Below are 144,179 nucleotides of genomic sequence, written 5' to 3' on the forward strand. Positions count from 1 at the left end.
TGGATTTCTCACTCAAAAAGGGGAAAGTCTCATTAAGCAAGAATCTTGAAACAAGCAGAGTGAATTCATATATACATATTTTTTATTTCTTTCTTTGAAGTGATGATGCCTTGTGTCTTTAGTTTTTATCTCTAACACAGAATTAAGTTGTTTAGTGACCTGAAAATTAAAAATTTTCTCTCCGTAAAACAAAAAGTATCATTTCTGGACTGAGTGTGAGTAAATGTTTCCTGGTTATCACTTTCGTTTTTCACCAATTGAACGTCAGAGATTTGTAATTTCCAGATTAATTATTAGTCTAGGCAAAGACTATGTGCTGTCATGCTTCACAATTAATACTCAGACTGTTTTGAGAAAAGATAATTTGGTGTTTTGAAAAGAGATAATTTTGTGTTTTCTGGCTCATTCTTCAGGAATAAAAATAAGTGGAGAATATGCACTTCTAGTCTTTATTGCAGTGGAGACAGCAGTTGATTAATTAAGTTGTCACCTAACTGTAAACAACCCATGTCAATTATTTTACAACTTTAATAAAGTTTTTAGAAATTTACATCAAAATTTTAATCAACATTACATGTATTATTTATAATACCCGGGTAGTATCAGTGTGGTGTATTTATAAGCATTGTGCACTGGTGCAGAATTTTAAACTTGATTCTTCATTAAATTTTAATTCCCGAACTTCACTCCTCTAGGTGAGCACAGATAGGAAATAACAAAGTCCTCACCCTCACACTTGGGAATGAGAAGGCTTCCCAGGCTGTTCAGGGCTTCGCAGAGCCTAGGAGGGAAACGTCTAATGGGTGTCCCCCAAATCCCTTATGACTTTGACACTTTCTTTTCCATTTTGCCTGTTGAATTGTTGAATTTACCAGTACTCCTGTGTGTTCAGCATTGTCCCAGCTAACTGAGGGTGAAAGTACTTTATAAAACACCAAATACTGTGGAGGAAGTAGATTATCCAAATTCTAAGGATGATGGGGGAGAAATGCAGAAAACAGCGGGAAGGGATTGAGTAGGTGGAGGAGGATATCTGACACATAAAAAATTCATGCTGAGCCTTCCTAAGCTGCTCAAATGAAAAGTGATTAAGGCGAAACTAATGTCTTCATGTCATTTAGAGGAGGGAAGGCATTCTTTTTTAGAGCTGACTTTAATTTTATTCTTAGAATTTATGTGAAGGGAAGGCAACATGGGAAATGCAATTAAAATAAGATTTTTGTTCAACATGTGCTGTTTAGATTGGCACTCATATTAATTCAAAGAACGGGATGATTATCATCAAATATTTAGCATTCTTTTGTGAGAGTATAACAAGTTCAGTAAACACAGTCTCAAACTTTTTGCAGTTATCTTTCGAAGGCAGAATTAAGATATGGTATGCAGAAATCGGACCATTTAGAGTCAAGGACCATATTCACTATGGTTTGAAATAAGCAGAATAAACAAATCTCTACTTAGGCGGAAGCTGGGTTTGCTGGTTTAAAAAGCAGAACTTTCAAAGTCTGATTGTGTCCTAACACATTTCCCATGGGATAACTGTTCTGTTCATTTTTAAATAATTTTGGAATAACTAAGGCCCCTTTTCAAAGATTATTAACACCTTGATTACTACTGAGGAACCAGAAAAATGTTTCTCAGATTTGCCAATGGGCAAATGGTTTTGCTTTTCGAGGAAACTATGAATGCTTTCCCTAAAAGGGTGTGAGGTGAGTAATGCTCTCTCTTTTTGTCTAACTTAACTGATTGGTAACCACCAAATGCTCTAAGGATACAACACTTAGTTCAAATTTCCCCTGAGGGTCTTGACTGTACATTGACAGCTGGCAGGCCACATGGCCTTGGAGATAGAGTTTATTTAGCTTGCAAAGGACTCTTGCTGATTTTTTTTAAAAACAAACCGACATTTAAAAATTGGGAAACTTTGTTTAAATACCTACATGATGTTTTCTGAAAAATATGGCCATACCATATTTTCACACAGCCACAAATCTGTTGGATCTAAGAAATGATTGCCCTTTGAGATATCTAAGTTCTTCAGTTTCCTGATGTTTCTCAACATTTTTATCAGTTTTGCTCTCCTAAGAAAAATTTAAAGACATTTACCTCCTTCCTAATGGTCTTTCCATCTCCATAAAATTTTAATAGCATGGATATATTGCATATCTATTTACATGCTGTGGCCCTTTGGAGGACCACAAACCAGTGTAAGTATCTAAGGATTTCACACCCTCAAGAACCAATTTTTGGCCCTCGGGAATGGCATCACCCCCAGAAGAATGCATGAGGCTCTAAACCCTGTGGTTCTCCAACACTGACACTAAGTGTGTTTTGTGGGTCTAAAGATAAAATATATATGACAAATTTGGAACACCATAAATGCTTCACCTCCTCTATTTTCCTCTTTTATGTGCCTGGCTCATGTGGGCATTTAAGTTTGCAGTTCCTGATATATTTGGGATAAAAATAAGTAATCTCTGAGACCTTTAAGGAATTTGAAATCAGACCATGTGCTGGAGAATGCCCTGTGCGGGATGGCTATGGGCTTCTTGACTGAAATATAGAGTGGTCATTTCCCTCAATGATTTCCTTAGGTGAAAGCAAGATGGGTGCTTTTGATTTCTGAAAGAAGATAATTGAGAATGTGTTCTGCTCTTGCTCTAATAATTTCTTCATTTAACCGGTAGTTGTTTATGCTCTACAAATAGTTATTGAAACTTAGTTTTACACCAAGCACTGTGCTAGGTTATTGACGCCACTGAAACACTAGGCATTGTGAGCTGAGCACAGTTGATAAATTTAATCATCAGATTCTTCTTCCGCTTCCTCAGAATAACGGTTTGGCATTGAGTAAGAGTTAGTAGTGAGTGGTTTACAATAACCAGCCTTCAAAATAGAAATGTCAGGAAATGTAGGAGAGAGCTACTAATTTGCTTATCATTAATGCAGTTAGCAATTTGATGTGATTTGTTTGTGATATGCTTTTCCTCACAAATGAAGCTTGTATGTTTATTAGCACAAAAAGAAATGTTAACAGTAGGAATTTAGATTCATTTTGGACTTGAAAGATTAATCCAGCTGGAAATTCACAAGCTTTCTAAACTACCTGATACTAGCATATTTTGATTCTTAGTATCTGTAAAAAAGAGGTAAGCATACTATTTGGGAAAGTTTTTTTTTTTTTTTTTTTTTTTCCCTCCATGTGTACACATCTTAAGAAATACAGGTGGTATGAGCTCAGCTTTAAACAGAATAAGTTCAGGTGCCTGGGTGGCTCAAGTGGTTAAGTGTCTGCCTTTGGCTCATGTCATGATCTCAGGGTCCTGGGATTGGGCCCTGAATTGGGTTCCCTGCTCGGTGGGGAGCCTGATTCTCTCTCTCCCTCTGCCTCTCCCCCTGCTTGTGCTCATGCTCTGTCTCTCTGTGTCACATAAATAAATAAAATTAAAAAAATATTAACAGAGTAAGTAGAGGTCAACTGTTATTGCAATTAAATACTATATAAAGACTCATTTGGTTGCTGGGGGCAGAACATGAATTCAAATGACTGGAGTAAAAAGGGGAATTGTTCACATTTTTGAGAAGGAGAGATTTGGATCTAGGCTTGGACTTTAGGTTCTGTCTTCCTCTATTTTTCAGTTCTGCTTTCCTTTGTGATGGCTTCACTCTTGGCCGCATCCTCCAATGGTGGGAGAAAAATGGCCTCCGGCAGCTCTAGCTTGACAAACCTACTGGTTCAGCAACTCCGGGGCAAAGAGAGTTTCTCTTTCCCAAGAAAGCCTGGGAAAAGGCCAGGACAGATTGTCACTGGCTAGATTGGGTCATGTGATGAGCTCAGAGAAAAATCACTGTAACCAGAGGATATCTGACTCTGACCAGCATGGTAAGGGTCATATATCCATTTTTGTGGCTTGGGACTCGTGTCACCACAATCTGAAATTCATGGCTTTTGAATAGGGGTTGTTCTTCAGATGACAATAGAATACAGCTGTTAAAAATAGGGAGTACTATTGCTGGGCAAATAAATCCCACAGATGTTCACCCTAGATACCATAAAATAGGAGCAAATATCATTTTCCGTGAGTTTTCTGAGATAATGAAATCCACCTTTAATCCTAAGATAACTTATTAATGTATGGGTAGACAAGACTAATTCTCCTTTTATTGTCATTAGTGAAAAATCATTTCTGAGTCTGGCATTTTTCTTGAGGCAAAAACAGAAGTTTCTTATTCCAAAACAATGACCAGACTTACTCTAGGCAACTGACTTTGTACCTGAAAATATTTTTACCATCTTCCTGTTAGTGATTCCTGAGCTAGAAAGAAAATAGAATCTTTCTTTTTTTTTTTTTTTTGCAAGATGATCAGTATAAATCCTGAAAAGTCTGACCCTTCAAGCAAACTGGGAACCGAGAAGTCAAGAATGTCAAAACTTAGAAGATATTGAGGGACCAAGGAGTGAGACTTGGACACATATTAAAAACTCTGCGAAGATGAGTGATAATGCTAACAGTCATTTGTTCAAAGGCACAGGAACAGGGCAGTTGAAAAACAATGCTAAGAGAGAAAGTTCTTCTGAATACCCTTTTATATTTTTGGCATTTTAATCATTACTATTTAATAATTTATAAGTAAAAATTTACAAGCTATTGGTCCAGGACAAAACAAAAAAATCTTTCAGGTCATTAGGTAAGCAGAACATGACCTAGTGTTTCTGCTGTGTCCATTCTGATCATGCCTTTGTCTGCTTTGTAGCAAGCCATAGTTTTCCCAGAGCTTTGGCCTGGAATATGCCAGAAACTTCCGAGTCAGCCTTTCCAGGTGTAAATTTCCAACCCCTCAATGATGATGTTTTCCTCAAAGACAAGAGCTGGCACAGAAGCCTAGATGGCAGGCTGGTGAGATACTCCACACAGACAAGAGAAAAACAACATCACCTAATGAAAAGATCAGAATTCTGTTAAAATATTCGAGGAATGTTTCGGCTTACAGACATCCCTGTTTTTTCTTATCACACTTGATCTTAGCCAAAAGGCCGAGAAGCGATGTTGTTTTTTCTTACCATGAAATTCTTCCTCTTCCATATGCATTTCTCCTGAAGAATGCTAACTAAAGTAGACAAAAACCCAGAGCACTGCAAGCTACTGTTTTAAAACAAGATTTGGGGAAAAACTTATGCTATAGGAAAGTCAGCACATATAAAATGTTAGCTTCCAGTTATGCAGAAACTTGAATGAACAGAAGGATTCATTTGGGAGGATTCCAGAAACTGAGGCTTTGGGAGCAGGGGTGTGGGTCAGGAGTGGTGGTGGAGGGGTGGCTAATAAGGTTTCTTGAGCTTCCTCAGATGTCTTCTGCTTTTGAATTTTTGGCATTTTAATTCTGTGTGGTCACTTACTGACTGCATGTTTTCCTTCACTTTTCCCTGATATCATGTCCTAAGCACCAACAAGGCAAATCGATAAATAAAACTAAAGCAATTTGGTAGAAGAAGCAAGATAAATCTCCAACCCAAATTAAATCTGTGTTTGAAAAAGATACTTTGCTGAGGAGGGACCTGCCGGCTCTGAAATCTTCTTGGAGTTGTGCTGACAAAGTATTGAGTTAACCTTGCTTTACCTTTTTGAGGCCTGAAGAAGGCCTCATGGCTGAGAATTCATATCTAATTTTATTTTCTATCCAGAGCTGATACCTCCTTCTCCCCTGTCTTTATTTTGCAGGGTCTCTGTTGATCTGGCACAAGTGTGCAGGTTTTTTAAAATGATGATGTTATCTGTTTACTATTCAAATGCAATTTTAAATGGTTTGGCTCAGCACATTTGAATCAAAAATCCTATTAAAGATGCAATATTCCTCTGCTACCTTTTTGCCAAGCGCATTCACATAGCATTCCTTTCTCAATCGGAATATAATACTGTGTACTTGTTCAGAGTGATGTGATTTCCAGCATTGAATTTGCGGTCGTTAAACAGGCTGTTCACCTTCCTAGCATGGAAATTTGGTATTCATGCATAATTTTCTCCCTACATTTACAAAATACATTATTAGCCACGTGATCGTGCCCTTGCTCTGCTCTATAGCCTTTCATTTGAAATCTTCCAACTTATTATTTTTGCTCCTACCATCTGATAGGAATCATGAAATTGCTGAGTTAAGATAAACACCTTGGTTCCTCCTCTCCTCCCCTCACCCCCATTTTCCCCCTAAGCATGATTGGAGATGGGTAGGAATGAAGAAAGAGCGATAAAGACAGAGGAAATTCATCATTTACTCTAAAAAGTTTTGACCACTGAATTGATGAAAAGCATGTTTAATTTTAAATATTTTGCATCTATTTAACTGCCTAATTGCATAGTTAAATGAGCTGTAAGAGGAAGAATGTCCTCTGAAACCTCGAATCAATTTCAGCTAGTTCTAGAACACTGATGGTAACAGGAGTCTGTGTTTCTCCTCCGGTAAATTCTAAACTTCTTCAGAGGGCACTGTTTATTAAACAAGGCAGGGTTTCTGCTTGGGCAGCACTTTCCAATTACAGAAGCTTCCCTGCAGTATCTGGAAACGGAATCAGAGCCCACACATGCATCCCAGGCTATGCCAGACAGCCCAAAGCCGGCGAGGCCAACGTTCACCCTCCCCTTCTCAGTGTGCGGCAGCCTAGGGTTGTTTCCAACCGCATTTGACACGTTTTCTGTGTGGCAAGTGTGTGGGAGCAGGTTGCCTGCAATAATTGGTCAGCTGGGATTGCTTGGATGAAGCTCTCAGAACTCAGCATCATCAATTGCATGAAATGAAGTAGTTACATTGCTGTTGTTCACAAAGTGTATATGTGTGTGTACACACACGCATGCCGTGTGCTTGTATTCATACACACACGTGTGGCTACTCAGAAGGTTGTTTTTTGTTTTGCTTTTTTTTTTTTTTTTCTGGTTTTTAAGCTGGAAATTTAGAACCCTGGGACTAAATCATAAAGGCATACTTACTGGGGAAGGAAATCTACCTAGGTGCCTTGGAAAGTGACAACTGTGAAATAGGCTATCGGTGGCGGGGGGTATTCGACATTCTTTAGGTAATAGCAAGGCAATGTCAGTTATGGTATTTATGAGAAAAACTGGTATAGTAATACAAGTAATATAATAATATAATATAATAATGTATTACTTGTATAGTAATACAAGTAATACAAGTAATATAATAATAGTAGTAGCAACAACAGAACAAGAATGAAAGCAGCAAACACTTCCCGAGTGTAATCTGTGCCAAGCTTTACTATGCAATGCTGAGAATATTGATTGTGGAGTCAGGCTCTGAATTTGAATCCTGCTTTTATCACTTACTGGTTATGTGATTTAGAGCCAATCAATTAACCTCTTTGTGCTCCAGTTTTCTCAATTGCAAAAGGGAGATGGTAATTATACCTAACTCCACCAGATGATCTATGGTCAGCTTGATGTGTCTGTACTGCCTTCTAAGTCTCCCATGCCCGGTCAACAAGCCGGGAATTACCATTCCTAAAATACCTTTTCCTGTATGGCTTTGGGTAGAGTCTGCCAAGGAGAAGCACCGGCGTGAAATTCTCCTGGCAGAAGACGAATGGCCGTTATGTTCCAAAGGAAGCAGTTACAAGCAGATGTGTGGGCAGGAGGATGTAAGTTTCCAAGTGGCTTCCAGGTGAGCCTGTTGAGAATCACCTGTCTCAGAGCGCTGGCCGACACAGATAACGAAAGCTTCCTGGGGGCCCCCCTAGATGTGCCGTAGCCTAAGCCGGGTGTTGAACTTTCCTGCCTCGATGCAGCAGATCTTGGTGGCTTTCCTGAACTCCACTGCCCAGCCTTTCCAAATGGCTGCATAAGCCTGTAATGCCCTGCATTGGAGTTATTGACTCTTGGAACATTCACCAAATAACTTCTGTTTTCCTGACCGAATGCTGACCAACATACTGTTTCCTAGTGTGGCTGTAAAACTTTCATATGCTAAAAGAAAAGCTTGGACTAGTACTTTCTATTTCAGATCACAGTCCATGAGTGCCTGCTCTTTGGTCCTGACCTCAACACCAAGAGGTGGTTCTGGCGGAGCAAGTGGGTCCCCAGTGTGACCAGGTTTGGAAAGTCCAGTTCATTGGGATGTGGGCTGCGACACACTGGTAGTGTTTATGCATATGGTGGTGATAGGAATGGCGCTTGCCTCATGTGATTGTTGAGGTTAAGACAGTGAATGAGCTATGAAACCAAAGTGCCTGCCACAGAGTAAACCTTTATTATTAGTAGCACTGTATCTTTTTTTTTTTTTTAAAGATTTTATTTATTTGAGTGAGAGAGGGAGAGTGCACAAGCAGGGGGAGTGGCAGGCAGAGGGAGAAGGAGAAGCAGACTCCCACTAAGCAGGAAGCCCAACTTGGGGCTCTATCCCAGGACCCTGGGATCATGATCCGAGAAGGTAATTGCTTAACAGACTAAACCACTCAGGAGCCCCGGTAGCACTATGTCTTGACAGTTTGTCCAGAAGACTGAGTTCCCAGAAATTAAGGCTCCATGCATCTCCCTTGAGTCATGTGGGACACTGAGCTCCTGCTTCTGCACAGCATATCTGGGTTGCCTGCAAATGCTCCCACACTTGCCTCCTGCTGATATTCACCTTATAATTAGACTGGACTACAGTCTGCCCTCACCACCTGATCCTCTTTCCTGGGCCTCCCTCACGTTGAGACCTGTCTGGATCACCCTCATGATCTGCTCCAAATTCATGGCACCACTGGCCCATTTGAACTTCCTCTAGGTTGTCTGTGGTATGCTCTGATTGGTCGGAGGACAAAGAAACCTTTATCTCTCGTAGACCAGTCACTAGTGCATTATACATCCTTTAGAGGAAATACTTGAACTGGAACAAGCAAGTTAAGTGAATTTTTTCCCTAGCTGGGTCTTGAGCCTCAGAGCCAGATGTGGAATACCAGCGAGTCTAGCTGGTTCATGAGGAGGATGATTTTTTCTTGAGCTGGATTAGTTTATGTGGCCCGGCACCAATGCAAGCCCCAGTGACCACACCAGAATTCTGGATCATTATACTCCAGTTTGGGGAAAAAGCGAATACCCTCTCCATCTCAGCTGCATCCTTCATGATGAATCTGGACAAAGGGAATCACCACCAAGGCTGATATAAACAGATGGCTGACCTTCGACTGATAAGAGATAACACCAGGTCAAAGATTAAGTACCAACTTCAAAGAAGAATTTTAGATAGTAACCTAGAATATCAGCAGATCTCTTTCGAAGAGCAAAGCTGGAGATTGACATTGTGGGACATTGAGAAGTGGGACATTTGGAATCAGACAGACACAAGTTAAGAGCCTGGTGTAGTGACCTCACTGAGTGTGCTAACTTTTGACCCTTCACCTTTCTCATCCATGAACATGTCGATCATTATATTTATCTCCCAGAACTGTGGTTCATGCTTGAAAGAAAATGTCTATGAAAAAGCTGAGCCTATACTATGTGTTGAATAAATTTGATCTCCTGTACTATTTATTTATTTATTTATTTTTAAAAGATTTTATCTATTTATTTGACAGACAGAGATCACAAGTAGGCAGAGAAGCAGGCAGAGAGAGAGGAGGAAGCAGGCTCCCTGCCGAGCAGGGAGCCCGATGCGGGGCTTGATCCCAGGATGCTGGGATCGTGACCTGAGCCGAAGGCAGAGGCTTTAACCCACTGAGCCACCCAGGCACCCCTCCTGTACTATCTAGATAGTTTGTCCAAATATCCTCTTTGACAGTCATGGGGAACATAGGCTTGATTTGAAGATTAACATATGTGTGTACAAATGCTTCTAAGCAGCTCTTGGAACATCAGAAGCACTACATATGTGTTAGCTAAAATAAGCATTTAATTTCATCATTAAAAGAGAAACCTATTTGACAATAAGATGCAGATGATTCATAATTATATATCTTCGAGGTTTAAGGATAGATCTTGTGGCTGGACCTGTGTGACAATGTCGGTAATGGTGAGAGCATTTCTAAACTGTATTTTTTAAAAATAAAGAATTGAATAAGTCCTCCTCCCAAATGGAAACTTAACAATTATATTTGAAGGATTTTAGTAAAAACCTGTCCTAAGGCTTCCTTTGAACCAGATCCAGAGTTTTAAGGATTCATGGATAGTTGTGGAATTTACATCATGGTATAAAAATTCAAGATGGTGGCTGGGCACAGACGATTCTCTGCAAACCGCCGAATTTTTGTCATTTGCAGTGGTGACATTTTTCAAGTGACATCCCTGTAAATACTGAATAATAATATCCCAGACGGAGCCCTCAGGGGACTGGAGAAGAGAATGAAAATGGAACAGAATTAAAACTGACAAGAGCGAGAGACAGCACGTAAGATAAATAGCAAGTGTGGCTCTGTCAGATGAGCATGGGCTGCAAAGCCTCTCAGATGATTGCATGACTGATGGAATCAGCTGTGGAGGAAATGTCCAGTAATGTAGCAACAGATAAGTATTGAGAGATAAATCATCCTGCAATTGTATGCTGCTATCTCAACACTAATGGGGTTGAAAAACAGTGCAGTTTTGAGGGATGGCCTGAGATAATTGTTTTCTAACAACCTGTTCCCGTGTATTGGCAAGAAAGTTAAACTCAGGACAGCCTTGCAGTACCACTGGTATAAGGACAGGGAGGGCCATAGTCTTTGGTTGTTGACTTGGAGTCTCAACAGTTCTTGGGCAATTGCCACGCTAAAGGCAAGAGAGGCTCTTTTGGTTGCAAATGCAATTCAGGTCCCAATGCCAAACTGCAGCTTTACTCTCTTGTCTTTTTGAATTTTTACTGGTAATCCCCAAGGAACATCCTGGCTGTCAGCCCATAGCAGGTCTTCAGGGACATCAGGAAAACTGTTTTGTAAAGAATGCTCATCATGGCTTCACTGGAGCTAGCAATTATATAGGAAGGAGAATGAGTAAGGAGGGAAGGACACTGTCATGTATTGAGTGCCTAGCAATGTATAGTGGGCTCAGAGCTTAGCTCATATTAACTTCAGCAATCCCAAATGGTGTAATCAGATGGAACAATCCTGTGCTGAATCTGTGAAGATGCATTAAATACAAGCACAAAGGACTGTCTTCTAAGCCTATGAATTCTTAGCAACTGACCATGCTCAAGGAGGCACTGAGAGTGAGCATTTGTCTGGGTTAGAGAAGTTATCATCAGAGAAGGGGACTCTTGAGTCAAGTCTAAGCATGGGATTCTGTGGATTGTGAGAGAGTCTTTGTTGCTTTTTGTCCGTGACAATTTAAGAGTAAATGCTGATCAGACACATGGGGGGATCTCAATGACTACTCACTTGCTATTTAAACCTGGGTAACGGTCCTGGGTTAGTGAAAAAACCTCATCTGATAGGACTTGAAGGAGGTAAATCTAGTGGTTCTGGAACTTACTTCTTCACAACATCTCCTTCTAGATTTGCATGGCAGTTTTGACACTTTGAAATGCTTCTTAGATCCAAGAATGTGACAGGCACAGAGTAGGTATTCTACAAATGTATGTATATATATGTATACATATTATGTTTTCAGAGATATTTTATATGTATTATATATAATACAGATATATTTATATATAGCATGTATAGGTATATGTTCTATATATATGAAATATAAAGATGGATTTATAAAATAAAATCAATCCATATATAAATCCACATATATAAAATAAAAGAATTAATAAATATAAGAATTGTGTGTATGTTAACATTAATAAGAGCTGACAGGTTTATCCTCACATAGCTTTGGGAAGTTTGTTGTGTGCCCATTGTACAGATGAGGCTATTGAAGTCCAAGAAGAGGAAACTACTTCTCCAAACTAGTCTTAGAATTGGAGTCAAGTTCCCTCCCACCTGCCCCTTGTTATTATTATTATTTTTAAATTTATGGTTCTTCTAAAGAAGTGACTGTTCATATTGTGTGTGATCCTTAATTCCTTCCACAATTTTACCCATAATATAAAGGTGCCTAATGGCAACAAAGCTCTATTTCACCTGAAATACGTGGAGGTCATCACTATCTAATTGCTAAATTAACCCAGCTAAATATAATTTTCAACTATCACTCTGATAGAGACTCTAGCATTGGTTTGCTATCACTGCTTCTGAGTAGAACATTTTCTATACCCAGCACCTAGGTGGAGAATGCTGGTGCTTACTTGAAAGGAGCAGCTCAAGTTTAGATTAAATGATTTTAATTGTTGGGACTGTGTCAGGATTTCAACTTGGTGTTTTTATTTGTGGACAGAGATTTGCAAGAAGTTCCCTATACCTTCAGACCATTTTAATTCTAAAAAGATGTTAAATTCACTCAGAATATTCAAACGGAAAGATAATCCTTAGAGATGATCTAATTTTTTAAAAATTTATATTATTTAAATTCAATTAATTAACATATAGTCTTGGATAAATATCAGGTGATTGCAAATCCAAAATCCAAAGCAGTAATGGAAACTTATTAGTGCTTAATTATATGATGATCACCCAGTTAATTCAGAATAAGTTCTTATTTTTTGTTCACAAAATGAAATAGAAAATTTAAAAAAAAATTTTAAAAATTATATTTTTTTAGTTAAGTGCTTATTAGCTTCAGAGGTAGAGTTCAGTGATTCATCAGTTGTATATAACACCCAGTGCTCATTATGTCATGTGCCCTCCTTAATGTCCATCACCCCATTACCCCGTACTCCCACCCTCTCCCCTCCAGCAACCTTCAGTTTGTTTCCTACAGTTAAGAGTCTCGTAGGGTTTGTCTCCCTCTCTGATTTTGTCTTGTTTTATTTTTCCTTCCCTTCCTCTATGCTACTCTGTTGTGTTTCTTAAATTCCACATATGATTGAAATCATATGATAATTGTCTTTCTCTGAGTTATTTCAGCTAGCATAATACCCTCTAGTTCCATCCACGTCATTGCAAATGACAAGATTTTTTTTTGATGGCTGAGTAATATTCTATTGTATATCTATGCCACATCTTCATTCATTGAGATGGTCCCATTTTACATCTTTATTCTACAAATGCATAAACCGAGACCAGAGATTTTTGAAAAGTTATCAAAGCTTACACAGAAGGTTGCTAACGGTCAAATCTAGACATTTAATGGGAGATTTGAAACTCCAACTTAGTTGTGGTTCCAGGTCTTGTGCTAGAGTGACCAACTCCGTTCTTATTTGCCCAGGACTTTCCCAGTTTTGAAGCTGAAAGTCTTGTGCCTTAGAATCCCCTAAGTCCTAGGCAAATTGGAATAGCTTTTTACCCGGCCCTGTGTCTGCCCCAAGGTGTCAGTTCCTTATTTCACTGGCATAGATGGAAAATGGGCAGCCACATGGTGTGGTTGTTGGTAGTATTCTAGACCCAGGCAGATGATTCCAAGTGCTCCAGTTTGACAGTCTGGGATGGAGGAAAAACTCTACAAACATTTGTCGCATCAGCGAATGGATGGATGCATGCCCCTCGAAGTAGGAATATTGGGAGTCTATTTTCAATCATTGTCATTCTAATCCCATCAAGAGGGTATCAGTGATTTTTTGCTTTTAACCTGCCCAGATTGTGTTCTGGAAAAGAGTAAGACTCGTGTAGCCTAGAGAGCTGCTGTTTTGCAGGCGACCCTTCCCAAGGTGTTTTGCACAATGTTTTTGAACTTTCTTGCCAATACTTCAAGAAAAGTGACACAAAGGAGAGAAAGCAAAGCTATTATAATGAGAAGTGACAGGAAGGCAGCTCCCTCATAGGGGTTGTCAGGGAAAGAATTGTTGAATAATTCAAATAACGGATTTAGGTATTTGAAGCCATTTCGCATCCCAGCTTTGGAAACGTCTGTGGAATAGTTCTAGACTAGAATGATCCAAGACCGGATTTCAGTGAGGCCCAGGCAGCAGTTTGAAGGATCAAGCTCCTTCAGGTCGCTGGGGGAAATAACCATGGTTTGAGGTCACTCATGAAATTTTCTGGTTTGGCAGGCCCTAGTTGCTTCTCCCTTGCTGCAGGAAAATGTAGCCAAGGCTGGCATTCCATAGGTCTTTGGGTACAAAATATGCTGAGCTTTCTCTCGGATAGATCAGTAATTTTTATGGCAGCTGTTCCAACATTTCCTCTGGTGGTTCTTTGTTTCTTTGTGGCTGTATCTGGGCATGGATCGAGGTAGGAACTGGCTGTGAAACTCGTGCAGGTCATGAGTCAGGTTAAAGTAATCTGGCTCCATTTAAGGAATTTCTGCAAAAGTTTAGAGATCATAAATGGTGAAAGTTATATTTTTGGATAATCTGTGAAATTCGTTTATCCATATTATCCCTGGCCTTGTTATCACAGGTCACTGAAGGTTGGCTATACTTGTTCCTTATCTGCCCCAAGAGGAATCAGGGAGGATTTACTATCTCTTCCCACTAAATCCCTGACCATATGTGTATCAATTTGCCAAAGCCTCATATAGGCTTGGGGACATCCCTGAGAGATGGGCCTGTCATAAGACTGTTTCATAAGTGCTTATTATTACAAATGCCACCTCACATGTGATAAGCTTTTGCCTTTCTTTCAGGGTAATTTCACAGGTATTTCATTTTTATCCACAAACTCTTCAAGGGAGGTAAAAGTGGCATTAAAATCCCCATCCTCTACAGATAAGATAACTGAGCAACAGAAATGAACTGATTTTTCAGAAGCTCTTCTTGTCAGAGCTGGTCTGGGAACCCAGGTCCCCAGTCATCCAGCCCTGTTTGCCAAGTTTCATGTGGGGATTAAGAATTTAAAAGTTCACCCTTTTCCACTCTTGTTTTCAAGCCCCCCTAATATTACCAATTGAGTGGCAACCATTTGTTGAGATGGATGGGAAGGAAGCTCTTTGTTGGACATTCTTACTGGAACAGTCCATCAAACTGAAACAAAGACTAGCTTATTTTAAATCTGAAGAGTAAAGGACTACCCAAATTAAGCTAAAGAGCTTGTTTTCATTAAACACTTCTGGATTCTGGTCACTGTGATCAATGCTTTCTATACATTATCTTCAGTAATGCGTTTGAGGTGTTTGTGGGGTGCCTGTTTTAAGATTAACGGACTACTAAAGTGAAAGGGGTTGGAAATGACATGGTTTGAGTACAAATACATATTTGTACAAATACATATATTCTCAACTGGAAAGACAATTCAGTTTAAATAAAATTAGTAGACATTACCCAAGAGCTCCTCATTCTGCTGGCCACTGAATGAAACATAATCCCCTTCCTCAAGGACTTTGTGGTCCAGTGAAAGAGAACACTAATTAAAATATGGCTTAAAAGACAATGGAGGGGGGATGCCAGTGTGCCTCAGTCAGTTAAGTATCTGATTTGGGCTCAGGTCATGGTCTCAGAGTCTGGGATGGAGCTCCATCCATATCAGGGTCCCTGCTCAGCCTCTGCAATGACCCCTCCCACCCCCAACCCCAGGTCATGTTCTTTTTCTCTTGCTCACTCTCTACCTCAAATAAATAAATAAAATCTTAAAAAAAAAAAAAAAAGACAATGGAGGGCCATGCATGGGTTAGAAATAGTTCACAAGAAGGTAGATGTCATAGGAACCATGTTTGTTATTCATGGCCACAACCCCAGAACTTAGTTGCTTCTTAGAGTTGCTGAGGAAAAAAAAAAGTGAGTGAATGAACAAATCGATGTTCTAGGGAAGCATGTTGGAAAGAGAATTGAACTGTTCTAAAAGGCTTGGAAAGGTTTCATGGGTGGTGGTTGAGCTTCATATGAAACGATGAGTAGGATGTCACTATATAAAGTTAGGAGTTCCTGAAAGAGAAAAGAACTAACAAAAGAAATGTTTGCAAGTGCACAGAGCATTGGGGAATGCAGAGGTGACAAATAATAGGCCCTGTGGATGGGTTCTAGAAGGCCAGAAGGGTTGAGGGGGAAGTTTGAGAGGTGCTACTGGACTTACTGGACAGGGAGGAAGTACCAAGCTAGGGCTTTAGATTAGTTTGTGCTATAAGGAGCCATCATATATTTTTCAGTGATAGAGCAGGCTTCAATTTGTGCTTCAGTAAAACCACCTCTTGCTTCTGTGTGTAGGAGAGATTGGAGGTGGAAAGGGCCTGGGGTCAGACCAACCACTTGCCCAGTTAAGAGGTAATGAGATCCTTAATTGCTTTTTCAGCAGTAATGGGGGAGAGAGTTGCAGGAGTAGATTGCAAAGTTGTTAGAGAGGTAAATGGGTGGGGTTTGTTGACTCATTAGATGTGGGTGGGGAGGAGAGGGTAATGGTAGGGATTACTAAGGTTGCTAGTCAGGCATTTGGGTGGATACACCAAAATTGCACATGTACATAGTCTGTAGGTTTCTGAAAAACCCAATGATTTTAAACCCTGCCAACTAGGTAGGGAACTCTTATATTAGAAGTGCAATTTCAATCCCAAACTCATGAGTATTTCTCTTACAGCTTTGCTGTCTTTGATTTCTGTCAGTACATATTAAAAAAGGGTCAAGATAATGCCTCTTTTCATTTTGTGAAGGAATCAGAGATGATAGCAATTTTTGTTTTGACATTTGCACAGTTTAGGCATGCCTCATAACTAGCTTTTCGGGCTTCAATAAGTAATGCAGTGACCAGAAGCTCCAAAATGGGATTTAGAAATTTCCAAATGATACTCAATTAAAAAGTGTTCCAGGCAAAAAAGCAGCAAACCTTGCTTTGAAACGTGCTCACAGTTCCATTTCCCTAAGATAAGGAGGGAGTTGCAACTGCAGGCAGATGCTAATGCTAAAAGCATTTGACTGCAGCTGTAATTATGGACAAGTAAACTATGAACCAGAATTAGGATTATTAGCAATTATATCATATGACTCAAGGCATGATGGGTTCATGGGTTTCTGTCAACTCTTTTGCTTGAGGCATACAGATAGATAGAGTACCAGGCTTACAAAATTCAGCACTGGAGAATAGACTGGGAAAGAATTTGCCTTCATGAGCTTCTCGAAAATATAAAATTCGGTTTGTCGAAGGACGATTAGTTGATCACCCTGGATCTTATCATTAAGGCCACATTGAGTAAATGAGAAACTCAGAGTCATAAGACCTTAAGTTAGGGTGAATTTCAAAGTTAATTTGTTTAAATCATTTTACTAAGGAAACTGAGGCTCAGAGAGAGAGAAAGAAACCTGCCCATAGTCACATAACTGGTTGATCGTAAAACTGGAATGAAGGGGTGGGCGTTCTAGATTGGGGAAGTACAAGCTTTGTCCAAAATGATTTATCAAGTTTTATAAAATGTACTTAATGCACATGTGTGTGACTGCTGCTGGCATGGTTTATTATTATTACTATTAACTGTGGTAAAAAAATATAGTATGGGTTCTATCCTCTTAAAATTTTAAGTGCACAATATAGTACAGTATTTTTAACTACATGCACATTGCTGTCTAGCAATCTCTAGAATGTTTTCATTCTGCATGACAAACTCTAACCATTGAAAACCAATTCCCCATTACCTCCTCCCTCCAGCTCCTACCAACCACTATTCTACTTTTTGCTTCTGTGAGTTTGATGGCTTTGGATACATCATAGAAGTGGACTTTTGTAGCATTTGTCTTTTAGTGACTGGCTTATTTCACTTAGTGTAACGTCTTCAAGTTTCGTTCACGTTTTTTTTTTTTTTTTAATTCATTTATTTGACAGACAGATCACAAATAGGCAGAGAGGCAGGCAGAGAGAGAGAGGAGGAAGCAGGCTCTCTGCTGAGCAGAGAGCCCGATGTGGGGCTCGATCCCAGGACCCTGGGATCATGACCCGAGCCGAAGGCAGAGGCTTTAACCCACTGAGCCACCCAGGTGCCCCAAGTTTCGTTCACGTTTTAACATGCATCAGAATCTCCTTCCTTTTTAGGGATGAGTAATCTTCCATTGTAGGTATGTACATTTTCTTTATCCATATGTATGTCATCGGACATTTAAGTTGCTTTTATCTCTTGGCTAATGTGCATAATACTGCAATGAATGTGGAAACGCAAATAACCTCTTTAAGACTCTGTTTTCAATTCTTTCGGATGAATACCTAGTAGTGGGATTTCTGGATTATATGGTAGTTCTATTTTTAATTTTTTGAGGAGTGTCCATACTGTTTTCTATAGGAACTGCACCATTTTACAATTCCACTAACAATGCATGAGGATTCCAATTTCTTCACATCCTTGCCAACACTTGATGTATGTATGTTTATAATGGCCAATCTAACAGATTGAGGTGAAATCTCATTGTGGTTTTAATTTACATTTCCCTGATGATAAGTGGTGTTGGGCACCTTTTCAGGTGCCTTCTGGCCATTTGTATGTCTTCTTTAGAGACATGTCTACTCAAGTCCTTTGCCAATTTTTAAATTGAGCTATTAGTTCTTTTGCTACTGAGCTGGAGAAGTTCCTCATAAATTTTGGAGATCAATTGCTGATCAGATATATGGTTTGCAAATATTTTCTCCTATTCCAGAGGTTGCCTTTTTAGTGGGTTGATTATTTCTTTTGATGACTAGAAGCTTTTGGGTTTGATGTAGCTTTTTGGTTTGATGTATCTAGATTCGCTTTTGCAGCCTGTGCTTTCGGAGTTATATTGAAGCTATCATTGCCAAGGCCAATGTTATAAAGTTTTACCCCTATGTTTTCTTCTAGGGGTTTCATAGTTTCAGATCTTACATTTCCATTTTTAATCAATTTTGAATTAACTTTTATGTGTGGTGTAAGATAAGAGTCCAATTTCATTCTTTTGCATGTAGATATCCAGTTTTGGCAACATCCTTTGTTAAGGAGAATATCCTTTCCTTTTCCTCATTGTATATTCTTGGCACCCTTGTTGAAGATCAGTTGTGGAGTACATACAGAGATTTATTTCTGTACTCTACTCTGTTTTGTTGGCCTGTACATTTGTCTTTATGCCAGTGCCATAGCATTTTGACTACTGTAACTTGAAGTCAGGAAGTATGAGGCTTCAGCTTAGTTTTCCTTTCTCAAGATTTTTTCGGCTTTTCAGAGTCTTTGTGGTTCCATATAAATTTTAGGATTGTTTTTTTCTATTTCTGCAAAAAATGCCATTGGATTTTGATAGGGTTTGCACTGAAACTGTAGACCATTTTGGGTAGTTTAAGAAAATTAAATGTTGTATTCCATCAACTTAGGGTGTCTTTCCATTTATTTGTGTATTTAATTTCTTCCAGCGATGTTTTATAGTTTTCAGCATAGAAGCTTTTCACCTCAATGTTTACATTTATTCCTATTTTATTCTTTTTGATGCTATTATAAATGGAGTTACTTTCTTAATTTTCTTTTCAAATTGTTTGTTGTTAATGTGTGGAAATGCAACTGATTTCTGTGTGTTGTCTTTGTATCCATCTACTTTGCTGATCTAAATTGTATGTGTGTGTAATCTTTAGATGTGAGATATGAGAATGTGTCATCTGCGAATAGGGATAATTTTACTTCTTCCTTTCTGATTAGAATGCCCTGTATTTCTTTTTATTGTCCTATTTCTGCTTATGAGTTCAGTAAATTGTTGAATAGAGGTGATAAGAGTGGGCATTCTTGCTTCATTTCTGATTTTAGAGGAAAATCTTTCACCTTCTTACTATTGAGTATGGATATTAGCTGTTAGGTACCCTTATATGGGCTTTGTTATGTTGAAGTGCATTGCTTTCATACCCAATTTGTTGAGAGTTTTTATCTTGAAAGTGCATTGAGTTTTGTCAAATGCTTATTCTGGATCTGTTGAGATGATCATGTGATTTTTATCCTTCATTCTGTTAATGTGGTGTATCACACTGATTGATTTTTCATATATTGAACCATCCTTGCATCTTAGGGATAAATTCCACTTGGTCATGCTGTATGTGTTGTCGAATTTAGTTTGCTAACATTTTGCTGGGAGTTTTTATATCTAAGTTCATATAGTGGATTTTTAAAAATCCATCCAACTACTCTATTTCATTTGATTGGAGAGCTTAGTCTATCTACATTTAAAACAATTACTGATATGGAAACACTATTACCATTGTGTTAAGTTTTCTGTCTGTATTGCACTCCCCCCTTTTTTTAAGAGAGAGAGAGCACACACACAAGTGCAGGGTGAGGGGAGGGGCAGAGGGAGAGAATCTCAAGCAAGCTCTATGCCCAGTGCAGAGCTTAAAGCAGAGGGCTTGATTTCACAACCCTGAGATCATTACCTGAACCAAAATTAAGAATCAGATGCCAACAGAACCACCCAGGCACCCCAGTATTGAAGCTTTTTTGTCACCCTTAGTTTTTCTCTTACTGTCTTCTTTTGTGTTTTGTGGTTTTTTGTTTTTGTTTGTTTGTTTTGTTTTTTTGTTTTGTTTTTTGTTTTTGTTTTTGTTTTTTGATAGTGGCATGCTTTGATAAAAGTTCTTTTGGTTATAACAATCTATTTTAAGACGGTAACAACTTCAACTGCTTACAAAAATTCTGCTCATTCCTCCCCTCCCACAGCTTCAGAAAGACCACTGGCTGAATGACTACTGCCCAAAGCCTTTACATTGCCCTTATCATTGGAACAACTATCTTTCTGCTGGGCTTTTGCCATAGCCTCTTTGCTTGTCTTCCTGCTGTACTCTCTATTCCTCTCTCCCCTACTGGCCTCCCTTCCTTGCCAGTTATTCTCTCTACACAGCAGCCAGAGGGGTCCATCTAATACTCAGATTATCTCATTTATTCACTTATAACCTACCAATGGTTTTATATCTCATAGGGGAAAAAAAAAAAAGCCATGGTCTTTCCAGTGTTTTACAGGTCTCTGTATAACCAGCTCCTGACTTGAGGTCATTCAATTCTGGTGACATTGGCTGTTTTGCTATTACGTGGTCATGCCTAATGCACTTCCTCCTTAGAACCCCTGTATTCACTGTTTCCTTTCCCCGGGAATGATCCTTCCCATATCCGCATGGTTGGCTTTCTCACTTCCTCCACATTTCAGCTCCAATATTGGCTTTCCTGGCCACCCTGTATAAATAAAAATTCTCTGTATCTTCTTCATAATTTCAGTTTCCTCCATAGCTATTGTGATTCTCTAGTCTAACATTATTATTGTTGTTCATGTTATTATTATTTGGTAGTTTGTTCTCACAGAGAGTGTAAACTTTATGAGGTCTAGTATTTTTTTTTTTAATTACATTTATTGCTGTAGCCCCAGTGCCTAGAACAGTGACTGGCTTCCAATAAACATTTAATCCCTCAATAAATATTTGCTGAGTAAATGAATGAAAATACTAACCTGTGGGTGCAGTTGGATATAAACTGAGGGAACTCAGGGGAAAGCTGCTGGGTATCAGGTTTCCAAACAGTAAGAAATTTTTGTTGATTTTAATTGTCATTAATGTTCCCGTCTTACTACTTGCAACCTATTTGGAATCTGGAGAAGAGGAAGCATGGTGAGTGGCTTCAACTATTTGAAGGTATTGTTGGTGGAAGAAGAAGTGAAGTTATTGCATGGATTCCAAAGACCAGAACCTCAACCCACAGGAAAAGAGGTACAGGGAGACATGTTTCTTAAGCAAAAAGAAGAGACGATTCTTTAACCATTTGTACTTTCATGTAATGGACCACTTTGCCACAGGTAGTGAGTTCCCCATGGCCAGAGGAGATCAAAATGAGGCTAGATAAGTGGTTAGTGGGAGGTGGAGGTGATATCCAGAACCTTTGGGGTTTCTTTAAACCTTGAAATTCTGGAATTTTACAAACATGAGAGGGAAGCAAGAGGGTTTGTAACAGAGTGGCTTACTATAGTATGATAGTTATTTAATGTATATTATCTACTATAACAATGTTTCATAGCTGGAGAATATTTCCTTACTTGGAAAAATGAAAAAAAAAGAGCAAATATCTGATGTTGGACATTTCAATTTTCCCCATTAAAAAACAACATTAGTCCTGCATCGGCCCCTGCCCTGGCTGGATATCCTGGCAGCGATGGTCTGGGGGACCCTCAAGGACAACACCTAAGAATGGGCACAGGCTCAGGCAAAATTGAGAGTGAGTCTCTAAAAGTCTTCCATTTTTGGTTAAACCCTTTTCTGTGTTGAATATTGTACATCCAATGGCTAAGTCCCAAATCTACTGTGATGGAATAATGAGGAGAAGGTATTTGGGGCCTCCAATTTTTCCCATATCACCAATGTTCAAACAATCACTGGGTTTTATTTTGTTTTGTTGTTGTCAAAATGAAGATTCTAATATGGTATGTCTGGTATGGGGTCTGAGTTTTGGTATTTCTAACAAGCTGTTGAGGGCAGCTGACCATTGATGAATAGCAAGGTCCTAGTTCATATTCCTTAAGGGACTGTCTATGAAATTGCCTCTTTTTCAAGTCAGAGGCAGCAGATCTCATCCCAAGCCTAAAAACATTCTGAATCATTATAATGTTTACTGTGCATCAAGAAAAGCAATGACAAGTGCTTACTAATGAAAATAAGCTGCTGAAAGGAACTGCCAATTAGATAGAAACAATTCAGCTTGCATCTCACTATCAAGGACAAAATTAATCATGCATGGTATTTCCAATAAAAAAAGTGCTTTAAGTAAATTATTCAGTATTTATATTTTGTAGTGGTGCATGCTTAATAAAAATTAGTGGTGAAAGTGGGTAATTATAGTATATTATTGGCATCACCCAGAATCTAGCCCTGTTTTGTGAGTCTTGGTGCATGAAAAATCCTGATGCTCCTGTGGAAGGAACAGACACTTTCAATACGTTTTCTCTGTGGCTTTCCAAAATGTATTTGGGCTATTTGCAATTACTTCAATCAGTCTCTTTGATTGGTAAAAGTGCATGCTCTCAGGAAATCCTGTGCTCACCTCTATCCTAGTGGTGAACCACAATATGTGGCAATTGCCTTTTTATTTGTCTGTTTCTCCCACTCTGTCCAGGGAATGACAGGGGCAATATCCTGCCCAAAGCACAGACAAATATCAGGGAATGATATACCTATCTTTTAGATGAAAGAATCAAACCTCATTTGGAAAGAAGCTCCATCTGAGCGCCCCAGTCCTGTATTGGTTGCATGATAGATCCCGTCTAAATCTTCCTCCACTTACCATTCTTCCTGCACCTGCTCTGAGGTGGCCTCTAACACAAGGCCTAAGTCTTTGCCTTCTCACCTCATGTGGGCATTAAACAAGGAGATTATATATTAAAATACTTTGAAAACTGAAAGACAAATCTGAGAAAGAAAAGCAATGACAATCCTTGTGATATGTGTGTGTGTGTGTGTGCACACGCAAGTATATGCATTTTTAGATGTTAAGAAAATACTGTGAAAGTCTCCGTCATGAATACACTATGTAGCTGTTGTAAGCCCAAGAAAAAGACCTAAATATTAGAGCGGATGATTATATATTGGATGGCAAAAAAAAAAAAAAAAAAAAAGGCTATTTTACAACCACTAAGTTAAATCTGCATTTCACATTAAACACTAAAGTAAACAAACAAACTGATTGGCTTATCTAAAGAAATATTAACAGATGAAACAAGAAAATATCTAAAAGACAATGTGAGTAAATGTATTTTTGATGTTGGAGTAGCAAAGGCATTTCTTTAAAGATTTTTTTTTTTTATTTGACAGACAGATCACAAGTAGGCAGAGAGGCAGGCAGAGAGAGACAGGAGGAGGCAGGCTCCCTGCTGAGCAGAGAGCCCAATGCGGGACTGGATCCCAGGACCCTGAGATCATGACCTGAGCCGAAGGCAGAGGCTTTAACCACTGAACCACCCAGGCGCCCAAGGCATTTCTTTAAAAAGAAAGAAAAATAAAAAAGGAAAAAGGAATAGATTTGAATATATAAAAATTGAATACTGAATTAAAGTAATTTGAAACATTATTTCATGTTTGAGACAATGTTGGTGAATTTCTACTGTTGAAAGGCATGAAATAGTCACTCTCATATTTTGTTGGGTGGATGGTGAAATGTACTTTTATTGCAGGAGTGCAATTTGACCAAAATAGATCAAAAGGCTATAAGGTTTACATACTATTTGTCACAGCAGTTTAATTTCTAAAAACTGATCTTGAGAAGATTATTACAGATGTAGGAAAATATTTATTTTTTAAGAAAATAATTAAAAGAAATTAAGTATTCAACAATAAAGGGTTGATTAAGAAAGCATCATGCAGCCATGTGATGAAATAGTATTCAGCCATTAAAATGATGAATAAGAATATTTAATAATAAGGAGAAATATTGACGACACATTGTTAAGAAAAGTAGATCAAAAAGCTGTTCAGAAAATGTGGTTCCCTTGTTCATTTTCTGTTCAGATGATCTATCCATTGATGTAAGTGGGGTGTTAAAGTCTCCTACTATTAGTGTTATTTTCAATTAGTTCCTTTATGATTGTTATTAATTTTTTATATATTTGGGTGCTTTCATGTTGACTGCATAAATATTTATAATTGTTATATCATCTTGTTGGATTGTCTCCTTTATGATTATATAAAGCCCTTCTTTGTCTCTATTTTATAGTCTTTGTTTTAAAGTCTACTCTGATATAAGTAAGGCTACTCCAGCTTTCTTTTGACATCCATTTTTGTGATAAATATTTTTCCACTCTCTCACTTTCAATCTGCAGGTGTCTTTAGGTCTAAAATGAGATTCTCAAAGACAGCATATAGATAGGTCTTATTTTTTAATCCTTTCTGACACCCAATGTCTTGATTGGTGCATTTGATCCATTTATGTTCAAAGTACTTATTGATGGAATGTATTTATTGCCATTTTATTATTTGTTTTGTTGTTATTTCTGGAGATTTTGTCTTACCCTTTCTTGTCTTTGTAACTTTTGGTCTCTCCTTTGCACTTAGAGTCCCCTTTAATATTTCTTGCAGGGCTGGTTTAGTGGTCACAAACCCCATTAGTTTTTGTTTGTCTGGAAAATTATTTATCTTTCATTCTATTCAGAATGGTAGTCTTTCTGGATAAAGTATTCCTGGCTACAGATTTCCCCATTCAGCATGTTACATATTTTGAGTCATTGCATTCTGACTTGCTAAATTTCTGTTGAGAAATCTCCAGCTAGCCTTATGGATTTTCCCTTGTAAGTTAAGGATTACTTTTGTCTTGCTGCTTTTCAGATTTCTTTCTTTATCACCATATTTTGCAAATTTAATTATAATATGTCTAAATGGGTAGGATATATATCCTAAATTAATGGTGGTTATCTCTCAGCTTAGGGAGTAGGAGTAATTTTAAATTTCCATTGATGCTTTTTGTATTTTTATATTTTCTTCAATAATCATATTTTACTTTTGAATCAAAAAGAAGCATTAATAACAGAAAAAACCTCTTACAGATGAAGGAATTGTTGTAATTATTAAGAATGAACAGATGCCAATATTAACAACTGTACTAGTTAAAATCACATTCACCAAGTCCTGTTGTCAATTATTCTTTTTCTCTGTTAACAAAATCACATGAAGAAACATACTGAACAATATTTAGTAGTACAGAAAAAATGACTTTTACTGGTGATAGGCCAAGTTATGCTGTGATAACAAATGACCCTAAACCTCTGTGTCTGGAATATAAAGACTTCTCATTCAGGATACATGTATACTATAGGTCTTTGGATGGGAGGAAGAGTAGGAGATCTGCCCAACTTGGTCTCTTACAGATCTCTACCTTAACTGTTTCAGATGCTGCAACAGAATCAGAATGTAGAAAAATCTCACATGTCTCAGAAGTAACATATAGTTTTGCTTATAACTCATTTGCCAGAACTAGTTAGGTGGCTCCCTCCAGCACAAGTGACCAGGAAGATGGAGAATCTGGAATATTTGGCAAACAGTATTAATGACTTCCACCCTCTTCTTTCTTAATCTGGGCAGGTGGGTTTAAAACTAAAATTTGAAGGCTAGGAGGGTTGTGAGCTGGCAATTACCATGCTTAGGCTAAAAAGATTAACATGAGCAAAAGAACAGGGATGAGACAGGGAAAATACTGAACACATTTTGAGAGAAGCTTAAAAAACGTCCTGCATTTCTTTTTTCTCACTGTGATTAACATGGAATTCTGAAAGTTGTTCTTTGATAATGTGAAATTATTCTGTGATTACAGTTGAAAATTGTACAGTAGTGTTTTTTTTAAATTGTTGTTGTGTTGTTTTTGTATTTTAAAAGATGCTTCTTTTCCCATGTCCACCAACAGGATTAGATAACCTTTAATCTGGTAGCCATTAGATTAACTCTCTTCAATGAAAGAATAAACCTGAATTCAAATCTTGCCTCTAAGTTATCCGGGTGACTGGTAACCTTGCATTTTTTTCTATAAGAAGATTAAACAAGATATTTTCTTTTATTATTATTATTATTATTATTATTTTTAAGAAATACCAGCTAACCTTTATTAACTGGACAGCCTGCAGCTGCTGTTATTTTTTTTTTTTAAGATTTTATTTATTTGACAGACAGAGATCACAAGCAGGCAGAGAGGCAGGCAGAGAGAGAGAGGGAAGCAGGCTCCCCGCTGAGCAGAGAGCCTGATGTGGGGCTCGATCCCAGGATCCTGGGATCATGACCTGAGCCGAAGGCAGAGGCTTTAACCAACTGAGCCACCAGGCGCCCCTAAACAAGTTATTTTCTACTATTCCTTTCAGCTCTAAAATTCTGTTTTCTAAGTGCCTTTATTCTATATCTAGTAAGAAAATATCCCAGATTTTTGCATCTATCCTGTGATTCAGAATTAGTTAAATGCATCCACTGGTAAATTAGAAAATAAAAGGTTCCAATGTCATTTCTGATATGTAGCTTTTCATCTAGGTCTCTAGTTTCTTCATCTTTAAAGAAAGAGATTTTGATTTCTGGGCTACTACAGCCCTTCATAGATTAAAAATTTTGTATCCCATGAATAATGGAAAGAATACTAATAAAAACTAACTGGATTTTGTACCTTTTTATGGGATATGTAGTTTTCCAAGTCATTTCTTGGGATTATCCATTTGTTATGTGCTGAATTGTGTTACCCCCAAAATTCATATGTTCAAGCCCTAACCCCAAGTATATGCAGAATATGACTGTATTTAGAGAGATGTTCTTTAAAATGGGTATGTTAGGGGGCTCCTGGGTGGCTCAGTGGGTTAAGCCTCTGCCTTCGGCTCAGGTCATGATCCCGGGGTCCTGGGATTGAGTCCCACATCAGGCTCTCTGCTCAGCAGGGAGCCTGCTTCCCCAACCCCCCTATCTGTCTCTCTGCCTGCTTGTGATCTCTCTTTCTGTCAAATAAATAAAAATAAAATCTTTAAAAAAAAATGGGTATGTTAGGGTGAACCCTAATCCAATATGACTGGTGTCTTTACTAACAAGAGATGGTGGGGAAAGAGGGAGAGAGAGAGAGTGCACAAGGAAGCATGTACATGGACACAATGAGAAATGACCATGTGAGCACACAGTGAGAAGGTGACCATCTGCAAGTCAAGGAGAGAGGCCTCCACAAAAACCAAATCTGCTGGCACCTCCAAAACTGAAAGGAAATAAATTTATGTTGTTTAAGCCAATTGTTATGGCAGCTATGGCAAACTAATACATCATGTAATACCTATGCAAATCCTGAGTTTCATACTATTTCCTATCCACACTTAGAGGTGGGGACACTGAGTGAAGTGAAGTGACTTGTAAAATTGATGTAGGTAGCTTATGGTCCTAATTACCTTAGTTGAAACAATGGAAGTAGAAGTGAAGTAAGAAAGCAAATATTTCACCTAATAATAGCTATCATTTGTTGGACTTTTGGCAGCATAATTGTATACATTTTATAAGAATCCTTTTTGTCATAACAATAGTCGTTAACTACTGCTGTGTAACAAAGTATCACAAACATAGTTGCTTAAAACAATGAACAGTTATTACCTTACAGTTTTTTTTTTTTTTTTTTTTTTTTGGTTCAGGAACCCAGTCACATCTTGGCTGGGTGCCTCTTACTTAGAGTCTCTCACAAAGCTGCATTAAAGTGTCAACTGGGACTAGAGTCCTCAAAGTCTTGACTGAGTCCAAGCTTATTTAAATGGCTGTGGAAGGGATTTAATTCTTTAAAGATTATTGTACTGAGAGTCTCAGGTCCTTGATGAGTGTTGGCCAGAGGTCCTCCTCAGCTCTTTGCTATGTGTAACTCTCCATATTGTATCTCTAAACATGGCAGCTGGCTTCCATTAGAAAAAGTGAGAACAGGGAAGAGGGAGAGACAGAAATCTCAGTCTTTGTATAACCCAATCTCACAAGTGACATCTGTCACTTTGCCATTTTCTACTCATTAGAGGCAAAGCAGTAGGTCCAGTCTACCATCAAGGAGAAGGAATTACACAAAAGCTTGATTACCAGAAAGTGTAGGTGGTGGTTACCTACCACCAATGAGCAAACAGAGGCATGGAAATGGTAAACAAGTTGCCCAAAGTCAAACAGAGTCAGGATTTGAGCTCAGTTGGTTAACTCCAGGGCCTAGGCTTTTTAGCTTTATGTGATAATGCTTACTACACATAGCAGATAAAATGTTAGCAAATATGTCTTAAGACCTCTTTAGACTAGAGGTGACAGGCCAAATCCAGAGTCATGCTGTACTATATAAAATCAGTTACAGTGTTTTGAGGGCTGAGGGGTCCATTATTTATGTCAAAGTTAGCAAAATATTTTTTGTAAAGAGCCATATAGCATTTTAAATATTGTAGGCCATATGGTTTCTATTGCAACTATTCAACTCTGCTACTAAGCATGAAAATAGCCATAGATATTAGCTAAAAGAGTGGGCATGGCTGTGTCCCAATATAATTTTGTTCACAGGAATAGGTAGCAGGCTGAATTTAGCCTGCATACTGTTGGGTGCTATCTCCTGGTCTGAATCACTGTAGACACCCAGGTGGATCAAGGAATCCTTAACGTTGTAAAAAATCTAGTGTTACTTGTTGTGTTGAGATCTCATGAGTCACTGAACCAAAAGATGGATCAGAAACCATTTTGAAGCAGTAGAAATAGAAAAAGCTGATGTGTTTTTCCACGGTCCCTATGTCAAACACCCCTGGAATGCATTCAGCCATCACCATTCCTTGCACCTTGAATGACTCGTTTGAACCCGAGGAAAGGAAAACTTCCTGAATTTGCCTTCGGGCTTTCATTCTGTTGTATTCTGGCTAATTATTTCTTCTTTCTGCCTGAGTTCTCTTTCTTTCTTATCAACTTCCTGTTCCTAAGCCCAGTATTTTTCAGGTTGTTGGCAACTTCCCGTGATTCCAAGTCTTCCCTTGTAGTTCCCGTTATGCTCTCTCAGGTGAAGGGGCTCCATGGCCTCTGGGAATTTACATACAATTGTTAAGTTCCCTCATTCCTGAACATTTTCTCATTAAGTAAATACTTGGAAACTCCACGAGAAACCCTGGGTGGGGACTCTTCATAGAAGTTTCCTGAAGTCAAAAGCAACCTGGTAACAATGTATAGCCTTAAAATTGATCTTCACTTAGACTTTCAAAATGTAGTTTAAAATGTGAAATACTTATATCAGGATGGCATCAAATAGCCAACCAGCAATTCTATTTTTAGTATGCTTTCTTTCTCAGTGGAGAAAATTATCTTCTAGAGAAAACAACAACAACAACAACAACAAATATTTGCAGCCTCTGCTTCAACCTTTATATTCTAGTGCTGGTAATAGCTTCAGTAGTAATCTGACCAGCAGTTCCCTAGCCCTTTGCCTAGGGCATTGTTAGTCTTTTATACATATTTATTTTATTTTGTTTTATTTTGTGTCTTGGACCTTCTGACACTTAATAATATAATTTACCTTGATTATACTGCAGATGGGACTCTCCCTGAGTCAATTTAAAAAATTAATGCATTTAATTTTAGCAGAAGTGTGCAACAAGACACCAGGTGACTCAGCTAAGTAAAAGAAGAGTTCCTAATTACACTTCTAAATCAAATTGTGCTCTGAGTGCCCCTCTGGGGTTAAATCCTGCAGAAGTCTAGGGTAATTGAGGATTGCTGACTCAGATTTCCCAAACTGTAAAATGGAGGGTGGGGGGTGATCTGTATTCAACACACCCTGAGGTTTCTAAATATTTAAAATTAATATTCACTACTCTTCCTAAAGTACAGTGTTTAGAGATGCTTAGCAATGAATGAATCTCTTTTTTCTCCCCTTAGACAGTTTTCTGAATTCCATTTGGCATCACCTGCTGTTTTATTACACATTTTCTTATAATTGCTTTCGTGAAATCAGGGTTTGTGGAATAAAGAAAAAAAATGACTAGTCATATCTCAAGATGTGGAATCCAGGGTGTACCCCAGCATTATTTTAGGACTATTTAAAAATGGAAGAACTGCATGCCTTTCTCTTTTCTCATAACAATGTTTCCTCATTAGGACGGATTTATTTATCACATTTCTTTTTATGTTAGTTTGTGACATGAGAATGAATTAGAGACCTTTTCAGAGGGACTTTTTAAAATGAATAGATGTTACTTTTTCCCCTGTGCCATTTGTTAGTGTCACAGGGATGAAGAAAACAATTTTATAATGATTTTTCTGAGATATAGTCCTGGGAGGGGTGTGGATCATACTGTCAATAGGCCAGGTCTAATTTCCAAGTTTCAAGGAGGAAACTGTTTAATTGAGATGAAGCCTTGACTTGATCTATTTTGACGGAGATGGTGATTTAGAGGCAATTGACTTGGTTGTTGCCAAGGGTTTGAAAAACTTTCTGGCCACTCATTTGAAACAAGTTTAATCAGAAATAGGTTGGAATCTTTGAATTTTGGAGCCCTAGGTTGGGAAATCAAAGAATGAATTCAGTGGTGGGTGTGAGTTGATTATAAATGTTCTGAACTAGCAAAGTAAAAAAAAAAAAGCGTTCACCTAAAAGTTTCAAAGCATGCTACTGACTTAAAAAGTGGTCCTGATGAAGTAATTAACATTGTTTTGTAGAAACTGAAAGTGGGACACAGAGATCATATGGAATTTTCTAAATAGAAGCCTCAAGAATGGTTGAAAAGGGAATTTAAGAAAGGAAGACAATAATGGATTTTAGAACACTAGACGTTCACTATGATCCAAAAAAAAAAAATGATGTGAGTTTAAAAGGTATAAAAAGAGGTTTGGTTCATTATGGCTTGATGCCCAGATTGCAGTTCATGGACCAGCAACATCAGCATCACCTGGGAGCTTATCATAAAGGCACAGTCTTGGGTCTCACCTGAGACCTACTAATTTAAACAAAATCCTTGGATGATTTGTGTGAAGGTTCAGGTTTGGGAAGTACTACTTTAAGGTAAGACATTATGAAGATTTTCCCTTTACCAACAATGCTTTTGTAGCATAGGATTCCACTTTCAGCTCTATGCTTGGAATCACATTATTTGACTCTTGCATAAGCATAATCATGAAAAAGTGCTGTTTTATAATTTTCATTGTGTCCATTAATATATAGACAAAGCCTGCTACACTTGAGATTAGAATTACAGAACATAATGTCAAGGAGATAAAGCTTGACAATTAAAAATCAAAACAAAATGCCAAAAATAAAATATAAAGGGTAGAGAAAGGAAAGACAGGCCAAAAAAAAAAAAAGAGTAAGTAAAGGGAATTTTCTCATATTTTATAGCAAGGAGTCAACAGATACTTGTTAAAATTGAAAATCCAGGAAACAATTTATTTGTTGTATTCAAGTTATAAAAAAATAAATATAATAATATAATCAACAAAATTTGGGAGTGAAGCAGGGAGGGAAGGTGGAAATCAGTGTAAATGAACGAAATGCTTTATCCTTCACAGTAAGGAACTAACAGGTGCTATCCAGGGTTGATAAGTCATAAAATAAAGGCAGTAGCATGTAGCAAAAATGGATGACATTAGAAAAACTCAGTTGCATGAGAAATGTCAATTTAATTTATTCCTTCAAGTCTAGTTAAATAAAACTCTAGGCTCTACCCTGCCAATTTGGCAAGAATTCCATCATAGGATTCGAGATTATCCTCTCCACCCACACCATGTATTATTAGATTAGATGGAACCCACCTCTTCCTCCCCTGGGATACATGGCTGGATTGTGTTTCCCAGACTCCTTAGCAAATGGTCCTGGATGTGTCCCTGAGTTTTGGCTGTTGGAACATAAAGGCCAGTTTCCTTCATTTCTCTTCCCTCCCTGATGACTGAATTAAGAGACCACTGAGATATGAAGAAAGAGTAGACCCATAAGAGCCTGGGTCTCTGAGTGATCATGTGAAATGCTGATTGGAGCTTCCAGAAAGACTTTACTTGAGCAAGAAATAACAATATAATAGAACAATTTTTCAATTAAAAAAAGATTTTTAAAATTTATTTGAGAGAGAGAGAGAATACAACAGGGGGTGGGGCAGAGGTAGAGGGAGAAGCAGACCCTCTGCTGAGCAAGGAACCCTATGACGACATAGGGCTTGATCCCAGGACCCTGGAATCATGACCTAAGCCAAAGATAGATGCTTAACCTACTGAGCCACCCAGGTACCCAGAAATAATAAACTTCTATCTTTTGGCCTCATAAATAACAAAATTATTTTGCAATTACATTTGCCTATTTGAATAACACAAGGATCATGGGGGTTTTACACAAGGCTGAATTTTTTGAGAAGTCACTCTTGCTTTTACTCACAAGTCATCATGGTCCTTTGATGTCAGGCATTTCACTGTTTTCATGCCATGCTAAGGTATCGACATCTTTTAATATTTTTTATTTTTTATTTTTTTGCTGAGGATGAGAAACCCAGGGACTGAGGTATAATCTACAGAGGGAAAACCTGAGCACAAATTGCTACCCTGGGGAGCTCGGATAGAAAATGGAGGGAGGGGACGCCTGGGTGGCTCAGTTGGTTAAGCAGCTGCCTTCAGCTCAGGTCATGGTCCCAGCGTCCTGGGATCGAGTCCCACATCGGGCTCCTTGCTCATCGGGGAGCCTGCTTCTCCCTCTGCCTCTGCCTGCCATTCTGTCTGCCTGTGCTTGCTCTCTCTCCCTCTCTCTCTCTGACAAATAAATAAAATCTTCAAAAAAAAAAAAAAAGAAAATGGAGGGAGAACGTATCCTTCACTCTGTGCTCTTACTGCATGCATTTTAAAAAAATAAAGTGCATATGATATTTTATGGGGTTATCATTAAAAATACTTCTCTTGTCCCTAGTCACCATAATACTTTGAAGTTCAAAGAAATCCAATAACAAGGACATAGATTTATGAGCTATAAATGGAAATGAGGTGTTGAGATTCTGATTTTTAACTCAAAGTTTTCTTCTGGAGGAATCTCAACAGCTAATAACAAGGGTCAAATAAACAAATTGCAACTTAACAGAAGAACTGTACAAGAAGGGCTCTTGTCTACTTCTCTGAGCATCAGCCTCCTACCTAGTCTGATAGTCATGCCACTCCTTGCCTCGCCTCTCCCAGGATTGCCATGAGGATCCAATTCAATTAAATTTACAGAACATTTACTTAGGACTTAGTAAGAAATTGCCATGAAAATAGAGACATAGAAATAAAAACCATACTCTACTCACACAGAGCATAATCTCTAGTGGATGGGGGAGGAAGACACGTACAAAAACAAACAAGTCTAAGTATTTAAAAGAATTTTGGAAACTGTGAAATATGATCGTAAGATGTTATTAGTTTTCTCTAACATCTTTCAGCTGCAGACTTTCTAGTTGTTAAGGAGATAGAAATATTCTTAATCATGGGCCTATGTAAATCTCTTAGTTCATAATCAGATGTGAAAAAAACAGTTGTTGCAATTCTGGTTGCTCCCAGAATGAACAAATAGTTCAGGAATGAAATTCTCTTGAGGATAAAGGGAGAAACATGTTAGTCACTTTTTTAGAATCCATGTGTTCAGTGCACCTGCCACCTTGCCCCCTCCCCTCAACTCAGTTCAGAATTAGTTTTTCTTCCTTTCCATTTAGGGGAAAGATTTAATTTTGAAATTGTGTTCTCATTTACTCCCTGAAAGAGACAGGGTAAAAAAAAGACATCATCCCTTTACCCTTTTAGGGCTTTAGCTGCTTCTTCAGGTTAGTACCAATTGAACATTTTTTAATTTTTAAGGTGACAGACCTATGTTAGGTCTTCAAGCACATTAACTCATTCAACATCATTGAAAATGGGACAGGGAATGCAGGATGATGCAAGATGGGGTTGGACAGTGAGGGTCCCTGTGTGCTGTGTTGTGCAAACTGCTCTTTATTTTCTAGGCATTGAAATTCTTTGGAAAGTTTTGCGGGCTTATTCGTTAGGGAGATGCAAAACATATTCATGAAAGAGATGAAAAGTTCTATCCCAAATAGGCCCCAAGAGTTGTGACTTAAAGGATATGGGTATGGATTTCCTCTCATTGTACATATTTAGGGACAGCTTGTTCAGTGCGATCACTTAGGGTCTGAGCTCTTGCTAAGCCATTCCTTTTTCATCCCCTGAGAATTGTCTTCTGCATGCTTGTAGCCCCATTAAATGCTGCATTTTGGGTTCTAGGGAAGAGGAAGAAGGAATAGAATGTGGGGAAAATATACATTGTCTGAGCTTTCAGACATGGGAGTGGCCCATGTCACTACTACTCACTTTTCTTCAATAATAGCATAACCTCATGGTTACAGCTAACTGCAGTCTGGCTGGATAGCCAAGACCTGGCCATAATTCTTTCATTAGGTGTGACTATGGTGAACATCATTAATTGATTAATAGCTTGATAAACCTAAGACAAGACTTGAGGGCCATCTCATCTACTTAAGTTGGTGTGTAAGAATCCACAGATGGCACCTGCCCAATGATGCCTCCCTCAACACAATGGAGGAAAAAGTCTACTGAAGGTCTGTTCTATTCTGTTAGTGGCATGTCTGGGAATTTATAGCCTTTGTGAGACATAAGGGGGAGATTCAAGACCTCAAATCAAGAGGCTGGGAAGTGATCCAGTGTGCCATTCTTCCTACTGCCACAAAGGGACTAATAATAGTTGTTATATTACATTTATACTGTCACAATTTGTAGGGAGGGTTTGTCTGGGAAAGTCAAAATAGGTGTTTTTTTTTTTTTTTTTTTTTTTAAAGCACTCTTTTTCTTCCTTTTTTCTTTCTAAGGGTGAACCAAAGAGTGGTGTTAGCTAGAAACCTGCTGTAGTGGGTAGAAGTATTTTCCTTTTTTTGCTGATATTGTTCAGAACAGCTGTCCCATGGTAATAATATAAAGTTGTCTGATTTTAATCAGTTTTTTTGTTTACCATTTTTAAATTCTTTGTAGATAAGATAATGTACCACATTATTGCTTGCACCAGAGAAGACTTCTCACTTTTTCCCCACTCCTTGGTATGCCACTCATTCCTTCTCTCTTCCTTCTTGTTTTCCCAGTCTCCTTAACTGACAACAAGACTCTGAAGATTTATCTATTCTCACCATCTCCTTCTCTTTTCCCATTTTTCCAAAAGCCCCAGTGGTCAGACTTTTGCTCCAACTAATTCGTCCAATTAGGTCTTGTCAAGATTACCAAAGACCTCACTGTTGCTAGATTCAACTCTCTCTAGTCTCAATCCTGTCTTACTTGACTTACCAGCTTTTGTCATGCAGGTTCACTTCTTCCTCTGGAAGCTCTTGCTTCTCTTGGCTTCCATGATAGCATCCTTCCCTGAGAAGAGCTAGCTGGGCTTTCTTTAACATTATTTTTCTTCTTGATTTTCACATGTTGGACTGTTCCAGGACTCAGTTTTTGGTCCTTTTTTTTTTTTTTTTTTTTTCCATCCATACTGATTTCCTTGGTGATCTTATCTAGTCTCAGGACTTCCAATATCACATATAACCTGGCAACTCCTATGTTTCTATCACTAACCCAGACTTCTCCTGGTACTTCAGAGTCACACATCCAAATCTTCCCCTTCCATCTTCATTGAATAGAAACCTCAGATTTTACATATTCACGATCTGACTCCTCATCTTCCCTCTTCAATTGCTCCATTGGTAGTCTTCCCATCTGAGTTAATCGCAACTCTAGTTGCTCAGGCCAACAATATAAAGAATCATCTGTGACTCACCTTTTTTTTCCTTCATTACTTATATCTAGTGATTTGGAAAATTCTGGATGATCTTTTTAAATATGTACCAAAAATGTGACAAGTATTACCATCTGTACTGCTATTACCAAACCAACATTATCTTTCATCTTTCAGCACTAAGTTAGAGTAGCTTTCTAGATGCTTTCTAGATTCCATCCTTTTTTCCTACACCTGTCTACACACAAAAGTGAGGGGGTAGAAGTTAGACCAAATTGATCTTCTGCTCAAACCCTTCCCTTGGTTTTCCTTTTACTCAGTAGAATTGCCAAAACCCTATGAGCTGTCTCTCACCATACCTTTCCAATTTCATTTCCCAAATTGTTTTCCCTCTGTCATTCTTTCAACCATACTTGCTTCCTTTTTATTTCTCCACTGCCCCAAGTGCTTGCACTGGCTACTCTCATTCACATTGGCAATTTTTCTTTAGATATCTGCCTGAATTTCTTGCTCAACATTTTAAGACTTCACTCAAATATCATTTCAGTGAAGCTTTTCATGATCACACTGTATAAAATGACAACATTTCCCATTTTTCTATGCTTATGTAGTATTTGTCACCTTTTTGTGTAGTACCTACTTTGCTAGTTTTTTATATTTATTGTATCTTTCCCTTACTAGAATATAAGCTCCATGAGGGCGGGGAATTTTGACACGATATTCCCAATGTCTAGAGAGTGCCTGGTGTATGGTAGGGGCTCAGTAAACATTTGTTGAATGAATGAATGGTTTTCCTGCTTCCTGTCTGTTTGACAGTTCAGCACCCCCTTCTAATTCCTTGCCCTCCTCCAACACTTTCCCTCCTATGATGACTTGGTAATTTTTCTCTTACCAAAAGTTTAATGCTTTCTGTTCACCATCCGTCTGTCTATCTGTCTCTACAAGAAATATTTACTGAGCATGCTCTTTGCATACTGAACTGTACTAAGATCTAAACGGAGGAAGAAACTTTTTTCATCCCCTTATAATTGTCTGGAGTCATCACCACTAGTGTGTGTGCAGGAGATTATGGCTGGGTTAGGAGAAAGAACTGAGAACCATTTGTTTATAGTAGTGATGTTCCTTCAGGAAATGCATGATCAGCTGACTTGAAGCCTCACAGTCATTATCTGTTACCCTGGCCTGAATAAAAAAGTTGACAGGGACTCCCTTACATTTTTGGTCAGGCCAGGTAATTACATGTGTGCTCCTGCCAGGTGTGGGCTTTTTGGGGGAGCAACATGAAGAGGTCCTTGTTTATCACAAGAGGACATTGCTATTCCCTGAGGGTACTGTAGAGCTGATAAAGCTCAGGCTAAAAATGAGGACTCCTCTGTTATGACTCATCTTATTGGTCTTCCTTTCTTACCAGTGAGCTCTGATTCATCCCTGGAGGCCAAGGAGTCTACAATATATGGACTAGAATAGGAAGATTCATGCAGGGTCATTCAGCCCCCCACCCCTTTATCTGAACATCTGCCATCCAAAGGACAGTTCCTCATTCCTAGGGGAAGGAATATGACCTTTGGCATCAAATAAACCTAGGATTATTTCTTGGCTTTGCCACTTTCTGTTTGGCTTTGAGCCAGTTAATTTGTTCTCTTTGAGCCTTAGTTTCTCCATCTGTAAAACGAGAAGAGCAACAACTGCTTTACTGCAGTGCCAAGAGGATTTGATGATATAATGCTAGCAAAGCACTTACTTCAAGGCTTGATGTCTATCAATCATGAACTATATGATCATTATTATGATTGAAGAAGTCACTATTATTTGACTAATTTGAAAAGTTAATAGTTTTTGTTGTGCCAGTTGTTTTTGGAGGTGTCTCAGAGTCACAGAGTTTGAAAATATTATCATTGCCACAAAATAAACAACAACAAGCAATTCTAACAGGGTCCACAGACTGATGCTGATTTTGGATCATTGTGTTTGTGAAAGGAAAAGAGAAGGGCCAGCAGACTCCTTATTCCCTTGTGGTTCCCCCCACCCCCTGAGCAGGGTGGGAAGCTTCTTGTGTCTGACGAAGGAAAGGATCATGCTTGCTGGTGTCTGTTTTCCCCATACTACCCTGGTCCTCTCTAGATGCCTTCAGCTGCTTTGCACACTTAGGAGACCGTTTCTGGGCATCATGCTCTATTTATAGTTCCAGTTCCCAAAGTGGGCCCAGACATCTGAAGCAGCCTTCGGAGGACAAAGAGGAGGAGGGCCATGGGAACATGGGAAACCTCCCATCTCCTCACCTCAACAATTCCCCAGTCATCGAAATCTTCCATTCTAGCTTATAGCAACATTGGCTTTGAGATGGTGCAGTTAATTGCCAGAGACCAGAAGTTTTTGTGTTTTGTTTTACACACCATGAAGAATTGTTGGAGAAAGTGAGATACAGTAGAATGTTTTATACAGTAGCATGCTTGGGCACTGACTTAATTCCAGCTCCACTGGTTTCCAGCTAGGTTTCCATGGGCAAGATTCTCAACATTTCAGAGCTCTAGTGATAACATGTGCCTTCAGGATTGTTTAAGGATTAGGTGAGATGGTTTATTAAAGATCTCAAGAAATACTAGATATTTTCTGCTATTTCTCTATGACTTTCTGTAAAACCAAATTCCTTTGAAGAAGAGGAAACACAGGTAAGCTAGAGTGATGGCAGTGGGAGGTGAGTACAGAATCGATGTAGGTGTTATATTAATTCCCTAGGGCTCCTGTCACAAAGTGTCAATAAGTGGGTGGCTTTAAATAACAGACATATATTATTTCATATTTTGGAGGCTAGAAGTCCAAGATCAAGGTATTGGCATGCCATGCTGTCTCTGAAGGTTCTAGGGGAGAATCTTCCCTTTCTTCTAGTTTCCCGTGTTTGCTGACAATCCAGGGTGTCCCTTAGCTTGTAAACGCATTACTCCAGTCACGTGGTCATCTTCTGCCTGTGTGTTTGTGCATCATCCTCCTGTTGTGTGTGTTTATCTCTCTGTTCAAATTTCCTTTCCTTATAAAGAACACCAATCATACTGGATCAGGACCCACCCTAATGACCTCATCATAACTCGACCATCTACAAGTTCCTATGTCTTTCTAGAGGGCACAACTCAACCCTTCTCAGATATTAATATATTATTATACATTAGTGTCCCCTTATCTGAGGTTTTATTTTCTGTGGTTTCAGTTACCCACAGTCAACTGAGGTCTAGAAGCAGATGATCCTCCTGACATAGGATGTAGCCTAATGCTATGTCATAATGCTTATATTATGCATTTACTTCATCCCATCACATAGGCATTTTATCCTCTCACATCATCATCAGAAGAAGGGTGAGTATAGTACAGTAAGAAATTTTGAGAGAGAGACACACTTACATGATTTTTATTATGGTTTATTATGATTGTTCCATTTTTATTTTAGTTACTGTTGTTAATCGCTTACTGTGCCTAACTTATAAATTTAACTTTATCATAGGTATCTATGTATAGGAAAAAACATAGTATATATTGGGTTCAGTATTATCTGTGGGTTCAGGCATAATGGGGGGTGATTTTGGAAGATATCCCCCGCAGATAAGGGTGGACTATTGTATTTTCCTTTGTTTGTTTCAGAGTAATGTAATCTTCTCTTTTTGTCTACTCTCTTTCCCTTGGCAGTGTTTTTTATTTGCTCTTTCTTGGATGTAAAGAGACTAATCTCTTAATTAGACTGTTATATTTCAGTTTCTCTCTCTCCCTCTCTGTCTCTCATCTATCCTCTATCTATCATCTATCTATGTATCTGTAGATCTATTTATGTAATATCTATTATCTATCTATCTACCTATCATCTATCATTCATCTGTATATATCTATCTATGTGTCTACATTTCCATGTATCTATCAATCATCTATCTAGCTATCTCAATATAAATTTTCTTTTTTCATTTGGAACTTTTCTTCACTGGTGACAGATATATGTGTGAACTTTATGAAAGATTAACATGTATTAGACTCTACTTATGGAAGGGTGAAAAGACACTAGAATAATAAGGATAGTTAATTCCACTGGAGAAAAATATGCTTTCCTTGAATAGTGGAAGATTCTTTTCACTTACAGTATTGTCTCCTAGTGAAAGAAACAGCTCTATCAGTTGAAACAATGTCACTTGTGAAGCAGATCATTGGGCAACGTTTCCCAGGCCTGCCAATAACATTGGGATATACACAGCAAATCATTTCAATTTACCAACTGTTCTGAAATTATCTGATCAAGCAGAAGGCATTAATCTGAATCCTATTACAAATGGACACTGAAATAGGGTCATGAACCTTGGGGAAGATGAGGAAGAATCATCTTCTCTCTGATTTGGAATGGCCTCTTTTATCATTGTTTGGTGTTTTTCCTCTTTTTATTTGTAACTAATGGCATACTGCAGTTCAGGTCTGCTGGTCTTAATCTACAAACTAGGCCATTAGCAGCCCCAGTCTGCATGATGGCATACCAATTAAAATTAGGAGATTAAAGAGTAATGTTCCTTGCCTGAGACCAGTTTGCATACCAATGACAATTTCTCCAGCTACTGAATGAAGAAAGACTTAAATAGCAGTGAATATCATTACATTTAGAGGACACTGAAGAGGGGTGGGGCAGGGGCTGCTAGTCTGTTAGGAAGCTGGGAATTAAAAGCCAGAGACAGGCATTTTAATACTTGTTTTGCTATTAAACATTTATCCATTTATTTTGATTTTCCACAAATATTAAAACTCCATCTAAATTAAAAGGAAGTCAGGGTGAGGGAAATGATAGTCAAATCCATATTTCTCCATTCCAAATAGACCGTCAGAGCTCCTGTTTCCCTCTCTGTGAAGTAAGAACAAAGGAAACCTAGGCTTGTATTGCAGCAAGTTGGGGAAATGGCATGGAAATGAGATAAATTCAGGACTCAATCTGGGATTTTAAAGAAGATATTAAAGGAGGGTTCAGAAACAAGAAATGGACATTCACTCAATTTCGCCTAAAAAGTGGGAAATTTAATATAGGTTGAACCTATATCAACATAGGGCCCTGAGGTGCTTTGCCTCAGTACCCAGTCATTTCTATACATTAGCATAGTTTGGCCTCCAAAATATATTAAATAAGAAATATTTCCTTGGATTTTTGGAAGAAGATTTAAAATAGTAATTTTATTTATAAGCTATAGCAACATTTGCACAAATCCTTTTTCTATTTGTATTGACCCTCAGCCCTCTCCAGACTCTCTCACTTCAACAGGTTTTCTCTAGAACACTTCCTAACACCCAGTGCTTCCAGAATTTTTTTCTATCTTGGTCCATGTTCTCTGGCTTTTTTCTTCTGATTCAAGCAAGAATTCTTCCCAGTTTCCTCCCATCTTGTCAGAATTTCACCTATGCTTTCAATTGAAAGGAAAACTAGTTAGCACAGACATAAACTTCCTTGAAGTGCATAGAAGGGAAGATAATCAGAAGAGACTGGGGAGATAAGAGGGAAGGGCTAGACGCATCCACACATTAATACTTCTCATCTCTGATGCCCTTAGGTTATTGGGAAGTTCTGAGGAACTGGAACAGTGTCAGACAACTACTGCTTCAAACTCTTTTGTTCTTTGGCATTTGGTCTATCATCTGTGCAATAGATCTGCTTGGTTTTTATCAGAAAAATCCAGGTTCTCTGTCATTCATCTGCCTGCATATGGTTCGTTACAACAGACCACCTCAAAATGGTGGCCTCAGCCCTTAATTTGTATAAACTTTTAGAGTGAATTTCCTTAATTAAGTAATTCCCAAGAGAGAGAACCTAATGGCCCAATTTGTTTCAGGAATTTACTTCTGGTCCAATAAGCTGTGGTCAAACAGGCAGGGATCATGTGGTGTGTGCATTAGGACATAATACTGCTGGTAGACTTGGCAAGGTGGAAGAGGGTGTTAGGGAAGGTAAGGTGCTATGCCCGGTCCCGAGTATTTACTTAAACTTCTGTAAAGTATTATTGCTATTTCAAACTCATTTTAGACAACAGTTCATTGGGCTTTGTATTAGATCCTGATTTTGTACTGACTGCCTTTGGACCCAGACACCTGGTTTACTTGGACTTGATTTAAAAGTCTGTTTAGAAGTTTTCCTAATTCAGGAATCAGTGACCTGTCACTCTCCTTCAAGATTATGAAAACTCCTTGTGAAAGTTGCAGGAAATTCATCTTTGGAGGAAACCCTCAGCAGGAGAAGACAGGGTTGGAGAAGTTGGAATAGTACCTAAAATCAGGAGAAGCTCTTAGCCCTCAGTGGTATGTGCTCTGGAGAGGTTAATAATTCGATTGCTCATGGTCTGGCAGTTATTTCCATTCAGCTCAACAGGAAAGCATAATTCTCAAGGTATAATTATCAACTTGTTGAACTAACCTCAACTTAGTTATGATATAGGTACTTTAAATGCGATATTACACGAGTAGTACTCTGGATTCCCTTTCACACCCAAAACAAAACAAAACAAAACACTTCTATTCTGCATTTATTTACATGATTAACACTATCTAATTATACAAGATAGAAAATGATGAAAGCAATTAGAAGGTAATTATCCAAGATGGAGTGATGATGATGAAAATGAATTTTGCTTGGACTATTGCAATAGCCCCTTAATGTTTTCACCTGCTACAAGTGTTCTCACTTTGTAATTTGTTTCTAACATGGACCAGAATTATGCCTCTGAAATTAAGGAGTAAAAATTCTATGTCTCTTTGTTTTTTAAAGGACAGTGTCAAAATTGCTTCCTTGATCTTACCCTAACCTATCTTAAGAGTCTCTTAAGTTTCATCACCTTTTCTCCTTGTATTCTTATTCATTGCAACATCCCCAAAGCTTAGGACAATGCCTGGGACATATATTCAATAAATATTCAATAAATTCTTTTTTACCATTGTCATTGTCATCCTCTTTCCTTTTGAAGTTGATCTTTCCTTTTATTTATATCAGTCTTTTAAGTCCTTGTCTTCTTCTCTTAATTCTAAATATATGTGTGTTGATGCATGTTCTTCCTGTTTTTCAAGTTCACATATGTGTGCACCTTTACTTCTGACATCATGCTAGAATCCCAATAAGAAAGTATTTGAGTCTTTCTTTATGTTCATGTTACTTTTGGCAAGTTAAGGTCAGAAATATGGGCACATATTGATTTCAGTAAGAATGACTCTGAAGCTCAGGCTACAAGGGCTGGAGTCTACAACTGATTGATGAGAGAGTGGACACTTGTCTACTTATTCTGAGCATTTCATGATCTGACCTCTACTAAAACTCACCTCTGCAGTACCCTGGCAAGTTTCCTTTCACCTGTCCAGTTTTTAACCTGCAACTCTGGTTTCTGTGGCTGCTAAACTTGTTCTCAACCTGGTGGTCCTCTTCCTGGTGCAAGGAGGGTGATTTTTTTCCCCCATCAGTGTCAACTTTATTTTCTCTGTTAATTTCTTGTAGGTCTCCAACTGTGACATTTTACTTTATTACCAAGAGACTAATCTTATTTTTCCATTTTCTTAGAGTCCCCTTCATAAGAATCCCAATTCCTATCTCTTGGGCTGGTGTAGAGGTGGCAAAGTTCTTCTTGACCAAACTTTAGTTTGGTTCCTTTGAACCCTCTTGTCAACTAGACTTTGACATTTGGATGTCTGTGTTCATCTTTGCATCAGCCAATTTCAGCAAAAATCCTGCTAAGTGAGTTTAGAGAGAATTCCCCCACCATTGATATCTGATTACAATATCTGATTTTATGATCAAATTCCTCATCCTGCATAATTCCTTAGGTGACATTGATCACCCTGGTCTGTCTTTACTAAGAATCCTATGAATGAGGGTCCCCTCATTCCTAATATTTCCTCTTAGTAAATTTCTCTCTACTGAAACCCCACCCTGCTTCTTGGCTAGAATATATTTTCTTTGTTATGTTTGGAACTGAGGCCAATTCTATACTGGGGTGTCTTTTCCTATCTTGCAGTACTTCCTGAATACTATTTTTACCATTTTAACTACCTTCAAGCTCTGTTTTTTTTTTTTTTTTTTTTTTTTCCCAAAAGAGGATACCTGTGGTTGTATCCAAACCTATCCTCTACATTTAGTCCACCAGAATGGAGAAACTAAGCCTCTCAATTACCTCAAGGTAGTTTTCCAATCTCTGTGAGACAATCTGTGGCTGTTCGTCTTTCTCCTTTACGTTTGTTTTGACTGGTACACTGAATCTTATTGATCTAGGCCCAGTGATTCTTTTAATTGTAGGAATAGAAACTGCTGTGGCTATTTTTAACAGAGAGAGGTTTCATGTAAGGATCTAATGCTTGAAAAATCTTTGAAAGTGTTCTAAGTTTCAGATGTGGGCCTGGCCTTTGAGAATGACTTCCATCACAAGCTGTACTAGACTGGTTCTCAGGAAACACATTCCTTTTGCAAGGAAATGGGGAATTAGAAGGCTGCCACTGAAACCATGTCCTCAGAAACACATCACCTTGGCTAAGATTTAGGGTCAGTTTCCCAACTTCTTTTAACCCCACTTACATGAGGCCAGGGGTGGTCATCAAATTCTGCCACAGTAAATAAACCCTAATATTTCCATGACCATATTTGCAACAGCAAATCCAAAGCAGAAGGAAATCCTCTACCTCATGCTCACCCACTAAAAGTTCATGAAATTGCTTCTAACTTAGTGAAAACTCATTTATACCCAAAATCTCTCTTCAAGTGGGCCTGAGGAATATAGATTTTCGTTGTTTGCAGTAGAACAACTGAACAACTGAAATGAATGGTGAATGAGCTGATCCATAAGAGCATATTGAAAGCTATGTCAAATATCAGGACTATACTTCTGGTTCTCACTTGGATTCCAGAATTCCAAAGTTGTGGCTGAAGAGTAGGCTATATTTTTTGCACATAAAATTGTTATGTCCCATGGGACCCCATTGCCAATCAATCTGGCTGATTGGGTCAGAGAAGAATCTAAAAGCTAAGGCCAGTGAATTAATTATTTTAGTAGCAGCTAATCAGATTGTTTCTGTTCGGATGTTTGAACTAAGTCACACAAGGAATTTGACTAGGAGACCCAATGTAACAGAACAGAAACTGAGGCCCCCATTATAGGACATGTGTAAGATGAGTGGACAGAGGAACTTAGGAAGAGAATCCAAGAAGACAGGCCCCATAAACAGTCATAGAGATAGGTCCCTGAGAAACAGAAAGAGAAGACTCAGTTTTTGCACTTACAATTTCCTAGAGACCCTGATATGTTTAATTTTCTGACTGTGGTTGCTGAAAGAATGGCTATTGTGTCCTTGCACTAACCCCCCTCCCATTTTTCTCAAGCTAGTTTGAGTTTCTATTCCTCACAATAGAAAGTTGATTAAAGTAAAAACACACTTCTCAATTTTCCAGCTTCTTCTCTCAGTTCTCCTAAAGAGAGGGGAGATTACTGTTGGCTGGGAGAAATTTAGGCCAATCTAATTTGTGACATTTGTAGAATCCACAGAGGCTATATGAAAGAGAAAGACTTGGGCTACTTGAAAACCTCTTGGTAGCAGATGCAGGTGAGGGAAAGGTAGAGAGAAAGGCAGAATATTGATGCTTGGGTGGATTACAATATACTTGAAGTACTTGTAACAACTTTGGTAGTTGTGCTATTTTTCTTTGAATGGAGTGTGTTTTGATTGAACCACATGATTGTGCAGAATTATACAAGCGGCATCAACAAAGATCACACATTTTTATGCAAATACTTCTGGTATATTTTGGCTACAGTTTAATATTGGGATGTAATATTCACACACACACACACACACACACACACACACACACACGCATGTCAGTGTTCCCTTGAAGGTAACAAGAATATTCGAGAAGTCCCTCTACCTCTCCCCTTCATCCATGGAACATTGTTATCATATTGCATTGGTGAGAGGTTGTAGGGAGCATTTGTCCAGAAGGTGTTTTGTGGTCTATCTGCAATGATGTAGACTGTTCTGCAAGAGATGCCTGCTTCAAATAACTAAACTGGCTTTGTCTATAAACATGATTAAGTTCTGTAATAATCATGAAAACAAAATTTTCAGTAGGAGTTAATTGTGGCTTGGATAGGTATAAATGTTAGTGACTGGAACAGATGAGCATATCCTTTTAAGATAAATGCTTGTACAAACAATGAGCAAATACATCTAAAAACCATTTCATGGGAAATTTTTTTCACTGACTCATTGCCTGGTTTTAACTACATGTGAAAAAACACTTTAACCCTGCACCTTGCAAATAGTCATGGGGAATGGTTCATTGTCCTTTGCTTGGCAGAGAGACAATGTGCTTTGAAGTAAAAAAACGCAAAAAACCCAAACCAAAAACTGGATTCTTCTCTTTTCTACGTGGAACACACTGTATTTCTAAAAATGCAAACCCTTCTTTGTTTTTCAGGACAAATAACATATTTAGGCCCATCTGTGGTGTCAATTGTAAAGAAACCTCTGCTGAGAGAGGGGCTTTCAGAGTTTCTGAAAGGCTAAAGGTAGAGGTATTGTTTGTGCCTCGTTTGAGTTGTGGGTTTTCCCAACCTTGCATGCTGTTGGGTTTGGTTCAAGAAACAAGAGAGCGGTGTGTTGGGAATAACCTCTTGTAGGGACAATTAGTTCTTTTGAAATGGCCATGGAAACAGCATAGCAAAGTGTTTATTTTTTATTGTGTTATTATTTTTAACATAGCGAATGTCATTGGCAGCTGAATTCCCAGGGACAGGGGAAGAGTCTTATGCCAAGTGTTCTGCATCTGTACCCACCAAGACTTGCTAAGATTTGTATCTGGGGTTGTGGTGGATTGCAAATTGCTTCAAACTACTTTAATTTAGTCACTTTGGCAATTGTGCTATTTCTTCTTGAAAGAAGTGTTCTGATCGAACCACAAGCATCCTTAGCTTTATAATGGCCAAATTTACAAAGACCATAATGCTTCTGCTGTTTCTTTTTCTCCTTCTTTCTGTCTTCCTCCTTCCTCCCTTCTTTCTTTCTTTCTTTCTTTCTTTCTTTCTTCCTTCCTTCCTTCCTTCCTTCCTTCCTTCCTTCCTTCCTTCTCCCTCCCTCCCCCTCCCTCCCTCCTCTCTCTCTTTCTCTCTTTCTTACTTTCTTTCTTTTTTCCCTTTTCCCTTCTTCCTCCTCCCCCCCTTTTTTTCCAAGATCCTGGTAGAAAACAAAAATTTAATTGTAGTTTTAAGATGGTTTGATGACAGGGTTATTTACAGACATGTGGGCAGGGTTAAGGTCCCAAGCAAGATGGACATACTTCAGAACTAACAAGTAGTAGCTATTGTACCCTGGACCTCAAGGATTGGATTGGAATTCCCAGATCCTGAGCTGATGGTTGAGCAAGCTCTGGGCTGGCCCACATGTTGCAGAGCCTGGATCCCAAGAAGACCTAAAGGGCAGTTTCTGGAAGAACCTTAAATCCAGAGCCAGGTAAAGAGTCCAATCCGATAAGATAGTCTGGAGAGCATTAGAAGGGAGTCAAAAACAAGGTAGGCTATGAATAGAGTTTGGACATTTTATTTCAGTCGTAAGGTGGGAGGAGTTCTGGAGAGCATTTCTCTGTCCTTGTATGACAGAAATGGTAAATGTTTATAGGATGCCTGCAGCCAGTCCTGTTGTTGAAAGAATCAAGCAGGTTAGGGCAGAAGGTGATTGAAATGAATTAAGACTTCTTACTAATAATTCAGTTGAGCAGGATGTCTCATGTGTTGCTTTGCTGTGTGTTGACTATAGCACATATCCCTATAATTTCTTGTTGTGGATCCTTTTTTTTTTTTGTTTTATTTATTTATTTATTTATTTGACAGAGATCACAAGTTGACAGAGAGGCAGGCAGAGAGAGAGAGAGAGAGGGAAGCAGGCTCCCCGCTGAGCAGAGAGCCCAATGCGGGACTCGATCCCAGGACCCTGAGATCATGACCTGAGCCAAAGGCAGCGGCTTAACCCACTGAGCCACCCAGGCACCCCCTGTGGATCCATTTTGATGGCCTGTTTTTTTCTCCAGTTTTTGTCCCTCATTCAGAATGAATATAGATTAAGGAAGTTACTCACTTTGTGTTCCCAAAGTCTTCAGCCATCTCACCAAAGGGCCTGTGTATTGGGAGGTAGAATGAAATGGTAGGTGCCAATGCCACTTGTAAAAGGAACTCTTGAATTTTAGGAGTTGAACTTTATATAACTTCATTTCTTCATTCTGTTACAGTCTAATGGAGGTAAGGTGGCTCTCCTCCAACCCTTGCTATATCTTCTGGGACAGGGGCCACTGATGTGACCACAGAGGGATATGAGGTATCATGTGGGATGTTTTAAGCATCAGGCAGGCAACAGATCTATGTAATTCCCATCCCCATTCCACTGGCTAGAACTCAGCCAAATGGCCTCAAACCAACTGCAAGGGAGTTTGGAAAATGCAATTTTTTTCTGGATATTCTGGAAGAGGAAACAGTAGGTTACTGCCATTATCACAGGTGAAGAAAGCTCAGGAACCTGACAAAAACTCAGGAAGATGACATCCCTCTTTGAGAACTATCATGTATGTGGCTTTAACATCTTTTGATAAAGTCCTAATCCTTTAATGATGGTCCTTTGGGAGTCAGGGGTGAGGGCTTGGAAAGTAGCGGTTTAAATAATTTAGGTTGACTATAACAATACCAAGGACTACAATGTAGGCTAAGTACTGAAAAGGAAGAAGTGGGTTGAGAACAGTCACACTGCTCAAACTCTAGTCTGGAAACTGATCTGCAGATAAGAGGGATGCGTAGATGAAACGTCATTTTCAAGAATCCAAACTGGATAGACATCAATATGGTGATTTCTATGTCTGTATAAGAAAATTGGGAAGAGCCTAGAGTCTTTGGGATAGAAGACATCAGGATTGCTTTTTGATATGTTGGCATGAATGCCAAGCAGAAGTGTCCTGGTTTTGCTTGGAGAAGTGTCTGGGGAGCCATAGCTGTGGTAATTTAAGCCATGGAAGCAAGTAAATGCCATAGAACTGGATGAAGCTTAGCTATAGAAGGAGGAAAGAGGTCTAGAACTGAGTTTGGGGGAAGATACATGGGCAATGCAAAAACACATGTGGCATATTGTAGGTTCTGCTTATAAGAAAACCAGAAATGAAAATGAGAATAGTTTCAGTAAATCAAGATTAAAAAATTATTTATTACTGTTTTTTGCCATTTTAATCTTTCCTTTTTACTAATCGTTTTCTCTCCTTAATTTTTCCTTAACATTTGGGATACATGATACATGATACCTGTTTCTTTTTCAGGGCAAAGTAGTTGATATTTAATATATGAAATAATTTGATATATTCAATAAAGTAAAATACTGACTTGCTTAATCCTTTTTCCTATCACAAGTGGTTATTGTACAAAGCCTTGCTCTATAATTTATGCCTTTGTATCACTACATAAAACTATAGAGATCTAATACTAAGAAAAACACATTTCTCACATGTACTTAATACCTTACTAAAGGAACGGTTTTTAATTTTACCAAAGTTAACTTGGTTCTTTCTAACCAGTTATTTAACCATCATTTTATTAAAAATTACTGGATAAGTTATGATAATCAAGCAGGTTTGTGAAACAGATTTCCTGTCTTGAAATGTTCATTTGCTTGCATGGCTTTAAACTGTCTTGAAGGCAGATTAACAATAATTAACAACCTCCAAAGAAAAGTAAAATAATTAATAATGAATTTAAGCAAATGACAATATAGCTAAAATGTGTGCAGTAGAAAGCAGAAGGGACTGGGACTCAAGAGGAGATAATTTTGAGACTCTTTATTTCTCTTGGTATGTTGCATAACCGAGAGACTCTTTCATGATAGACTTTGATGAAATCCTCTTAGTTTAAAACCTCTGATAGGAATGCACACGTGGGCTTCTTTAACCGCAGACTCTGAACTATATCTCTTGGTTTTTCTCCAGAAAAATATCAGTAAGGATTTAATAAAAAAGAAGATTAGAAAAAAAGTATTTTCTGACACAAGTGTTTTAAGAGAATGTGGGGGTTCAGGCTGAGGAAAAGTAACCTTTATTATTATCACAAATTTGAAAAAGTTTCCCAAGGTACGTGAAACATGAGTAGTAGAATTACTGTATTTTTTAATGAAAGCAGATTGTATTTGAATGTGTTGTGATAGTTATTAGGTGGAAATTTTCCCTAGAAGGTTTTCATGTGTGTGTGTGAAGAGTTTAGTAAACACTGTTAAATTAAACATTATAAAAAAGATACTTTGCTTACTAATAAAGACAATATAGTTTTTTCTTTTGATTCCTTATATGCCCAAAAATATAACAGAGAACAATGGGAGAGGCTCAGGTAATGTTAGAAACAGAATATAATATGTACAGGCTGTTCTTTTATGATTTGCTTTTTTAATTTAACAAGTATTTAACAATTCCCAAGCATGACTCCAGCTGTAATTCTGAGAGTCCAAAATTTGCATACGAATTCTGGGTTATTGAGCATGAAAGCAAAGACAGTTGAGAACATTTTATGTCAACTGATTTTGAGAATGTGCTTTGAAATATCTTCCAATAATGAGTTAAAAAGAGAAGTAGTATCTATATTTTGGCCTTCAGGTTAAAACAGTTTAGTTTTCTTATTTATTTTTCCTCTTTTTTCTTTGTGGCCTTGGATGTTAATAGCAGGGTGTTAACAGATAAACCCTTTGACCTTCTCTGACTGTCTCAGTTGATTAGGGAGTTGAGCTGTGACAGGGAACAGGAGCAACCATGGCAAAGATGATTTGTACAAAGACCTCTGGAGGTCAGTACAAGTCTCAGGGTGTGGGAACATTCACACTTGGGGAAGCTGCTTCTAAGGCGTCTTTGAGGAAAGAAGGAGAAGGAAGGATCCAGGTAGAGGTTGGAGGCTGTTGGATCAAGGGAACATATTTGAAGGGGAGAACGGGGGCTTTGGATCTCATGCGAGTTCCTGAAGGAACAGACACCTGGTTTCAGAAGTACCTAAAGGATCAGAGACAAAAAACTAAGGAAAGCCACATGTGACTTGACATTGTATATTACTCTTTTAACATTTAGGAAGGTTTTTGAGAGCGTCTAAGCCTATATTATTACTTCATGGATCAGAAAACAGGATAAATTTAGAATTTGGGCTTGAACCTAAATCTGGCAGATTCCACTTTGCAGTGCAGAATTAGGGTTGAAGGTGTAGACCATTCAATAAAGTGTTTCTACATATCCTGCACCTGATTAAGATCAGTAGTTGTGCCCTAAATAAACCAATGGAAGAAAGATAAACTCAAAGAATTTCAGCATTTGATAACCTTGTGTACGGGAGTTCAAATGATAATGAGATCTCTAGAGAACAAGAGGCTATAGAAAAACAAGGAGTAACCAGTTTTCTGAACTTCATACATTGTTCAGATTCAGGATGATGTTTGCTTCCTGGACCCAGGCAGGGATTCTGGAAGTTCTGGCTGAGTGTGGGCATGAAGCCAGGCTTGACACAAATCTGTAGAATGAGGAGCTGAGAGATATCGGGAATTTGATATCCATGGGTAATGCTGAAATTGAGAGCTCACACAGACAGAATGCAGTAAAGTTATTTGTTTGAACAGTAGAAACTGATTATGTGGCACTTGGGTAGAAGCTAGGTGCCACAGATCAAAAGAGGTTAGCCTAGCTGGAAGATTATAGGTTGATTGTGGATTGATATTCTAGTCACTTTCAAACAAGAGCCTGATGCCACATCAGAAGGTGGTGAGAAAAATCTTAAGGGTGCTGAACCCGTTTGGACTCAGATATCTGTGACCATTTAAAGGAAGCTGAATCATGAGATGGAGGAATGTGGCAATGAATAAGTATCTTAAGGTTTTCTTTGATGCCTGACTTGGGAAAACCTCTTCTCACCCACTGTGTAGGTGTGAGTCAGGTGGCTAGAAAACAGGATGGTGACTGGGAAGAACTGTTGACTTGCCTTTTTCATTCAGGCAACAAATATTTATTGAGCACCAATTTTGTGTCAGACAATGGAGATACAACTGTGAATATGACAAGCAGGGTCCCTGTCTTTATGATGCTTTTTATATTTAGAAAAAAGCAGTAAGCAAGTAGATACCTGAATAAAAGTAAGCACAATGGGCTATGAAAGAAATCATAGAGTATCCTATGAAGAAAATTCTTTAAAGTAGATGGTTTGAGGAGGCTTATAATGGTAAGATGGTGTTCAAACTGACCAGAAGGATTTATCCATCTGGGCATAAGGAAAAACATATAAGGAGAAACCGAGGGAGGAAATATTCAGGGTGTCCTAAGAACTGCGAAAAGGCCATGTTACTTTTTATTTCTTTTTGTTGTCTGATTGCTAGGACCAAATGCCAACAACTTAGACAAGCTAGAAGAAATGGATAAATTCCTAGAAGCATATAAACTACTAAAACTGAGGCAGGAAGAAATAGAAAATTTGCACAGACCAATTACCAGTAAGGAGTAACCAGTAATCAAAAATCTCCCAACAAGGGGTGCCTGGTTGGCTCAGTTGGTTAAGCTAGGATTTAACCGTGGCTGAGAATTCCAGTACTATGTTGAGTAGAAGTGGTGAGGGTGGATATTCCTGTCCTGTTCCTGAAAGTTTTTCCCCATTTGAGTATGATGTTCACTGTGGATTTTTCATATATGGCCTTTATGATGTTGAGGTATGCTCCCCCTAGATCTACTTTATGAAGGTTTTCCAAAGATTTTATTTATTTATTTGACAGACAAAGATCACAAGTAGGCAGAGAGGCAGGCAGAGAGAGAGAGGAGGAAGCAGGCTCCTTGTGGAGCAGAAAGCCCGATGTGGGGCTCGATCCCAGGACCCTGAGATCATGACCTGAGCAGAAGGCAGAGGCTTTAACCCACTGAGCCACCCAGGTGCCCCTATGAAGGTTTTTATCATGAATGGATGTTGTACTCTGCCAAATGTTCTGTGTGTGTGTGTGTGTTGTGTGTGTGTGTGTGTCTGTCTACTGGAATGATCATGGTTTTTATCCTTTCTCTTATTGATGTGAGGTATGATGTTGATTGACTTGTGTATATTGAACCAGCCTTGCATCCCAGGAATAAATCCCACTTCATTGTGGTAAATGATTTTTCAATGTGTTGTTGGATTCTGCTTGCTAGTATTTTGTTGAGGATTTTTCTATTTATGTTCATCAGAGATATTGGACAGCAGTTCTCTTTTTTTGTGGTCACTTTATCTGGTCTTGGTATCAGAGTGATAGTGGCCTCACAAAATGAACTTGGAAGTTTCCTTTCTATTTTTTGGAATAGTTTGAGAATAGGTATTAACTCTTCTTTGTTATTTTAATTTTTATTTATTTATTTTTGTAATTGATCAGTGAGTCTCTTTTTTTAATTACTAAATATTTCAGTCATACAGAAATGTAGATTATGAAAATAAATACCTTTGTATCCACTACTTAGAGTTTAAGATATAGAATCTTACAAATTCATTGATGTCTCATGTTCCTCCCTCATTCCACCTCCTCTAAAAGAACTGAGGGTTGGTCTGTTGGTCTGTATTTCTGTTTTCTACAACCCTCCCGTTTACATTAGAGTAACTTATTCGAAACTCCTATCTTTTTTTTTAATTTATTTTTTTTTATAAACATATAACGTATTTTTATCCCCAGGGGTACAGGTCTGTGAATCACCAGGTTTACACATTTCACAGCACTCATCATAGCACATAAAAACTCCTATCTTTTTTATACATGTAGAAAGTTAGCTGCAGTGCTAATAATGGACTATCAAAGCTACAAACTGTATCTTTCTGTTTCACACTTGGAAACTATCAAATTAGAAAGCTATTTTAAAATGCTAATACTTTCACTCATGTATTTTAGTTAGATCTGAAGGTACAGAAACTGTGAAAATCATTAATGTTTAAAATTAAATGACTTACAGATAGGCATTTTAGAAATTTTGGGGGGACAGTCCCAAATGTATTTTTGAGTACCAAAGTTCCAAATTTTTTTTTTTTATCTTTAATAGACAATCACTTGATGATTTTGAGCAATAAATATAACTCTTCTTTAAATGTTTGGCAGAATTCACCTGTGAAACTGTCTGGTCCTGCACTTTCATTTGTTGGGAGTTTTTTTTGTTTTTTTTGTTTTTAAGATTTTTATTTATTTATTTGAGAGAGAGCAAGAGAGAAAGACTCCTTACCAAAAAGGAGCCAAGTGTGGGGCTTGATTCCAGGACCCTGGGAATGTGACCTGAGCCGAAGGTAGATGCTTAACCAACTGAACCACCCAGACATCCGTTGTTGGGAGATTTTTGATTACTGGTTACTCCTTGCTGGAATTGGTCTGTTCAAATTTTCTATTTCTTCCTGTCTCAGTTTAATAGTTTATTTACTTCTAGGAATTTATCCATTTCTTCTAGCATGTCTAATTTGTTGGCATATAATCTTTCATAATATTCTTTTATAATTGTTTGTATTCTGTGGTATTGGTTGTTATTTCTCCTCTTTCATTAGCGATTTTGTTTGAGTCTTTTCTCTCTCTCTTTCTCTCTTTTTAAAATTTTTTTTTGAACTTAGAAGAATATTATTTATTTATTTATTTTTAAAATTTATTTTTTATCTTTTATTTTTTAAATTTTATTTATTTTCAGCATAACAGTATTCATTATTTGTGCACCACACCCAGTGCTCCATGCAATCCGTGCCCTCTCTAATACTCACCACCTGGTTCCCCCAACCTCCCACCCCCTGCCCCTTCAAACCCCTCAGATTGTTTTTCAGGGAGTTGGGGGAAATTGGAAGGGGAGGTGAACCATGAGAGACTATGGACTCTAAAATTATTTTTAAAAAGATTTTACTTATTTATTTGATAGAGAGAGACAGAGAGAGAACACAAGCAGGGGAAGTGGGAGAGGGAGAAGCCTGCTTTCTGTGGAGCAGAGGGCCTGATATCGGCCTTGATCCCAAGAGCTGGGATCATGACCCAAGCTGAAGGCAGACACCCACTCTCTCTTTTTTTTAATGAATCTTGTTAGAGTTTTATCAATTTTGTTGATCTCTTAAAGAACCAGCTCCTGGTTTCATTGATCTGATCTATTGTGTGTGTGTGTTTTTTTGTTTTTGTTTTTGTTTTTTAGTTTCTATATCATTTATTTCTGCTCAAATCTTTATTATTTCCATCTTTCTGCCAGTTTGGGGTTTTGTTTGTTTGTTTGTTTTTTGTAAGTCCTCTAGGAGTAAAGGTAAGTTGTTTATTTGAGATTTTTCTTGCTTCTTGAGGTAGGCCTATATTGCTGTAAACTTCACTCTTAGAACTGCTCTCCAATCCAGTAATCTCAGCAGTAGATATTTATCCAAAAAATACAAAAACACTAATTCAAAGGAATACATGGACCCCTATGTTTGTAAGCAGCATTATTTAAATAGCCAAATTATGGAAGAAGCCCAACTGTCCATCGAAAGATGAATAAAGAAGATGTGGTATATATATATAATGGAATATTATTCATCCATAAAAATAGTGTGTTTTTGTCTTTTGCAATGACATGGATGAAGCTAGTATAATGTTAAGTATAATGCTATATATAATAAGCTAGTATAATGCTAAGCGAAGTGAATCGGAGAAAGACTTGATTTCACTTATATGTGGATTTAAGAAACAAGAAAAAGCAGCAAAGAAAAAAAAAGAGACAAACCAAGAAACAGACTCTTTTTTTAAAAAAAAAAAAGTGAAATTGATTTTTAAAGATTTTATTTATTTATTTGAGAGAGAGAGAGAGAAAGAGAAAGTGAGCCAGCACCAGTTGTAGGAGAGACAGAGGGAGAAACAGACTCCCTGCTGAGCAAGGAGCCAGATGTGGGCCTTGATCTCAGGAACCTGAGATCATGACCTGAGCCAAAGGCTGATACTTAACCAACTGAGCCACCCAGGTGCCCCAAGAAACAGACTCTTAACTATAGAGAACAAATTGATAGTTACCAGAGGGAGGATGGGTGAAATAGATGATGGAGGTCAAGGAGGGCACTTGTGATGAGCACTGGGTGATGTACGGAATTGTTGAATCACTATATTGTACACCGGAATGTACACCTGAATGTACATCTGATGAGTACTGGGTGATGTATGGAATTGTTGAATCACTATATTGTACACCTGAAACTAATATAACACTGTATTTTAACTATTTAATGATAGTTAACTATTTAACTATTAACTATTTAACTATCTAACTGTTTAACTATTATTATAAAATAAAATAAAATAAAAAGTCATGAGAAGTAAGCAGGGAAGATATCATGTTGGGCATTATGGGCCTTGATAAGTGGTAGCAAGACTCCAAGATGGCTCCCAATCATACTCTTGTGTGGTCCTTTCATACATTGTAGTGGGGTTAGTCTGTATGACCGATGGAATATAGCAATAGTTGTGGTATATGACATCTGAGATTAGTTGTAAGAGACATTATAGTTTCCATTTTGAATGTGTGCTCTCCTTCTTTATCCTTCCCTCTTTTTTGGATCACTTGCAATGTGGGAAACCAGCTATCATCTTGAGAATAACATTATGATGAGGCTCACAGGGTGAGCAATGTAGCCTCCTGTCGACAGCCACATGAGCAAGCTTGGAAGTGAATCCTCTAGTCTGAGTCAAGCTATTAGACCGTTACTGTTCTAGCCAGCTCCTTGCTGCAAGCCCACAGGGGAACTACCCAGCTAAACTATTTCTAGATTTCTGACCTTAAAAACTGTGTGTGATAATAAGTTGTTGTTGTTTTTTTAAGATTTTATTTATTTATTTGACAGACAGAGATCACAAGTAGGCAGAGAGAGAGAGAGAGAGAGAAAGCAGGCTCCCTGCTGAGCAGAGAGCCTGATGTGGGGCTTGATCCCAGGATCCTGGGATCATGACCTGAGCGGAAGGCAGAGGCTTTAACCCACTGAGCCACTCAGGTGCCCCAATAAGTTGTTGTTTTAAGCTGCTAAATTTCTGGTCATTTTTTTAAAAATGTAACATTTGTATTCAATACAGTATAGAAATTGGGTTTTATCTAAATAAAATGCCTTTTTGAGACAAAGGAAAGTGGGTGAGGGTGCTCTTAATAATGATAATAGCTTTTAATAATTAACTGGCTTGATGGCTGATCAAGTCACCCCTTGAGGTTACTGCTCAATGGCTATTTGCTGGACCTCTTCCCCATAGACAGTGATATATTCAGTCTCCTTGTGTTTAGGAATTAAGTACCAATAAAATAAAGAAGTCATTTCTATTTGCAGTCTCCTTGAAAGCAAAGATGGGACTACATTTAGAGCTTTTATAAAATAGTGATACCCCTTCCATTCCAAACTAAGAAAAGGACATTAAGTGTGTCAATGTTGACTGTAATTCAGTGCAGTAAACATCTGTGGAGAACTTTAAGGAACAGTTCTGTGCTCTGAATTGTGAGGCAAGGGCTATGACTAGAGTCTTCTAGTTACTCACAGTCTAGGGTGTAGATGGATTGTTTTAGGCCCTGTGTCAATTGGTGGTACCTCCCTTCTCCTGACCAGAGAGCACTTGATTCTTGTGATGATAAGGAGACTGAAACTGTAAAATGATAAAGGACAAATACTGGTCTAAGGATTTTTCCTTCCTTGTTTCCTAACAAATGCCAAGTACTATTTCAGAACTCTACAGAAACTGGGACTTCTTTGGTCTGAAGACTGTTGTGCCCAGGTGTTCATAAGGCTTTCTTGTTGTTAAGATGGATGCTGAGAGTGGTAGTCTGAATCTTGTAAGCAAGTCCCTATAGAGACAATGAGTAACTTTTCTGAGGCCAGGGATGTTCTTATCCCATTTGCTTCTTCTCTCAAGGCACAGGAACTTTTGTTCTATTGTGACATCCAGTCACTATTTTATATAAAAATCACTATTTTATATGACCATATTTAGGACATAGAGAGACAACTCTCCCCAGTTTTACATATCCATAAAGAGCAAGCAATTTTGGTGTAAAAACAAAGGGGCCTTGAGAATTTACAAATATTGCTCTTCATTGGAGATAGTCTATCTCTCAATGATTTACAGAGGCCTTTGTACATTTCCCCTCAGGCAAATAGACAACAGGCATTGTACTTTAATTCTTTCTCATCTTTGGGAGAAGCAAAAACCATTGCCTGGCAGTGACAAGGAGGTGTCAGGCTGATTGTAGGGATTTTTTTCCCAAGGGCCTCCTAGAACACAAACATACCCAGAACAAACACTAATATAAGATAAAGCCTGATAGAAGTGTCACCAGAGGTGCATATTTCAAGGTGCCTTTGAGATTTTGAGACTTCATTTTAGAATTCTGAGCAGTCTTAATAAGCAGGTCCATCATCTCTCAGTGAAGAAAGAGGTCAGCTGGGTGCACCGAGGTGGAACTGATTGGCTAAATTGCCAATGGCCACAGAATGATCCAGCAACAGTCTGGTGCCAGGAGGACAGAAGCAGCTGTATCCAAGCTGCACTGAAATCTGTCTCTAATTACATCCATCCAATAAAAGCTTGGTTATTTACCATTGGAAAAGGGTTCATAATGGTGCTTACATTTTTCATCTTTCCAAATAACTCTGCCAGGTTTTTTTCTTCCCCTAGTTTTGAGGTGCCAAATGTTGAGAAAGCACATTTCCAGAATGTCCTATCTCTTGCCCGATGCAATGTAAAATCATCTCGTAATTGCCAAGGCTACCGTGGTATCTACTTCTTGAAAAAGAGAAGCAGTCAGTTCACCAGGCCGCTACTTTATCTGTGTTGTTGCCCTCAGAAAATTAACCAACCAAAGTTCTTCATTTATCTGATGGCAGCTGGCCCAGGTTAACTGTATGTTTCTGGGTTAGTCCTAGTGATTGCCATTGGATACAGTTTTCCACAGTTCCGTTGTAGATAATATACTACTCAGTTAGCCCTGGGGTGACATTAACAGGTCAATAAAGGCCTCATAAAGTGTTTTTTTTTTTTTAATATTTTATTGATTCATTTGACAGAGAGAGAGAAATCACAAATATGCAGAGAGGCAGGCAGAGAGAGAGGGGGAAGCAGGCTCCCTGCTGAGCAGAGAGCCAGATGCGGGACTCGATCTCAGGACCCTGAGATCATGACCTGAGCCCAAGGCTGAGGCTTAACCCACTGAGCCACCCAGGTGCCCCCTCATAAAGTGTTTTATATGCCAGTGTCAGCTAGTACATAGCAGGACACTGCTAGTCATTAAACAGGTTGGGTCTGCTGAATGGTGTTCATTTTCAGAGACTTGTCAGTATTATGTTCCTAAACAGAAGTGTTACTGTGACACATGGGGATTGTATTGTTTTCTGAAGCTTCAGTCTTAGCCCAGCTGCCTGGATGTAATTTGAAAAATGACATTTAGCAGTTTCTGTATAGAATAGTGGTTCTTATGTTTAGCTTTGGAACCAGACAGACTTTCTTTCTTATGTGACATAAGTATAAGGTCCTTAATCTTACTGAACCTTGATTCCTGTCATGTGTTAGGTAGGGATAATGATACAGATAAAATAAAAGGGGTATGTCTTTTCACCATTCCTGGTTCCAAAGGAGATATAGTCTTGGCTTTGATAGAATATGCAAAATGCTTACATGTTGTCTAGTACACATTATGTTTTCAATAAGTGATTGTTGTCATTATTGGAAGGAGTTCTGGCTTTCAGTTTATTAACAGGGACCTTGAGGGGTGGCTGATATTATTTCTGGAAACTCTATGAATTCACTGTGAGAGTAGGGTTAGATGATCTAATTCTTTCTTTCTGGTGTGATGTGGTTTTCATGTCCCTTATTTGTCTTAGATGCTTTGTACTGAAAAGTTCTATGGAGGGAGCATCTGCAGATATTATGTTGACAAAACAAATAAGACAAATTTCTTCTTTTTCTCTCAAAATAAATAGCTTGCTTAGGCCAACCCACCTACTCCATTCGTTCCATGCTTCCTCATCCCACACAGGCCTACTCTTCATTGCTACTGCCCTTAAGACTGGAGACTTCTCAGCCAGCATCTGCTGACCTCAAATGCTCTAGTTTTCTTTCATTAGGACAAAATCCCGAGAAACATAATTAAAAGGAGAGTAGTAATAAAGAGCAGAATGTAGTTCTTTCTTCTTTGTTATGCTGCTTGATTCTTTTCAAACTCATTAAATACATTAGTAAGTCCCATAAGTGAGCGACTGGGTTCCATTTACTGCACCAGCTTGGATCAACTGACAATGATTTTCTGGAACATTGTCTAAGGAAGGCTTCTGATGATGTGTGTAGCAAAACAGTGAAAAATTAAAGTGGTCAATTTAAAATGACTTCTATGAGAAAATGAAGTGGAGGTGGTGGATGCCATCTATGCCTTGAGATTTTGGGTTAATCGCAATGCTAGAAACTTACAGCAAGCATCATTGTTGATCTAGCTTCATACATTCAGTACTTTGCATTTTGCCTGTCAAACTTATATATTTATTCAGTAAATATTTGTTGAGTGCATACCACATTCTAGAAATCTGAGAGTTTAGCCAGAAAAGTGGTTTCTACTGTCAATATAAACGTGTATTATGTCCTGAAGCTTACCATGAACTTGTTCTATTTCTCCCTCTTCCATTCATGAACACTGTCTCAGTGTGGATCCTCATTATCTTAACCTGGGTTATTATTACCATGGTTTTCTAGGAAAAGGGAAAAACACTCCACTCCACCAACTGTGCAACTGCCAAGTTCTTAAAATCTACTTCTGAGTTCTCCCAAGGGAGGGATGAAGCAATGGTGAGGGAAGAGAGACAGAGAACAAGGAGAGACATATGGTGGAAGCAAGTGGATAATTTACTTTTACTGAGAGATTATTGGGAGGAAGAAAAAAAAAAGATACTTTATCTGAAGGTAGTTTTCAAATAACCACAACCTCAATAAAGACAAATTTTCACTCTCTTGGAATTTGGCAGATGGATACATGCCCCTTCTTTTCTTTCTTTGTAAGGTGTAACAACCTATGATTGCTGCAGTCTCTTAAATGATGCCCTAGATAACATTTTGCCCCATTCTTCCATCCATCCCTTTGTTACTAGATTTTTTTTTCTAAAATGTGCACATCTAGTCATGTCACTTCTCTGCTTAAAAATCTGATGGCTCCCAGTGCCTGTAGTAGAAGTTCTTTGTCAGTACCTATCAGTGGTTTAGGATCATTTGTAAAGTGTGAATTGAATGTCTGCTACTAACTGAGTTAAAGAATTGAAGATTGGTAGTGATTTACTTTTTAATTAGGAATCTCACAATTTTAAGCTCTAATATTCTTTTCTGAATAGAATAGAAAGAGATGAGGTTACGTGTAAGTCGCAGCCAATCTTTTTTTGTTTTTTTTTTTAATGTCATGGGATATACTGTGTGACAACTGTCCTCAGTGATGGTAATGATGTCATTGTTATTTCACTCAAAATCTGGGATTATCCAGAGATATATAACAATTGCCATAGGTTTTATAGGGGAATGCACTTGGCCCACGAAATAAAGTTCAAATACCATGAAGGCTATGTAGGGACTTCTCTGATATCTTGCTTATCTCTTTAGACAACTCTTTGAGAGCATTACCCCCTGTCCCTGTCTACTTATTTAACTACTCTCTCTGTCTGAAATTCATTTCATCCTTCACTCTAATCAATCTGGTAAACCTCTCAAATATTTTAAGATCATACTTCATTTCAAGGATTACTTCCTTTATGAAGTCTACCTTGATATTCCCTCCCAACTCTGGTAGAATCAAATGCTCACACAATTGCATAAAAACTGGAAGAATGAGGTCTTTTCCTTTGTGCACCTCTTTCTTTTCATTTCTTATTCATTTCATTTGGTCCCAGCAGGAAGTATCTATTGTAGGAGTAAGGATAATTCAGGACCTGCTACAGGAACACACAACTCCAAAACCTCAGTGATTTACAACAACAAAGGTTTATTTGTTGGTCACATTCCATACACATTGTGAATTGACTGGGATTTCTTTCTACATCATCATTCAGAGACTCAGGATGAGTAAGCAGCTACCATCTTAAATATAGCTGGTTATTGTGCCAGAGGGAAAAGGGAGGGTTTCACATAGTTCAGTAAATCCTGATGTTACTTGTATTCTTGATCCATTAATTATAACTAATAACACAGTCCCATCAAAAAAACACAAACAAACAAGAAATGCAAGACTACCTTGTACATGTAAGGTAGAGAGCCAGAACTATTTGACTGATAGTGCTAATTATATATATATATATATATATATATATATATATATATATAACATAAAACCAATCATGATTATTTCCTTGAGTATGGGAGTGGTTTATTTCCTTGGCATATTTATATGACCTATCTGGATGCAACTGACACTTCCTCCCCCTTAGGAGAAGGGGTGGGGGTTGGCTCTTGGAAAGATAACTAATAATGTCTGTCACACCTTGTTCCTTCAACTCCTGCACCTAAGTTCTGGGTTTGGAAGGCGCTCAGAGCTCCACAAAGCATACAGTATTTTTAGTTCCATAGAGAACCTTGAAAAGCTTTCCATAGCTAGAAACTTTTTGTGAACCATTGTTTTGGGAACTTCCTATATAACATCTCACTCATTGTCCAACAACCCTATAAGCTAGGCATTATTTTCCAGATGGGGAAACAAAAGACCAGGCAGGATAAATAGCTGTGTTAAGGTCACAGGGTTAAAATGTGGTGGAACCAAATTTAATGTTAGCCTGCCTCCTGATTTCAGAACTCTTGCACTTTTCTTTATTTCTCTGGTATCTTCTATGGAACCCCTGAAATTGTATTAACCTTTTTAAAAGTTGAACGTATTTTTAAGCTGTACCCACTATCATCAGAGGATATTCTAAGTCTTGGGTTTGTTTTGTGCTATGTAAACCACATGCCTTTTTGTTTTAAACACTTCTCTATCTACAGTTTTAAGAGAGGGTGTCAAGGGTTTATCTTCTTGCACAGTCCTGTTTTGACAACACGAGGGCATTTTGTAGTGACAGTGTGCTTTAATTCAGAAAAATGGATGGCACAGTGCTTCTCCTGCAGTAGGAGATTTATACTTATTTCCTCCTCTCTGTTAACAGGATTTATTCATAGGCCCTGAACAACACATGCCAAAGGCTGCTCCCTCCACTGCCGCCTCCATCTCCCAAAAGAGCTATTGATATTTAATAAATGATCATTGTTATGACTTGAAATGCTTGCTATAACCAGATCAAACACGGCGATCAGGTTTTATTTTTTAAAGCAATGAAAAGTACTTAGTTTATTGTGTCTCTTTCAGAGAGTTTGGGTGGGGGTTTCAGCCACAATGATGCCACTTTATTATGAAATTCTATTAGTTGAATAGACTGAAATTAACATTTGATGACTTCTTCATTGATATCTGACATTTTTTTCACAGGCAGACTCTAATAAAGAAGTCAGTTGAAGCTATTAGACATATTTTAGGGGAATTTTTTGATGCATATCTCCACTTAGATTAAGAAATTTAAATCATTGGTGCTATCAGTATGAATACTAATGATATAGCCTGCCAGATGGAAACCTTTCATAAATTTTCACTTTTCTCTTGCAGTTGGCTGTAAATCTTAAGTAAATGACTTCTTGGGTGAACTATGTTGATGTCAGCTTTAATGCCTTATGTCCACACTGATTTCAATGTCATAAGTACCTGGAAGGCAAGCAACTCTTAATTAAATGTCATTTTCTTTTTCCATTATTGAGCTAGAGCAGAGTGCAGACTCTCCTTGCGTTGTCTGTGGCTCCCGGGCAAAGAGCTCAGCTCTGGCTTTGTCACAAGTGGGTTCTTTGGAGCTACATAAATGCTTTGGTGTCATGCAGCTCCTCCTCTCTTAACTAAAACTGTCTCCCTCTGTCTTTCAGAGAGTAGAACAGTGTTTCCTTAGCCCTTTGTTCTTGATTTTGACAAAACACATTCTGTAGGTTCTTGCCTCATTTTAACAATATTTTTTCCTCCAGAAATTGATGTTTCAGTTCTTTTCAGGCATGCTAATCTCCATATGAGAACTACACTGCATAAAACTTCCTTTTCCCCTATGGGGATATATATCAGTATTCAGACCATAACTTCCAAAGGCCTTTCCTACCAATTATGTGGAGCTTCTGGTAACTTGTGGTTGCTTATCTCTTAAATTCCTTGTGCAGTTTTTTCTTTTATTTTCTTTTTTAAAACAGAGCCAAACTTTGAAAGGTATTATTACTTTTTTTTTTCCTTTTAAACAAAACAGGAGACAAAACAAAATAAAATTAAATGAAAGATTGTTCAAACTTTCTGGGCTTTGGAAACCCAAAGGAAAAAGATGATAAAAAACTCAACAAAAATACTTAGGTGAGTCAATAAATATTCCCGGTAGAAATCTTAGAAATCCTATAGGTAAACAACTTTTTCCACTTATTGAGTTATTTTCTCACCAGTTGTTTATTTATTGATTTGTTTTGCCATTAAACCTACGAGCCAAGTGATAAATGTGCTTCTTTTGTTGTTACAGTGTAATGCATTGAGCCTTCCTTGAAGCTTCATTAAAATTATATCTAAAGCACCGATTATAAGAAAATGATTAATAATACAATAACATGGAGCAACTGTTCTGCAGAGCTGTTTGGAGTTGTGGGGTTTTCTATCAACCCTCTGTTTTGTTCTCTGCTTCCATCTATGCAGGGAAGCAAATGCCCGTCACCATTTTTTAATTTTTTTCTTCTCATCAAGCAATAAGAGCCATCATTTGGTAAAAACAAAGGTAACAACAAAACATTCTAGACCATTAAAATAATTTTCCAACATGGTTTCAGTAATTAGTGTATTTCAGTTTCAACAACTGTAATTAAACCTGACCTTTAAGCTAATTATGTCTTGACATTTATGATTTTAAACTGGCTTTCCCTGCAGTGATGGCATGTTATACGCAGGTTCTAATGAATAGTTTTGTAGTATTTACCTGTTGTCGAAGAGTCTCTGTTGTGACTTGGAGGGGACCACTTCACTCAGCATCCTGTCATTAGATGCCTGATGGTGCAGCTCTGAAGGAGCATTATCTGCTACAATATCAGGTTGATGTTTAGTTTTTGTAAGAGTGTTTTGATATAATTACAGGTACAGCAAAATCTCTGCTGGAAGCTTTATAAAGAATAGGCCAAAAATTAACTAAGAGTTTGAGTGCAGATAAAGTGGGCTTTCTTGGGATGTAATAATTTGTGGCAGGTCAGTAGGATGGAGCTTCCTAACTGCCGTAAGACAAAAGCTAATTCAAAGAGGAATCAGTGAAGGGGGAGAAACCAAGATGGTGGGCCTTGTTTTGTTGGCTTTCATTAAGCTTGAGCAGTGGTGGAGATTTCCTTTTTTGTTATTGTTTGTTTGTTTTGTTTTGTTTTTTTGTTTCTTTTTTAGGTTTGTTTGTTTTTATTTTTATTTTTTTGTGTTTCCCTAGGCTACTTCAAACTCAGTTTCTTCCTTCTTGATAATAATAGCTAATCTTTTCCAAGCACTTATTGTATACCAAGCACTGTGTTAAGTACTTTACATATATTATTTTCACCTTTTTACAGACCCGTGAGGTAGGAATACTCTATCACCTAGTACAGTTAATCCATAGATTCTTGTTTTTCAATTGCTAAATGCCAATATCTGGTGAGGTCAGATGATATTTTGAAAAATTAATGTTCCATGTTTCTTTTTTCCTCACTTCCTTTATACGATTATCTTACCCCCATCCTCCAACCCATGCCATTAATCAGAAGAATCCATGTTGCTTTTAGAAACTGCAAGAAACTGTTAAGTTTTATTTTCTAATCTTCAAAGTGGATCCTAAGATATCAGGACCATAACCAAAAAAGCTGGAAAGAAGGTAGAGTAAGGACCAGAGAGCTAGGCTGCTCTTCTTTCTACCCCACATTGTCAGGTCCCTGCATGAAAGAGAGGGGAATCAGAGAGGAGTCTGGGTGACCTTAGTGGAGAGAAAGTAGGGAGATAATTAATGGGGGAAGGTGGTATAAACCAGGTAGAGAGGTGGTGAGGGGTAGGTAGTAGGAGAAGCCAAGTAGAGCATGAGGGAGTACCCTGAAAGTTCAGCCCTCATAGGCAGCCCATTTTCTGCCAGCTGGGGAGAGGACTGCACATTTTCAGGTAGTCAGAAAAGTCATGTTGATGAAGCCATTAGTCTCATTACCTTGTAATGTATTCACTTTTCATGGAAAGTTGTCTTTAGTTGCTCATAGATTATAGATGATAAAACATCATTGAGGCCATCTAACTGCTCTCTGTGGGGGGCACCTACTTTTCTCCATGGCCTAACATACACAGAAGAATCCCTAAATATAGGTTAGAGGTTATATATCTAGAGAGGCAGAGATGTTGTGGTAAGCAAAGCCCAGGCTTAATGTTTGAATGGAACTGGACTGCTACATTAGTTGAGGTTTATATTTACACTGGGTATTTATGTGTGACAGTGATTTTGGTAAAAAAACAAACAAAAATATCCTTTAAGACTCAATCAAATGGCTCTTAATGGTGGGATTAGAGGAAGGGGGATATCGGGGCTAAAAAGGGCATTCTAAACATCCCTTAGATTCGACCTTGTGGGTCTTTTCTCTTTGCATAATGTAAGGATATACCTGCTTTCTGGGCAGCACAGAGAAAAGATTAGAAAGCAAGATGCGTGCTTCACCATTGTGTGGTACGAAGGAAAAGTATAAACCAAGTCTGTCCACTGACTGAGCAGTGGCAGGGGACTTGGGAGTAAGATCAGTAAGGCAAAAGCGGAGCCTGCAGATGTGATGTGGTTGGAAAATCAGAATGTAAATATTGGCAAAGCTACTCTAGTTTCAGAGTTATTTTGCAGGCTTCCTTAGCATGGTCTTCTTAAAGATATAAAGCTTCTGCTGTGAACCCTGAAAAACCAAGTTTATTCTATGTTACTAGTCAAGTTAGTCCTCAACCAAGTTAGTAACCAAGTTACTAGAACATTGTGTGAAGAGACATGGCTTTTGCTTTACTTTAAGTAGATTTCGGACAATGTCATTTAGCTTCATTTTACTCAGTTCCTCTGTATAGATAGAACTGAGGGAGGGTTGGTGTCTCTACACTACTGGTAGTAAAAAAGGAGAATGCTGATTAGAAAAATATTAAGGAGTTAAAATCAGTGGTCTTTAAAATTTGGAATTAGCTCCAAGGGTTGTCTTAGACCAGTGTTATCACACATCTTTGTGCCCACCTGATAGCATGTGACTTATGAAGTCAGGGGTAATTTTTAGTTTTGTTTAGGTTGGTTTTGTTTTTCTATGCACAATGCTTGGAACTGTTCATAAATGCTTCTGGTTGGAGAAGTCCAGACTTAGGAAAATATTTCTCCTTTCATGAAAGGACAGTCCATGTGTAGCCACTCACTCCATTGTTTTACTCACTGTCACTATTCTGGTGCCTAAGAGGAGTTAGCTGAACAAGTTGTGAAGGCTGTAATTACTCTAAGACAGCTGATCCTTGCTGCTTGGGCATCTTCTGTTCCCATCAGTATGTGGACAAAGCAGTGCAGCCAGCTGGTGACTCCAGACCACCCCTGTGGTTGGATTACAGAGGAGCTAGGTGGATGGACCAGTGCTTAATTTGTTCTCCCTCTGGGCAGCCTTTATAGCAGTGGGTCTGCTATTCAATAGCACCTCACAGGAGAGAAATAGACAAATCCTATCAGCACATATGTGTTTCATGGTCTAGAGTCTAACATGATCCCTGTAGCTCTGACCTCCGGTGGCTTCATTATCTGGGTCTTACAACTCCTTGGTGTCTTAAAGACTATAATCTGTAAAATGTGTGGTGGGTAAAACAACTAGCCAGATTGCCATTCCTGTTGTGTTATTGGCCTGTAACTCTGCCAAGGGGGCTCAGAAAGCTGTAAATCTGTTGTGAATTTATAGTGTCAGACTGAAGTATAGCCAACGACAAGAAATTCCCATTGCTTACTAACAGGTGATTGCCAGCATACCAAGACCCACAGAGCTGGTTTGTCATGAGTTAAAAGTAACATCCAGTTTCAACAGGCCTTAACCTAGCCTAGCTCTAAACACTCACAGTGCATTTATTTACCTCTGCAACTCAGACCCTCCTGACCTGGATCTTTAAATTTTCTGTGCTAGCGGTTCATTCTTTATCAGTAATGATCTTTCTCAAGCCATTTGATTTGTCTGTGCAGTGACACATGCTATTTGGATACACCATGATTTATTTTCTCGCTGATTCTGCATGTGGAATTTGGTGACATGTTTCATAGGAGATCACCTGTGATGAGGACAAAGGTCAGTGGAAAGCTGTTCAACCAGAGAGGTTTGGCCTCGAGGAGCCCATCTGAACCTCAACTCTCGACCTGTTCATTGACCGTGTTTGCTAATTGGGTCTTCAGTGCAAAACAGGAAACAATGCTCAGCATTGCTAACTGTTCGTTTAGCCAGAACATGAAAATCAATCTACTGATGACCAAAAGGGCATAGCAAACAACATCCCTGTGGAGTTGGGTGTTTTTGGCCTTGGCGTTCAACAGATGTGGTCTGAGAGCTCCCATAACCCATGTGAAGACGCGGTTCACATAATTAATGCCAGGTTGGCTCCTTGCATGTAGGGCTACAGAGAGATGGAGAAAAAGTGAGGGAGCCTGAGGTTAGTAGAAATAAGTGACCTGTGAAGACTGTTTGGATTTAGTAGAAATGATGGTGCAAAAGATGATGTCATTCCATGTATTCTTCAACCCCTTCTCACTGATTTTTATAGCCCGTGAAGGGAAATAAATAACACAAACACAAAACAACAACAACATCACAATAACAACGAAAACCCTTTCTCTGAGTAAATTCCTTAGTTAGACTCAAAGGAACTAGCTTGTCTGGCTGGCTGGGGACCAAGGAAAAATAAACCTGGCAGCTTCTGGGTCCTGAAGTTTCCCCTTGCAGCTCTCCTGTTGTCAGCATTTGAGAGAAAGAAGTCAACTGATCTCCTCTGAAAATCCCATGAAAAGTAAGCATGTTTTCATTATATGGAAAATGAAAAAATAAGCTCTTGACTTTTCTCAGCTTAATGCTGTCAGATCCAAAGGAAATTAAAGAAACATATATTTGTATTTAGGAACGTGATTAAAGGAACACCTTGGAAAGTAGCCCTCTTGTGCTGGACCTTCTTAGGTAGAATTTATTAGAAGCATCCCAAGTGGCAGGCATGCCTTTTATTTTCTCTTTCTCATTTAAGATGGGAAGCTCTTTGTTTCTTTCTCAGATGCTTGATGCTAAAGCAAGTACAAAACAAGAAAGCATATTTTAATCAGGGGGCTATTTTCAAAGCTTGGAATTGTACGTTACATTGTATCTATCCAGGAAGACATTAAAAAAAAAAAAAAACAGCACCTCTTTTTCCTGCTGTAACTGTTGAAATTTATCTCCAACCAATCCCACTTCACGTACTTTCTTTTTAACAAAGGAAGGAAAGAGGAAAGAGAAAATAAAGAAGGAATAAATTGACAGTAATGTGGCAGATGCCTTCGTTGCTGCTTATAATTGTGTAAAGAAACAACATGATGCAGTAAAACTTGGAGGATTTTATTTGGTTTATTAGTTCTGACTGCATCTCAAGCTGTCTCACTGCTCCAATTTTAGACAACACATGACATCATAATTGCTTCTGGCACTTTACAGTAATAGATACTGGTGAGAATTTTTTAGTACCTCCCCACCCCCCACCCCCGAACTTTATGAGTATTTCTTTGGAGAACAGCAGCCTCTCATCCCTCTCATTTGCAGAGCATGCACATTTTGACTGAGGTAGTTTCCCACTATGCTGTTTGCAAAGATACCTGCCCTATTTAAGTTCGAAGGCAGTTTCTTCAATCCACAGAATAGACTCTCAGGATTTCACATCACACCTACTGGCTTATTCAGTGATGCACACCTGTCCAGGTTCCTGAGCTGGGGAGGTTAGCAAAATGAGCGCCAACCAGCACAGCAATTAATCTATTCTCAGAAAACCCAGATCCTGAAAAGTGATACCCTGGACCACTTTGTAGTAGTTCTGAGATAGTATTTAGATCCTCAGAATATATGGAGGGATTTACTTTCCCTCTGCGTGGATGACCTATGCTGTGTGCTTAAGCCTTAGCTAACGAATCAGTGACAGGGAGATAGCTAAATGAAGTTACTGAGATAAATGCGAGTTTATGACTGACTCGAGCACCGGATGATAAGGGCATCTCTATAAATATGTGAAGTTGATGCAGGCTGTGACTTCCACACAACAGATTAGCATTGTTAAACTGTGTTGCAGTCCAAACAGTGCCTGGTTTGAATATTTATTATGTTCTTTAATCTTGCTGAGCAAACAGGCTATATTTATCAATAGAAAGGGAAGGAGCTCCCCTTTCAAGGGTCAGTGTGTCCAGAAAGGCTTCATAAAGACATTCATTGTTAGACCTGGCAGGGTTAGTGAAGATCATTTCAGCCCCTTCTTTCTATGTGGGGAAAGAAAACCAGAAATGGTAAGTGACTTGTCCAAGGTCACATAGCTATCATGTAGTGGTGGTGAGACTGGTCTTCTGCTCCTCTGATTTCTAGAGAATCATTCTTCTCCTTGACACAAACAACCTCACAGCTTGGGGCAGCCTATGAATCTACAAATAGTTTCTGCTGTCCTGCAAACTCACATAGTGATGGTGATCCTGAGCTACTTTATATGTTCTCTCTCCGATATCCCTTAGTAGTAGCCTCTGGGAGGAACAGAACGAATTTCTCTGGTCATCCCACTGCCTGGGCCACAATTAGCATGCCGTGATATGACCTTCTCTTTGCTTCACTGAAGTTCATTTAAGGCTCATTTCTTCAAGACCCTCTTCTCAGGTGTAGCTATAAATGGTGTGGGCATAAATAGTTACATGTTGCAACATGAGGCCAGAGCCAATTGGAAATAAAGCCTCTTCTACGTCCAGGACTCTATATGTGTCTTATTTGGTTCTTTTTTTTTTTTTTCTTTTATTTCTTTTCAGCGGAACAGTATTCATTGTTTTTGTACCACACCCAGTGTTCCATGCAATCCCTGCCCTCTCTAATACCCACCACCTGGTTCCCCCAACCTCCGCCCCCCCCACCCCGCTCCTTCAAAACCCTCAGATTGTTTTTCAGAGTCCATAGTCTCTCATGGTTCACCTCCCCAAACACTTTCTACTTTGAATCACCATCTTATGTTCTCATATAATACTGCTCAGACTATATGCAAATGTCCAAGACTGGTATTACTACTTCTGTTTTACAGATGAGTAAACCAAGAGTCTAAGAGACTTATGTAAGATAAATGAAAGCAAATTAGCCAACTGAGGATCCAATATGGAAGCCAAGATAACTAATTCCTGGTCTGATCTTATTTCTACTCCCACACAACTCCATCTCCCTCCAATGCTTTGCACATAAACAATAATTAAAACATTGGTTTTGAGTAAGTGAGGCAAAAACTCACTTCCAAATGTTTCCAATTTCATATTTAGAGATACCTTAAACTCAGGGTCCTAGAATGAATTTATTATCTGCCCCTACAAATCTGTTTTCCAACTTTTGTTTTTTGTTTTACAGGAAACATCCTGCTTATCTCTCTGCCCAAAGAAAAATCCTGCAAGTCATTCAAGACCCAGGGAATCATCTCCCAAGTCTCGCTAATTCTCTTCCTAATGTATCTTGCTTTCCATTCTCTCCTCCTGCTGCTACCATCCTAGATCAGGTCCTCATTATCTCTGAGCTGCAGTAAAGCAATAATCTTCTTAGAGGACTCTCTCCCTAAGGCTCCCCTCTCCTCCAGGTTGTTCCTCACAGAGCTGTCAGTTCTAACTCATGAATCTGATCATGGCACTAACCACCATCATGGACCTCCATTTTTCAAGGATCATAATCTTAAACTATTTACAGGACATGCCATACCCTTCATGAACTGACCACTGCTTGCTGTTAGGGAGTTCTCTCTTCCAGGCTCAACTTCTCACTCTATACTCTAGCATTGTTGAACTCTTGTTATTTGTCTCACATGCTCTTTCATATGTTCACGTCTTTGCATGTGTCATCCCCTGGAATGTCCTCCATCTTTGACAAAGTGTTACCTAAAATAAACGCTACTGAGAAGACGTGTAACCAGCTGTTCTCCCATTGCAACTCACATTCTTTTCACAATGTTAAAGTGACATTGAAAAGCAGCTTCTGGAACTTTTGCTTCAGGCAAATGAGATACCACTCATACTTATTAGTGGTTAAAATGAAAAAGATGGACTCTATCAAGTGTTGGTGAGGACATAGAAAAAGTGGAACTCTCATACATTGCCAGTGGGAATGCAAAGTCATTCATTTATTTTAGCACTTTCTTTGGAAGTTCAGCATATATCTACTTGGCCCTTCTATTCCTCAGTATTTAACCAAGAAAAACTGAAGCAAGGGCGCCTGGGTGGCTCAGTGGGTTAAGCCTCTGCCTTCAGCTCAGGTCATGATCTCAGAATCCTGGGATCGAGTCCCATGTCGGGCTCTCTGCTCCACAGGGAGCCTGCTTCCTCCACTCTCTCTCTCTCTCTCTGCCTGCCTCTCTGCCTACTTGTGATCTCTCTCTGTCAAATAAATAAATAAAATCTTAAAAAAAGAAAAAAAAAAAAGAAAAACTGAAGCATACATCTACACAAAGGCTTGTACACCAATGTTCATAATAGCTTAATTGTTGTAGCCCCAAACTGGAAACTCTAATGTCCATCAACAGGTGAATGTGTAAACAAATTGTGGTCTCTCCATGTAATGGAGCACTACTCAGAAATAAATACAAATGGACTATTGATATACTCTACAATATAAAATAATATCAAAATACTTACGGTAAATGATCGAAGCCAGAGAAAAAGCAGGGCATATTGTGCAGTCCCATTTACATAAAAAGTACATCTAAATGCATAGTGACAGAAAGCAGACTAGGGGTTATCTGGGGATGGGGAAGAGAGAATAAGAAAGAAAGAGGAGGAATGGATTAAAAAAAGGCATAAAGAAACTTTTGGGGATGCTGCATTTGTTTATTTTCTTGATTGTGGTTATATTTTAACCGATATATATGTATGTAAAAAATTATATATTGAAGTATGTATGGTTTATTATATATCCATTAACCTCAATAAAGCATTTTTTTTAAGATTTTATTTATTTATTTGACAGAGAGAAATCACAAGTAAGCAGAGAGGCAGGCAGAGAGAGAGGAGGAAGCAGGCTCCCCGCTGAGCAGAAAGCCCGATGTGGGGCTCGAACCCAGGACCTGGGATCATGACCTGAGCCGAAGGCAGCGGCTTAACCCACTGAGCCACCCAGGCGCACCCCAATAAAGCATTTTTAAGACTCATTTTAAAAATTAAAAACTGAATTTTTTCATTAAGTTCTAAAAATTAAAAATAATGAATTTTTAGCTGTAAGAATTTCAGGCATTTTGGTGGGTGATATGATCCTGGTCAGAGACTCCTTTTCCCTTTTTTATCAAACACCCAGGAACAAAGCTTGTTTTACTGACTGTTCCAAGTCAAATATTTCTAGGAATAAATTTTATGTCTGGAAATAAGGAAAGGAGTGGAGCATCTTGCCGAGAAGAATTAAGAAATTTCAGACATCTTCACCTGGGATTTTCTTCCCATACTCGTCAGAGTAGACAATATACTTTCACAAAAGTACCCCAAAACATCAATGGCTCAAGACAATGAAATGTTATTTCCCACTCTCTGCGGGGGTTCAGCTGTCAGTGCTCTCCTGGTGATTCAAAAACCTTTATTTTCCATCTGATGGTTCTATCATGCCTCAAAACCTCAGTGTTTTCTCTTGTCAGTAGGCAGAAGAAGTATAAGTGGAGGATGGCTCTCAAGGTGTTTCATAGCCTAGGGCTGGAAGTGGTGGACCTCACTTTACCCATATGCCCAAAGCCCACTGGCCAGAAACCATCCTCAAAATCACACTCAGTACTAGCTCTGTGTCTGGGAGAAAAGGGAAATGGCTACCAGTCTGTATGACATTCCTCAATATCACCTTCACTTTCTGCATTTCTTAGGGAGCCAGCACCACCATTTGAACAAATACACTCATTCATTATTTAATAACTACTTTTGGCATACTTCCTGTGTGAGCATACACAGTAGGCCTGGTCCCTGTCCTCATTGTAATTACAGTGTCACAAGGGAATATAGAATACACAAGGAGAAAGGAATATTAAAAAGATATGTTTATAAATGATTCATTACAATTAAAGTATTATAAGAAGAAGGACCAGACAGAGTACTCACTGGGAAAAAGTACTCAGAGTACTCTATAGGAAAAAGGTGAACATTCACCCATGCAACTCTTTTTCATTGAACACTTATGCATGGGGCACTGAGCTGTCATGATGCAAAACGTCCAGTCATCCTTGCATTTCTGGAGTTTACAACAAGCTGAGGAAATAAGACACTCATACAAGAAACTCTAAGAAAAACTGCTCTAAGAATGGGGAGTGGTGACAGCCAGTAATCCACAAGATCTGCTTCCCCATCTTTTGGTGAGAAGTTACATTTTCCAGCTGTGCTGGTTAATTTTATGTGTCATCTGGGCTAAGGATATCCGGAGAGCTGCTAAAACATTATTTTGGGGGTATGGCTGTGAGGGTTTTTCCAGGAGAGATTAGCATTTGAGCAGGTACTGAACAAAGATTGCCCTCATCAGTGCAGGTGGACACCAACTAATCCATTGAGTACTTGAATAAAGCAAAAAGGCAGAGGAAGGGTGAATTTGCACTTTTTTGGCTTGAGCTTAAACCTCCATCTTTTCCTGTCTCCAGATACTGGGCTCTCCTGGTTATCAAGCCTTTGGACTTGAACTGAATTATACCACTATCTTTCTTGGATCTCCAACTTGCAGACAGTAAATTGTGGGATATCCTGGCATCCATAATCACATGAACCAATTCCTATAATGAATCTTCTATCTATCTATCTATCTATCTATCTATCTATCTATCTATCTATCTCCTATCTATCTATCTATCTATCTATCTATCATCTATCTATCTATCTATTTATCTATATATCATCAGTTGATCATCTATCAGTCATCTAACTATTCCACTGGTTCTGTTTTTCTGTAGAACCCTGACAAACACACCATCCTTCTATGCAGTTGGGTATACCTATGAGACAGTTTTTACCCATAGAATATGAGCAGAAATGATATTTTCAAATGTTGCCTTTTTCTTTTAAAAGAACGTCACTAGGGGCACCTGGGTGACTCAGTTAGTTAAGCATCTGACTCTTGATCTCAGCTCAGGTTTTGATCTCAGGGTCATGAGTTCAAGTCCTGCACTGGGTTCCACACTGAGTGCAGAGCCTATTTAAAATAAATAAACGAACAGATAATAAACAAATAAATAAATAAATAAATAAATAAATAAAAGAAGGTCATTGGCCCTAGATTCCTGCTATTTCTTTTTTCTCTTTAGCTGTGCCTGTGACCCAATTTCAACCAAGTGAAAAAGGACAATGACTGAAAGTATGGTGAGGCCAAAAGATGGAAGAAGTCTAGGTATCTAAATGATGGGGCCTAACCTGGGCTGCTCATTGCAGGGATCTTATGACAGAAAGCCATAAACTTTCATTTCATTCAAGCCACAATATTTCTGCATTTTTTTGTTACAAGAGCTTAGTCTTTACTTCTAAAACATTCTGAGAAATACAAGAAAATAGAATGACTTTCAGAGGAAAGAGATTGCTTCCTGCAGTGATGAAAGGATGCTTCATGGAGAGGGTGGCATTTAAATTCAACCTTTTTGACTTGGTTGAGGAAAGGGGATTGCAATAGAAGAGTGTGTCTAAGCAAGGGAATGGGACTACTAAAGCATCAATTAACTACAAAGCCACATTATCACACACAGCTACAGACAAATTCACCCTCTTTTCCCTCCCACCACACAGGATGTAGAATTCTCTAATTTTAGAAGTCCTTTTTTTTTTTTTTTTTTTTTTTTGTTAATTCCAGTCTAAAGATGTTCAATATCCTGTAGGGTTGGCAACATACTTAAAATTATTTTTAGACTTTTTTGGTGAAATTTACCATTATAATTAATCTTCTTTTCTAAGACTGCTCATAATCCCTGAACTATCACTGTAGTGAAATGAGGATAATCAAGATAATTGGCTGCACGATTCAGCTTTAAGTCTCATGACGACCTGGGTGATCTGGGCTGTTCAGAATTTGGGGCATAAATCCTCTGAACATCTCCATGTCACCTACTTGTACTCACTTAAAAAAATAGATATATTTATTTGTTTAAAGGGAGAGAGAGAGAGAGTACAAACCAGGAAAGGGGCAGAGGGCAATGGAAATAATTCTCAAGCAGACTACCTGCTGAGCACAAAGCCAGACGTGGGGTTCGATTCCTGGACCTTGAGATCATGACCTGAGCCAAAATCAGGAATTAGACACTTAACAGACTGAGCCATCCAGGTGCCCCTACTCGTACCCATTTTTTTGGGGGGAGGGCAGTGGGTAAAGCTAACACTTCCTTTAATTTAAAGAGATTTTCTTTGTTCTGGGCTACCAAATTCATATGTGGAATTCCCAACCCCAGTACCTTACAGGGTGACTGTATTCAGAGATGAGGTTCTTTAAAAAGGTGACCAGTTAAAATCATGCCTTTAGGGTGTTTCTGATTCAATTTGACTAGTGTCCTTATAAGAAGAGGAAATTTGGATGCAAAAAGAGAAAACAGGAATGCATGCATACAGAACAAAGACCATGTGAGGACACAGCTAGAAGGAGGCCATCTGGATGCCAAGGAGAGAGGCCTCAGAAGAAGCCAAACCTTCTGACACCATCACTCTTGGACTTCCAGGTTCCAGAACTGTGAGAAAATAAATTTCTGTTGTGTAAGCCACTCAGTGCATGGGATTTTGTTATGACAGCCTGAGCAGACTAATATATCCTTCTTCTTACCCTTCTCCCAGCCTAAATGTTGAGATTCTATTTCCTTGGAAATCGTGATCATGAGAATTTGCTCTATAGTTTAGAAAGCATTTGTTATATTTATGATCTCATTCCAGTTTAGGTAATGGTGAGATAGATTCTGGGCTTGTATCATTATCCCCACTTTATAGTTAGGAAAACTGATGTCCAGAAAAGGAGACTTGCTTGCTTGCTTGAGGTTTTACCAATATATCATTAAGGATCCAGGAATCAAGCTCAGGTCTATTGATGTAACTCTCAGGCTTTAAGATAATAGTCTTCCTCTCCATATAGTGCTTTATCCCTAGAAGACTGCTAACAACATCACCACTGCAAAATAGAGAGGTATGTGTTAGTTCTGGAGCCATACTGCATGGGGCTAAATCTTGGTATGTCCTATCCCAAATGCATGACCTTGGGCAAGTTAATCACTTTGTGCCTTAAGTCCCTTATGTATAAAATGAGAATAAGAACAATGCCAAACTCATATTTTGGTGAGTTTAACTGATATATTATATGTCACATTCTAACTAGGTATTAGTTATTTTATTATTATTATCATTATTATTTTTATTATTTTCTGCCCTGTTCTGATCATCTAATCCTTGAAAATTCAAGATTAAATCCATTCAAGCTTTAGGTTGTAAATTCCAAATGAAGATCTCCCGGGGAATTCCAGATCCTTACGTTTCAATGTTCCTTTTTTTTTTTTTTTTAAAGATTTTATTTATTTATTTGACAGAGATCACAAGTAGACGGAGAGGAAGGCAGAGAGAGAGAGAGAGGGAAGCAGGCTTCTTGCTGAGCAGAGAGCCCGATGTGGGACTCGATCCCAGGACCCTGAGATCATGACCTGAGCCGAAGGCAGTGGCTTAACCCACTGAGCCACCCAGGTGCCCCTCAATGTTCCTTTATGAAAGGGGAACTTGTAACATACAGTAGACAACTTAACATCTATAAGACTTCAATTCATCAGAACCCAGTGATCCCAAACCCTAAATTAACTAAAATTTGTTTCTTTTACTTTGTGTTTTATCTTTGAGAAAGAATCAGGAGAAGCAGTTGATGTTTATTCATATAGTAAATATTAAATGAACACCTACTCTGTGTGACATATTCTGCTTGGCCCTGTAAGGGACACAGGAGGTGATCCATATACTTTGTTTTCAAGCTGTTTATGGGCTAGTAGCTAAGATAGGACATGTACATGTAAGTTTAATGTAAGGCACAGATAATAAAAGCAATGAAAGGGATATAAGTATTTTCCCAAAGTGCTGGAAATCTGGACTTAACTTTTTTTTTTTTTAAATCAGGCAAATCATAGGCTCAGTGACTTTTGGGATCTGTTTTTTTCTTTTTAAAATGTTTTATTTATTTATTTGACAGACAGAGATCACAAGTAGGCAGAGAGGCAGGCAGAGAGAAAGGAAGGGAAGAAGGCTCCCCGCTGAGCAGAGAGCCCAATGCGGGGCTCAATCCCAGGACCCTGAGATCATGATCTGAACTGAAGGCAGAGGTTTTAACCCACTGAGCCACCCAGGTGCCCCTGGGATCTATTTTTTACTGTCTGTACAATGAAACTAATGTTAAGAAGGTGATTCTTGAGGGTCTGCTGGAACCTCACTTAATACTGTAAGATTCACTTATGGTTTATTGGGCTGATGTAGGAAAAGCCTGGGGTGAAGAAACAAAACAAGATTTTATCCTGCACCACCCAGAATCATGTCATCAGGATAGTCTCTTCCTGGCTAGGAGCTTCCCTAGCCTCTTGCAGGCCAACAACATATGTTTTTAGTGTCTTCAAAAGTTCTCAGTGTTTTGGAGACTTAGAGGGGGAAGTTGCAAAAAGTTCTTACTATTTGACTAGACAGATTGGCAACAAAGAAAAAAAAAGAGAAGTGGTAAATAATAGTTAACTAATTCTTATTATAATTTAATAGGTATAGATTAAGACACCGAGGCACAGAAAAATATAGCAACATGCCCTATATCACATAGTTAATAACCAGTGGGGCCAAGACTTTAGCGAATTCTAGCAGTATGTGGAGAAATCATGCTTAACCCTCTGTTATATTCTTTTTTTAAAAAAAAATATTTATTTACTTGAGAGAGAGGGCACGCACATGAGTGGGAGGGGCAGAGGGAGAGGATCTCAAGCAGACTCTGTACTGTGTGTGGAGCTCAATGTAGGGCTCAATCACACGACCATGAAATTGTGGCTTGAACTGAAACCTAGTTGGACACTCACCTTCCCCTGGGGCCCCCTCCATCTTATACTGTTAACAACATAGTACAAAAAGTAAATGAAGAGACAATTCACAGGTGAGCAAATATAATAGATAACAAAGATTTAAAAGGATTTTCAGCCTTTCTAGTAATCAGAGAAACACAAAATAAAAAAAAAATATATATCAGTTTTAGGCTTGGGAGTGATACAGTGTCTGTTATCATTGCTCAACTGTGCGGTTGAAGCAGAAAAGTGGCCATAAAAATTATAAAAAAATCTATGTGGCTGAGTGTCAATAAAATTTTATTTACAAAAACAGGCAGCAGGCCAGATTCATTCAGAGGGCCATAGTCTGTTGACCTCTGCATTATGATATTATATGCAATATGATATAAATATAAAAAAGAGCACATAAAAAACATGAAGATATATCACAGATGAGTATTCAGAAAAAAATCCAAGTTTTAGGGTAATGTGTAGGGTAAAACTCAAATGCTGTGAAGAATTATATGTCAAAATGTAGAGTTATATGTTGAAAAATATGTACACAAATATATAAATGTTGGTATAGGCAAAGTGCAGAATGATATGTATACTCAAGCTCGTACCATTGGCTCCTCCAGGGTTATGATTGGAGTTAAGTAGATAGAGACTTATTGACATTTTATATATGTGTTCTGATTTGTTTGGCTCTAGGGACCAACACATTATTACTAGAATTGAAAGAACAAACAAACAGTATATAATAAAAAGAAGAAAAAAGGAAGAATGAAGGGAAAGAAGGAGGCCGAGGGAGGAAGTAAATAGGAAAGGTGAAAGGAAGGAAAGAAGGAAAGAGGGAAGAAGGGAGGGAGGAAGGGAGGGAGGAAAGGAGAGAGGAAGGAAGGGAGGAAGGGAGGGAAGAAGGAATCTTCATTGATTCTCAACTTTCTAGTTGGAGAAACACTCTGTACGAAGCAGTCCTCATATATCACAGACATTTTTTGTAGGCGAAAGGTAGGTCAGGATATGTGTCTGGTGCAGAATAAATATTAACAGTAACATTTCTTATAAATTCTTGGTAAGTGAATAACCTCATGAAGGTGTTTTCATGAAGGAAAGAGAAAAGATCAATGACTCTATGAATATTTCCCCTTCCTTTCCAGTTTTTATATGGAGGAAGGAAGATTGGCATTGAGGATGAGTATGTGGTGGAGTTATTGCAATGCCACTTATTGGCACTGTTTCTAACTTCTCTGTTCCTCCGCTTCGTCTACCATAATAATAATTATTATTACTAATAATAGTAGGAATGTCTATAAAAGCACCGTGAGGACAAATAATAGAACATGAAATGGTTGCTTAGAACAATGTTTATCTTGAAAAGTTTGAACCAAACACTGTTGATTTTTGACTCTATCTTATAAAACTGGCAACTTCATACAGTAACACTCCATAGAAATGAGATCTTGCTTTGTAGTTCTTTCCAGTCTCAGGGGCTGGGTGAGAATCAGCTGTAGGTATGGGGATAGTGCCCAGGAGCAAACTGTGGGCTGTGGAGACAGACAGTTTTTTTTTTTCCTAATATTTATTTATTTATTTGACAGAAATCACAAGTAGGCAGAGAGGCAGGCAGAAGGGGGGGCAGCCTCCCCGCTGAGCAGAGACCCCCCGATGTGGGGCTCGATCCCAGGACTCTGGGATCATGACCCAAGCCAAAGGCAGAGGCTCAACCCACTGAGCCACCCAGGCACTCCGAGACAAGACAGTTTTGACCCTGCTTCTATGAACAATGTGATTTGGGCAAGTCAGTCTTCTTATCTGTAAAATGGGGATAATAATATATCTTTTCCAGTTGCTATGAGAGTTGCACAGAAAATATTAGTCCCTGCACATGGGTGGCATCCACAACAAGCAGTTCTATTATGGTTGACCCACAATGTCCTTCTCTTCCTATTTGTTTTTGGTTGCTCACATGCTCTTCTCTGTGGCTGTTAACATTCTCCTGCTTTTGTTTCCACTGGTAGAAAACTTCACTGTGCCATTGCATGGCCTCCTATGGAGCTTTTGCTTCCAATCTAGTCTTCTTTTTTCCCTGGGTTTGTCTTCCATCCTCTTCTTTTCCTTCCTCTATAGCTTGTCTGCTCTCAGCTCTGGCTGCTCCTGACCCACGTGTTTCTCTAGTTACTACATCTCTTATAGAGGACTAAAACCTTCAGTGTGTGTATTTCCTTCTGTCCTGGGACTTGGATTAAGCATCATCATGCTAAAAATTATGCCTCCATGATGACCCCCTAAATTCTGTGATTCTAGGCATGATTTGGGCACCTTGGTTCTCCTGTCCTTGAGGTGAATGTCTGCCACACATCATTTCCAGTTCTCACACCCTTTCATATGCTCTTTGGTCTTATTTTTATCTTCTAAAAGTGTTTATCCTGATGTCTGAGGATTAACTATCATTCTTAAAATTGTCTTTCCATTTTTCCTCAAAGTTCCATAAAAGGAACTCTCAGTAAACTGCTTTAATATGTTGGATTTGGGGGGCTACATACAGCTTTAAAACTTCCCATCCCTAACCCCTATCTGAAGTATAGAGACCTTTGCTAAAATTAACAACTCAGGAAACAACAGATACTGGTGAGGGTGCAGAGAAAGGAGAATCCTGGTACATTGTTGGGAACACAGACTGGGGCAGCACTCTGGAAAACAGTATGGAAGCTCCTCAAACAGATAAAAATAGAACTATCTACGACCCAGCAATTGCACTAGTAGTTATCCAAAGGATACAAACATAGTGATTTGAAGGGGCAAATGCACCCCAATGTTTATAGCAGTAATGTCTGCAATAGCCAAAATATGGAAAGAGCCTGGATGTCCATTGACAGACAAATGGATAAACAAGATGTGGGAGATCTATCTATCTATCTATATATAGATATCTATATATATCTATACACACACACACACATATATTATGTATGTATATGTATGTGTATATATTTTATATATTTATATATATAATGGAATATTACTCAGCCATCAAAAATGATATCTTGCTATTTGCAATGACCTAGATGGACCTGGAGGGTATTATGCTAAGTGAAATAAGTCAGAGAAAGATAAATACCATACTATTTCACTTACATGTGGAATTTAAGAACCAAAACAAATGAACATAGGGGAAGTGAAGGAAAAATAAAATAATATATGCAACTAATTAATCATTGAACACTACATCAAAAACTAATGATGTACTATATGTTGGCTAATTGAACTTAAATAAAAAAATAAAAATAATAATAAATAAAGTAAGAGGAAAACAGAGAGGGAGGCAAACCATTACAGACTCTTAAATATAGGGAATAAACTGAGGGTTGCTGGAGAGGAGATGCATAGGGGGATGGGGTAATTGGATGATGGATATTAAAGAGGGCACATGATGTGATAAACACCTGGTATTATATGCAACTGCTGAATCACTAAATTCTACCCCTGAAATTAACCACCATATGTTAACTAAATTGAATTTAAATTAAAAAAAATTTTTCTTGGAAATGTGATTGTGGGGCAGGAATGTGGAAGTAGCTCATGGAAACAGAATCTTTTTCTTCAATTTTTGGTATTTTTGCTGGTGACAACAGCCTTTGCTATCAATTAAAAATGACTGGGGTCTCAGGTTCAGGAAAACTCCAGATAACAGTCAGATGATACCAATTCTTTCTGCTATCTTGACTGCCTTAGGTGCCCTTTCCTGCATGTGAGATTAGTTGAAAATTCATGTGTGTCTGGCTTCATAAACATTTACTATCCCCTATCCATCTCATCAGAAAACAGGAGGTTAAAACTGTACTTAAACCCTATGACCTCTCTGAAGTTTGGCTTTTCCTTTATTGAGCAGCAGGCTTCTGGAAGGGGGAGTAATGACATCTGACCCCACAGGTATGCATGTCCAGAGATCACAGAACAGACTGTGTGACTTAAGAGCACAACATTCAAAATTCATGCTGTGCCCAAGGAAAAGCCATTTAAAGGACCAACATCCTGAACAGATTTTGTTCAGTACTCATCCTGCTAAACTTCTCTTGGTTTTTTTCTCAACTCTTCACCCTCTCTAATTCTTCCCATTGAAAGTGTTTGGTCCTGGTATTCAGATGATTGGGTTGACTTAAATCACCTAACCTTTCTCAGCTCTAGTTTATGTCTTTGCAAAATGGGGATAATAATAGCATCATAAAGAAGCTGTAAAGAATTGACATTTGTTGAGTCCTGACATGGGCCATGTATTTTTTATTGTAGGGGTTTTTATTGTATTTCTGTCATCTTGGATGATATGTAGCAACCTTTCTTTCCTCTGATAGCATTCAGTTTCCTCTGGAAGATCTCCCTCTTCCCTGGTGTGGGTGTTCTCAGTGGGACTGTGGATCTAGGAGCTCCTTTCTCACCATTGCAGTAGATGGGGTCCTATTGCCAGATTTTTTTTTTTTTTCACTTGGCCGAATATACCTAAAGGGAAGTCACATATTCCACATACGGTTAAGCAGTCTTTCAGGCTAGGGGATCTTAAACATTGAACAAAGTAACTGGAAGATACAACTAGAATTCATTCCCCATAGGAGAAGCTCTGCTGTGGGGCTACAGAGTGCATTCTATCATGAACACACTTTGGGAGTTTCCAGATTCCTATCTGGTGAGAGCCCTGTTCTTTACTTTCCATTTAATCTTTTTGTTTCCTCCCACTTTTCTCCAAATCATTTCTTTCCTTTGAATTTTTTTAAAAATTTGTTTAAAAAAATCCTTATTTACCGGCACAAGCATTATTTTATTTGATCCTGACAGTAATCTTATGAGGTGGGTACAGTAATTGCTCCCACTGTCCCAACTCCAAATGTAAAGTCATTTACTTGAGTTGTGTAGTAGGAGGAGAGGCGGAAATTTAAACCCAGAAGAGGAAAGGTTAAAGACAATGCAAGCATTTAAAGGCACCTTGCATAGTCCTTAGCACACAGTAAGCACTTAGCAATGTTAATTAATTCTAAAATTAATTCTGAGTCTTTGTGGTCAGTGAGAAGTGAGTGCTTACTGAGGAAACAAGTAACATCTCCAGGATGAGAAAATGTCAAACAAAGTGACGATTCAGTGATTTATCATCTTATAGGAATCTTGTTCGTCATCTTTGTCCATTTCTTGAAACTTGGACTTTTTAAGGGCATGTTCTCTGCTCTGAAATCTCATTTTGTTTTCAGAGAATATTAGGATAGTTGGGCATTTGAGCTGCACTAAACAAGGTCTGTTAGAAACTAGACACAAAGTTTGGATTAAAATCTGTTTCTTGTGGTTCTGTGTGATCCAGACTTGAAATAGCCCCAGCCACGGCTTCAAGATTCCACTGACATGCTCATTCCACAGCAAGCAGTAACAATCTCCAAGCCTTCCGATCATCCTTGAAGAGCATATAGCACTCACAGTCTGGGAAACGTTTGCAAGTTAATTGTTTAACAGTAATTCTGCAAGATAGCAGTGACTATTCACCAGGTGTTCAAAACTGGTAGAAATCTAAATGCATGGCAACAATTTCGATAAACGCTGTTATTAAGTTTTATTTGGACTTCCCTCTGTGTATCTCAAAAGGACAGTTTAATTTTTTCCAGGGATATTTTCATTCAAGCAATATCAGATTTAGATTTATGTTTTGTATATGCCTGGTGTTGTACTGATCACAATAAAACCTCAGGCCCTTGAGTGTTGATTGTGAATGAATTCCTAGGAGAAAATGGAACAGTATCTGTTCTTTTCCCTTCCTTCTTGAGGTGTTTTGTGCTTCTCTTCTTCCCTTCCCATCCCTCCTCTCCTCTCCTCTTCTCTCTTCTCTTCCTTTCCCTTCCCTTCTCTTTCCCTCCCTTCTCCTCCTTTCCTTTCCCCTTTCTCCCTCCCTTCCTTCCTTCCTTCCTTCCTTCCTTCCTTCCTTCCTTCCTTCCTTCCTCTTTCTTTCTTTCTTTTCTTCCCCTTTCCCTTCCCTTCCCTTTCCCTTCCCTTCCCTTCCATTTCCCTTTCCCTTCCCTTCCCTTTCCCTTTCCCTTCCCTTCCCTTTCCCCTTTCCTTTCCTTTCTCCTTTCCTTTCCTTTCCTTTCCTTTCCTTTCCTTTCCTTTCCTTTCCTTTCCTTTCCTTTCCTTTCCTTTCCTTTCCTTTCCTTTCCTTTCCTTCCTTTCCTTTCCTTTCCTTTCCTTTCCCTTTCCCTTTCCCTTTCCCTTTCCTTCCAGACTAACATAGAACGGACACAGCCTGATTGTGGATGTTTGTGCCACATTAAATCTGACCATTTCCAAAAGGTCACTTTAGTCATTTGGAAATGACGAAGGGTAGACCTCTTTAGGGCCTGCACCTGTTTAGTACCTTCAGCATCGTGCTCTCCAGCTTCCTTGCAAGGATATATTCCATTGCAACAAAGTGGTGTGGATTTGGAAGACTCAGGGATGGCCTGACTTTCTGACTGTTTTGTCTTAGTCAATACGTCAATAATCAGCAGGGTGCCCTCACTGTTTAACATAACCCCTGGTCTTTGCACACACTCACTCTTCAGCTGAGTCCCTGATCACATGGGGTTCGGCTTTCACATGTACCTCTTGTTAAGCTTGTGGCTGTGTTTTAAAATAATGAGACCAGTTTGAATGGAGTGCTCTGGGGAGGGAGCAAGCCTTTCTGGTGTGGAGCTTGGTAACACTTGGGCTAAGGATCTTTCATTCTTACAGAGTTCTACTTTTGGGATTTTGCCACAGCTTGGCTTGCTCCAAGTGCTGAGTGTCTCCCCTGATGGGGGGGGGGAAGCTTTCTTTATTGGATGGGTGTCCTCAAATGTGGCTCACAGGTTTTCCTGGAGGATATGCCTGCTGAATCATGACATGTATGTGTCTTCTGATTAAAGGAACCCTTTAAGGATGACTTATTTTACAGAATACTATGCCCAGATGAACATGGAAGAGGGCCTTGAGGCAGCTGTGTTCATTTTCATATAAAGAGTCAGTAACATTCCCTCATAATGATCAACATACTGAAAACATATCTGAAACTAAAATACATTACTCTCACAGAACTCCAAAGAAATGTTGACAATCTTTCTGTATGTGGGGAATAGCAAACATAGAGTTTGTCAGTATTCTTTAATGTTAGGTTATTACTCTGAATTTAAGGTGCATTTGTAGGAATTAAGGGGATGACCCTTGTAACTATAACATAGGAAATATGAAATACACTTAAAGCATTTAGGATAGTAACCACATAATGAATGCTAATTTTTATTTTTGCTATTGATCTCTTGAAAGATAGAATATTTGGAGAAACACAGTTGAATTCATTGCTGTTATATATTTGACTTTTAGACACTAAAGTGATACATTTTGATAAATTATTGAATTATAGCGCCCTAGATGTTAAGTGACTTGACCAAAGCCAATGTAGTGGTTTCAAAAATCATGCTGTAAATTGTTGACTTTCCTCGCATCAAGAAGTAGAGCCAAATTCCCTTTTTCTTAAATATGGGCAAGACTTAGTGGCTTGTTTTTATGGAACAGAATGCAGCCTAGGTGAAACTACATGACTTTGCAGAGCAGGTCATAATAGGCAACATGATACATCTGGCTCTCTCTATATCTCACAGAGCTCTCCCTAAGAATCCAGCTGCTGCACTACAAGCAAGTGCAGGTTATCTGTCAGTATTTGGCCAACAGGTGGGCTGTGCTGAAATCCCAGGTGATGGCCACAGTCAAGAGCCAGGCATGGGAGTAAGGAAGACTTTAAGATGACTCCAGGCCCACTCACCATCTAGTGCAATTGCAGTGTACCTGCACGGGACCCAACTCCAGAGTCCAGACATTTCCAGAGAGGAAATCCTCAGGACTGATTAGGGTTGCATATGCCATCAAGTTTGGTGGGCTTTTTAAACAGCTGGGAGATAAACAGAACACATAATGGAAGCACCAGAATTAGAATCCACTCTTTTTGACTTTTGTCCTTCGTTTTTATTACTTCATTAAAATAATCTCTTGACTTCCGTTTGGTTTAAATTAGAATTTACAAAATGCTTATATTTTAGATACACTGAAGGTCTTAGATAATTCTTAGAAAATGACACAGCTGGGAGGATATCAGAGATTATTTATTTGAACTTCCTAATTATGCAGATATATAAATTAAGCCTCAGAGAGTTCATTATTTAGGACCATCGTAAGTGGTGAGATGCAATGCTTATTTATATCTTGTTAAGTGTCTAAATGCTACATCGTGGAGGGCAATGATGACAGTCATAAGCAATGGGGCTAGACCAAGTTGTCCCCACACACTACTGACCAACAGCGTGTGGTTAGTTATTATCAAGCTCACTTGATCAAATAATTTGGGCTTCTGCTTGATTTTGGAAGGCCTGAATTACGCCTGAGGAATAAATTTATTTTCTAGTATCCACTTCATTCTGTGCTTTGTCGACAGAATCAAAATACTCACTTAAACGCATCCAGAAGTGCACACACATATGGTTATCCATTTGTATACTTTTACATTATACCTTGAAAGCTCTTTTCCTCTTCTCTCAGAAGCTATTGGAAGAAATGGATTAGAAAATTGAAAAATATAAAAGAGAACCAAGGTGTGTGAAAAACGGGGTGTTTACCGAAGAAGCCAGTCTTCCGGGGTTCTGTGAAAGAACACACATCACTACCATCGACAGCCACACCGCGGTCTTGGAGAATCCTGGGGGAAGATTGTAAGAAGGTGATTGGGAATTTCTATTTTTTGCTTCTGCCCACTCTGCATATATCTGCCTGAGGGATAGAAAGTTAATCTCAAGTTACCCAGATTTTTTTTCTTTTTTTGCTGCTGCCAGTGCTTTTTAGAAGCTGCAGCTCTTCTAGTTCCCTGAGGCTGAGCGAAGGAGGCCCAGGTGCCACCCCCGGGAGCACATTTGATACATTAAACATAAAACCCCCCTTTTTCCTCTGCCAAGTGCTCAGACGTCTGGGTGTAATGTTATTGGTGCCCCTTTCCTTTCATTTCTAACTCTTTTACACTTCCAAGTGTCATTTTAGTTGAGTTGTTTTGGGTTTTTAAGTCTCTTTTGTCCTGGTTTTCATTTTGGTGTTTATGGATGGATTTGTGATTTTCACAGAGTGTAGGCACTTTCCCACCAGCTCTCTGGGAGGAAGCGTTTTCCTGGAGAAGGAGGACACTCTAACTTCTGGATGTGTCTGAAGCCTTAGTGTAGAGGAGGGCTTGGGTGTTCTCTTCTTTATTTTCTTGGTCCTTGGCTCAGAACATAGTAGACACATCCCTGATTATGAAGGGAGTGAAACTAGCTACCTTTTTTCCTGGTGCTATGGTTTGGAGAGTTGAGTCAAAAAAAAAAAAATCACTGTGGTGTCAGGAGACCTAGATTCAATCTTACTTCCATCATTTATGAGACTGGACTATATAATTTAACTTTTTGGAACTTCAGGCTCCTCATGTGTAAAATGGGTACTTTTTACACATTTACACATTTAACTTTACTAGTTACCGAGTTACAATTTGGTAGCTATCAACCCTGCTCTTGGGATTTTTTTCTGTCTGTCTTTCTTTCTTTTTTTGCTTTGCTTTACTTCTTCATAACACAACCTAGGCCAAAATTTGAATCTAATGTACTGATATCCAAGTCGAGAAAGAGAAAATAGGATAATTCCGTTGTTATTTTATATGTAAAATAAAGCTTCCAGTTTAAGAAATTTTCACTCTAATGAAAACTAAAATTTTATCTGTCTGAATCTTTTGTGTTAAAAATTGAGTTTCAGGGGTGCCTGGGTGGCTCAGTGGGTTGAGCCACTGCCTTCGGCTCAGGTTATGATCCCAGGTCCTGGGTTCAAGCCCCGCATCGGGCTTTCTGCTCGGCAGGGAGCCTGCTTCCTCCTCTCTCTCTCTGCCTGCCTCTCTGCCTACTTGTGATTTCTCTCTGTCAAATAAATAAAACCTTAAAAAAAAAATTGAGTTTCAAAAGCCTCTAAGTTTTCTCCTCCCCTCTCCCCACCCATGGATAATTTCCTGGGAGATGCAATACTTTAACCCATTCAGGATAAATGAGTTTCAGATAAACTTGAAACAAGTCCTTCTGACAGGGGTATCACTTTCATAGCAGGAGATAAAAGCACAGTACTAATGCTATGATCTTTTTTTTTTTTTTTTTTTTCCAAAGAAATGACTGCTGCTGAGTTTTATTATTGCAAACACTATATTCCATGTCGGGAATGCAGCCAGAGTCCAGAGACTGAAGGTTTTGTGCCCTAAGTATGAAATGAACACATGATAGTTGTTAGGATTGGTGAAGCAGGGATAAATATCTCTGGTTTTTGTTTTAGTGCTTTTTTTTTTTAAACAAAAGATTGCAATCCTTTAAATCATCAAAATGCAATCCAATTAAATTTATGAGTGAGAAATTAGAAGGCTTGACATCTAGCATTATAGAAGGAAGACTGAAGCTCCTTTTTCTAGGTTACATTGAAGATCCAGGGAGGAAACGCTGTTCTAGAAAATCTAAGAAACAGAACAATGGAGTTGCCTGTAATGCGAAAACCTCCTGTTGTTAAAATTACACTTTAAAATCCTTAGGAAGGCAACCCATTGGAGGCTGACATCTGCGTCAGGAAATCCACTGCAGACAGTTTCTCTTTCAATATTGGAGCAGATGGCTCTTGTTTTCCTTGGGCACCAGGGGAAGATGTTGGCTTGCATTTGGGGCAGGTGTGTGAAAAGCAGTTTCCCCTTAGTTAGCCTTACATTCACACTCACTGCGGTGAGGTGAGAGCTCACATTTGAGAGACACATGGAGATCTCCTGAAGGGTAGCAAAATTATGGCCCCATGTCACTTTCATTCCCAGGCGGGGAGGGATAAGGAATTTTGTTTGGAATCAATTACATTCCTTGTGTAGCTATTTCTCTATCCCACTGTCTCTCTGACTTTCCTTCTCTCTTTTTACCTGAGAGCATATATTTAAAACAATAAGTTAAATGTGCATATAATGGAAGTCTCCTGAATATGCATTGAACTTCTGTCATTATTTTTAAACTACTCTGTTTTCAGACTCAGCATTTATTAATGTTTTTGATTGACTTCTTCTTTTATCCCCAGGGCTCAGAGTCATAGAAGCTGATAGAGGATGATGCAAGTTTGCTGAATGGTTGCCATACAGTCTCGGTTCTCTGAGACATCGATCCCTACTGGTGTCTGCTCAACTCCACAGGGGACCACGGAACTTTCTTAGGTGGTTGAGGACTGTCTCTTTTGTTCAAAAATGTTCAGCCTTTTACTCTGTCATTGTGAATAATTTATTTAATACAGTCAACTACAGCTGGGCAAAAAAAAAAAAAAATCATTTGTGTTTCATCAAAGCACAGACAAACTTTCTATTCATTCTAGTAAAGAATTTTTAAAATAGTGTCAACTAAGAGAACTTGTGTTTTTTTGGTTCAGAAACTGGACATCTGATACATGGAAGTTGAGCCTGTGAACTCGAAATTTTTTTTTTTTTTAAAGATTTTATTTATTTATTTGACAGAGAGAAATCACAAGTAAGCAGAGAGGCAGGCAGAGAGAGAGGAGGAAGCAGGCTCCCTGCTGAGCAGAAAGCCCGATGTGGGGCTCGAACCCAGGACCTGGGATCATGACCTGAGCCGAAGGCAGCGGCTTAACCCACTGAGCCACCCAGGCGCCCCTGAACTCGAAATTTTTGAAGTAACGTGGAGCAGAAGGACTTGCAGAAGGACTTGAAAAGAGTGTAGGACTTGCAGCCAACTGACTGTGACTCATATGCCAGGCTTTGGGTGATGAAACTGATGCTTACTATAAGCTAGATCCTGTTATAAGAGCTTTTCATATATTAGCTCCTCCTCAATCTACCCCAAAATTCTATGAGGTAAGGTACTATGTTTCTCTCCATTTTAAAGACATGGAAACAGAGGCACAGAGAAGTTAGACAGCTTGCCCCAGTCCACCTAGCTAGGAATTAGAACTGGGATTCAAACCTATGCAGTCTGGCTCAATGCCTACATATTTAACTGTTGCCTCTCTGTCTCCCCTCTACTTTATCTCATCTAATCCTCATAAGAACTCTGTAGTGCAGCCACCATTACCCACACTTCACATGTGAGGTTACAAAGCAAGCTCAAATTTACCTGCTTATAAGCTGAGTGTTCAGGGCTTGGGACCAGGTTTCTCCAAAAAAGTAGAAAAAAAGAAAAAATGTCAGAATCCTGTTTTAAAGAGTTACAATGCCTTATACAAGCTCTGGGACCTCATGTCAGGCACTTATCCTTCTGGAAGTTGGCTTTCCTTATCCATAAAGTGGACATGATGATACAACTCTGCCTGCTTCATGGGTTTGAGGACAGGAGTGGGTGAAGTAATAGAACAGGTGAAAGCTTGTTTCTTTCCAGTGTCCTTGGCAGTGAGTAATGGAGTGTGTTTGGATCATTTCCCTTTTTCATTTTCAGAGAGACAATATAGTGAGCTGCAACGTGGAAGAGTTACTGTCCTTTCGTGAGCATGGAAGTTACTTCCCAGGAGGGACTTGGGTACTGAAGTACTTGGATTTGCTTCATCAATCTGTGTGGTGGAGGATTTTCTAATTTTCCTGACCTTGCTTGGGAGCCCAGGCTCAGGTAGAACCTGGAGGAAAAAAGAAAGGCACTTAAAATAAAAGCAGATATTTTTACAAAAATGACAAAATACTTTGAGAAAAAAGGTGTTTTCTAAAATAAACTATTGTGGTGGTTCCTCTTGATGAAGGTTTATTCCCATGACACACATACAACTTTATAATCTGGGAGAGTAGAATACAGAAGGCCCAAGGATTGTATTTATGAGATCATATAAGGTCTGATATTATTTCAAAACTCATTAAAATTGACAAACATAAGATCCTCAAGGTATGATTTTGGAAGACTTGGGTGGAGGAAAGTGAGGGCAAAATTTGGACTATGATTATGAAGAATAAGATTTATGAAAGAGAATCCAGTACCAATGGAAGGAAGCTAGAGCCACTGAAAAGGGTCAATTAAATTAGAACTTTGTCTCATCTCTCAATAACTCCTGGACCCGTGCTTTTACTACATTTTACAATCATCTATTGCTATGTACTTAGTCTGGGAACTGGCTGGGTGGTTTTTTGTTTTTGTTTTTGTTTTTTAAATATTTTATTTATTTATTTGACAGATATAGATCACAAGTAGGCAGAGAGAGGGAGGCAGAGAGAGAGGAGGAAACAGGCTCCCTGCTGAGCAGAGAGCCTGATGTGGGGCTCCATTCCATGACCCTGGGATCATGACCCAAGCCAAAGGCAGAGGCTTTATCCCACTGAGCCACCCAGGTGCCCCAAGGCTGGGTGGTTTTTTGTTGGTTTTGCCTGTGCACATTCAAGGGGCTCTATTGAGCTACAAGGTTAACTGGAGGTTGGGTTCAGCTGGGACAGCTGAAATGGTTGGACCTTTTATCTCCCATGGTCTTTTATTCTCAAGGAGGTTAGACTACGCCATTGTGAGGCCAGCATTATAAGAGGACAAACCCCAAACTTACAAGTTCCTTTCAAATCCCTATTACTATCGTGTTTGTTGATATCTTGTTTCTTTCATGTTTGTTGATGTCTTACTGGCCAAAGATATACATGTAATCATACTTGGAGTCAATGCAAGGAGACTCAACAAAGACGTGGATACTGGGAGGTCAGATAAATTGGGGGAGATCAATCTGACACCCAGTCATTTGTGTGCAGCTCTTCTTAGTCTTGAGATCCATGAACTAAAAAGATAAGTTACCTGACTCCTTAGACCAAATACACAATGGTGAGACAGAGGACAGAGTCAAGATAACCAGTGTTGAAAACCTAAATCAAAAGGGGCAAATAGGTAGGATGTGAGAGTGATCTGGCTCTGACATTTGTCAACCCACTGATCACCAGGGTTGATCTGGCTGATCTGGCTGGCAAGGTAGGTGTCCCTTTCCTATCTCACAGCTCCTTCTGTGTCCCTCCCAAAACTGTGTGTTTGGTGAAGGAAGGTGACCTTCTCCGACAGAGGAAGATTTTTCTTTGGTAAAGGGTATGTGTATATGAGTAACTGTGTTCTCCTGCCAGACCCTCCAAACAAGCTCTCAAGGTCCATTTGTAGGAGAATGTAGGGTAGTCTCAAGCTTCCAAGACTCCAAACACATCCAAATGAGGTACTGCATGTAGCAGTCTGCTCTTCTTAGAAAAAACAAAACAAAAAGAAACAGAACAAAAAAATTTAAAAAAGAGGAGTAGGAGGAGGTCCTTAACAATTCTAAACTCCAGCCTGGCACACAGCACAGGGGCTCCTTATTCTAGGGAAGGGAATATTCCTTGACTAGGGCTCAGTTCTTCTCCATGGGAGTGGCTCCCCAGTTCATTGTTTTCTGTGGGCCCTGCATCTGTCCTTTGGAGTTGCCTTTTCTAAAAGAAATGGCCCATGTTTGCAGCTAAGTAGCTTTCTCAACTTGCTCCCTGCTTGTAGAATGTTGGGGGCCCAGAGCCTCTTTTCATTTTGAACTGTCTCTGCTCCTTCTAGCCCAAGCTGGTACAAAGCTTTTACATTTGGCCACTCAGTGGGAATTCTATGAATCCAACTGGGTTCGCCTCATGCCCCTAAAGTCACATCCATAATTCTTTTTGAGACAGACCTCTCTCTATTTTGGGCTAAGTGTCAGGGTGCTGTAGAACATAGCCTTTAAGATTTTTAGAAACTCTTTATTCTAGTGGAGAGGGTCTAGCTAGGCACTCTGCTAAATCTTTCTGAGGCCTTTAACAAAAGGTCTTAGAGATAAACTTTTGATTTGATCTCAACCTTGAGGTCATTTCTTCATTTTTGAATCTTTTACTGACTAAAGATAGTGAAAATGTGAAATAGTTTTGTTTTCCAACCCAGTAGATCCTGGTTCTTCTATATCTTCTTGAAATTCTGCTTGCAGACTGAACCGTTCTCTCTGTAGCTAATCTCTTTCTTCCTTATAGAACACAGCCTGTTGGTACTTTCAACCATCTGCCTGGAGGTCTCTTTAGTAAGATGTGCAAGTCCATTTTCTCTCTTCCAAATTAATATAGGAAATAGTTTTACAAGTTGACTTTACTAAAACCAGAGCCACTAACTTTATATACTCCAAAGGCAGTTTCTTCACTGTGGTAAACAGAATAATGACCCTGTTAAGATATCCATATACTAATCCTCAAAAACTGTGAATATGTTATTTTACATGACAAAAGGGACTTTGTAGTTGTGATTAAGTTAAGAATTATGAGCTAGGGAAATTATCCATATTACCTAGTGGGCCCAATGTAATCACAAGTGATTTTGTAAGGGGAAAGGTAGAGGTAGGCAGATAAGCAAAGGAAAGGAGATGTGATAATGCAAGCTGGGGTGGGGAGAGAGAGGGAGAGAGAAATATTTAAAGACAATGCCCTGATGGATTTGAAAATGGAAGAAGGGCCACAAGTCAAGGAATGCAGACATGAAAATGTTGGAACAAGCAAGAAAATGTTTTCCCTGTAGCTTCCAGGAAAAAATGCAGCTCTGTCAACACTTGATTTTACTTCTGTAAGACCCTTTTAGACTTCTGTCATTCAGAACTGTAAGATCATAAGTCTGTGTTGTTTGAAGCCACTAAGGGGGTCTGTTACAATAAGTGATTGGATCTATCCCATGTAATGAGTTCAAGTAGTCAGAAGTCTGATTTGAGGGAGTCCCAAGAGCATATGGACCCAGAGAAATGAAAATGGAATTGCCTTTTCTTTTCTTTCTTTTTTTGAACATTTTTTGAGCCCTAGCAGCAGGTTGGAGTGTTGGAGTTCTTATTAGAATAGGCAGTTGGCAAAGAGAGTGATTTAGTACTCTATTAAAGCTTTTGTGAGCTACTGGTCTTTAGTAGGATATGTTAAGTATTTTCTACATATCTTGGTCCCTATTCCATTCTTCTTTTCCACTAACAGAAAATAAAATACTCAAAAAAGATACTGTTTGGTAATGTAGCCTCACAGAGAAAGTATTAAGATCCATGTAGTTAGCTTAGCTGAAATTTGTATTATCTCAACCATGAAATTTTAACAAATCAAGGAACAAACGAGATCGGTGTGATAGAGTCATAACTGCAAATCTTTTGTCTGTCAGTTTCATTCTTGGGTGATTATTAATGATGGGCATTTAAAGCATTCATGTGTAAGGATACTAATTCATAGCAGGGAAGTGGCAACTCTCACTTAGGATCTAACTCTGGGTTTTGTGGAATATGAGCCAATCAAATCACTTGAGCGCTAAATGTTTACTGGGGGGTGGAAATCAAGGATACAGGTATATATAACCAGAACATCCCAGGGAAGAGTTGCAGCCATTCTGAAAACTGTAGTTTGACAAATGGACACATAAGAAATTTATATATGAGCTGCTTAAGAGTTACTAATTTAATTTCTTATTTTAACTACTGTGAGAGTTCAGGGTGTCAATATGTCTTGGGAATATTAAAATGAAAATGAGAATTATAAGTAGAATTTCCATCTGTTCTTAGGATAGAAGAAAATGCCTATCATTCATGAGCCTGAGAGTTATCTTTTATTAATTAGTAAAGAGATACTTCTTGCAAGTTCTAAAGAGTGTCTGTGTGTGCACTTTGCACTAGAGATGCTTGGTCAGTAGAGGTGAATTACTGGGCTGTGGGCAAGGGCATGGAGCAGTGAGGTGTTGGTAAATGTTTAACAACTGGCTTTCAAGAGGAAAAAAAAAAAAAAGAATCCCTGATTAGTAGAATTTGCCATTCTCTGTGATGTAAAAACTCCTACTGTGACCAATTTCAAGCTCCTGAACTGAATATCACTGAATACAGATTGGGAAGAGGTGTGCCCTGTTGGCTCTCATCAGCTAGTACAATGTGGCATCAACAGTCATATTACTGGAAAGGGATTTCAGGGGCAGAAGCCACACAGAAGCTTCTTCCACCTGGGGCTCTTTTAGATACCTACATTTGGACTTTAAAACATTATAAATACAAGAAGGTGAGCAGTATAAGGATTTATCTTCCATTATTTTTTTTTTCTGTTTTTTAGTTCCCAGATGAAAAATAATTTAAAATTCACTGATCACATGAAGGACAGTGTAATTCATAGCCTCCTGGATATGTCTGACATTAAACACGATGAGGCCCAAGCCTCAGACTGCAAGTGTGGGGATGCCTAACCAAGTGGCCATAGCAAACGGCAAATCCATCTAGGTGGTTGGAACACTGGCTGGATTTTTTTTTTTTATTGAACTGTGATTCCAGTTTTAATTTTTCAGAGACATGTTATGTCAGAGATTAAAGGCCTTTTTTTCAGTGATTCATTTAAATCAATTATGAATAAGTTGACATCCCTGGAAAGCTGTTGAATATTTTATTATGTGTACTGATGGCACTTCTAATTGGAGATAGTTATACTTACCTACTCCAGCTCTCTCTTTCCACAGCTCAGGTTCCCAACCCCATCAATCTTAAGCTTCTATATTTAAAAATTATTCTAAAATTATTCAAAACAGAGTGGGAATAAGAGAACCGTGTGATATGATCTCATTGTTCTGAATTCCTTAAGGTGGTTGCTGGAAGCATCGGTTCTGACCTAGATTCTTGATAGGTTGGAGCAGAGTTCATCTAAGGAGTGGCCCCTTGGGCTGTGCTTAGTAGGCTTGACTCAGCTGTTCAGTCTGGGAAGCACATGCTGTGAGTGTTCCCTACAAAGCAACTGTTCAATGATAATTTGAGGATGATGATGATGTCTGAGCTTCTGAGAGTGCCTAATGACTCAGCTCCTGGAGGTTTATCGAATCGAATATGTGGTGCTCTGATTTCCTTTACCCCAGGCAATGGCATAGGCTTGCATCAACTGCCCTAATCTAGGCACTGAAAATAGGGACTGAGGTGGGAGGGATGATTAAGCCAACATGCCCACCAGGAAAGAATGCTTTTCTTAGGGGCACCTGGGTGGCTTAGTGGGTTAAAGCCTCTGCCTTCGGTTCTGGTCATGATCTCGGGGTCCTGGGATGGAGCCCTGTGTGGGGCTCTCTGCTCAGTGGGGAATCTGCGTCCCCCTTTCTCTGTCTCTGCCTGCCTCTCTGCCCACTTGTGATCTCTGTCTGTCAAGTAAATAAATAAAATCTTAAAAAAAAAATGCTTTTCTAAGTTGCTTATAAAATCACTAAAAATTTGGAGACAATGTAAATGTCCCCAAATATGACACTAAAAGAAATAAATTATGATTCAATAATACAATGGGATTTTTATGCAATCATTAAAAATATCAATGTAGATGTATATTCATGTATTAGTTGAGGTTCTCTGGAACACTCTACTTAAGACATACATATATGTTGAGACAGAGAGAGAGAGATTATAAGTAGTTGGTTTATATATGATTATGGAGGCTGAGAAGTTCCACGATCTGCCATCTGTAAGCTGGAGTATCAGGAAAACCAGTGGTAGAGCTCTGGCCAAAAACTGAAAGCCTGAGGACCAAGGGAGCCAGTGATATAAGTTCTAGTCCTAGTGCAGGAGAAGACCAGTCTTCCAGCTTCAGAATTCAGGCAAGGAGACTGAATTCTTCCTTTTCTCCACATTTTGTTCTATCCAGGCCCTCAGAGGATAGGCAACTGGATGATACCCATCCACAGTGGGAAGGCAAACTGCTTTACTCAGTCTACTGAGTCAATGCTAATCTCATCTGGAAATGCCCTCTTAGACACAGCTAGAATTAATGTTTATCCAAGTACATGGACACTCTGTAGCCTAGTCAAGTTGACATTTACAATTAATCATCACTGTTTATTCATCCTAGATGAATGAATGATGTACATAATTAAATAAAAAACTTTATATGGTATATCTCATGTATATAAAAGATGCATATACATACATATGTATATAAATGATGGGAAGGATTTGGGGAGTTGGGGTTATGGATATTCTTTCTCGTATTTTGTCTTTCTGCATTTTGCCATGGAATGGACACCATGCACTAATGAAATAATAGCAAAAGGTTAAAAATGAAAAAAAGTTGTTGTAACATTTAGGAGAGATATTTATGAGACTCTGGCCATAGCTCTGTCTTCCTGGACTTATTCCATCTTCCATCATTCCCTCTATGTCTCCCCTTTCCCTTAGGTGAATGCAACACCAACCCCATGTAGGAGATTGAATGGTTTTATTGCATACACCTAAGGGTTTTCCTCAAGACCAGGTGAAGACCAGGATACCAGAATTTTTTGTGAAGGTCAGGGAGGTAGAAGCTATTTTAAACATTCCACGGGGGAAGGAGCCACTGCTGGAATCCAGTGGCTGGTATACAGGTGATGGACCGTCCTGCTGACATTGTCACTGACTCAGACACCCAGGCCTTGTTGTCGGTTTCCCTTGACTTCTCTTCTATCCCTTCTGTGGATGTGCTTTGGCCACAAGAGCCTGCAGAGCCTGGAGGAATCCTCAAGTAGCTCATCAGGATGCAGCTGCCCTCTCAGTTCAATCCTACTTAATGTCTAAGTCAGCATATCTCTCCCTTCTTAGGTCACAGTCTTCAGAGCTGTGTTTTTAGCTTTCCTAAATGGAAGCATGTCTCAAGAGGAGGATTAGCCAATTGGCTAAAGAACAAAGAATCAATTTAGTTTAAAATAGTTCCTTTAATGGTGGTATTTTGCATCTGCAGTAACTTTCCAAGGCACTGTGTGCTTTTGTTTGAAATCCCCAGGGAGCCCAGAGTGGGTTGCCTTCCACCATTAGGCAGGGAGGGGTTGCAGTGGACCTCCTGCTTTCTGTGGCAGTGGAAGTTGGGCCAGAAAAGGATATCATTTTTAAACATCAGAAATGAGATGGCAACTGCTTAGGGTATTTCTTGCGTGTTTTATCCACAATAAAGGGAAAGAAGAAAATTATCAAAACCTAGAGGGAGAGGTCAGCTGAAGAATTTATAGCCTTGCCTGTACACTGACTAATTGATTGCAAGAAATGATCTAACAAGGTCTCCTGGCACTGAAACATAGCCTGATCAACATAGGGACTTACAACTGATGTTTTAAAGTAAAAAGTCTCTCATTGCATGGTTAGCCAAATAATTAGGTCATTCATGTATCTCATTAGAAGTAGAAATCCGAATTTAGGCAACACCATCTAATAATTGAAATCAGGAAAAACGCCAAACTTTGAGATATGTGAAGAAGGTACTGGTTAAATGTCCCAACAAAAATTTACCTTTCCCACAGGATTAAATAACACATAAAATTCTTGTATTTTTTTTCGTTTTGCTCTACAAGAGTTTAAAATATAAAGCAATCAACATGCTGATAAAGATGAAAAAAATGCAAATTTCTGAGTAGTTACTGAGCACCAAGTACCAGATATAAATTATTTATTTTCTATACAAGAATTATGAAATGTAGACATAATTATTATTCCCACTTAACAGATCCAGAAACTGAGGTCAAGGAGTTTCATTTTATCCTAGACCTTCTAGCCAGGCAATGGTCAAGCCAAGCGTTGAATTTTCTTGCTTTAAAGGTGCCTGGCTTCCAATGAGCCACAAGACTTTCCAGATATGTAAACAGCATCTACATACTAGGAAAGAGTGTATTTTAGAAACCCTAGAAGTACAAGTGAAATTATCTAAGGATTTGTTTGGCCGGTGAATGTCAGGTGCATCAAATACGTAGGTTGAGCCAGGAAATTGTAGTAGAGTAATAGAGTCTATCCAGAACCCTGCCAAATGCTAAGGCATCTGACAACTCATGGAGAATGGCAAGACTCAATGATGAAGAGGAATGTAAGATGAGAACCAGGACAAGGGAGTTAGTCAATAGTTCTTTGGAGGATATGGAACTACCAGATTGTTTCTTCAGTGCCTAGCACAGAGACTTCCTTGTGTAGTCTCCATGTTCTGTGAATAGCTCTCAAATGAGGGAATAGAGTACTTCAGGACATGCATGTTGAGGGCCCACATTGGGGCTAGAACTACCAGGATATAAAGTCCAGGTCTGCCTGTCCTATGTAGTTCCTAAACTACTTGGTACCTGGTTTTAATCTAATCTAGAAAGAATCCGAACCAGGAGCTCTGCAGCAGAGGTTCATAGATGGACTTGTTTGGGGAAGGAACGTCTAAATAGTAGGGTCTATTTTTAGTGTTTGTGCACAGTACAGTTTTTATAGTGTATATACATTTTAATAAGGGAAGAGAACTCATGGCTTTTATCAGATTCTGAAGGACTCTGATCATAAGATGAAGTAAGGAAAAGACAAGAAAGCTTCAGAGACTGAAAAACTGAAATCTTCAGTTCAGATACTGGCCTTTCTATTCTAATTCATTTCCTTCTCTCCAATCTCAAAGACGCCAAAGTTATTCTTGACCACATTCCTTTGTTTATGCTGTCCTCTTTCTTTAAATACTGTCACCTAGGTACTAACTCCTCTGTATCCTTTGGAACCCAGAAATTTCTTCTTCCATCAAGTCTTTTCTGACTTGATGGTCCCCTTGATTTCATTTCTTCCTGCTTCGAATTCCTATGGAACTTATGTTGTATCCCCCCCCAATTTATCATTTAATTGTGTATTATTTGTTCTTATTGTCTTGTGAAGTCCACTTTACAATAGAGAATAGGTTCTGGGATACAGGGACCATACTGGAGATGAGTGGCTCAGAGCACATCCTTGCCTGAGTCTTCTTCCCTTATAACTGTCGTGCCCTTGGACAAATTATTAAACCTCTATAACTTTTGTTTCTCTCCACTGTAGAATGATGATAATAGCACTTATACCATTCACTTGATGGAAGGAAAATGAAGTAATGCATACAAAAGTACTTAGCACAATCTCTGGGAAACAATAATTGCTTTTAACTATTATAGTGTATTTATTATTACCTTCTACTTGTATTTCTGCTTTCAACTATGGGAGCTCCTCTGTTCCTACTCTTGAATTCCAAGATAGCAGCAAAGTCACTTAAGTTAGTTCCTCATCTTTGGAACAAGGTAATATATTTGCAAACAGATTTTTGAAACCCTGATTTGAAACAAGGTTCAAATGAGATCATGAATACAGACTTGTCCTGGATCCCTAACCTCACAACAATCCCAGCTGGGCTGTCAAATTCTTCACCTGGATTTTCATACTGAAGCATTACTCTTATATTATGAGGTGCCAAGGGTCTGAGCAAGAGCTTCCAGGATTGAAGTTATCAAGGATTCTCATTGGAGTTAGGAAAAAACACAGCTGATAACCAGAGAGAAGCCAATCTGAGAGGGAGAGGGGATTGGGTGCAGTGAGCCCCTGCAGTGAAGTCCCCTCAACCTGTGCTATTTCTTCATCTTTGTTGTTTACTTAAGTCAATGACTCCAAAGCCCTCCACCAGCCTCCATGCTCTGCTTTTCCAAAAGAGCTGGTTAGAGCCAGATACCTGTCTAGGCTCCCAGAGTAGCTCTTGACTGATACTAAAGGGCAAGAGCAAAGTTAGTTATTCAGTAAGGGAAAAGATGACTGAGACCGGTGAATTTTTCGTTTTGTGTGTGTTTTTTTTTCCAACCAAAAGAGAAATAGAAAAAGTCTTAGAAACTTTAGAGAGAGGGTAGGCAGCAGGCATCCCATGGGGGTTTCTTCCTAGAAGAGAAGGGACAAACACACTTTCTCCATAAAATTTGAGGTGTGCATATACCCATTAGACCACAGAGTATCCAGAAGTCTGGGAGACTCATTCCTGTGCAGTGTAGTGTTTAGGCAAATATCTGTTCCAGTGGGCTCCAATCCTTCAGGAGGTGGCCACAATTGCAGCTCTGTGTGTGTGTGTGTGTGTGTGTGTGTGTGTGTGTGTGTGTGTATGCACGTATGTGGTGGGGGAGGCATTGATTACAAGAGGTGACAGCTCTTGGGGGAATAGCCACAATGACAAGGAAAGGTCTCAAGGCAGAGAGGAGCATCTGTGAAGGAGTAACAGCTGGAGCTTCAGGCAGGAAAAAGAATTCAGGATCCATCCCCTCCAGTTAGCTAAAACTAGAGTTTGGGGGGTTTGGGAAAACTGGGGGAGGTCCATCAATTATGCTGATAGGAGTCTTATCGAAACAGATTGGGTTCTGCGGTCATAGAAAGGTTACATACATCTTTAGAATCTAAGGCTTAGACCATCTTTTCATCAAGGGAATAAATGTTACCTAAGTTCCTAAGCTAAAACCCTGAAGCTCTAGTCAAGGCGTGTGTGGGCACATATATGTATATGAGGTGATTACATATGTATATGGCATCTATATATCATGTGTCTTGGCAGCTGTAAATATCCATAAGACTTGGTCCCAAACAGCTTCTTCTTTTCTCTGTGCAGACAATCATTTCGTAAACCTAAGATTGTAGTGATCTGGGGAAGGCTGCATTTTATGTATTTTTCAGAATAAAAATTTGCCCTCTTAAGGGCAGAACCCCAGGGTCTTCTGAGGAGACTTCATTTTTAAACAACTGATTTTAGAATAAATGATTATGAAAGTAATGAATGTTCATGTCAGGAAATCTGAAAAAGAGTGTATAAAGGCCAAATGAGAAAATGAAAATTACCTGCAAGGAGACCTTTCTGAGAGGAAAGGGATTCCCTTTGCTATTTCAATATAAACTCCTTTGCATTCAATTCAATTGAAAAAGCATCCACTGTGCCCTGCAGACCTGAGTGCAGGGCATTGCAGGGTGGGGGGGTACATACTGGAATAGCCCTGAGCCCTCTTCAAGGACCTGGTAATCAAGTAAAGGCTATAAGGACTCTGCTTATATGAAATACTGAGCTACCTCAATGACTGTATAATGAAGTTCCAGCCTAATCACATTTGTCATATTTGCCAAGCCACTGAGGGCTGTGGTGAAGAAAAGAGGCTTTTACAATTCCAACTACCGGCTAAATAAAACGTGAAAACAGCCTTTTATCCTTTGTTTCTATCGTCAGGCGCCAAATGATGAAGTTCAGGAGCCAAGAGAAGACTGCATTGCAGCAAACATCTAATGGCAAAGGTGTACTAACTTGCCTTTGCATTTGAGTGACTTGGGGAGGAGGCCCTTGCCAGCAAGATCTGATGCAGATTGGGGCTGACTATTAACCAGCTGGGTGTACCCCACATGCGGGCTGAAATCACCCTTACCAAATTGCCTGAGACAGGTTTTACAGAAGCTATCAGCGGCTACTAGCTTCTGACTTGCCACTAGTTTTTTCTAGTCATTTCTTATTATTGTCTTCGTGCACAAACTCTTCTGTACAGATGACTGCGTTTATTCTTTGGGTAATATATACTCAGGAGGAACTTATATTTTCAGGGGACAATTTGGGGGAGCATACAAGATGGGGGTGGGCCTGTGGAGACTACAAATGAGTTTAACAGTTATAGGAGTGTGCAAGGCAGCCATGCTTACAAAGGATTCCCAGAAACTGGGCGGCATCTGTGCCTCCTGGAGGTTGTTTTACTGCTTCTATAGGGGGACCTCTGCTTGGAAGTGATGGGGCTATAGGTGAAACAGGTGCAGTGTAAATGTCACCATGCTTGCCCCTCCCCCCATGCTCCACATACTGTACACCAAACTTGAGCAGAGCAGTCAGAGAAGGGAAAAACAAAACATGACACAACAAAACAGAACACTAGCACATAGTCATGAAGGAAAAATACACAAGCTGGAGAGGATTAGCAAAGGACTATAATGCTGAGTTTGGGGTCAGTTCTGTGTTTTAAATTAAAATCTGAAAATAAATTGCCATCACTAAGGAAGAACTAAGTAGCTCCTTGTGGATTGTCCACAGCTGTTCAGCTGTTGATTATCTTTCTTTTCTGCAGGCATTCTGGGGAAATAAGGAAATAAACTGAGCCTACTGTTAAGAAGCTTCCTTTCATACATGCTACCTTGTCTGAAGGGCATGGTCACCTCAGACAGCTTACTGGAGGGAGGGGATTTAAGTACTTGGGCCTTGGGGCACCTGGGTGGCTCAGTGGGTTAAAGCCTCTGCCTTCAGCACCGATCATGATCCCGGGGTCCTGGGATCGAGCCCCACATCGGGCTCTCTGCTAAAGCAGGGAGCCTGCTTCCTCCTCTCTCTCTCTCTGCCTGCCTCTCTGCCTACTTGTGATCTCTCTCTGTCAAATAAATAAAATCTTTAAAAAAAAAAAATAGTACTTGGGCCTTTTACCTGTGTCTACCATAGCCATTTTGTCATGTGTAGGTCAAAGGCCAGGAACTCAGAAGAACAAGGGTGTCTTTCTCCTTTGAAGATTTAGGGTAAGAAGACTCCACAGCTGTCCGTGTTCCTTTTGGCCACAAGAATAAGTTTGGTTGTGGTGTTCTGTGGCCTCGGTTCAAATAAAGCCACTCTGGAACTTATATCTTATTCCAACATCTCTTCCAGAATTAAATCCTCCTGGATCTTTAAGGATTTTTTTTTCCTCCCGGCTCTTTAAGGATTTTGTTCCTCCCAGCTTCACTTGTGGTTATTGACTTTGGACTAAATTGTGGTAGAGATATTTTTTTCACAGTCCTTGTTCTTTTTCTCTCCCCTCCATCTCATACCTTTCTAATTTTGACTCGTTCAGTATACATTTTTCTACTTGGTGCATATTGGTTTTTGATGGTGTGCCATAAGAAGTCAGCAATTAAGAATGAGCAATGGGGGCACCTGGGTGGCTCAGTGGGTTAAAGCCTCTGCCTTTGGCTCAGGTCATGGTCTCAGGGTCCTGGGATGGAGCCCTGCATTGGGCTCTCTGCTCAACGGGGAGCCTGCTTCCTCCTCTCTCCCTGCCTGCCTACTTATAATCTCTGTCTATCTATCAAATAAATAAATAAAAATCTTAAAAAAAAAAAAGGATGAGCAATGTTCCAGGAATCAGAATACAAGAATTGGATTCTAGTCACTAGTATCCTACATCCTATCACCTTGGACAACCTCTTTAAATTCAAAGCTCTTTTAAAAGAAAAAAATTATCTGTAAGATGGGACTTATAATCTCCATCACAGGGATTGTGAGGATAAATATGGTAGTGAATTATTTAGATATCTATGAAGATAGAAGTCTTCTGTACAACTGAAGTAGTATGTCTCTATTGCCTGTTGCTTTGACTCAGTTTGGTATTAGAAAGAATGGGGATTTCTCTTATAAACAGATCTGCACTGTCTTCTAGTTTCAGGTTTAAGCTCGGTTAAAATGGAGGCCATCATTCACTGCTAGACTCTAGATAACTCTCATGGATGTGTATTTCTGTGGTATCCTCCCATTTTCTCCCATTATTTGAGCCCAGGAAAAAGAAAGCCATGGATTGAGGGTAAGTATTTATAGAGTGAACTTCAGACAACTCAAAATCAACAGCTTTTTTTTGTTGTTGTTGAAGGCACCCAGGAAAGTAGAGCACAAGGAATCATAGAGTTTTACTATTGGTTTTTGAGGCCGATGGTAAACTTTATGGTAGTCTCATAAAATGCATGGTGAGTACAAGTGAAATTGTATTTCATTATAGTTTGTCATTGTCTGATGGTGGATAACACTGCATTTCATAACACTTGACATTTAGTATACTTGTGGTCAAAGAACTGAACTCTGTTTCTCTCCTCCTAGTGGCTTAGGATTTATAAAGCATCTAGAGGACCTGAGGGTGGGATTGATGAAGGGTATGAGACTATGTGAAGGTGACTATGGCTTTTCAGAGACCCAAGGGATCTAGAAAAAAATATTTTTAATGAATGTACTTCACATAAAGATGAGTAGTGGTAATGCCATAAGAATAGTAACAATATTAGTAATAATAAAACTAATAATAACTAATGCATATTTATGGTGCACTTAGAATAACTCAGGCTTCGAGCTTATCATTTTATGTGCATTATCTCATCTGAGTCTCACTTCACATCCTCTCTGTGCATTATGCAATATTATTATCCCCATTTTACTGGGAAGGAAGTTGGGTCTGAGAAACAAACTAACTTACCCAAGTTTGCCCAATTAATGGGGCAAATTTTGTTTCAGTGGAGAGGCAGAAGATGACTGGCCACTCATCAAACCTATTTTTGCTTCTTCTTGGTCACACAGGTAAGCTGCATTTCCCAGCTTCCCCTGCAGCTGGGTGTGGCCATGTGACCGAGTTCTAGCTAATGGGAAGTTATGTGCAGAAACCCTCCAGAATTGAGCTATACAACCACCCATAATCTATTCTCTATACTCTTTTCCTGCTTGATGTCTGGATTTAGGGGACTTCTGACTTCAGGGGGATGGCAGAGATACAAGACTGAAGGAACCTGAGACCCTGAGTGACCACATGGTAGAGAGCTACCTGCCAATGGGGAATATTAGCATCCTAAATTCAACTGTGTAAGTTAGAAATATGTTTCTATTATGCTAATGAAATATTGGTATTTATTGGTGACAACAGGTTTTTAGAATTTATTCTTAATTCCCCATCAGTATATACCTGGAAAAGATATCCTATCAAATAGCACATTGCTCTTTATTTCCAGGTATTGTTATAGAAAGATTCTCACTTGTGAGGAAAAACGAAATCAACAGATCTTACATCTTCAGTGCCTATGGTGACTGAAAGTCCCATTACATCTTAGTCTGTTGGAGCTCAACATGTTTTACTATAACATACCTTCCATCTTTTGTTCTTTCTTTTCTCCCTCCTTTCTTCTCTTCTGTTCTATTAAGTGCCTATTGTGTTTCACCTACCTGCTGTGTGGGGATGTAGAAACTAAAATAGATTAATATAGTCTCTGCTCTTAAGGAGTTCAGAACCAAAGTGTGTGTCAAGATCTACAAATATATATTTTGCTATATGCTATACGTTACAGTGTGGTAAGGACAGATTACCAGTACTATCGGATCACAGAGGAGGGGTATTTGACTTGGCCAGCAAGGAGTTAAGAAAGGCTTAGAGAAGGTGAAGACTTAGGGGGAATTTTCTGGGATGTGGGACTTTCAGTGTGAACCCTAGAAATTCTCAGGCAACTCTAGATGAGTCAGTCACCCTTGCTGGAGGTACTGTCATGATTTCTTCTCAAAGATGAGTAGGAGTTTGAGGACAGCATTCTAGATTCAAGGGCAACATGAGCAAAAGCAAGGAGGAGAGAAACAGCATGAGATGTTCTAGGGGAACTGGAAGCAATGCAGAGTCACTAGAGATATAGTGTGAGACAGAGGTGGGGAAAATGAGGCAGAGAGAGGGTCAGGCATCCTGGGAAGGCAGACTGGGAAGGGTTTTGTAAATCATCTTAAGGAGCATGGCAGCACGTTAAGCAACTGAACACTTGATGGCAAACACTGAAAACCTCAAGATAAGTAAGGAAGCCAGTGCAGAAGTCCAACCTGAATCAGAGTAGAGAGGAGAGGCAGTGTTGAGAAGTATTTAGAAGACAAAAATCTCTCGTACTTGGTGGTGATCTAATGGAGGCCTCTAGAGATAGAGCATAGCCCAGATGGTTTGCAGGCTTTTAGAGAGTCCCAGTTCCTAGAAATTCAGCAGAGAAGCCTCCATTCTCCATGCCTATATGTTGAGCAGTTTGCCAGTCCGTTGCCCCATGGCTACCCCTTTTCACACCCCTCCCCCCAGGAGGGAGAGAATGACTCACTCTTTGCTGTCTTTTCAGGGGGTCTTTCTTCAGCATCCTGCCCCACCCATGCTGTTAGTACATACACAGTGACCACGGAGCTCACTCAGTGAAGTGGCTGCACAGCTACCTTAGAGAGATGGGCTAACGCTAAGAAAATGAAAAAGAGGACAGGAAAAGAGAAATTGATATTTGGAATAGAAATTTATCAAGACCTGGCTTCAGGAAAAGGAAACTATTTTCGTTTTTGTTTTATCTGCCCCAAACCTCCACATGGAAAAGAAAATCCCCAGGACATCTCCTCTCCAGACTATTTATTCCCAATCACCTGCCATAGTAACATTTCCACTCATCACTTGTGGAAACTTGTCACTTCTCCAGCTTCCAAATGTCTGCTCTGGGGCCCCAATTCCCACCATCTTCTGCTGGGACAGGTAGAGCGCTTACTCTGCACTGAGCTTTGGACTTAAACATTATTCACACATGATCTTATCCGAGCTTACTCTCACATCCACCTTGTGAGGCTGGTACTATCTTGGGCAATTGGAATCACTAAAAATGCCATGCTTAAAGTAGTTAAAGATTTTCTTTACCTAAGTGTTACCTGAGGTCAGGGACTGTTTTTATTATTCACTTTCACATCCAAGATAGTTTCCGGCCAATATTAGATGCCTTAGGGGTGTTTGTAGGATCAATGGGAGGAATCATTCCTTGAAGGAAAATAAAGCTAAGGGCAAGAAAAGAAAGCAGCCTTGGTTGGCAGTTGCCCAAAATCATCTTAAGGATTCTGGTGGTGGAGAAACCAAAAAGATCTCTCCCCAAATTTCTGTATTTTCCAGTATTTGATCAAAGAGCTACTGTCTTCCATCATATTCTCTGGATAAATCACCACATTCTTTGGATAAAATAGCATATTTGCACAGGACAGTATTTTGTAAGATCTAGTTCAGTATAGAAAAGAAAAAAAAAATACATACCCAAGTGTAAAGAAAACTGAATAGGAATTGCTAAAAGTTTTGTGTCTTGTTACATGACCAAATTAGACAAGAAGATTGTATTATTGGAACATTATTTATGTGCTACAGCTGTGACTGGAGCCTGTCCTGATTTACTGTTGTATGTTCTATGGATCTAACTGAGTCTGGGACATAAATGGCAATATTCTGTAACAGTTCACTCATCAGTTGTTTAATAAAAAAAAATTGAGTGTCTATTGTATTTATAAGAATATGTTAAAAGGGAATCAGAGAAACAAGACAAATATATCTTGTGGGTATTGGCCTTGAGAAATACACATTGTAGTTGGAATTTTAAAGGATGCAATGCATTTATTTTAAAATTATTTCTCTTAGTTTGTCTTTTATTTTGAAATAAACTTGAAGAGACAATTCACATATTTTGTGGATGGTTATTTTGCTCTACCACTACATTATGTAGTCATGGGGATCAAGGAACCAATTAAGGCATCAAGGTCAAGGGATCAAGGCATACCGAATACAGTGAAGAGATGGAGATATACAAAAAATGGGTGATTTATCCAAAATATGTATTAGAACAGAAGCCAGAACTTGTTTTGTGCAACTCTAGATTTGGACAAAGTCCAATCATAGCAGATAAACCCTCACTAGTATTGAAAGTGGTGGGCCATCTGCTGGAACGTGATAAAATGTTTGTAATCACGAAGTGTATATTACCATCATGTTTCTTGTATTATTATCAGTCTTTTGCATAGCCTTATAAGTGAAAACAAAAAAAAAATTATTTTTAATCAATTTCAGCTTATTTTTGACTTAATAGAAGCACATGTTTTAGTGTTCATAGCCATTGTGAGGTTATTACCTACTTTGGATTACAAAAACATCATCTCATCATCATCAAAAGAAATCCTACACTATCAGAACTGAAACACAAAACAAAACAGAGTAACAACCAACCTGAGAGGAATCACTATGACTTTTGCCAATTGCAGATTTTTCCTCTAGATATATGTAATTTTGGTGGGAGTAATCACATTGACTTGTTCCTAAATGCAAATATAACACTGGTTATATCTTTGAAAAAGGCAAATTAATCAGTAAGACAAGTTTCAAATGGAAAATTTCTCTAAATGTATTGGTTGCAAAGGTGTAAATTACTAATTTGAGGTCAGTTTAGATTGACTGGAAGAATAATGAGATCAGGGAGAAAATCAACAAAAGAAAATGCTGCAGGTGGATTAGTGGATACATTTTTGGCCTAAAAGGGAAACTTGAAGCCCTTGAAATTCCTTCCTTGCACAGAAGAAAGGTAATAGAGTCATACCCTAGGTGCCATCTGTTACAGGGATAGTGCTCTTCCCCATTTCTAATCATTTCAGACTTGGTCTTTCTCTTTCCAAAGGAATAGCAGTCCCTGAAGAAGTGGAAGTGTGATTAGTGTAAAATCAGTTTCAATCAGTTTTAAAAGCTGTTTGTCTCTTAAAAAATTTTTTTTTAGGTCTCAGTGATTTGCACAAAATATGCAGTTAGATGAGAACTTCAATGCACCAAGAGAACACAAGCATGAGGATGAAGTTATGGGGGGGAGGGCTGGAAACCTCATGCTTTTACAGTGAAAAGGACGAGATGGCCCGAATAGTAGAGGGGCTTCTACTTCTACCATAACATCAGCAAGATGCTATGGAACTTTTGGTGTTATAGAGGTCATGGTCCACCATAACCAAAGGGTCATGATGCCCTGTAATATTCCTTTGTGGTTCTGTGCACATCATTATGACTATGTTTTCTCAATCATTCCCTTCTCTATCCAGCATAACAGCTTCCTAAGATCTCAGTCTCTCATTTTGCCTTTCTATAAATCCTGTCTCATACTGGGGTGATCTTTTTCAAAAATGGGCATTTGAGCATACCACATTCCTACACAGTATGCTTCAGCGTCAAATTCCCTGCTGTGAGACAGGAAGGTCTTCACAAAATGATCCCTACTTACTTTACCAGTCTATTTTTGTTTTTTTTTAACCATTTCCTTTCTCTCATACATGATCCAGCTTTTCCAACTACCCTACATGTCTCGTAACATTTGTCCACATTTGCCATTACAGTTGTCATTGTCTTCTTGTCCACCCAAAAAACTGCCCTCTTCTGGGAAGCTTTCCTATCAGAGGTAAATGCTTCTTCTCACAGATCTTTTCACACTGCACCTCTCTGGGTTGGGGATGGCCTCACAACAGGAAGTTCATGGCCTCCTTCCCTGTGCTGATGCTATTGAACCATCCAAAGGGACAATGGTGTCCTATGATGATAGGTGGTGAGCATAGCATAACATATAAAGAAGTTGAATCACTATGTCATACACATGAAACTAATGTAATATCGTGTGTTAACTCTATTCAAATAAAAAAATTAAAGAAAAAACAAAAACCCACAAAGGGACAAATTAGAAAAGTCACACCTCCTGGGAAGCAGAGCTTTAACTATTTCACATGGAAAAATCTACCATTGCACCTGTAAGTGCCGAGTAAGGCCTTTTGTCATCATCATCATCATCATCATCACGATCATCCTCACCACTTGCTTGCTAATGATGAGGTGCTGAGCTAAGTGTCTTTACATGGACCACCTCCTTCAATCTTTACAATACTATTATTTCGTTATTATTATTACCTCCATTTTATACATGATGAAAATGGGGTTTGGAGAACTTATATGACTTGTCCAAGGTGACATGGCTAGTAGGTAGGGAAGTAGAAGTTGACCCCTTGTTGTCCAACTATCTCTTAATATGCAATGCAGCTTTTATTTTGATCTACCTATAGGGAGGGAGGAATGGGTAGTCGAGTTCCTTATAAAGGTCAATATCTGCCTTTCCTATTTAAGTTTATTGATTATTTCTCTTTCGCACTCATTTCCCCAGCACCTATCATGGTCCTTAGTTATATATGAGTCAATACTTAGTTGAATTATGAATGAATACTGATCAACATCGCCATTCTGCTGTTTTGGAGTGGATAAGGATTACAGATATGTATCACTGTTATCTTAAACATAAAAAGTTTTCTATCTCAAGACAAGAAACCTGGAAAAAATGATATGGAGCCCAGATGGCTTATTTATTTATTTGACCTTATTTGGTTTTTTATTTCATTTTTGTCTTAAGAAGAATCAACATCTGAACAAACCCAATGTTCACAGGTATCCTCAATATACACCAAGAACTTTTAAGAAATGATGTTTATTTTTTTTTCTTGAAAAGCCTTGTGTTTTAAGTTTCCTTTTAGTATTTTACTTAAAACTGCATCTAAACTTGTTGAAGTGATTCTATCAAGGAAATGTCACACTGTGGTTCCATCTACTGAATTACTTGTTCACATCGCAGCCTAGTTAACAGTGTGGATACGGTGCAGGGGGAGAAAAAGGCTCACCAAGATCCGAGAGCTCTTCAGTGGCAGGAGCACTTCTTTGAGGAGAGTGGCTTTGAGTGTTCTGTCCTGTAATATAAAATATCACTCGGCAAGCTGCACTCTCTGATAATTTTTATAGCAAAACATAACATGCTTTTCTAGCAAGGTCAGAAATGTCAATAAAAAGGTACAAATGGACTTGCCTGTGATTCCCAATTCTGAAAACAGTCTGATCTCTTTAGTGCACTGGTGCTGAGGCTTGAAAAGCAAGTATATTTTCAAAGGGACTCTTGAGGTTGCCCTAGTCTTTTAACTGGGGCACCTGTCTGTGTGTCCAGGGTGTCCTTTGGAGGATAAGTAGTACCTTGACCTTGGATTGGGATATGTGGGCACCTAGGAAGGAGCAGGTTGTATGGTTGTTCCCCCTCCCCCTTTTCGCATTTGTTGTGGGTTTGATAGTGGTAAAATGATTGTGATAAAAAAAAAGAAACTTTTTTTTTTTTTTTTTTACCAGAAACATTACCAAGGGCCTGAGTTAGTTTTCCACTGATGCATACATAATGAATTTCCACAAATGTAGTGGCTTAAGCCAACACTCCTGTATTATCTCACAGTTCTATAGGTCAGAAGTTGGGGCTGGCTTGGCCAGGTTCTTTGCTTAGAGTCTTACAAGGCTGAAATCAAGATGCTGACCAAGCTGTACTCTGATTTGTAGGATGTGGAGAAGAATCCATTTGTAAGCTCATTTTGGTTGCTGGAAGAATCGATTCCTTATAGGGTAGGCTCTTCGGGATATAGGAATGCTTTCTCGCTGGTTGTCAGGTGAGGGTCAACTTCAGCAACTGGAGGCAGTTCTTAGTTCCTTCCGTGTGGCCCCTCCATCTTAAAGGATATCAACTGCACACTGAAACCTTTTCACATTTGGACTCTTTCTGACTTTATCTTCCTTGACCAACAGAGGAAATCTTCTAATTTTTAAAGGGCTTGTGTGATTAGATGAAGCCTATGCAGATATCTCAGCATTTTAAGGTCAACTGATTTGGGACTTTAATTTCATCAGCAAAATCCATTTATAGCAATACTCGAGTTAGTGTTTGATTGAATAACAGGGTTCAGAAACCCTGCCATTTCAGAATTCTGCCTTCCACAGGGCCAATGTGAATCATTTGTTCTGCATATGCTGTTTAATTTACACCTTTGGACAATCTTTGACATAAGTTAGTTGCCTAATTCACTCTTCCAGGAAGTGATGAAGCTGGCTTTGCATCTCAAACTCATCTGAATCTAAAATTGGTGCTGTTCCATAGCGATAATAAAACATGAATCCAAACAGCACTATGTGCCAGTTCTAATTTTTCACTTTTCAGGTACTAACTCATTTAATCCTCACAACAACCCTGTAAGTAAGTACTATTACTGGTCTCATTTTGTGGATGAAGTAGCCAAGGAGGAGCCGGCCAGTTATCAATGAGGCTCTCATTTGTATAATTTAATCACTCTAACTACTCTCAGCTTCTTTTTTCCAGTGCAGGATGTAGAAATTCAGAAGATTCAGAAACTTTCCCAACACCTACGGCAGATGCTCATGGACTTCCTAACTTGGGACTTCTGGCTCAGTTCTGTTTTCCTGTACAATTGGATATGAAACCTTTCACGACTTATTGTGTGAAAAGTAAAACTTGCATGGGTCAAGTTCAACAGGCAAGGAAGACTTTATTCCAGACTATTGTAGTAGGAAAGAGAGTCCAGAACTCAGTGAGAGCTCATTTCTGCTGAATCAAAGTCCAGGAGAGTTAAGAGTTGGGATGGGGGCATGATAGACCATCTGTGTGCTAACTGCATTCACCTAAAGGAAAAGTAAACTTTCATGACAGGAAGTTAGGCTGTCCAATTAAGCTCCTACCCTTCCGTAGAAATGGAGAGATTTCCTTCCTCTGTGACTATGTTTCCAATAGGTGGCTTCCTGGTTCTTGAGAAATTCTTGGGCGAAAGAACTGGCAAGAAGCTTTTAAAAAGATTTACATCTTAAAGGAGTGAAGACAGGATTTACAATTACAAGTTTTCTAAAGCAAAGGCTTTTAGAAAAGGGAGGTCAGAACCTAGATTCAGGAAGAAATCAGTCTAAAGTTTAGTCAACTGAAGGGAACTGTAAGACCATCTTGGTCAACTGTACAGACTAAATAGTTTAATGTATGCTATCACACCTTGTAATCTGAAAAGTAATATTCAAGTGTTGCTTTCTCCAGGAAGTTCTCCTTTCCCCAGTAAGTCCAGATTCTGAGCTCTTCCTCTCTGGTTTCAAAGCTCCTGATTCTTCCTCCATCATATGAATATTATGTAAAGTTGTCAATAGCCCAAGTGCCCATCAGTAGCACTATGAACAGATATATAAATAACATAAATAGCATATGTGTATATTCTAAATAGGAATATAAACAGATAATGGTACTTTATTTGCACAAATGCTATAGATTATGTTGAAGAAAAATTTAATAACTTATCAAAGTGTTCACAGTACATCATTATATTAAAATAAAAAATTATAAAACACTATGAAAAATATGATCTCAATTAAGTAATGCAACAAATAGGCAAAATCCCCTGAAAAGATATACACTGAATTGATAGCATTTTTCTGTGTGTGGTAGAATTCTAAATGACTTTCTGCTTTCTTCTTTGTGCTTTACCATCCTTTGGATTTTCTTCAATGAAAATTTATTACTTCTGCAACCTTGTTTTTTGAGGATGAAAAACACAATTTTACACAAGGAACTATAGACAAAAAAAGGTTCAAAGGCTTTTTTTTGGTATGATTCCCCAGCTATTATCCAATAGAGTCAGATATAGCGCTTTGTAGTATTTCCTGAGTAATTTCTTGTCTTTCTTTTGATACTATGCTTCTGGTGGTCCAAATTATAAGCAGAGATCAAGGTGACAAAATGGGCTCTACTACTCCTGATCCAGTGGTAAGTGCACGGGCTGCCAAACTGTAGGCAAGAGGGTTTGGGGGAAGGATGTATAACAGGACTGTGATCAGCCTTTCTTGCTTTGGCTATATCTGCATCCTCGGTCTTGACTTAATGCCATTAACTGATGGAAGCACTTATTTCCACCTATGTACCTGGCTGAGAAGAGTAATTCAGAAATGGCATGAGTGATATTGCGAGGTAATGAGTTTGCCGTTGTAAGAGGTAATCAAGCAATGTCTGAATGCCTCTTATCAGGAACATGATGGAGAGACTTTCAGCCTCATGTAAACCAGCTGGTTACCTTTGTTAGATCCGAGATATTCCCTCAAACTAGTTCCAGGAGAGGGGGGCTTACTGGCAGGATTCTTGTTCCTGAACAGAATAGGAAGCACAGCTAAGTTTCTAGGAACTGGGTTGGGGGTGCTGGCAAAGTCATTGAGAGCCCAGGCAGTCACTTTCTCAGGGATTGTGAAGTTTCTCTGTTCCCTGCTTTCTTCTGCACTTGCATCTTGTATAATCTTTGCCAGCCCCATCTCAAAGGCAAAGAATCTGTCCTCCAAGAAACTACTGGAGATAGTACACCTAGGTAAAAAGAGAAGGAGAGAGAGAAAGAGACAGAGAGAGACAGAGACTGAGACAGAGACTGATTCCCATTCAGAAATCCCAGGCAGGATTGACAGCATTATCACAACGATTTAAAGTAATGAGAAATTGGGGATCCTGGGTGGTGCAGTCAGTTGAGCGTCTGACTCTTAATTTCTGCTCAGGTCATGATCTCAGGGTTGCAGAATTGAGCCCCACATTGGGCTCCACACTCAGCATGGAGTTTGCTTAAGATTTTTTTCCCTTCCCCTACTCTCTCTCTCTCTCTCTCTCAAATAAATCAGTAAATCTTAAAAGAGAGAGAGAGATCTATTGATTGGTAAAAACGCTCAAACCTTCCAAAAGGATGTACCTTTATATGAGGTAAATTTTCACATTGGTTACCATTTTCCCCAAAATCTACTCTATCACCTGTCCTCTCCTTGATCAGATCGTTTGACACTACAGAAATAACTGGAGGATTCTATCCAAGCCCCTGCAGAGCTGATCAGGAAAGCATTCTGAAGTTGTCACTCTGAATTGTTTTTCAAAATATACTATCTGGAATCCAAATGGCCTATCTGAATATTTCAATTCAACTATTTTTTTTAAAAGATTTTATTTGTTTATTTGACAGACAGAGATCACAAACAGGCAAAGAGGGGGAAGCAGGTTCCCTGCTGAGCAGAGATCCTGATGCAGGGCTCAATCCCAGGACCCTGAGATCATGACCTGAGCCGAAGACAGAGGCTTAACCCACTGAGCCACCCAGGCACCCCTCAATTCAACTATTTTGATTATAGGTGTAAACTTGTGTTCTTAAGTTCATTTGAAGTCATTTCTTATATTTATTTAGTGGACAGAGCCAGTTAACTAGGGAATTAAACACATCTTTGAAAATAAAGAAACCAGTAGCAAATATAGAAAATACTGGGAGTAAAATTCCTCTCCTCTGTGTCACTGTGAGGCCTCAGGTTACAGCTGCAGGTTCTTTCTATAACCTTTAACAATATCCAGGCTCCCTATATTGGGAGCCTTTGCCTGGAGCAGCTAGCATTTCCTTAATAATTTATGCCACATTTTTCATTTCTGTTCACTTCATCGCTTAATCAGCAGTGTTGTAATTCCTGTTCCTCAATACATCTTCATTTTTGACCTGTTCTCTTTGCGGGCTCTGAAGGCTCTCCTGTCCTTGGCATGGCGCGTGTCTGTTTTTCAGGCGCTCTCCTGGGTCTCTGGCAATCTGCTTCCTGCTAATTGCTGCAGATGGGAGTAGGAAGGTGAACAGAGCACACAAGGGAGGAAACAGATTCTCCCGGTAAGTAAGGGGCCCTTGGAGACAAGCACTTTGGGGAAGCTGCTTTAATATTGTTAGGCACAGTGAAAGAGCGATTTAGGGAGTCCATTCTATGACATTTTTCTTGTCCTTCAAAGGGATATATCCAATGGCTACCCTGGTGTTCACTCACCCTCTTGAGGTCTACACCTACGTAAGTTTAGAGTGATGATAATAATAAATATCACTTATTGTCCCTGACCTAAAGCTGAGCACTTTGTCCATATTAATTCTTTATTAATCACAAGAAATATCTGAGCTATGTATTCTTATTCCTGATTCACAGATGAAGAAAATGAGCCTCAGAGACAGTAAACAGCCATTTATCTTAGTCTACTGGGACTATTGTAACAGAGAGTACCATAGACTCGATGGCTCACGAGAAACAAAATTATTTCTCACAGTTCTGGAGGTTGAGATATTTAAGATCAGGGTGCTGGTAGTTTCATTTTTTGGTGATCCGTTTCTAGGTTCACAAATGGCTATATTCTTGCTGTGTTCTCCCAGGGAGGGATGGGTGAAGGAGTTCTCTGGGGTCTCTTTTTTAAGGGTACGAATCCCATTCACCAAAGTTCTACCTTCATGAACTAATCACCTCCCAAAGGCCCCACCTCCATAGTTTTTGGGAGGACATAAATGTTGAGTTTATAGCACTAACCTAGGGGATGCCTGAGTAGAATGAGACCCCAAGTTTATCTGGTTTCAAGCAAAGTATTCCTAGATACTCACCCAACTGCCATAAAGAAGGTGGAGTTTATTTTTAGATCCTTCTTCCATCTCTTTGTGTGCCTTCTTTTCTCATGTCTGACACTCCTGGGCTCCATCAACTTTCCAAGAACCTGTGCTGTGTTACATGATTGTTTGTCAATAGTTATCTTGGAAAGTTATCTGGTGCACTGATCCTTCTTGGAGTGGTAAGATGGTAACCCCAGTGTGTGTAGTCAACCAGAATTCACTCTTGAGAGCCAAAAGCTAATGTCATAATTTTTCATCATCACTTTTGCAAGCAGGGAAATAGTTTTGGGCAGGAAGCTCTGCCACACATCCTGTATCATACTGGTGGTATTGCCTGTTTTGCTTATATGATGACAAGCACCTTGAAGTTGTTTGATAAATGATTATTGAATTGACTTGCAGTGATATCTCAAGTCTTAGAAATACTTCAGTGTTTTGGTATGCTTGGAATCAAGTGCACCATGGTACACTTTTGGGCTGGGCTGCAGGTCATTAGAGCTCTGGCAAGTTCTAGAGCTCCTAAGATTTTGATTTGGGACCTAATCAGACCAGGCCCAGGACACGCTTCAAAAGATCCAATCTACTTTAACAACCCAGGGGTTCTGTTGGGTGTCTGTAGGGGGCTGGTAGGGGCTTGGGACAATGGGACAAGGGCGCAAGAAAGGCTGGCAAGAAGGGCATAGGAATCTGAGTTTAAATTTTCTCATTCCTGCGTTGATTCTACAAATATTTATTAAGAGCCTAATAATGATTAGGTACTATTCTGGCCATTGGAATTAAAGTAGCAAATCAAGCAGATAAGGCCACTGCCCCCATGGATTTTATATCCTGGTGTGGGAGACAGGCCGTGAACAAGTAAACAAATGAGCATACTGTTTTCAGATATTGTTAAGTGCTATGGAGGCAAACAGGGGAGGTGAGGCAAATAGACTGCTGTGGGCATGTGATGCTTCTGACAGGGCAGTCAGGCAGGTCTCTTGAAGGAGGTGATAAGACCCCAGAATAGTGTCTAACAGGAGTCTCCATTTAGGGGCAGACATTAGAGGGGCTGTGGCAGCTTATTTTTACGTGGATATTGCTTTGTTTTTAGTCATACCTTGGTTCTTCAAAACCAGTCACAACACAATAAAATTTGTAATGACCCCTCAACATAGATAGTCCAGGATACGGGGGTCGCTTTTTCCATCCACAGGAGGTTTACTCACCACTAAGTTCAGGATAACCCATAGGAGGTGAACAGGAGGAGGGAGAAAGAACTGGGTTTGAAAGCTGGAAAAAGGCACAAGCAGCATACTGAGGAATCTTGGGCAAAGCGTTTCGGTTTTCCGGATCTCAGGTCGCACATCTGTTAATGGGTAGGGTGGGCTGGGAGAGATGTGGGCACTGAAAAAAAAATACTACTTCATCTCTATGGTATATCTGTGAGCTCTCCCCTTTGATCTATCCATTAAAGATATCCTATAGTTATTTATATTGGTATAAATAACTAAAGCCTCCAAGCCATATACATTTTATATGCCCTCTTAGCTCTCACAAGACCTGTATAAAGTACTACCATTATTGTCTCCATTTTATAGATAAGGAAACTGAGGCCCAGACAGATTAGGAAAAGAAGAGGGGTTTAATGTTCAGTGAAACATTTGATGATTTTAAGGCATGCTCTTGTTTAATCATACCAACTGGCTGCTGGATCTCCTAAAGGGTCTTTACATATAGGGAAACTGAGGCTTAGTGACATTGTATGATTAGCTCAAAGGATGCAAAGAAAAGGACAGAGCCAAGATTTGAGCCCAGCACTGGGCTGCTACAAATGTCCCTTCTTTTCCCACACATTACATGTAGCTGGCTGATGGGTGATGCTCCTTTACCAACAGGGAAGACTGCGGACTCTTCTCTGCTTTAGTCAATACATCATTTGTAGAGAACTCTTGACATATTTCCAATTATAATGCTGGTCTTTGTAACTGTCACATGAGTTATGGGACTACCGTGTCTAATTGTATCCATCAATATCACCAGTGAGGAAATAGTACCCACCTCAAAGGTTGTTTTTTTTTTTTTTTTTTTTTTTTTTTTTTGCAAAGATTGAATGACATGACAGATCTAAAATACCTCATCCATGGATACAAGGTAAGAAGGTAACTGATAGGGGCGCCTGGGTGGCTCAGTGGGTTAAGCTGCTGCCTTTGGCTCAGGTCATGATCCCAGGTCCTGGGTTCAAGCCCCACATTGGGCTTTCTGCTCAGCAGGGAGCCTGCTTCCTCCTCTCTCTCTGCCTGCCTCTCTGCCTACTTGTGATTTCTCTCTGTCAAATAAATAAATAAAATCTTTAAAAAAAAAAGAAAAGGAAGGTAACTGATAAGTGGTCTCCATTGTCATTATTGGGAAATAATGACTTTTTTCTTTTGTCTTCAGGCCTGAACTCAGCAGCTGACACTGAATTAAATGCAAAATATGTGCTTGATGAATAAATAAATGAAGGAAGGAAAACCACAATTAGTTAACTTCTTGGAGTTTGGGGACCTGACATCTAGTCCAGTCTCTGCTGTCATGACTGTGAGACTACCCACAAATCACTTATCATTTCTGGATCTAAGTGGCCTCTCTTGTCCCATAGGGGACTGGTCTCAAATGGTCTTTATGACCTGCTTGAATTAGGGATTGATTCTTACATTATTTAATTTGTTCCTTGGCTCTTGTCACTCCTTAACCACCCTATCTGCTCTTCATTTGATATCTTATATACCTGCTTTTTTGCTGTCCTTTTAGGCTTCTTGGTGTGTATACTCAGTTTTACAACTGGTGCTTTAGGACAGGAGGGGATATCCCTCCTTTCATTTTGTTTTGTGATATTGGTTCTCGGTTGTGTCCCCTCAGACATTTGACAATGTCTGTAGAAACTTTGAGCTGTCACAGGTGGGGGTGGGGTGCTACTGGCATTGAGTGAGTAGAGACCAGAGGAGCAGCTAACATTCTACAATGTCCAGGATAGTCCCCCACAACAAAGAATTATCTGACTCAAAAATGTCAATAGTACTGGGGATAAAAAGCACTGTATTATGTGGAAAATATATTTGCAAGGGGTGAGACTCTCCTAACACTGAATCTGAGAGCACCGCTTCCTGTCATCTGCCCTGGAAGTAGGGTGCTGGCAGATGGAAGTCTGTGCTTAGTGATTAAATGTACACATAAAAATCCCCTGGTGTTTCGCAGGATTCAAAGGCACAATGAGGGAGGCCATTACTGTGCATCAGACTCCTATACAGAGCAAACGTATTATCTACCTGTAATGAAGGATTTCTAAGCAGACATGGGCTGTAGCCTCTACAGGAGAACATCTTAGCTGGGGGCATGTGGATTTTAGCTGCATGAATAATATCAGCATTAATGGGAATCATTATGCTGCCCTGCACTGGAAATTTACCCCTGAATGGGTAGCAATATCCCACAGACAGAGGCCATTGAAAATCTGTTTCACTGACAGCATGCATGGAGAAGGACTGTGTGGGAAGCTGCATCGGCTGCCAGCTCATAAGTGGCTTTGGGCTGACTGATCTGTGTAGGAACAGAGGAGGGCAAATAGGGCAATGTTTTTCAGTGACCAGCATGAGCCTAGGGCGACACTGGGACAGGCCAGTGGTCTCTGGCACATCCCTCCTCCCCTTTCAGAGATTTCTGCTCATGTCAGAGTGCTCTGGCTCCTGTCATGTCCTTAGGTCCATAGCCATCCTGCCACCCTCAGGAAGGTGGGCTAACAAACTCTTTCTCTCTAAGGTGTCAAGGACTCATGGGTTACCTTCTGCAAGGCAATCTGTGGTTCAAAGGGATGCAGTCAATGAAGTGCTAGGTACCTGGCCATAGATCTTTGTTCTCTGGAGTGTTTGCAAGGATGTCCCCAAGGATATAATCTTAACCCTACATGAATCCTTCAGATCTTGATTTGAGCTGCTATAGAGCTCTTTCTTGCACATCACCATTTCTGGAAGCTTGCTATGTAAAGCAGTGAAGAAGTAGAGACTCTGTGTTGGAAGTGGGTTGGGGAATCTGGGAGCCAGGCCCCTGGGTTTCTCCCTCACACCCTACCACTGGCTTCTGAGCACCTCACTTGGGCTCTTTGGAACAGTGCTCCTCAAGCTTTTCCCCAACCTGACCCCAAAGAAAGAGATACTGTTTATCTGGAATCTGAAGTCTCTGGGGAATGCTGCCCTAGGCTGGAAGTGAAGGCCCAGCCACCCCAGAGGCTGAGCAGACCAGTATTGTGCGCAGTCCGGCCTGGGAAGCTGTGCTGGGGAGCATGGCTTGAAAATCACTGTCCTTGGGTGGCATTGACAAAGCCTGGCCACTTAAAAACCTTGAGACTAAAAGGAGTAGAGGCTTTCAGCCACAGATTTAACCTGTACTATATCAGAGACAATGGGATTGAATTCATTCTTTTTTTTTTTTTTTTTAAGATTTTATTTATTTGACAGACAGAGATCACAAGTAGGCAGAGAGGCAGGCAGAGAGACAGGGGGAAGCAGACTCCCTGCTGAGCTGAGAGCCCGATGCGGGGCTCGATCCCAGGACCCTGGGATCATGGCCTGAGCCGAAGGCAGAGGCTTTAACCCACTGAGCCACCCAGGTGCCCCGGGATTGAATTCATTCTTGAATGCATTAAGTAAATTCATGGATATTCAGTAAATATTTATCTACTATGTGCCAACTACTCCTCTCACTCCTGGGGAGACAGGAATTAAGAAATCCCTGTCTTCAAGGAATTTGTATTCCATAGGGATAAGGGTGGGGAACAAATAATCCACAAATAAACTATTAAAATGAATGGATTTTATAAAATATTGCAAGATGAACATGCATGTGTGTGTGTGGTTAACTAAAATAGAGTGCTCAGAAGAGATCTTTCCAAGAAACTGGTCTTTTAAAAAAATGTATTTATTTATTTGAGAGAGAGAGAGAGAGAGAGATTGCATTGGGGGTGTGTGTGTGGGGAGAAGCAGAGGGAGAGGGACAAGCAAACTCTGGGCTGAGTGCAGAGCCTGACCCTGAGGCTTGATCCCTCAACCCTGAGATCATGACTTGAGTTGAAATCAAGAGTAGGATGCTCAACTGCTGTGCCACCCAGATGTCCCCCAAAATGGTCTTTGAGTTGAAACCTGCCACGTGAGGTGCTAGTGGAAAAGAATTCCAGACACACAGCACAGCTGGGTCAAGGTCTGGTGAGAGACTATGACTGGCATGCTCAAGAAACAGAAAGAAGCCTAAATTTTATCTTCAAGAAACTTTTAATCACCTCCACCAATTTTTAATGGGTTTTAGCAATTTCAATATCTTTTTGCATTTGATCCTTACCGAAGCCTTTGGAGCTTGTTCTAATCTAGTATTAGCTATTTTTAGACACATGGAAATGAGGTTTGGGGAAGTGAAATAATTTGGCCAGGCCAAATTACTGGCCTCATGCTGCTTGAGGGCATGGAAGTGGCAGAGCTAACCACAGAATTTGCTAGAGATTTTGTTAACTCATCTTTACCTTGAAACCAAAGAATAAATGAAATTTATAGACAGACAACATTTTGAGTTATATTCAAGATGTTTAAAGGAAGGATTTCATTTATTCTTCACCACAATCTTATGTAGTAGGTATTATTAGGATTGCCATTTTATGGATGAGGAAACTCAAACACATAAAAGCTAAGTTCTTGGGCAAAGTAGTAACTAGCAAATAGTACAGGTAAGGTTTGAACCCCAGGCAGACTGAGTCCTAGGCCTCCAGTCTTTAATGTTTTAATTTTTTCTTTAAATTCAATTAAGTTCACATGTAGTGTATTATTAGTTTCAAGGGTAGAGTTTAGTGATTCATCAGTCTGTCTAACACCCAGTGTTCATTCCATCAAGTGCCCTCCATCATGTCTATCACCCAGCTACTCTATCCACCCAACCTTCTCGCCTCCAGCAACCCTCAGTTTGTTCCCTATAGTTAAGAGTCTCTTATGGTTTGTCTCCTTCTTTGTTTTCATCTTGCTTTATTTCTCCCCTTCCCCTATGTTTATTCATTTGGTTTCTTAAATTCCACATATAGGTGAAATTATATAGTATTTGTCTTCTATCACTGATTTATTTCACTTGGCATTATATTCTCTAGTTCCATCCATGTTGCTGTAAATGGCAAGCTATAATTCTTTTTGATGACTGAGTAATATTCCATGCATGTTTATCACATCTTCTTTACCCATTCATCTGTTGATGGACATCTGAGCTCTTTCTACATTTTGGCTATTGTGGACATGGCTGCTGTAACATCGGGGTGCATGTCCTCCTTCGAATCACTATTTTTGTATGCTTTGGATAAATACATAGTAGTGTAATTGCTGGGTCATAGAGTAGTTCTATTTTTAACTTTTTGAGGAAACTTCATACTATTTTCCAGAGTAGCTGCACCAGTTTGCATTCCCACCAACAGTGTAAGAGGTTTCCCCTTTCTCTGTACACTCGCCAACACCTGTTGTTTCTTAAGTTGTCAGTTTTAGCCATTCTGACAGGTGTGATGGTGTGATGTGGCATCACATCGTGGTTTTGATTTGTATTTCCTTGATGCCAAGTGATGTTGGACATCTTTTCATGTGTCTGTTACTAGGCCCACGTTGTGAAGATGACCTGGATCTCCATGTCAGCATGTTCAAGGTTTTTAAGGGGAGTAGGAAGTGGTGATGGAGCCTTTCCTCATTTGGAATTCACAGACTTCACTCTAGCTCTTAGAGGTCTTGCTTAATTCTGGCTGGGATCTGTCAAAGCCTTCAAGATGCAGTGCTTTTTGTATTTAAACACAAGACTCTATGTCTATTTTCACTGTGAGGTAGGCTTTTCTGTCAGCTGGAAGGGAAGTCTCAGTCTTCCTTACTTAGAATGTCACTCAAGCCACTTTCTTCCTACCATATCTATCTATCAAGATGTGTGAAAAATGGAAGAGAGGGAGACTTAAATTTTAAAACAATGGATTTCTCTAGCCTCCTTTGAGTGAGACCCACTAAGTCCCTGGTACAAATTAGGAGCATTTTATAAATGCAGAGGTGACTATCTCAAATTCTTCCATGACCTTTCATTATCACTCCTTCATGTTATGACAGTGACAAATCCCAGCCCTGTGATGCCCAGCCTCCAGTTCACAAAAACTGCAGATTTCCCAAGTCTTGGTATGCTGCAGCTTAAGAGAAGAAACTTCCCTCACCCATCATCACCTTCACTTGTTGTGGGTGATCTGAGCTGGAATTCAGACAAAGTTTCCCTGGTCTCTTGTGATTAAACTCTGTATGAAGGCCCCAGCTTCAGGGTGTTGAACAAATACACCATTATAGCAATATCAACATCAAAACATGCAGTATTACCAGAGAAAGAGTTGACTTGGGAGAGTCAGAGTACTTTTTCACGAGACAATGTATGGGCTTGGTCTCCTAAATTAAGTGAATTTATTTAAAAGTTCAATCTTGCAAATTTTAACTCTAGGGAGGAAGCCTTTAGGCTGGCTATCTCTCCCTAGATAGTTTCTGTCAAGTGATGTTGATGCTCACATTTGCCTGGGTACTGCTGCATAGTTCTTATCAGAGCATGGAGGAAATTTCTCATCCACAATTCAGTCCCTTACGCACTATCTCCTAAAAACTGCGTGATCTTGGGTAGGTGACTGGATATTCCAAAGCCTCAATTTCCTTGGTTATATAAATAGGAATAATAACACTAATACCACAGAAAAGATTGCTGAAAGGTGGATCAGTCAGGATTCTGAGCTGCAAGCAACAGAAACCAATTCTGGCTGAGTTACACAGAAGGAGGAATGATTGAGAGAATCACCTGATGTGTTGGAGAACCAGACACAGAACCCAGAAGAAGAAGAGCCAAGGTCAAGACCCAGGCTGCTGTGGCAGGGGCGTTATCATTGGTAGTGGTGGTATAGTTGCTTCTTTCCCTCACTTGTCCCTTTTTCCAACTCAGTCCAGCCACAAACTGGATGCCTATAGCTGGAGCATATTTTTGACTTTGAAAGAGATGCAGCTTCGAAAATAAGGGGTAGGCTCAGCTTCCTAGCAAGACTCATTAAGGGGAGAATTACTAAAACATAGGAGTGGAAATCAAATGATGGAAAGCCAAAAATAAATACAAATGTTCACTTTCTGAAGATTCAATGTGATTATATTCCCAAACAGTACCCAGTACACAGTTGGCTGTGAACAAATGTGAATTCCATTTTTACCTGTTTTGGGTCAATATCTTTACTGTTGATGGTCATATTAATGGAATTTATAAAGCACATTTTAGTGATTTGTAGCACTTACTAGCTCATTTATTATTTCTTTGCTTTTTTTACAGCTAGGAGAATTGTGCCTCAGGCCCCTAAAACAGTAAATATTTGAAAGGCTATGAAAACAGTTTTGTGCAAAACTCAAAAAATACTAGTTTATTTCATTTACATGTTTTGTAGACTTTGCTATAGCTTCAGAAACTCTCATTCTTTTCTCTTGGCTATGTAAAAACTCAACTTATGCTTTTAGTACTTTGAATACGACAGGGCTTTAAATATGAGCCTTATGAGTGCTTATCAGTGGACAAGGATACTCTGGAACATGATTTGTGTGTCTAGAACTACTCTGCTTGTTTTCTTCCTTAATCACTAAGTCACTTCCTGGAAATAAATGAGTCATTTGCAGAGACGCATGTGGACTCTCGGGCCCTTGGGGCACACTTTGAGCGACTGGAGAAAAATAGACTAAGTATGTTGGTGCTGAGTCCAGTTCAATTCATCTGTTTTGAGTTTCCCTTTGGCTATTCAAGTTGCTACAAAGCAGGGTGACTTATAATTACAAGAGCAGAACTGAGTTCAAACTCTTTTTTATCACTCACTAGCTGTGTGTCCTCAGGCAAGTTATTTAACCTCTCTGAACCTCAGTTGTCTTATCAGAGGGTAAGTCTGAGAGTTTTGTAAAACACTGTCTATAAAGTGGCTAGTAGAGTGCCTGGTTCATAATTTATTCTCAACCAATGGATGGCACAGAGAGACCATTGAGGATACATCTATGTTCTGTTCTACTAAATCTATTATATTTCCTTTCTAGTAAAGGTAAAGAATAAGACCATAATAATGACAAAAACAAAACCCTTTGAGGGTAGGGTTAGTGTTTAATTTATTTGTCCTCCTAGGGTTAATAAAGTTCTATGCACAGAAAACAAAATCTGTGTACTTTTAATGATAGATGATGTAACCAGAACTCATGGATGGGTGTTCAGAATTGAAAAAAAAAAAATTCTGAAGATAGACATTTGTGCAATAGGCTTCAGACAAACTGCACAATCTTGCAGGGTATATTTAAGGAACAGGATTTATTTAGGAGATTTGTAAAATAAGGGTTAGCAAGAAAAGAAAGTACACACTCCCCAAATCTCTTATTATCCCCAAGGGGAGGCAATCTGGGGACAGGATACTCTGCTGAACAAACTGTGGGGATAAATCTCAGGGCAGAAGCATGTTTCTTATTATTATGGTTTCATATGGGATGCTATGTCTAAATGTTTATGTGTCCCTTCCCCTCAAATTTGTACGTTGAAATCCTACTGCCCAATTATGATTATGTTAGGGGGTAGGACTTTAGTTGATGCTTAGGTGATGAGGATGGAGCCCTTGTGAATGGGATTAGTGCCATATAAAGAGACTCCACTGAGGTCCCTCACCCTTTTTACCATGTGAGGACACATGTGTACCAGGGAGAGGGCTTTCACCAGCACCAGACCATGCTGGCGCTTTCAGTTGGACTTCCAGCCTCTGCAACTGTGAAAAATAAACATCTATTGTCTGGAAATTACCCAGTCTGTGCTCTTTTGATATAGTGGCCAAACAGATGAAGATAGAAAACCTAACATGGGAAAGTGGCCTTGTCAAGTGGTTGTGGTGTAGAGGGAAAAGACAAATACATTACTTGGAATCCAGATATTCTGGATTTGGATGCTGCTGTGTACAGTACTACAGTGTACTACTACTTAAACTACTACTACAGTGGTAGTTTAAGAAAACTAGCTTCCTAGTACCTACAGACGTTGGGAAATGTGCGCCATTGCAGGCTGTCCCTCTGTGGGATGATACCCCTAGCCCTACGGGCAGTTCCATTACAGGGAAGCTTCTTGCCTGGGGAAGGATCAAACCCCAGTGTTAGCTAGCTCAATTCAGAGAGAACTCCTGGAATCATTTTTAGATACTCTTGTTCATAATACTACATAGGACTCTCTATAGATGCTGCATTTTGTCTCTATAGATGAGATAGTTTAAAATAATATTAGTATTATTGTGTCTTTGATAATATTAATATTTTATGTTTCTTCTTGAGTGCTTGTTTCTTAAGTTTTTATTTGATTTTCTCTAAAATTCTTTACCAATAACTATTATATCCAAACTCCTACTTTAAAACAATTTTTTTCAAAGATTTTATTTATTTATTTGACAGACAGAGATCACAAGTAGGCAGAGAGGCAGGCAGAGAGAGAGTGAGGAAAGCAGGCTCCCTGCTGAGCAGAGAACCCAATGTGGGGCTCGATCCCAGGACCCTGGGATCATGACCTGAGCTGAAGGCAGAGGCTTTAACCCACTGAGCCACCCAGGTGCCCCCCAAACTCCTACTTTATATCAGTGAGCTGATGTAACATTCTCCCAAGAACCGGGGAAGTTAGACATGATTAAGTCCATTTTTCAGATGATGAAATGAGTAGCACAGAATAGAAAAGATTTTCTGGAGTCTTCAGAGCATGGTCAAATTGAATTGACACCTAGGACTCTGCTTCCACAGGTTGAGCTCTGTCTGTCTGCTAGATGCTTCCCTAGAGATCTTGATGGCATGAGAAGGATTGTGCCTTTGCTGGCCTTTCTTTTCACGAGAAAGCAACAAAACGCAGTGGTCTTCTCCAACCTTTGTAAGGCTCAGAAGAGTGGGGATCCTCCACACACTGGGTGATCAACACCAGGAATCCTAGTTAGCTTGCATGCCCAACGAAGAGGCAATTATGTCCATCCACTCTGTCCTTAGGCCACACAGACTGGCAAGAGTTATGGACTGGAACATTATGGATATCTGCCAAAATTATTCATGCATATCTACAGGTCTGCTAGTAATTCACTAACAGTCAATTGGATTCAGTTGGTCAACCAAATTAATCTAAGCACGCTATCTGCCACATTGGCTTCCTCAGTCATTAATGAGAAAAATCGACAAAAACTAGATACCCAGAGAGCATGTAAAAAAAAAAAAAAAGAGCATAACTATTTTAACTTAGCTCAAACATTGTCATAAAGAATGTCCATTGTTTTAGCCCAATCTATTTCCCCTGTGGAACTTCACACTGTATCCTAAACTGGACATTTATCATGACTTAAGATATTGGACATCCTACCTGACATCTTGAAATTGTTGCAAAGCCTCAGCCTATTATTAAAAAGGCCTGTCACTTAAATGAGAACCTTTAGCTGAGGGGGAGAGGAAAAAAATCAAGGTGACCAAAAGATACATTTTGGGCTTTGAAAGAATTACACATTAGCAAAACTCCATCCTGCTCCAACTAATTATTGTAATCCTGAGGGGAGAGAAAGAAAGAGAGAGAGAGAGGGAGGAAGGGAGAAGGAGAGAGAAAAAGAGACAGAGAGATGTAGTTTCATTGATATTTCTGAGACCCTTGAGCACACAGAGGCAGAGATAAGAAACCCTTAGTCTCTCAGTTGGTAACTTATTGATTGCATGAGCAGTTCACTAATGAGCCAACTGCAAGAAGGCTAGCTCCAAAAAGTTTCTATCTCCAAATGTGCTGACGTGTTTCAAACGGAATGTGTGTTTGCAAGGACACCCACCCATGTATGAAACTGGGGATAAACCTCTTTGGAACCTTTGACTTATTTCTTGGGCTCACAGCCATATATTATTCATGGTGATAATTAATTGTAAGGTCTATTCACATCACAAACACAAAAGAGGCAGAGTTCAAAAGAATGATGGAAGTGCATAGCTACGAGTGTTTTTCTAAGGGAAGAAGTTTGTTACTTGTTTCTTCTGACTTGTGCTCTGGCTGGGAATGAGATGGGCAAGGGATTTCCTTAAAAACTAAGATCTTGACAAGATCACTGTGGTAGCCCCACAGTTTTGAGAGAAACAGGTCCCCACTTGGACCATGGATCAAAGAACTAAGTTGGCAGTGTAAAAATGGTAGCTGCCACAAAAAATAGCATCTCAATTCCTCCAGGATATAAAAGGTGAAGCTAAAATGTACACACAAATACACACATTAATGAGGCACTCACATAGTGGTGCACCCTATTAGAATCTATACGTAATTTTCTGAGCTGAGGAGGTAAGCCCTTTTATCAACTCCATTGTTTGGGGCTCCTCCAGATTCCTTGTGTGCTAGGCCTGGAGTATGGAGGTCTCCCAACTTGAGAATATTGCCCAAGTGAGGATGGCCATAAATTACATTTTAAGTTCCATTTCTAAATGCCCAGTATGAATGGCACATGAGTGCCAGCCACTGATCTGATCATTTTACATTTATGAACTAATTTAGTCCTCACAATAGCCTGTGAGGGAGGTCCTATCTCAGATTCACAAATGAGAACACTGGATCACAGAGGGGACACTTGCTTCACTGTCCATTCATAATCTGCCTCAGCACTTCCTGTAATACTCAGCCTACTTTTTCTACTTTACTTTGCATGTCTCACTCCAGAGCCTTGTACCTGACCAACACTGTCTCCCGAGCAGCATGAAAACTCCATCATTGATTTAGGCCTTTTCTTGTTTCACATGAAAGAGATATGACCCTTACTAAGTAGAAATGGGATTTTTTCCCCCTTCAACTCATAAACCAAGATACTCAGATTTAGAGGCAGGCCTAGCTTTAGACTCAACTATTTTCAGATGCCCCAAAGACATTGTCAGGATGCTGTCTCCAGTCCTGCAAGCCACCTTCCTCTCTGTGTTCACTTCATCGTCAGGCAGGGTATTTTTCATAGGTCGTGGATAATGTCTTGCATTCTACCAGCTGAGCAATGCCGGCAGACTGGCGGTCTCAATAGCTCCTTCCCCCATGATTTCAACTGAAAAAGGGATAGGAACTTAAGACTGAAAGCTTGTTGAGGCTGCTGAATTCTGAAAGTTCTTTTGTAATAATCCCTTTAAATTCAACCCTTTGATTGGCTGCTGGTGAAATTAAGGAAGGAAGAGGAGGCTTGGTGGAGTGGAAACTAAATCTGGATTTGGGGGTCAGAATCGTTTCAGGCCTCATTTTTATAGATGTAACTTTGGAGAAGTTTTACTCTATAAACAGTCTTAAGAGAGGATCATACTAGATGACCCATCACATCCTATGCAGCTTTCAGGGTCTGTGACACTACACAAGATGGCATGATCCTAGGGGACCACGGTTATTTAATGAGAACATTTTAAACTGTCACCCAGACCTCCTGGCTCCCAATCCCACATGAGATACAGAATTCCAAGGACTCTTTCCAGTTAAGAATAACAAAAAGGCTTCCAGTAGATTTTAGAAAGGGCTAAAGCTAGGATATTTCTCTCTAGGGTTGAGAGAAAGTATTACGATTTGGTCTGGGGGACAGAGGAAGAAAAAGCAACAAAATGGCAAGACACTGGGATCTTAGTCTCATTTGTTACCTTTACTGCTTCTTGCCTAAAGTCCTTCATTCTGTGATAGATTCTTCTTATGGAATTAAGTGTAGTGAGGAATTGTCCTGTACGTAGCACAGATGTAAAGGGTACCGATCTTAATTTTATAATGGAGATCTAAACTGGAAGGACAAGAATCATCTAAGCCACATGGTCAGTCCAAAGCTGCAGGCATCAACTGGAGGGGCTGGGTGTGACATGGGGACCAAGGTGTGATGGAGGTGGAAAGATGGTGGGAAATCCATGATGCTGAGGGGGAGGAACAGCATAATTAAGGGGGGGGGCGGATGGAAATCATCCTTAGGCAAATTCAGGCCTAAACTATTCAGATATTTTTATTATTTTTCCAATTGTTCTTATAAACTGGATTCAGATAATTTACATTAGACAAACTTACAAGCACCAAAGTATCAACTGGCATGCCAATTTGAGTTTTTTTACCAAGATAAATTTAACTACCAATATAACTAGACTAGAATGCTGGCAAATCTATTCTGGAAATGAATTGAAAATTGGAAGGTTGCTTGGTGAACACAGAACTAGAACAGAGTTAGTTTTAGGAGGAGGGACATAAATATTTAATGACAATGGGCTAAGATAGCCCAGAGTATCTTTCCACAGGAAGGACACACAGGGATTGGACGGCTCAAGGGCCCCTCTCTTCTGCCAATTCTAGGGTTTCTGACTCTTCTTTCCTAAGCTCCAAGGGGCCCCTTATCTATCCTGTCTCCTCTGCTTCCTCATTCTAAAGATAAACTATTACCTTCAGTTGTGTAACATCCATTTTGATTTGTTTGTTTACCCCAAATCATTTTATCTCTAAGGCATCTTTTACATATATTGCATCTCTTAGTGTTGACTTCATAGTTCAATTCTCAGAATTCAAGTTATATGTTGCTGTTGTCCCTATTTCTGTCAGCTGTAAAGAAATTTTGGTAAGCCAGTTTCCTCTGAGAGTTTATGATTGATCGATAGGAAAAAAAAATTAACCTGCATGCATTTTGGTGCTGTCCCTCCCTGCCACCACCACGCTAAAGAGAATTTTTACTCCTCAGGTTTAATTTCCGCTCTTGGAGGTGGGTTCTTCTGTTGCCCGAGTTGTTCCTTAGGTTGTTATGGGGCTAAAATCACCTTCAGATTCACGGACATCCTTTTTGGATTCTGCTTTTTGATTGGTAAAGTAAGAACTGGAAGCCAAAGAATTCAAGAAGTTTTTTCTTATAGTTTCTGTGGTTCTTCTCCTTTGGCTGGGTTTCATGAGGTCACCGGGTTTGAACTTCGTAGTAGAAGGTTTACAGTGATATTTTAGTAGGTCATGAATTCTCATAATCAGTACCAAATGTTTTCCTGAAAACATATGGAGCTGCAGCCACCCTTCAAGGGGCAAGCGTGTGTGTGTGTGTGTGTGTGTGTGTGTGTGTGTGTACCAATGAGGTGGAAGTGAGGGCGTGGTACAAGAGAAAGTATTAATTGAGAGTTCATGGGAGCTGCTTTTCTTTTTTCTGACTACTTTTAGTAGCCATGCTCATAAGCTTTGGTCTTGTCAATAGAATGATGGCAGTGATTTTCCTGAAGTGGGTCGGCACATTCTCAGAGGCCCTAAAAAGTAACACTAAAATAATGGAAATGGAACTCTTTTAACAGTTAATTAAAACAAAACAAAACAAATCTCCCACCTACATGGAAAGATTTACTAACACTTGTATTCTTTTCTATTGGATAAATTTTATAGATTCTGCTTTAAGAAAATTGACAGGACCTATAAGAACACATGGAAACCCCACAATAACAGATACACCCACAAAGCCATTATAAACATACTATTTTAAAATGATGTTGGAAGAATTTTAGGTTAATTCCATAGTGGTTGTAGCATCCTCTGCCCAAAAGAGGAAATGCCTGTTCCCAAAATTACTGCCCCTGATTACACAACGGAAGAAACTTAAACTGTTAAGTGACAGGAAAGCTGTATATCAAAGGATGGTATTGAAAGTAAACTTTGACAGCGATAGAGAAAAAAGTACAGTCACTCAAAGGAACACATCCAGTTTCTTTCCTGCATTCATAGTATAAAAGTAGGAGAACTCAAAGTCAATCCAAGAGCCACCGAGGCAGTCTGAGTTTAGTGAAGGGCCCGACGTGCTCAGTCTCCTTCGTTTTTCCTTGAAGCTCTGTACGGTGGCTGGGAAGCATCAAACTAGTGGCTTCTTATCTTTGCTCTTCAATTTCCACATTTATTACACTGGACCCAAGCTGTCCTCTCCTTCTGTTGGGAACCTAAGAGAATTACTTGATCTTTCCAGACTCTATGACATTCTTGGATGCACAGCATTGGCAATGATCGATATTTTCACTTCAGATGTGCAGCTTGAATAGCTCTAAAACTCAGGATGTTTTGCAGAGTTGTACGTTGACAGGTAGTCCTTTCCTGATATGGGAGCAAGTCGGGTGCAGAGTGGTCTGGGAGACCCCAGTGAGATGGGCAATGTCAATGTGTCCATCCTCTTGACAGATGCCAGAATGAGATAGGACACACTTAAAGATTTTATTTATTTATTTTGAGAGCGAGAGAGTGTGAGTGAGAGTGAGCAAGCAGGAGGAGGGACAGAGGGAGAGGAAGAGAGATAATCCCAAGCACAGTCCACACTGAGTGCAGAGCCCGAACTGGGGTTGGGCCAAAGTCGAGAGTCTGACACTTAACCAGCTGAGCCACCCAGGTGCCCCAATGATATACTTAGATTTTATTCTCTGTATGCAACTGCTTTTTAGAGACCACTTGCCTTTAGGCAAATATTTTGAAGGTTTACTACTGTTGCTTAAATTTTTTGGTTAGAAGGGAGCACAGGGCTTAATGATATTCACCTCATATCTCATTAGTTCACTAAAGGGTGGGGGATTAAGATCTGCAGAGACCTATTAAAGGAAGTAATTTTATTAAAATCCTAATTATTATTTTAAGACATATAAATTAATATTCTTATTTGTGAAGTGTTCCCTCCCCCTGCTTAGGATTCTGCATCTACAATTAAAATATAATAAAGATGATTAATAATGAATAAACATAAAATTAAAATATCATAAAGAACGCAATTAAAAAACACTAAAAATCTTCGCTGAGCAGAATCATTAGAAAGGGCTAATCATGACTAGAGGAGAAATGTTTTTGGAAGACGATGTTGCTAAGTACTATTTAACCAGTGAGAGTTTTTAAAAAATGCTTAATTCATGACTTATCACTGATAATGATGTGACTCTTGTTAGACTCTTGATGCCCCAAATGAGCAAACCAAAATGGTCCTGGGTCGTACTCTGATACATCTTTTGACTCTCCAGTTGCTTCTGTGTCATAAAAAAGCCCATCTCAAGCCTGAAGGAAAGTAGCCAGATGTGTTGTCAAGCATGTACCACTCATAATCATAGATTTCACTGTTATTTTATTAAATTTAATATCATTTATGTGAGTATTGACATGCATGTATTTTTTAGAATAGCTCTCTAGAAAATGGACTAGATACGCTCTCAAGTTCTTTCCTGCTTCAAAATTCTACCTTGTAGCTAAAAGAAGAGAGCTGTGTGGTGTGGCAGAGGAGCATTGAACAAAGACACGTGGCTGGGTCTGATGGTTTCTTGTTTCAAGTCCGCAGTTTTCTTATCTATAAAACAGAGAGTATAACCTCCTTCTCATTGGATTGCTGGTGCTGGGAGAAATGTATGTAAGACATGTATGTGAAGTATAAAAAGTATAAATTCCCAGAAACACTACAAATAGTTCTGCCATAGCTAATGCAATATTCCAGGTCTGATGTTTGGGTCCCATAGATCTGGATGATCTTTTGGAAGAGTACATTGATTCCTTTCCTTCATGATTGGTGATGTTCTGTTTTGGTTTTTTTTTTTTTTCTTCTTTAATTGATCTAACATTATATGTTGCCTTTTTTTCTTAGCAATTCCACATCCTTTCTGGAAAAGGGATAGGATGGAAATAGTTCAAATGTCATTTTCATGGGTTTAGGGGAAACATTAGACCCATGAAATATCTTAATCAGAATTATAACCCATTGTGTAGGGAATTTATATCTTTGTGTTAGAAATAGATTCCTTTGTGTCTTTCAAGGAGCTTTGATTTCCAAGATGTTGCTGGTAAAATGCTCTGGGAGGGAAAAACATGCAAATTCTTGCCTATACAATTTATGTGCCAGAGAAGGGAATTTTGCTGTCTAACACATCAGGTGGCTGAGAGAGTGAGGCTCTGATGGTGGTCAAAATAACAACCACTGTGCCGGATGTTGTGTGAGGTGTTCTGCATGACTTGTCCGCGGCCATTATTATAATACCAAAACATGGGCATTGTTTGTCTCTTGAGCACACGTGCAAGTGGAGGCACAGAAAATTAAGTTACTCAGTTTATGTAGTTGTAAGATCACATGGCACGTGAACCTGGAAGCTGGGACCCAGAGTGGAATCTTAGGGAGAGGACAAAGACAGGTATTGGCCAAATCTTCATCACAAACTTGCCTGGGAGCACCACTGTGATCTGATCTAGATGGACAGGGCTTGTGGACTTGAAGAAATATATGTTTTTACTGGGTAGTGTTTCATGAGATATTATGTGGTATTTGTACTTATCTCCTATCATGGCAAGAAGCAAGATAAAAAAAGTTTGTTGCTTTTTGTTTTTTAACATTACCTCTAGTTTTAATGCATACAGTAAGAGCACAGTTCATTTCATCTGTGAAATAGAAATAACTGTATCACCTACAAATTTGATAATCTATGTAAATGCTTAGCCTAGCATCTGACAAAATTAAGAGTTTAATAAATGTTGGGTATTACTATCTAATCCTCTCATCTACTGGAAACAATTAGAATGCACACAACTTGGGGGTTTTATAATTGAGGTCACCATATCTCATGAAATGTTCCATATTAATCCATATTGTGAACTGTTTGTGCCTTTGCCCCAAAATCCATATGTTGAAATCCTAACCCCGAATGTGATGGTATTAAGAGGTGGGGTCTTTGGAAAGTCATCAGGTACCATGAGAGTGGAGACTTCATGAGTGGGATTAGTGCCTTTCTAAGGAGAGCTTACTTGCCCACTCTCTGTTCTCTGCCAGGTGAGGAGGATACAACAGAAGATAAGAGTTTTACAAATCAAGAAGTGGGCCTTTGCTGGACACCGGATCTGTTGGCACCTTGTTTTTGGACTTGCTAGCCTCAAGAACTGTAAGAAATAAGTTTGGTTGTTTAAAAGCCACTCAGTCAATGGTATTATTCTGTTAGTAGCCCAAACAGACTACGACATGGCAGAAAACATAATTCTGGGTGACGAAGTTCTACTGGCTTAAAGCTTCGTGTCTTAGGAGTTGATATTCAGGGAGATTCAAAACTCAACCCCTTCTTTCTGCCTGCCCAAGATGGCCTCTGAGTTAGTAGGAAGGAGGTTTGCATGCTTAGTTGCTTCTCCTGGTTTTTACAGGGTTTTCTACATCATCACTGGGTTGGGCCCCACTCTGGGAGTCATTCAAAAATGGGTGCAACAAGAGGGGACTGGCAGGTGTCAGGGAGGCATTCCCCCCCTTCACCCTCTGGGTTGGTTTAGGTCTGGGCTTAAGTTGGATTGGTGATCTTGAGTTATGTGGTGCACACATACACCCCACCCAGGCTCTACTAGTATTCAGTTTTACTTCTGCTTCATGGTGAGGAAGGGCTGTCACATACTCCCTTAGGTTCTGCCAGCTCCAAGTGCCCATCTCCTGGAATGCTGTCCAGAGCAGTATGTTAGCACAACACATCTGCTCCCCTCTTTGCTTCTCCATTTTGGGGCCCAGAAACACAGAATGCCCTTTAATTCCTCTGGAGCATAAGGAATGGGCTGGGCTCCCTTCTTTGGATAAGGCGTGTCTCAATATGGTTCCCTCACACCCCACCGAGGGGGATTAATTTGTAAGCCTCCCATTTTCAGACATCTCCAAATGAAAAGGGAATGCCAGTCTCCTCATTTTGAAATCACTCCACACCTCAAGAGAAATCCTCTTGCTGACCCCACTTTACCAGGGAACACATGGTAATAGAGCAGCCTCTATTGCTCTTCTTCTGCCATTTGCCCTCTGCTCTTCCTCAGACTCCGTTCTGCATTTTTCTCCAGAAGCAGTTGCAGAAATGAGGTACATCGGACTGTTTCTACATTCGGGGTTTCAACCTCTCTGTCTCTACCACTGCCTAAAGGGTATGTCTAGCACCTAAGAAAGGCGCCTCTTTAAATGTCAGCACTGAAAAGTGGGATTATTTTCTCATTTTTCTTAGCCTGTTACCATTTATTGGATGCTTGCCATATGCCAGGCACTGAGCTCTGTGCCTCATGGGCCACATGACGTCAAATCCTGAGAACTTCTGAAGTGTAGGCATGGAAACTCTACTTTTTTTTATAGGGATAGGGTTGAGGCTTGGTAATGTGAAGCAGCATGGTCAGGCTAATTAGTGGTGGAATGGGGACTTTCATCCTGAGGACTCTGATTCCAGTAGCTCAATAAATAATTGAGAAGCTGAATATCTCATGTGGGAAAGCACTGGATTTTATGTTTACCCAGACTCTCTCTCTCTCTCTCTTATTCTCTGTTTTCTTTCTGCCTGGCATGAAGAAGATTCTGTCCTCAAGCCACAATGAATTGATTATCCACTGTTGCTTCCTGCCTCCATGTCTTATTGTGTTGTTCTTTCTTTTTGGATTTTCTTCTCTTTGTCTGGAAAGCTCCAACTCATTTTTCAGTGCTAAAATGTAAAATATTACTTCTTCCATCACATCCCCTTCCCGACGTCCCACTTGGGGACTGAATCATACACTCATTTTGTGGAATCATAAGACATTGTGTGGATTATACACCTCATTGTAACACTTGTGCTGTGGTTGGGACATCTTTCGTCTTCTAACAGCAATTAGTCTTGCACATAATAAACTATTGAATAAATTATGAATAAACAAATGAATACATGGTGTAGCAAAAAGAATGTGATTAAAATAAACAAAATTTATTTAACCTATGGCTTCACAGTGTATTGAGCATTTACTCAGAAATTTTCTTTCAAAACTCTGTGATTTGGAATTTCTATTTTAGGGAATCAGATGAATTTTCACCAGTAGTTTGACTTCCCACATATGATTGCTACTTCCTGACTATATAACTCTCTATGTCAGTCAGTTGGACCTCAATTTCCTTATCTGGAAAGATGGGATAATAGTGTTTATCTATTTCACCCATTCATATTGTAAGTTTTTTTTAGGATCACTGGAATCTTCACATATCTTGGAGCCAATCTAGATTGCCCAGGTAGTGGTTCCCTTTTCTTCCTTCCCCTGGCATAACTCTTTTTTTTTTTTTTTTTAATATTCACTCCTCATGCAATCATATCCCTTACCATGAGCTGATTACAACTCCTATAAGGGTAGCAAGGGGATTTCCATTTGCCATGTGAGTAATGCACTAGGAAAAGACAAGGAATCCAATAAATGAGATGTGAGGGAGAAATGGTTCTGAGAGCTTCTTGGAAAAGTTTCATTGCTGGTAAAGTAGATTTGCAGGCTCTGACTCTAAGAATTATGTTTGCTCAGGTTCAGGGAGAAAACTGCAGTCAGGGGATTATGAACTTCATTAATAGTAATAAAGAGTGTGCCTTCTTCAAAAATAAATGGACACACATACATAAATAAAGTCAAGAGAGAGCCGTAGGGAGTAATTGCTTTTCTTCTTCCTGTGGTCATTATTATCTGAATGGGACACTTGCTTCAGTCATTGTGCGACCATTCAGAGGTCATGTTGATAATGAAAATTCTGCAGAGCCATGGGTTGGAGGGAACAAGACCCCAGGATGATATTTTGAGTCACTGAATCATCCAATCCAGAAGTCTACCTACCCTGGACTACTAGTTATGACAGAAAATATATTATCAGATTATTTAAAACAGCTGAGTTAATATTTCTATTGTTTGTAGCCATTGGTGTCCATCTCTACTCTTACAGACCCCAATTATTATTGTTCTCCCTAAGAAGCAATTTACCTCTTACATCATTTTGCTGCTCTACAATACTAATATTCTCACTCTTTTTGTAGTGTCAATGACTTTTATGCAAACTTCTTAGTTGGCTTAGCTTGGCTCTCTTTCTAAGGCAGTTCTTGGTCTTTCCAGGTACCTATACCCCAGTGATTCCTCAACTCAGTAGGAGACTCAGTAGTGAAAACACATCAATCCATGGTAAGACGTGGTAAGACAAGTTCATGGTAAGACACATTGCTGTTTATCACACAACAGACCTTTATATTTTGGCTGCATGCTACCTTGGTGAATTTCTTCATTCCTTCATTAACTTATCTATTAAAAAAATACATATAGAACACCTACAAGACTAGACACTAAGTCAGGCTCTGGGGATACAACAGCGAGCAGATGGAAAGGAAGACTATTACTTGGCAATCAGAGAGAATTTTTCTGGCCAATGATGAAAAAGATGGTGTTTTAGAAAGTTTAGGATAAAGGGAAGAATATTACTTGCTCTTGACTGACATCACCTCAGGAGAAACCAAGAGTTTTCTGATCACAGCTAAAATTAGAAAGAATGGCTTAAGTGAGCCATCATCTTTCTCTAGCTGAAAGCTAAAGTCATTTTCTCTTTCCTAAGTCTTATTATTAATGCTACTAAACAAATGCAGGAACTGGAGGCTAGTGGGAGGAAAATACTATTAGTGTGTGTAATGGCTTAGGATGTAGGAATACCAGGTGAGGGGTTAAGAACAGGGACAGAGGCCCTCACAATCTTCCAACCAACTAATGCTTTAAGGTAAGTCATTGATTCTGGATATTACATCTTGAAGAGTGTAGGACTGAATGTTGCCTAAGCTCCCTCTGACTTCTTGCCATATAAAATTTTATCATTTTGATTGATAGAGTTCAGAACTAATCATGAGACAATAAGTATCCCCAAAATTTACCTTAGGCAAAATAAGGAAAGGATTTAAAAAGAATAAGAAAAGGATTTAATTAATAAATAGAGACATTATTTTTATCTAAAAAGTTGAAGAATGCCAGGATTTTAAAATTTGAACAAATTATTTAAGGTGTCAAATCCAGGTTTTTAGCAGTGGTCACCAAAGCTCGTAGAAATCCTCAAATAATTGTTCACCTCTTCTTTTAGACAATGACAGCTCAAAATTCAACACTGACTGGCCCTTTTCCTGTTGTTGAGGAGTTTTCCTTGCAGATGTTTGGGAGAGAAGTGGCTTCAACCAATTAATGCTTCAGTTATGGGACCTTGAATCCCATTACTTTCTTTGTGCTCATTGCTTGGTACATCTTACTGCTTTGAGTCTTTGGGGTGTGTCTGTTCTGATGTGGGTTGAGTGCTATCTTCCCAAGTTCTGATCATCAGGCCATGACCACATATCCATTGACAGTGAGTCCATTTAATATATTGCCTAAACGGGACACATCTACAAATGAATGAGGACACTATTAGTAATTATGCTGGCGAATGGGGGTAAATTGGGATTGGCTTGAACAAATTGGGCCTTATGTATACTGTCTCTATTGAGCACCAGTTATTCAGCATGGGGAGATCATATATAATATGGAGACAGAGATAGCTATCCAGGTCACCACTCCCAGCAAGGGACCATCATCTCGGTTAGCCAAGACCAGTCTGCAGGTGCCCTTTATTCCACCTCCCGCACTTGGTGAGGTCTTTATTAACCCCTTTAAATTTCTGATGCACTTGCTTGCTTTGTTTGAAATAACAAATGTTGGATGGCTAATTGTTTCATAGGAAGTCCCTTCAATTTGTCACTTTGCTAAAAAATTAAATAAATGAATCATCCCTGCTTTATCCCCTATTTGATATAATTAATTCTAATCTTTTGCATTTTCATTTTCTCCATGTTTAATTCCATCATTTAAAAGACACAAATGGAGGAGAACTCTTTTAAAATTAGTGGAATAATTCTGCTGCTCATGCTATTCTGTGAAAAGGCTGTTGAAAAATACCATGACCTGATCTCAAACATTAAATGGTTTACAAGTGAGACCTTCAAAATCAGACTGAAAGGATCACATTGAGAATTGTTTTTATCTTGGCTTATATACTTTCAGATGTGTCCTATCTCTCCAGCACAGCATTTTACTCTTGGAGAATATTAAGCATGGATTTCTAATTAATTAGTTAATACTATGGATAGCTTCATTTTTATACTTCCAACTCATTGTTTCTGGCATTGAACAGTATCACAAATAAACTTCAATTTTACAGCAAATAATCTGACTATTGAGATAACCTGAAAAGTGCTTCAGTAATTGCCTCTATGCATACAAAGCTTGTCACTACGATGGAGGAAGAAGAAATTTCAGGGCATTTCAAGACACCCAAGTTGGAGGAAAGAGTCCTGATTGCCCTGGCTCATAAAATGTAATTTGCAGAATCTGCTTGATCCAAAAATTGTAAGTGCCTTTTATATCCATAAGCCTTCTTCTTTCTGAGGGGCTACCATTCCCTGGTGGTAAGGTATTCATAGAGACATTACATATAGTAATTACAATAAAAATAGCACTCTAAATTTGCATAGCAGATTATAATTTACAAAGTAGTTTTGCATACTCATTATCTCATATGACTCTCTCTACAACCATTGAAAAAAGTGTTTTTGGCAGAGAGTGTTATGAGTTCTTAACACCCTATTTTCTTTTCCTCTTGGACAAATGCAAGATATTTTCTAGGTTTCTCTGAAGTTAGTTATGTCCATGTTCTGGCCAGTGGAATGGGAAGAAGTGATATATGTCATTTTTAGGCCTGGCCGATTAAGAACTTCTGCCCATTTCTCACGCATGCTTTGATCACTCCCCTTGCACCCCTTGCACCCCTTGCAAAGAATCCAGAAAATACCTTCAATAACATAGGGCAGGGGGCAGAAAACCATAGCAAGTGGGTCAAATCTGGCTTGCCACCTGTTTTTATACATAAAGTTTTATTGAAACTCAGCCATGTTGATTTATTTACATTTTTTTCCAGTGGCTGTTTTTGTGCTATAATGACAGAGTTAAGCTGTAACATATGGCCTGTGAAGCCTAAAATATTTTCTATAAGGCCTTTTGTAGATAGACAGTAAAGGGGATGACAGATCCATAGAATAGAAGGGGCCTTGGTCCCTGAATTTCTGTGTGGAATGCTACAGGTTAAATACCCGTACTGAAAAGTTATATGAACAAGAAATAACCCTTCATTGTGTTAAGCAGCCAAGGTTTTAAGGTGTTTGTCTGTCACTATCCTACATTTAATAACATAATTGTTTTATATTCATTTATTGATATAGTAATGAGGTTTAGAGAGGTTAAGTTACCCATTTAAGCTCACAGAGTCAGACACTAGTAGTGGTAGACAGATAATTTAGTGGTAGACAGATAATTTAGAATTTGAACCAACCTAGGTATTTTAATTCCAATTCCAGTGTACTTTCAACAACTCAGATGTCACTTTTGATCATATTATATGAAAACATATAATACTATAAGTTGAATACCTAAATACCTAAATTGAATACTTAAAAAATACTTCTCATGGTCAGAAGTAGTTAATGTATCTCTCAAAGTATCTGATAGGCTGTAGAAGGCCATATTGGTAGAAGGAATGTTGCAACATCCTTGTTTTGTAAGCTTTATAAAATTGGGGCTTGGTGAAGTCAGCTGATTTCCAAAAATTGCAATAGTAAAGTAATATAAGGTGTTGTAAATAATTAAAATAGGTCTTCAAATTATCCTCAGTATCTCTCTTTCAGGCTATGTCAACAGAAAACAAATGCTTCAAAAAAGAAATCAACAAAAAGAACTTCCTTAGGGTAGGAATAAATAGGGTTATCATGAAAGATCACTGAGCCTTCAACTGCTGGGTATCTGGGTTTCACCATATTGAAGAGAAGATTCTGGGAATTTTGATTTAGGGAGCATCTTGGATGTTTGTAATTATGTTGTAGTAATATTAAGTGGTGGGTACCTTCTTTTGGGTAGAATCCTGCTAAAAATCGAATCCCTAGTATTATTTTACTCTTTACGCATTTGGACCCTACAAACTTCCTCCTGTTTGGAGGAGTTCAGAATTGACACCATGAGGTGATTTTTTTTTTAAGATTTTATTTATTTGTTTGACAGAGAGAAAGAGATCATAAGTAGGCAGAGCGGCGGGCAGAGAGAGAGGAGGAAGCAGGCTCCCCGCTGAGCAGAGAGTCCAATGCTGGGCTCTATCCCAGGACCCTGAGATCATGACCGGAGCTGAAGGCAGAGGCTTTACCCACTGAGCCACCCAGCTGCCCCCCATGAGGAGATTTTTGAAGTGAGGAGAAACTGAGGGCAGTGGAGACATGGATTGTCAAGATGATGTGTAGATCAAGCTGGTAATAAAAAATCAGAGATCAAACTATCCAATTATTCCTAGGGCTCCACAGAAGATAGGGTGGTCAGTCACACACTAAAGGAAATAAAAATAAATGTAATTTTGTTTGATTTTTTTTTGAGCAGTGTCAAAGCTCTCCCCTTCATCATCCATGAC

General features: G+C 39.2%; 1 long non-coding RNA gene across 1 annotated transcript; it reads left to right on the top strand.

Moving 5' to 3' along the window:
• Positions 1–1,547: 1,547 nt before the first annotated feature.
• On the top strand, positions 1,548–64,805 carry LOC125094335 (uncharacterized). Its single transcript, XR_007125468.1, has 3 exons — positions 1,548–1,709; positions 64,322–64,422; positions 64,583–64,805. It is a non-coding gene; the product is annotated as an uncharacterized LOC125094335 (long non-coding RNA).
• Positions 64,806–144,179: the final 79,374 nt, after the last annotated feature.

Source organism: Lutra lutra, chromosome 2 (genome assembly GCF_902655055.1).
Source record: "Lutra lutra chromosome 2, mLutLut1.2, whole genome shotgun sequence".
NCBI classification, from domain to species: Eukaryota; Metazoa; Chordata; class Mammalia; order Carnivora; family Mustelidae; genus Lutra; species Lutra lutra.